Source organism: Lathyrus oleraceus, chromosome 1 (assembly GCF_024323335.1).
Source record: "Lathyrus oleraceus cultivar Zhongwan6 chromosome 1, CAAS_Psat_ZW6_1.0, whole genome shotgun sequence".
Classification (NCBI taxonomy): Eukaryota; Viridiplantae; Streptophyta; class Magnoliopsida; order Fabales; family Fabaceae; genus Lathyrus; species Lathyrus oleraceus.
In genome coordinates, this window is record NC_066579.1 from 42694324 (window position 1) to 42838502 (window position 144179).

Below are 144179 nucleotides of genomic sequence, written 5' to 3' on the forward strand. Positions count from 1 at the left end.
GTTTAGGGATTCTAACAGAAAGATCTGTAATGGTTGGATGAGGATTTGTACCATAGAGAGTTGGAAGAGAAGGGGGAATGACTTTGGGTGTTTCTGAATCGGATACTTCTGGTTCAGGTTCAAAATTGAACATGCCCTCAGGAATACCCTCAAACACTTGGTTACCAGAATCTCTCAAGGGAGATCTTCTGGGTGTTGTTGTATTTGGATTTTCAATTTGAGGAGCATAAACAGTTTGAGATGAAGGTGGAATTGGTGATGAAGGTAACTGTAAAGGATGTGGTTTTGGTGGTATTTGTTATTGTTGTGGTTGTAACTGAGTTTCAAAAACTGTAGAAGTTTCTATAACAAATTCTAAAATAGGTTCCAAAATAGGTGTTTCTGTGGGAGGTGGAAGTGGAATAGGTTGAGAAATTTGAATTCTTTGAGAAAGAGATGGAATTGGTTGTGAAATAGGAGGTGGTTGAGTTGGTAAAAGCCTTTCAGAATTAACAGAATCAGAAGTAAAAATTTCTCTGGCCTTAGGAAGCTTACCGGTAGTAGGAGTGTCAGAAGCTTTGGACGATTGATGGACAACCCCAGACGTGTCCTTCAAAAGTATTTCTTTGTTGCGCTCATTGAGATACATTTCATCTTCATCCAAAAAAGTAGCATCCTTCTTCTTCTTCTTTTGAGGTCTTGAAGATCCTTCTTCACGAGACTCTTTCTTCCTATTCCCATGCACATCTGGATAAGTTTCTGGTAGGTTGAATGGGTCAACCAATAGATCAATTCCATCTTAATACAACTCTCAAGGCAATACTCTAGAACTTTTAGAGGATCAATCTTGGTGGATATTGGAAAGTTGTCAACCGGAATCCTCATTTCACATATATCATCCTTTGAAGGCATGAAATATGGCCTGACTACCTTAGAGATAAGACTCATGCTCTTGAGATTCTTCCCCCATAAGATATTTCCATCATCCTTCACTAACTCTTCAATTAAACCACTGATCAGAAGGTCATCCATAAGACAATTGTCAACAAGAATATCAGAAATTAACCTTCCTTTTGGAATGAACCTTCCCTTCTTGGATGTATTTCCAGTTCTAGTTTCTCTAATAGAATCCCTGAGAAATTTGAACAGAATCGCTGGAAGTGCCAATTTGTATCCTTTTTCCAAGAAGGACAACATATACTTCTAGGTAGTGTTGATGTAATTAGAGGAGTTTGTATTGGGTCAATGATGAATACATCCCAAAATAATCTTGAACTAAACCCTCAATCTATCATATAGGTCTTTAGCACTTGGACCTTTTCCTTAATCCATCTCGGTCCCTTCCTTGAAAATGACTGATGCAACCATAACTTCTCTTCTTGCATCGTTTTTAATGTTGTAAACCCCTTTTCCACAACCGTTATGAGAAATTAGGTCAGCAATTGATTTCTCGGTGACAACAATCTTCATGTATATCACGAAAGAAGATATTGTGTCCTTTGTAGCGACAACATGTATCTAAAACTAATTCATAAGCACTGGATCAACAGAATCAGTTAACCTTTCAAAAAATCCCTTCCATCCTTGGAATTCCAAAGTTTCAGAAAAATCGAAGCCATTATCCTTCAGATTTTTTTAGTCCATGATGGTCTCACAAAGAACCATAAGCTCATCAACAGGCATGTTGAGAGTTAATTCTGGAACCCCTTCTATAAAGGGATGATTTTTGTCATCCATGGAGTGACTGGGAGATTATTATTGTTGTTGAATCTATTGTTGAGGTACCGCCATTGTTGAAGTTGAAGGAGAGGATGAATAATTGTGGAGAAGATATTTGAATGTTTGAAGGAAGAAAGTGTGGGAATATTGTGTAGGTAGTGTGAAAATGTGAGTGAAGTGGGTTTATATAGATTTTTTTTTTTGCAATTATGACAAGTTAAAAATACTCAGACATGGGGGGAAGTGTAACAGATTTTAACCTGATTCCAAGAAATGCAGAATCCAATGTGTCACGCTGTCATCACGCATGCTCAGAAAGGGGGACAACTGTCACCATTTAGAACCACATGACATCAAACGACAAGACAAACATTTAATGCAACAACTGTTCAGAATCAAGAAGATAAGTCAATAAGATTGCTTATGAGAAGAATCTTTCTAATTCATGAAACTTCCTCAGTTCAGAAAGCTCGTGTTTCAAAAATAACAAATAAATTTTTAGAAACTTATTTAGAGTTCTGAGAGCTTAGCATTCTAAAATTCAACTTTTCATTATGGACAAGAGTCAAAAAATAAGTTTTTCAGAATGAAAACAAATTTATCTTCAGCTAGGGGTTTTGTAAAGATATCAACCCATTGATGGTCCGTATCAACAAATTTTAAGTGAAAAATACCCTTCTGAACATAGTCACGTAAAAAGTGATGTTTAATTTCAATATGCTTAGCCCTAGAATGCAAGATACGATTCTTAGACAAACAAATAACAGAAGTATCATCACAAAGAATAGGAATGTTACTCTCGAATATCTGATAATCTTCCAACTAACTCTTCATCCAGAGTACCTGAGTGCTACATCTAGAAGTTGCAATATATTCAGCTTTAGCTGTTGAAAGTGCAATTGTTGATTGTCTCTTGCTGGACCATGAGATCAGATTGTCTCCCAGAAATTGACAACTTCCAGAAGTACTTTTCCTTTCTATTTTGTCTCCAGCATAGTCAGAATCACAATAACCTACTAATTTATATTCACTTGATTTTCTATAAAACAAACTAAGGTTAATAGTACCTTTCATATACCTAAAGATTCTCTTAATAGTAGTTAAATGTGTCTCCCTAGGATCTGATTGGAAGCGAGCCCATAAGCAAACACTGAATAAAATATCATGTCTAGAAGCTATTAGATAAAGGAGAGAGCCTATCATACCTCTGAATAACTTCTGATTTACCTTACTTCTTACCTCTTCTTTCTCCATAATGCACGTGGGATGCATTAAAGTCTTTGCTTGCTTGTATTTTGACAAGTTGAACTTCTTCAGAAGTTCCCTTGTATACTTGCTTTGATGAATGTATGTTCCTTCTAAACATTGATCAATATCGATTCCCAGAAAGAACTTGAGTTCTCCCATCAAACTCATTTTAATTCTTCCTGCATTGACTTAGCAAACTCCTTTCACAATGAAGCATTAGTAGAACCAAAAATAATATCATCAACATAAATTTGCACAACCGGAATATCATTCTTAAAGGTTTAAAAAAAAAATTGTGTCCACTTTCCCTCTGGTAAAATTATTTTCCAAAAGGAAGTTACTTAGTCTATCATACAAAGCTCTAGGAACTTGTTTCAGAACATATAACGACTTTTTCAGTTTAAAAACAAAATATGGATTTTGAGAAATTTCAAAACCTGGGGGTTGGTGCACATACACTTCTTCAGAAATATGTCCATTTAAGAATGCATTCTTAGCACCCATCTAATAAAGGATGATATTATGATTGACTGAACAAAATTAAAATATGAATAGACTCTAACCTGGAAAATCGAGCAAAGGTTTCTGTATAGTTTATACCTCCTTCCTGACTATAACCTTGTGCTACCAATTGAGCCTTGTTTCTAACAACATCACCCTTCTTATTGAGCTTGTTTTGGAAAACCCATCTGGTTCCAATAACATGGAAGCCCTTTGGTTTATGAACAAGATCCCAGACATCATTCCTGTTGAATTTATTCAGTTCCTCTTACATAGCCAAAATCGATTCATTATCCAAAAGAGATTCATCAATAGTTGTGGGCTCTATTAGAGAAGCCAAACCTAGAAGATTTTCTTCAGAATGTTTGAATGAAGATCGAGTTCTGACTTGAGCATCTTTATCTCCCATAATCAATTCTTCAGAATGATATGTTCTTGGTCTTCTCTTCTTCTGATGAGTTGGACAAACAACAATTTCTGGTTGAGCCTCTTTTGAGTCCTTTGCTTCATATTCTGTAGCTTTTCCTTTTGATTCTATATCCTCAGATTCTGAGAAGTTAATCTTCATATCTGCAAATTTCTTAACTAGCTTTGACTTTTCAGTGTCAAGCTTATCATTGAATCTAACATGAATTGATTCTTCAACAATTCATGTTTCAGTGGTAAAGATTCGGTAGCCTTTAGAGCGTTCAGAATATCCTAACAATAAACACTTATGTGCTTTAGAATCAAACTTGCCAAGATTCTCTTTAGTGTTCAACATAAAACATTCATAGCCAAAAGGATAAAAAATAAGAAATGATGGGCTTTCTGTTCTTCCATAATTCATAGGGAGTCTTACCCAAAATAGGTCTAATAGAAATATTGTTCTAAATATAGCAAGTTGTGTTAACTGCTTATGCCCAGAAATGCTTAGCCATGTCAGTTTCTTGGATCATGGTGCGTACCATTTCTTGCAAAGTCCTATTCTTCCTTTCTACAACCTCATTTTATTGTGGAGTTCTAGGATAGGAGAAATAATGGAAAATACCATTTGCATAAAAAAGATTTTCAAAATGTTTATTTTTGAATTTGCCACCATGATCACTTCTGACTCTGACTATTTTGCAATCCATCTCTGTTTGCACTAGTGAGCAGAAAGTAGAGAACATAAAATGTGACTCATCCTTGTGTTTAAAAAACATTACCCATGTCCAATGACTATAGTCATCAACAATGACCAATCCATGCTTCTTACCATTGATAAAGGCAGTTTTCACTGGACCAAACAAATCAATGTGTATAAGTTCTAACGGTCTAGAGGTAGAAACAACCGTTTTTTCTTTGAAAGATGTTTTAGAAAACTTGCCTTTCTGACATGCTTCACAAAGAGCATCTGAAGCGAACTTCAAGTTTGATAAGCCTCTGACTAATCCAAGCTTATTTAGTTGAGAAATTCTTCTCATGCTAACATGGCTCCTCATTAATAAACGTAAGCATTTAACATTTTGATCCTCAAGATCAGAAATTATGGTTTTATAATTATTGTTCTTTCTCTTTCTGTTAAAAAGGATTGTACCATCTTTCTGACTAAGAGTCTTATAGGACTCTTGCTTAAAAATGATGTCATAACCATTGTCACTAAGTTGACTAATAGATAATAATTATGCATCAAACCATCGACCAAAAGAACATTAGTAAAAGAAGGAAGTTTACTGTTACCAATGGTTCCAAAGCCAATGATCTTTCCTTTCTAGTTTCCTCTGAAACCAACGAAGCCTCCAGCTTTAAGTTCCAAATATTGGAATATAGACCTTCTGCCTGTCATATGTCGCTAGCATCCACTGTCTAGGTACCACGACTGGTGTTTCAACTAAGTTGCAAAGGATGTCTACAACATAAATTATTTTATCCTTAGGTACCCATTTTATGGGTCCTCTTTTGTTAGTTTTCCCAGAGTTTCTTACAACTTTGGGTCTTTGTGTAGAAGGATAATCACAAATAATTTGTGCATTATATTTAAGTTTCAGAACTGAGTTCTTACCTTTTGTAGGTTTCTTTGTCTGTGCAGAAAAATCAAGCTCAGTGCTAACAAATATGAAATGCTCATAGAGAGGTTTTGGTTTAACCTTCTGACTTTCTTCAGATTTTAAAGTTTTTGTACAACCTAAACCTTTCTTGGCATTTCTGCTAACTCCATAGATCAAAGAAGTCATTTTGCTTCTATCTATGCTTTTAGCCAGAAAGTACTGGAATGTTATGTTATATCTGATGACGCAATTAGTACCAGAAACTTCTGAGACTATTTCTTCCTCTAGTTTTGAAATTTTACTTTTCAAAGCAGAGTTATTACTTTCTAAAGAAAATACTTTTTCATTTAGGGAATAAATATCTTTCTCAAGCTCATTACGAGTTTCAGAAGCAATTACTTGGACCTGTTTAAGGTCCTTGTACCTACTTTGAAGACTCTGGTACTTTTCCAGTATTTTAAAGAGACATAATTCTAAAACATAATAAGATAGGTTATAAAATACCTCTTCAGAATTGGAGTTTGATTCTGATTCTAACAACACCTTGTCTTTTGGTTCTTCAGAACCTTCTAGATCAGGTGTTGTTTCCATTGATGCAATGTTGGCTTATTCCTCGTCAAACTCTTCTTCTTCTAATTCTGAGTCGTCCCATGTATCCATGAACCCATTCTTGCCTTTATAAAAATTCTTCTTAGGCCTTCTGTCCTTTTTCAGCTTAGGACATTCATTCTTGTAGTGGCCTGGCTCCTTACACTCAAAGCAGATAACCTCTTTACCAGAACCATGCTTCTTCTGCCCAAACAAAGAATCAAAATAACCAACAGTCTTTCTAGCTCCTCTGAACTTTCCTAGACCCTTATGCCTATGCTTCCAGAGTCTTTTGACCCTCTTTAAAATCAGAGACAACTCATCATCATCTTTTGAGTCTTCATCATAACCTTATGATTCTTCCTCAGCTTGATAAGCTTTTGTCTTCTCAGGCTTAGACTTTAAAGCAACGAATTTACCTCGCTTATGAGGTTCATCTTCCCTGAGTTCAATCTTGCGACTTCTCAAAGAACTAACAAGTTCTTCAATACTAATACTATTAAGATCCTTTTTTAGCTTCAAAGTAGTTACCTTAGGTATCCATTTTTTAGGGAGACTTTTGATTATCTTCTTGACTTGGTCAGCTTTAGAGTATCCTTTGTCCAGAACTTTCAGTCCTGCAATAAGCATCTGAAACCTTGAGAACATAGTCTCAATTGTTTCATCATCTTCCATTCTGAATGCCTCGTACTTCTGGATTAAGTCCAAGACCTTTGTCTCCTTTACTTGAGCATTCCCCTCATGAGTCATCCTCAGAGAGTCAAAAATGGATTTGGTAAAATCTTTGTTTGTTATCTTCTCATACTCAATATAAGAGATAATATTTAGAAGTATAGTTTTGGTCTTGTGATGATTTTTGAAATTCTTCTTCTGTTGATCAATCATAACTCTTCTTTCTAGGTTATTTCCTTTAGCATTAATTGGGTGAACCTAGCCATCGACTACAAAATCCTAGAGATCAACATCATAACCAATAAAGAAACTTTTGATTCTATCTTTCCAATGATCAAATTTATCACCATCAAATATTGGTGGTTTAGCACTATAGTGATCTCTCTCATTGTTGTTAACAATGTTAACAGTGTTAGCAGCGGTCATTATTTCTCACACTTAACTAGATCGATATTGAACATGGTGAAGTGTTGATAAAACTTTTATTACAATTAGAACCAGAGCTATAATGCCAATTGAAGGTGTGAAAAACACAAGAAAGAGGGGGGGGGGTGAAATGGGTTTTAAAACAAAAATCTTTTACTCAACTCAAGAACACCACTCAAATGCTAATCAACAAAGAGATAAAAACACAAGTATCTTTATCCTGGTTCGCTTGAAACTTAAAGCTACTTCAGTCTACACGCCAAATTGATTTTACCTTATACAAAAGGACATAATGCAGTATAATAAACTGATTACAATAATCACAAAGAATACCCTTCTTTGTCTTCTCAACGATCCGATTATACCCTAGTCTCCTTAAGGAAAGATCAAACAAACAATGTGAATAAAAGTTTGTGTGTTTACAAGATGCTTCTACACAAGCAGATTTTACATAAATGAAATGCAAAACTTAAAAAAATGTGTATAAAAACTTATAACTTTTCACAAAGAAAATATACTTATCAAAAGTTGTAGTGCTTCAACAGGAATTATGTTTTCTTCAAGTCTCCAAGTCCCACTTATATAGCATAAGAAAAAGACCGTTAGAGGGAAAAATGGGGTAACCAAATAGAGCGGATGTTCACTGTTGGATGGTGAAAGGAGTGATACTACGTACTATCCTTCGCCCACAAATTCAGTGACAAATGTGATGTATAGTACTGTCCTTGCCCATGATATCACATACTATTTGATGTGTACCCATTTGATATTATCTTCAAGTTCATTGGCTTCTGATGAAAGTTGATGAAGCATGAAATGAAGAAATATAAAGCTGGATTCAGAAACTTCAGAATCTTCGGTCAAAACCTTGACAGCGTCAACAGTCTGGCTTGAGATCTTCAGTATCTTCAAAATCTTCAAAGTCTTCAGAATCTACAGTCCGAACCTTGATAACCTCAACGTCTGGCTTGAGATCTTCAGAATCTTCAGCTAAGTAACAAAACATCAGAAGCTTTCCAATCTTCTGAAGCTTGATAATCAGAGTCATATCTAGAAGCTGAAGTGGAGAGAATGTTACAGCAACAACCTAGCGTCTCTTCAAAAACTTTTCAGGAGTGAATCATCACAGAAGAAGAAAGAGAATTATAGCAATAACTTGATATCTTTCAAAACTTTTCAGAATTTTTCGAAAACCTTTTTCCACTACACACCGCCCCACCTCAAAATCCAAATGATCGTATTATGTGTATTGGGTGACTTTCAAAATCAAGTCATTTTGTTCAAATTTTCTTGAAACCAGAATGTCATATACCACTTACATCACCGGAGTGGACGACTCATTCAACAACAAAAGTCGAGACTTTGTTGGATCATTTTAGAAAGGATTTAAGGGTTCGAGAAATTGAGCAACACTGAAAGAGAATCAAATGCACAAAAGTCCAAGGGGGTACCATCAATAGATTTAGCCGACGACATATGTTTCGATTCATTTCAGTTTCTTGTTTTACCAGACCAATAAGTGTATGTTGTGTCTAAACATAAATGAAGTGTTATATATTCATCCTTTGTTCATATTTTATCTTAATGCATTTTTTATCTTCCCCAATAACAACATTTATGTTTTTTGTAAATGAAAAACAGGCTCTGTTATAGGTCCTGTCTTGAAAATGGTTCAGGAGATGTTCCGGAGATGTATCTCCAGAACAAGATAATAAGGTGCGATTCTAGACATATATCTCCGGAATAAACATGTCAGTCATTGAGTGGTCCATATTGATCTGTGGCTTCTATAAATTAAGGTGCTCTTATGTTATATTTCACACAAACTGAAAATGTCTCAAATGTCGCTGAAATTCTGGTATCAGATATGAGATGTCGAAGGTAATGTCACGACACTAATATCTAAACAACAGATGAAATATAAACAGAATAAAAAGCATTAAACAATTGAAAAATGACACAGGCAATTGTTAACCCAGTTCGGTGCAAACACACCTACGTCTGGGGGCTACCAAGCCAGGAAGGAAATCCACTAAACAAAATTAGTTCAAAGACTCTCAGTAAAAAACTTCAAGTTACAGTCTTTCACCTAATCTCTACCCGTGTGACTTCTATCTAAGAACTCTTAGATATGAGGCCCTACAAACTCCCCCTCAATCACAACAGTGACACTAGAACAAATACGACAAAGAAAGAAGACACACTTCAACGACACACACTTGATATTGCTTAAAAGCTTCAATCAAGTAAGCAAATACACTCGTACTTCAAAGCTTAGAGTGGACAAATTACAACTCAAAACTCAGTCCAATTCACAAATCAACAAGATGAATGAATGGCTCACAATTCACAAACGTACATTAGGCTAACAACCCTAATACTAACTCACTTCAACGTTCGTATTTTCTGTACAATCACACAGGGTTCACATGGTCTTTAAATAGAAGCTTTCTGAATGGGCCTGGGCAACATGAAACCCTAATTCTTTTTAACGCGTATTCCTTAGGAATTAGTAACAAATCATTCCTCTTTGGGAAACATAATATTTTGGTTTTAAATAAAATTACTCCTTGAATAATGCATGCAATCTCCACATAGGCACTCAAAGATTTGCATGAAAAGCATAATAACAACATACATAACATTCAGACTGAATGTTCTGTATGCACATGTTGTAACATCGGGTCTGACATCTTGAACAATTCTTACACAACCATAACAAACAACCTGCAGAAATCTAATGTCACATGTCAAGACAACAAGCGTGACTTCTTGTGATAACACTTAAGTTTTACCAAAATTGATGCCAATACATAGAACCAACAAACTCCCCCTTTGGAAAATTTTGGCTAAAACAAACAACATATCACACATTCACAAGAACTCAATCAAAGTATCAAATAGCAGCAGAAGTAAACATACACACATTACTAGCAAAAATAACAACTAGTAAACACACAAGCGCTTGTACTCTCCCTCAAGTCCATGCAACATTCTAGAACACAACAACTCCGTCAACAACCACACTACTTCACACAAACAGACCACAAAGAATTCTCCCCCTGTGCCAAACAAACAAACACCATAATTCTCCCCCTGTAACAGACAAATAGAGCACCAACAATAGCTAAGCAAAGATACTCAGCTACATCTACAACTACTTCTCCCTCTTTTTAGCCAAAAGAGACCAAAGAGACAAAATAAATGTCCATCTAGTCATAAACCGAAATACCAGAAGTTAAAAAGTTACAACACCAAGTTCATACACAGCTGAAAGAATGCTGAGAAACAAACCACAAAAAACAAACAAATCCACTAAAACAACAACAAACAGCCAAGAAAATCATCAAAACACGAGGGACCAAAGCCAACAGAGCTACTTAGTAGAGCTTGAGTTTGCAGCTTCTTCATCAGCACCAGAACCAGAATTGCCACTGGCATCATCATTATTTGCAGACCTCTCACTAGAGGTGTGGGCTTCAGCTTCTTCTTCATGGTTGACATTAGCATGATCAATATTTTCACCCTTAGCCTGCTCCAAGCTTACAATCAAGGCTTCCAACGATTTTCTTCTAGCTGTGGCTATCCTTATCCCTTCACCTAGCTCTTTGCATGTCTCCTTAAGCTCTGCAATAGCTCCAACTTTTGAGGCTGGCCTCTTCATGGCAGATGTCAGGACAATATCCTCGACATGACTTCCTTCAAACAGTTTGTAGTGTACAGACAGAGCAGGTTTTCTTCTACTAGGTAAGTCATTAGAGCACAGAATACCAGGATGTTGATTCAAGATAATTCCACAGATCATAGAGGGAAAAGCAATTGGCAGCTTAACAACATTAGTAGTTGCATGCTTGATGATTTGTTCAAACATAAATATACCATAGTCAAAATTCACTTTTGTTCCAACAACAAAAATAAACCTCCCAAGAGTATTAGCAATGTTGGAGATATGGTTGGTAGGGACCCAGTTGGCAGCTCCTATTTTATGCAGGATAACATACTTGACAGTTAACTTCCCAGCAGGAAGATGCTTTTTAACAGGCCAAACTTTCACCTGCCTAGCTGCAATCTCCCTACAGACTTGATTATCGGTAACTTCTAATTCTCCTACACCCTCAATTTTTCTACCTAGAAAATTATTAATAACATTAGGAGAGAATGTTATACACTTACCCCTCACATACACCTTACAGAACTCCTTGTTGTTCTTATCAGCAATATCCTCAGGAATGTTAACAATAAATTCCTTAACTAAACCTTCATAGCATGGAGAGAACCCAGCAACAATTTTCAACAGCCCAACAACTTTTATCAGGTCCATGACCTCCTTGACATCAACAACATCTTTTCCCAACTCCCTTTCCACAGCTACCCCTCTCTGAATCACAAATTTCCACTTAGCAGCTCCATCCTCAAGATGGAAGGAGATGTTATCCAAACGAACAGCAGTGACTTTAACAGGAGACTTCCTAACAGTAGTTTTCTTTGCAGGCGAGATGTCAGGGACATCTTCCTCAACATTCTCTTCAGGCTCAGAATCATCTCTGACCTTCCTCTTCTTTACTTCAACCTTGCTCCATGGTTTGGAGGAACCAATACCAACAGTCTTCTTGGATTTTCTAGCTAACATAAGTTCAGCCATAAATTTTCCTTTGCGAGTCTTCATGCGTTTAGCCACACTTGTCTTCATGTGATGAATCAAGATTCCCTCTTGATCATCAGAGCTACCATCCTCTAGATCAATCACAACATTTACATCATCATGCTTCTCATAGTGGGAAGCACTAGCAATGTGAGAAGCCACAAATTTCCCTTTTTCAGACATGGTCTATCCTAGAGAGCGCAACCCTTCAGCGGCCAAGTCCTTGTCAGAACTGGAAGAATCATCATCCTTACCATTATGTTGTTCAACCTCAAGAGAGGGGTACATTTGAGAAAGGGGAGTAGAAACTCCTTTCACAGGATGGCCTTCATTGAGAATCCTAGTGACTAGGTCTCTTATAACACGATCAGTATAGTGTGTTCCTTCCTTAGAGTTAGTGGCAGGAGTTGAACCAGAATGAATACTATAGGGATTACCTTGATTAGAACATGTAGAAGCGGAGGCATCAATGGAGATGGGTTGGTTTAAATCAATGTGTGCGTCAGGAATAACAGAGAGAGGAGCAATATCCAGAATCTCATCATCAGGGATGCCCATGGGAGGAGCCCTAACGTTTGGAGTAGACCTAGTAATTTTTGAAGCAAAGGTATCTTGATGTTGTGACATTTTGGAGTTTTTTTGGAAAAAATAATGTTGCCCTAGCATAGGTTTGTGGAGAAGGAAAAAGAAGATGGAAGAGCTGGAGTAGTTAATGATGTTATGGGGGTAGCGTGTGAAGATGGAATAGATAGTATTTCCAAAACAAAGTGAAGATTTCCCATAATAAGGACACTTTATTTTAAGACAATAGGTAGTAATTTGATTACTTTTTCCACTCCAGATTAATTGCTACAAGTTTTCATAAATGCAAATCCCTAATTTCCCTCTCAGGAGTTCAAATTGATTGGTATCCAAGGCCTTTGTAAAAATATCAGCTAACTACATCTCAATAGCAACATGCTCTAAGACAACAGTCTTATCCTCCACAAGTTCTCTAATAAAATGGTGACGAATATCAATATGTTTGGTCCTGTTGTGCTGAATAGGGTTCTTTGAGATGTTTATAGCACTCAGGTTATCACGGTACAATGTCATGACATCTTGTGTGACATTATATTGAGTAAACATTTGTTTCATCCACACCAGTTGAGAACAACTACTTCCACCTGCTATGTATTCAGCTTCAGCAGTAGATAGCGAAACATAATTTTGTTTCTTACTAAACCACGATATTAAGTTGTTTCCCAAGAAGAAACATCTTCCTGATGTGCTTTTCCTATCATCAGCACTTCCAGCCCAATCAGTATCACAATATCCAGACAACACGGATTCAGATCCATGAGTGTATAGCATCCCATAGTTACAAGTGCCATTGACATATTTCGGGATCCTTTTCACTTGGTTGATATGGCTCACCTTTGGTTCAGCTTGATATCTAGCACATACACCTACAGCAAAAGCAATGTCAGGTTTGCTTGCTGTAAGATATAGTAGACTCCCTATCATGCTTCTGTAGAGACTTTGATCCACACTGACACCATTTTCATCTTTAGACACCTTCAAATGAGTAGGAGCAGGTGTCCTCTTGTGGCTTGCATTCTCCATGTCAAACTTCTTTAAAATATTCTTGGCATATTTACTTTGAGATAGAAAGATAGAATCTTCCATATGCTTGACTTGCAGGCCAAGAAAATAGGTCAGTTCTCCAACAAGGCTCATTTCAAATTCAGACTGCATTTGCTCAACAAAATGTTGAACCATCTTACTTGAAATCCCACCAAACACAATATCATCCACGTAGATCTGAGTAACCATGAGATTTCCTCCTTCATCTTTGACAAATAAAGTCTTATCAATGCCTCCCTTTTTGTATCCATTATCAATGAGAAATACTGTGAGTCTCTCATACCAAGCTCTAGGAGCTTATTTTAACCCATAAAGAGCTTTCCTCAACTTATACACATGCTTTGGAAGATTTGGGTCTGTGAATCCCTTTGGTTGTTCAACATATACTTCCTCATTCAAGTAGCCATTTAAGAAGGCACTTTTCACATCCATTTGGAACAGTTTAAACTTCAGAATACATGCCACTCCTAGCAATAATCTAATGGACTCCAGGCGAGCTACAAGAGAAAATGTTTCATAAAAGTCATCTCCTTCAACTTGAGTGTATCCTTGTTCTACCAATCTTGCTTTATTTTTAGTAACCACACCTTTTTCATCATATTTATTCTTGTAAACCCACTTTGTTCCAATAACATTTATTCCTTCAGGTCTCTTAACCAATTCCAATACTTCATTTCTCTTGAATTGGTCTAACTCTTCCTGCATGGCATTGATCCAGAATTCATCAGTTAAGGCTTCTTTAACATTCTTAGGCTTAATCTTTGACACAAAACAGGCATGTGAGATCACTTCTCTTGATCTAGTGGTGACCCCTTTATTTGGATCTCCTATAATGAGATCTTTAGGATGATCCTTCTGAATTCTGATAGAGGGTCCCTTATTTACTTGATCAGCTTCAGGTTCAGCTTGAGTGGACTCACTCTCACTACTTTTATCAGGGAGTTCAATTGGGGCATCATTCAGAAATATTTCAACATCGTCAGTGACATCAGTATCTTGATCATCAACAACAATATTGATAGATTCCATCATAACTTTAGTTCTGGAATTAAAAACTCTAAAGGCTCTGCTGTTTATTGAGTAGCCCAGAAATATTCCTTCATCACTCTTGGGGTCCATTTTCCTTCTTTGTTCACGATCAGCCAGGATATAGCATTTACTACCAAACACACGGAAGTATTTGACAGTAGGTCTTCTTCCCTTCCAGACTTCATATAAAGTGGTTGAGGTCCCTTGTCTTGTCGCGGGGTTTTCGTTACCTTTAGGTTTATTGACTAAACCAAAAGTGAACATACAATTCGAGTCGCCACCACACTTTTATTTGTCCAAAGAAAATGCTAAAAAGCGAACAAAAGCCAAGGTAAGAAGTTTTATCAAATCAAAAACTAATAAAAATGTCAGAGATCTAGGTAAGGGGGTTGGTTATGAAATGGGAAGGTTTTACGCACCCAAAACATCCTTAGTACTCTAAGGAAACCCTTTTTGCAAATATGTGTTGTAGGTTGGTATTTGTGAAAAGATGTGCAAAAGATTAGAGGGATGAGAAGAGAATAGATTATACTTACAAGTTTGTTGTTTGAATGGATGAACGCATTGCCTACGTACCATCACAAAGGAGGATCAAAACCTCGTAGTTCGGGGTAACAATCACAAAGATTGGTGAATTGATTTTTTGCTCAAAAGCCTTAAGGTCTTTTGTTATCAAAGGGAGAAAACTCAACCTAAACCAACAATCCACCATGTGAGGAGAGCTTCAACATACTAGTGAGGGGTTAACCCTATAATAAGTATGGAAGACTTATAATCCAATCACTAAGGATGAGGTGAGATTTACATCAACCACTATGATAACTCAAACCTATGACTAATGTTTATGAAATGGTTTTAACAAAGGTGGCCATTGGAACCACAAAAACAACTTGAAATGAGTTATATTTACAAGTTAAGTTATTTACAAAATGAAGTCAAAGTTGGATTAAGATTTATTCACAATGAGTATTTATGAAAAGAGTTTGAAAAGTCAAAGGCATAAGGCCTAGGATTCTAGTTTTAAACAAAGTCAAAGTTTGCAAGAAAATATTTTTCGCTTGGGTTAGAGTGGGGAGAAGAAGAGAAGGGCTAGTCCTAAAGCATACAAAGATAAGAGGGGGAAAGATAAACCCTTGGAGTTCCTTTTCTTGAAATCATAGAGATGATTCAAGATGCTCCTTTCCTTTGGACTTCGCAAACAATCAAGCAATCACACAATTTGGATTCAAGCTCCTAGGATCTCCATTTAGCTTGTCCCTCTTAACTTGGCCACTCATGACAATGGTCCTCTTTACTATCTCAAGATAGAATCCCTATCACACAAGAGCAAACATCAAAAATTTCACAACATAATAAGAGGAATGAACAAAGAATAAGTTTAGATGAGAAGTCCTTTAAAGTCAACTTTGAAATTTAGCATTCTAAAGGCATGAGGCCTAGTTGCTCTTCAACAAATTTAGCATTCTAAAGGCATGAGGCCTAGTTACTCTTGAACTCCTTTAAGCATAGGTAAGTCCTAATTCTAAGTCCTTTCTCCTTTTTGCATTAGGTTCACACAAAACAAAGACAAAGCAATCACAAGACAACAATAGATTTATATACAATAATGAGCTCAAATGAGCAAAAGAAAAATGACATAAACATAAAATATGTACTCAAGTGAGCAAAATGAAAAGCAATATGAATAAATGAACAAGAAATAAATTGCACTAAAGTAAATTGCAAGAAATTAAATGCTCAAATTAAAGTTAGTAATCAGTATGGTTAGGTTAGTTTGTCATAAGACAATGTAGCGCTATGTTAAGCAATCGTAAGTGGACTAATGTAGTAGTCACACCTATCTGAGGCCGGTCAATAAAACTATAGGCAAATAAACACAAGTTAGAGATCATGACTAGTAAGCCAAGCTCCATAAACTTGCCATGCCAAAACAAAAGGCGAAGGGCCTTGTATGGACTTTAGGTTTTTTGCTTGACCAAGAAGCAACCTATCTTGGACACAAAACAAGTCACTTGATCTTGGATCAAGATGAGTTTGGTTTGGGTCAAAGAAGGTTAAACCTCTCATTTGTCAAGACCAACCATAAGACATTAACTCATTGGCCAAAAGATGAAAAGAATGGGATGAAGATGAAATGGAGGGAAAGAGAAATCAAATATCAAACTAAATTGATCAAATGTGAATCAAGTCATCATCAATCAATGCCAAACAGAAAAGAAATGAAGATTACAAGTCAACAAGTCAACCATGATTTTTTGGTATTTTTTGAATTAAAAATAAATGCCAAATAAAATAAACAAAATATGGTCAAACCTCAAATTTAATTCAAATCAACTTCAACAAGTCCAATTAAATTCACATAGGTCTAACATGGTCAAATAAACTTTGACTAATTTTCTCAACAATTTTTTAAATCAGAAACTATTTAAAAACAATTATGTTGCGGGGTATTCGTTACCATTAGAGATATTGACTAAATCCAAGGTAAATCATACAAAGTCGAGTCGCCACCACACTTATATTTATCCAAAGGAATGGTTAGAAAGCGAACAAAAACCTAAAAGTCTTATCGAATCAAAAACTAGTAAAAATATCAGAGATCTGGGTAAGGGGGTTGGTTATGCAATGGGAAGGTATTAGGCACCCAAAGCATCCTAGGTACTCCTAGGGAGCCCTTTTCACATTTGTTGCAAAGGTTGTTGTTTTTTTTTTTGAAAATTTATTTGTGCAAACATGATTGAAGGGATGAGAAAAGCGTGTATGTTTATCTAATGTACTACTTACTAAAAGAAGGGTCAAAAGAAAAAGACTCGCACAGACGTCGCATCCACTGCATACATATCTCATCTGAATCTGAGAGTTAGAGTCTTCGTAGCTCGGCTACCTATGGGTTAAAGAGGAGTGTGCTCGCTAAGACATCGCGTCTGATGCCTACGTATCTCATCTGGGATGAAAATCAGAGCAAAACGTAGTTCGACCACCTATGGGGTAAGGGTTGTGTTTTGGGGTGAACGACGTTACTACGCAATCTACCGGATGCTCGACCTTTGGAGACTTACTCGCCTGTAGTAGAAGGAGATAATGTGTTCTTAGGAGAAGAAAAATCAATGAGTTTGGGGTGTTTAGGGATGCTCATGCAAAAAGGCAGTCCTAGATGAAGGAACCGCGCTACCTTAAATGACATGCCACGAGAGGCTATCAAACCATACAAAACAAACATGCATAAAGTAAACACGCCAGCAGGGGCTCAAACATACAGGGGTAGGGATTTAGTCAAGAGGGGTCATATCAACCTCGACAAACAAGCCATGGAAGGGTAATCAAACGGGCTCTTAACCACTGACATTGACCGTCAGGGTGAGCAGATCAAAAAAGGGTAATGAGGATAAGACCTCATAGCTCTTAACCCTGGACAGGGTGAGCTCATGACAAAAAGTGGGGATTCAGAAAGGTGGAACCCTCTCCACTGACCGACTGGACAAAAGATCTTGGGTTTTTGTTCTGAAGCATCGACACGTAGTGTGAGCATAAAGAACGACACACTGAATAACGGGGGATTGATTACTAATCCCTTTTATCCGTCAATTGCCTCTTCGAGGAGGTCTTTAGTACAAAAGTAACACACAAAACATTGCCTCATATCGAGGTCTTCCAGCTAGGAAAGCGGTAAAATGCGGGAAAGATGTAAAAGTACCCCGCGGATAAAGATCCGAAGCAACAATAATTAACGAAACAAGAAACCCAGAGATCCTTCCAAGCTAACACCATCAAAGAAAGTGAGTCAGTACAGGCAAGCTATCCCTGCAAGAGTATATGATCCCTCACAAAAACTCAACGAACGGGTTAGAGTAACAGGATGGAATCGGGAGAAAACAATGCCATAACAAACACAAAACAGGTTAGAGCAAACAGAAAAAAAATCAAATGTTGTCGTGATCGCCGCTGCATCGCCAAGCGAAAGCTTAGCGAAGCTTTGCTACAGGCTCGCCTAGCGAAGGCCTGCGGGTTTTGGGTTTTTCATTGATAACAGTCCGATCTCGGCAACCCAAACCCTATGGTATCCATCTCAGAAAACGAAACGATTAAACATTCAAGGTATTGTTTACATCATTCATGCATATCTAAACCCGTGGGCAAAAACTGAACGATACCTCACACATTCAGAGTATTCAAATTAAAAGCATAGAGTAATGGGGATAAGGGCAAACCTGATTGGAGAGACTGATAAAACTCGAAAGGCACGGCTGGGTTTGCGGGAGATGGAGGTGAAGTGTGTGAGACAGAGTGAACCTTTCAGAGTTGCCTGGAGGTTGCTGCAGATTAGTTCATAGGTTTCCCTTCTCTTTTTTCCAAGGTTTGTAATAGTCTCCAGCCTTGGTCTCTCTAATAATCTCCTCCCTTTTTCTCAAATGAAGCTCTGGTATTTATAACCTAATATTGGTGACTTGGTGGGCTTAGAGTCAAGCCCAAAATTTTCTATTATTTTCCAAAATGCGCACGCTTCGCCTAGCGAAGGATCTGCTCGCTTAGCGAGCATGACAGTTCAGTTCGCTTAGCGAACCCTGCTGCTCGCCTAGCGAGCATGACAACTCAGAGGCAGATTTTTGCTCCTTCAAGGTTAGCATTCTGAATGATGAATAGGCCCCATTTAAACCTGTTGGATGATACTCAAGCTCCAAACAAAAGATGTTAGTGACACATTTTTGTGCTTTTGGTTAGTAAACAAAAGTAAGAGAAACAATGATGTATAATTCAAGCATGCTTGGTATTCTCAAACCAATCACAAGGAGTCCCGCCCAAAGGCAAAGGGAACCAAGATGCTAAAGATCCTTGAGGCAATGCAAATGCAATATTATGATCCCATGAGGGATCTTAGGGTCAAAATTGGGGTCTTACAGATGCCCCTATTTAAGGTCATTCTAGCCGGAGAAGTGAAGGTTAAAATCTTCGTCTCGACGGGGTAGAATGGGCTTAAATAATAACAAAGATACGAATTTTGGTCCCTAAGAGACCTCATGATGCAAATGTAGGTATGAAAAATGGTAGCACTCTGTGGAGATATGTGTTCACAAAAGCAAAGAAATCAGAAGCCACTGATAATCCATATGAGCAATTCACTCCATGGGACCAAGAACCTGGGGACTCTCCTGGGGATAGAAAAGGGATAAAAATGCGCGAGCAGGTCACGACTCAAAGCGTGGGGAACAGAATTCCAAAGGGAAAAGATCCAATGGAAAGACTCAAGCTGACTCGAAGATGCATGTATTGGGGAATATGCCAATACAGCAAAAAACTATCCACAGCGGATACTTCGGATAAAATCCGGATGAAAATAATCCACTAAGGGACTTCGCTGGGGATGTCCACAAGGACACTCCTGGGGAAGCAGCGAGACGAGGTATTACCGGTTACTGGGTAATAAGCTCAAGGAGACATGTGATCTGAACGCCAGGTATGAGGGTGAGAGATACAACATGCTCAGGAAGAGATGAATATCCAAGACCGGTATAAGGGTGAGAGATATCAAAACTTCAAAACGTCTGAGGAAAACCTAAAAGGTATACCTCAACTCAGGGATTCTGACTCCACAGGGGACAAAAAGTCATAATAGGGAGCAGAGAGGAAGGAACACCAGGTATACCGGTTACTGGGCATATAATAGGTGACCAACCAAGGCGTGAATTGGGGAATATTCCCAAAACACTCATCATCCAAAAGAGGGCTAAGAGCAAACTCGATTACAGGATGGAGATTCGACTCCGTAAAGGGGATATGAATCTTACTCAACTGGGGAAGAACAAAAGGCTTCAGACCCGAGAGTGCATGAGATATACTATCTATTACCGTCAGAATGTAGATAATATACTCGCATGGACGATTATCCACAACCGGTTACTGGGTTAATAAAGGATAAATCGATCGAAAAGAAAAGGCATCGGGATACCGAAACTAGGTATATAATGATGACCAATTCAGGGGAGAAACAATCTTACCAACAACAACAAGGTAGGCGAGAGATGACCCGCTGGGGATAAATTGCATAATCAGGGCAATTATCCAAGCAGATGAGGGGATATCATCACCGAATATTGGATGAAGATAACTGTCACCAATTAAAGATGAGCAAAAATAGTTACTCTACAAAAAGGGAAGAAATAGGGTTTACAACTACCGGTATGAGGGTAGAGAAACATAGACTCCGCCGGGGATAATAATTACTAATTATTGAGAAATTATTCATTTACCACGGGGAAACAGGAAAAGAGTCTCAAGAGACCGATCTAGGATCAAACTAGATAGGCACACCAAATCAAGACTTGTCCCGGTGAGGATATAACTCAATGGGGAAAACCATCCCAATATATGTGTTGGGAAGGAACAAAAACAATCAACATCCACGAGGATATAACCCGGTGGGGAATATGGAAGAAAGGATAGACGCTTTCTGCTTATGGAGCTGACTCTATATGGAGAGATCAGACACACACATCTGCTCGGGGAAGTATATCACCAAATAGCAGGAGACAACAAACAACGATATATGGCAAAGAATGCAACATGAATATCTGAATGTTATAATTATGCGTGGTTTATGTATGATGTATGTTGACAAACAGATATATTTAACACAACCAGGTCCAGGAATCAACCACCCGGTACTACATCTCAAGAGAGAAAGCCAAGTTCACCGGAGAGTATCCAATCTGCTGGGGATCAGAGATACCAGGAAGCAAAGAACTCTGCAGGGGATGAATCATCCATCATTCCTGCTGGGGATGAGAGTTATCACAGACAAGGTCCATGATCAGTCACCATTTATGCTAGACATTCCACTATTTAACCGTAAATAAATCAGGTAAACTGTGTAAACTGAAGCATTTTTCGTTAGAAATAAGCTCAATTCCATGATATTAAGTGTGTTGTTACTGATGAGTTTCTTGAGGATATTTTACACTTTTTGGTATGTCAGCAGGTAAAAAGCTAGTTTGGAAGCTCAGGGGATCAAACGTCAGATGAGAAATCGAGCCCGAGCAAGAAAACGGAAGAAAAAGTCATTTTTTGGAGAACCTGCTGTCCATACGCGTATGACCTTACATGATACGCGTATGGACCTTCCCAGTACGCGTACCATACGTGAATGACCAGAGGGAAGGAAAATTCAGCCAAAATACAAGCTTCTGGTGATACGCGTACCAGCCTGGGCAATACGCGTAACAACTTGGGCAATACGCGTAACAGGCTGGGCAATACGCGTACCAGATGCTGTGTTACGTCCAATACGCGTTTCCTACTAGGCAGTACGCGTATGGGACAGCGCAGTACGCGTATGGAGCACAAATTCAGGGAAAATCCAACTGAATAGCTATTAAGAAGCCAGACCACGATTTTCCGGGGGTTGGACATTTTGGAGAGAAAAATATACGCGTTTTGAGAGCTGGAGACTCAAAGAAGATCAAGGGATTCATATGTTCAAGAGTTTTCCGACTATTGAAGATTGATTCCTCACGAAATTCTGTAATGACAACAATATTAATCTTTGTTTTTACTTTTATTATGAGTAGCTAAACCCCCCATTGCTAGGGGGTGACCCTGATTCTGAATGTGACAGTATTGATGTTTATGAAAGTATTGCTTAATTCTTCTTTTCCATTAATTTGTTCTTATCGCCGTTCTTGATGCGTTATTCGTCGGACCAACGAATTATGATTATTATGAATAGTGTAAGTTGGACAGCAATTATTCATTGACCTGGATAAGAACTTTGGATAGTAAAAATAACCTAGGACTAGGGATTTTCTATCTGACCGGTAATTCTTGATACGTGAATGCTTGAGTATGAACCTAATTGTTTATGGACATAGTAATTAGGTTACATAATCAAAGGTCTATTACTAAGGACTTAGGAATAGATACCCTTGAGGACCGGAATTAATTTGACAGGAATAGTTCTACGCCTTCATAAATTATATCTGTTACAAGAAGTTTCATTCACCGAACCCTAGCAATCTTCTCTCATTTGTATCTCGTTCAACCTTTTTACTTGTTTTATTTATTTGCAATTGGTAGTATAATTACACCACAACACAAAAACCAAAGACTTTTGTCTAATTGAAACAATCTATAAACTTTGTATCGTCAAGCAGTCCTTGAGATCGACAAACGGGGAATTTCCCTTTTATTACTACAGTGAGAAAAATAGTACACTTGCTATTTTCACATCAAGTTTTTGGCGCCGTTGCCGGGGACTGCCAAAGATAGTAGAGTTTATTAATTTATTTTCAATTAGAATTTTGTTGCTCTGCATCCAAAATTTTATTTAGTGTTAATTTTTAGTTTTATTATTATAATAACTAACTTCTTCTAATCTGTGTATGCGAGGTAAGGCCTCAGCTCATTTTCATTTTGACGCAGAACCAGAGAGAACACTGCGCAAAAAGCTCAGAGAAGCAAGAAGAAAGAAACTGACCAATTCTGACACCGAAGAACCGGCCATACCTGTCACTCCAGTTTCTGTTCACTCCGAAAAATCTGAATCAGACACAGCTTCACATCCAGACACCGAAAACATGGCTGCAGACCCACCTCCAGCAGAGAGACTTTTAGGTGATTATGGCAGACAGAATAACCCAGCAGTGCGGTTGACCATTGTTAACCAACCTGTTAATGTTGCTCACTTCCAGTTACATCCCTCAACCATCCGCCAGTTAGAAAGTAAACCTTTTGCAGGAAAAATCAATGAGGATGCAAACAAGCATCTGCAGAGGTTTCTGACTATGACCACATCATTAAAAATTGATGGGCATTCTGAAGAGGCAAAGAGATTGGTCATGTTCCCATTCACCTTATCTGAGGACGCTGAGGAATGGTTCTATTCCCTACCCGCAGGAAGCATTACTACTTGGCAACAAATGGAAACAACATTCTTGAACGAGTATTTTCCTGCTTCTGTGTATATCCGTAAGAGGTATGACATTGTGAATTTTAAACAGAAAGACGAAGAGACCCTTGGAGATGCATACAAAAGATTCAAGAGATGTTTAGTTGCATGTCCTACACATAATTTGGATGAAACTGAACAAATGCAGAATTTTGTAAACGGGCTGAAAATGAAAACTAAGCAACTCATTGATACAGCTGCTGGTGGCTCATCTAATTTTTCAACAGCAACCGGTATCAAAAAGATCATCGAAGCTATTGCAGCAAATGAGCATTTGGAATTATATGACCGCACTGTGAATCAGCCAGAGGGAAAAATTGACTTGAAATTAGCAAATCAGGTAGTGAAAATGGAAGACCAAATTGCAGCTGAGGTTGAAAGAAGATTGAAAGCTATGAATATAGGTACCCAGACTGTTGCTCAAGTGCAACCGGTTCCGACCATGATTTGTGATATTTGTAGTGGACCACACTTTACCATGCATTGTGTTGCAACCGCAGAACAAGTGCAAGCTATAAATTACCTGAGGCAGAATAATCCCTACTCAAATACTTATAATCCGGGGTGGAAAAATCATCCTAATTTCTCTTGGAAAGATCAGCAGGGTAATATTCCAGGACCTCCACAACAACAACCACCGTACCAACAGCAACCTTATCAGCAACAGGTACCGAAGAAAGCGGATTGGGAGATTGCTATAGAGAAAATGGCAACTCATAATATGCAATTTCAGGAGGAAACCAGGAATAATCAGAAAAGCACCAATGCATCAATTAAAAATCTGGAGATTCAATTGGGTCAGATAGCACAACAGATAACAAATTCCCAAATACCAGGCGCATTACCTAGTGCAACAGTGACAAATCCAAGGGAGCACAATAATGTGAGTGCGGTAACAACAAGAAGCGGAAAATCTGTTGAAGATCTTAAGAAGAAGGATGAGGAAGAAGATACATTGTGTGAAGTGGACCTGGAAATCTTAGAGAATAAGACACCACCTGAGGAAGAAAGTGTGAAAATGCCGGTGGTACAAGAAAAGCTACCTGAACCAAAACCCATCATTAAGCTTCCTTTCCCACAAAGAAACAATAAGAAGAAGCAAGATGAGAAAAATTTTCAGAAATTCATGGAATTGTTCAAGAAATTAGAAATCAATATTCCATTCTCTGAGGCACTCGAGCAGATGCCTATCTATGCGAAGTTCATGAAAGACATCATCTCCAAGAAGCGCACCACTGACACTGACCCTGTTATATTAACTGAAACTTGTAGTGCTATTTTGCAGGGTATGAAGATTCCAGTAAAGAAGCCAGATAGAGGGTCTGTGACCATCCCGTGTACCATTGGAGATAGGTCTTTTAAAAGGGCGCTGATTGATTTGGGGGCTAGTGTTAGCCTTATGCCTTTGTCTATTTACAGGAAGCTGGGAATTGGCAATGTTCAGGATACCAGAATGACACTTCAATTTGCTGACCACTCAGTGAAGAGACCTTTTGGGGTGGTTGAGGATGTTCTGGTCAAAGTTGATAAATTTGTTTTTCCTGTTGATTTTGTAATTTTGGAAATGCCAGAAGATGAAGAGATACCTCTGATTCTGGGAAGACCGTTCTTAGAAACAGGTAGATGCATGATAGACATTGAGGGAGGTACCTTGACCCTAAAGGTATATGATGAAGAGCTCAGAATTGATGTCCGGGATACTATGAAACATAAAGAGGAAATGTGTACAAACCACTCTGTTGAAGTAATTGATCAAATAGTGACTAGCACAATGCAAAGAAAGTTTCCTGAATTACCATTGGAAAGAGTTCTGAGTATGTCAGTCAGAGAGATTGAAGAGAATGATGATGAAAAAGAAAAAGAAGTGCTTGCCATGCTGGATACACAACCTCTTTGGATGAAATCCAAACCACGTCGGTGGGAGGATCTGAGATCTTCACCAGAATTAGAAAATGAAAAGGTAAGTAAACCAGGTATAAATTTTGAATTAAAACAATTGCCTGTAAATCTTAAATATGTCTTTCTAGGATCTGGGACAAATCATCCTGCTATTATCAGTTCTGAGCTAAATGCCATAGATGAGGAAAAGTTAATACAGGTACTAAAGAAGCATAAGAGTGCTATTGGGTGGACTATTGAGGATTTAAAAGGTATTAGCCCCACAGTATGCATGCATAAGATACTGATGGAGGATAATCAGAAACCGGTAGTGCAACCACAGAGGAGGTTAAACCCAGCAATGAAAGAAGTGGTAAGGAAAGAGGTTGTAAAGTTGTTAGATTCGGGAATGATTTACCCCATTTCTGATAGCTCGTGGGTGAGTCCAGTGCATGTGGTACCTAAGAAAGGAGGAAGCACAGTAATTCTAAATGAAAAGAATGAATTGATCCCAACTCGCACAGTGACAGGGTGGCGAGTATGCATCGATTACAGAAGACTGAACACTGCAACAAGAAAGGACCATTTTCCTCTCCCGTTTATTGATCAAATGTTAGAAAGACTTGCAGGTCATGAGTATTATTGCTTTCTGGATGGATATTCGGGATACAACCAAATTGCTGTAGCCCCGGAAGATCAGGAAAAAACTGCATTTACATGTCCTTATGGTATTTTCGCTTACAGACGGATGCCATTTGGGCTGTGCAATGCCCCAGCTACTTTTCAGAGATGTATGACATCTATATTCTCCGACATGCTTGAGAAGTATATGGAGGTGTTTATGGATGATTTCTCTGTGTTTGGTTCTTCTTTTGATAATTGTTTAGCTAACTTGTCTCTTGTTTTGCAAAGATGTCAGGAAACTAACCTTATTCTCAATTGGGAGAAATGTCATTTCATGGTGCAGGAAGGAATTGTGCTAGGACACAAAATTTCCCACAAAGGAATTGAAGTGGATAAAGCCAAGGTGGAGGTGATAGCTAACCTCCCACCTCCTGTGAATGAAAAAGGGATAAGGAGTTTCTTGGGTCATGCAGGTTTTTATCGCAGGTTTATCAGAGACTTCTCAAAAGTCGCAAAACCGTTGACTGATTTGCTAGTCAAAGACAAGCAATTTAATTTTGATAAAAACTGCATGGTAGCTTTCGAAACTTTAAAGAGTAAGTTGATCAGTGCACCTGTTGTAATCGCCCCCGATTGGTCCTTGCCTTTCGAAATAATGTGTGATGCAAGTGACCTTGCTGTGGGGGCTGTCCTAGGACAGAGAAAGGACAAATTATTGCATGTGATTTATTATGCTAGTCATGTCCTTAACCCGGCCCAAATGAATTATGCAACTACCGAAAAGGAGTTGTTGGCCGTGGTTTACGCTTTTGACAAATTTAGATCATATTTGCTTGGTTCAAAAGTCATTGTGTATACTGACCATGCTGCTTTAAAGTATTTGTTTGCTAAGCAGGAATCAAAGCCGAGACTTTTGAGATGGATCCTCCTCCTTCAGGAGTTTGATTTGGAAATCAAAGACAAAAAGGGGTGCGAGAACACGGTCGCGGATCACTTATCTCGCATGTCCCCAATCAAAGAAACTGAGGAGGAACATCCTATTCAGGACACATTCGTTGATGAGAAAATACTTGCTGTTCAAGAGATACCATGGTTTGCTGATTATGCAAATTATGTGGTAGGTGGGGTTATACCTGATGACTTTAATTCTCACCAAAAGAAAAAGTTTCTTTATGATTGCAGGTTATACTTATGGGATGATCCATTTCTTTACAAAAAGGGAGTGGATGGTTTGATCAGAAGATGTGTTCCAGAAAGAGAGCAAGCCGACATTCTGAAAGCTTGTCATAATTCTGAGTATGGTGGACATTTTAGTGGAGATAGAACTGCAGCAAAAGTTCTCCAATCAGGTTTGTATTGGCCGTCACTATTCAAGGATGCAAATTCTATAGTCTGAGAATGTGACAGGTGCCAACGAATGGGTAACATTACAAAACGGAATCAGATGCCGCAAAACTCCATGCTAGAAGTGGAGCTGTTTGATGTTTGGGGAATTGATTTTATGGGACCCTTTCCGCCATCATCTGGTAAGAATTACATATTGGTTGCGGTCGATTATGTGTCAAAGTGGGTAGAAGCTGTGGCATTACCAACAAATGATGCTAAAGTGGTGGTGAAGTTCTTGAGGCATAACATATTCTCTAGGTTTGGGGTACCACGGGCTTTAATTAGTGACCAAGGTACGCATTTTATAAATAAACTCTTGGAGAATCTGTTGAAGAAGTATAATGTCAAACATAAGATAGCCACACCATATCACCCCCAGACGAGTGGGCAAGTGGAAGTATCCAACCGTCAAATAAAGCAAATCTTAGAAAAGACGGTAAGTGCTTCTCGGAAAGATTGGTCAGTAAAGCTGGATGATGCATTGTGGGCATACAGGACTGCATTTAAAACACCAATAGGTATGTCCCCCTATCAATTAGTTTACGGTAAGGCTTGTCATTTACCACTCGAACTCGAGCACAGAGCTTTCTGGGCCTCCAAATTCCTAAACTGTGATCTTTTTAAAGCTGGTGAATCCCGAATTCTTCAACTTCATGAGTTGGAAGAATTCAGGAATCAAGCTTATGAAAATGCCAAAATTTACAAAGAACAAACAAAAAAATGGCATGATCAAAAGATACAGAAGAGGGAATTTCGGGAGGGACAACTTGTACTGCTATTTAATTCCAGGTTGAAGCTGTTCCAAGGAAAATTGAGGTCAAGATGGTCAGGACCATTCGTCATTAACAAAGTACTTCCTTATGGAGCAATAGAACTTAAAAATGAGAAGAATGGCGACACTTTCAAAGTTAATGGTCAGAGGTTAAAGCCATACAATCCCGGCGAAGGGGGGACAATTGAATCTGTTAAACTCCTCTGAGTATGAGGTGTCCCGTCGAGCCATGCGACGTTAAACGAAGCGCTGCTTGGGAGGCAACCCAAGGGAGGTTTGATTCTTTCTTTCGTTTTATTTTTGCCGAGTCAGTTAGTATGTAGAAAAGAAAAAAAAATTTAATAGAAAACAAAAAGAAAAAAAATTTTGAAAATGAACCTGCCAATACGCGTATGGGTTTATGATACGCGTATTGGTCATCAAAAGTGCATGCCTCTGGTGAAACGCGTATGATACGCGTATAGACGAAGCATACGCGTATGATACGCGTAAGGGACCAGGCCATACGCGTATCACCTTATGATACGTGATCTGTTACGCAGATCACTTTTTACACGTGTTTTTGCAGCGTATGATACGCGTATGCCAAAGTGATACGCGTACGGTACGCGTAAGGCAGTCTGATACGCGTATCTGCAGCGTATCTTACGCGTATCTGTTTTATGGGGCTGTATATATATTTTTTGTCCGTACGGACTTCATTTTCTCACTTTTTCATTACGTATTTTCTGCGTATTACTGTGAATTTTCTCTGTTTTCTTCTTTTTCATTCAGTCCACAGAGCAACATCATGTCTCAATCACCGTCCGAGATCAACAACTTCCGTACCACCCACCATGCAGAGCGTTATGAACAAATAAAGGGACGAAACATGGTTGAAGAAAAACATTGGATGTATCAGAATGATACGTATCCAGAGGTCACGAATATCCTAAAGAAGCAGAAGTTGATCTATTTTAATGACAAAATCCAATCTGTTTCACTGGATTTGATCTGGGAGTTTTACGCGAATGCGTTAAGGGTAACATCTGACGAAGACGATCCCACAGGTAATGCAGCATTCGTATCATGGGTCAGGGGCACAGCGATCAAATTTGATGGCAGAACGATCAATAGTGTGCTGAAATGCAAGTTTTATGATTCCGTTTGTCCGTTTAATGAGATGAAACGGTCGGACAAAAACCATTGGCCTTACGCTGACATGAAGAATTCACTGATTAGGCCAGGCCACGATTGGGCACCCACGTCCAAAATCTCTCCTGCAAAGGTTATGGTGGTTGATCTAGCACCGATTCCGAAGGCTTTGGCCTATTTCATTCATCACAATCTGAGTACTAATCGAAGCGGGTCAGAATTAATAGCCGAACGTGCCTTACTGCTCCATCAGATCCTGCGTCAGAAACAAGTGAACATTGGACAAATCATAGCTGCTGATATGGATGACATAGCTCAGTCGCCTAAGAAATCCTTAGGCCATGCGACTGTGATTTACCTGCTGTGCAAAAAAGCGGGTGTCCCAGACTTCTCTGATTCGCTGATGTTGCGACCAGCTGCACCGCTGAACGCCCACTGGATGAAAGAGAGGACGGTCACAGATGATCAGCCCCGACCTCTGAGGCAACCACGAGACAGGGAGGGAAGCACCAGTGCTCCGCAGCAGGAGGCTCAGCCAACTGCAGCAGATACACAGCCACCTCAGCCTCCTCCGATTGATGAGAACTCCAGAGAGTATCGGATGCAGATGTCCCAGTTTTGTTTGATGCAGGACTTCTGTTTTCAGTATGGGCTGTCAGGGAGAGTTCTGACTCATCAGACGGATCTGTGGGGGGAGGCACAGCGCTTCAGAGATAGATTCTCGGGACCGCCTCCAGCCCCTCATTTTGGCCAGTTCACCTATCCTTGGTGGAACCAGCCAGTGCAGATAGGGGGAGAGATTCCGCAGCAGCCACCGCAGCAACAACCGCATCAGACACCACCTCAGCAGCAGCAGTCTCCGTCGGGCCACACAGAGACATTGACGCCTATCTCGGCATTCGCACGAGGGCAGACTATTTTGGACCCGACAGATATGATTAATTTTGATACACACATGCAAGACGGTGGACAGAGTGATTGACTTTGATTGTTGTTTCTGTACTTTTGGTTTTATTTGTGTAATTTTTGTTTTTTTTAGTTATGCAGTTTAATTTCTGTTGCTTTGATGTAACCACCTATTATGGGTTGGCGAATTCTAATGAATGTGATTTGGTTTATCTCAATTTTCCTGTTTATTTCCTTAGATACGTGACTATGTCTGGCTATTGGTTTCGCGATCACTTACACCAACTACTTGGGCATCCTCCCTTTCAGTCCCCTGACGGTAGATACTGTTGTTTATGATTGGACGCACTGGTTAAGATTAACATCAGAACCACGAGCATGAGCTTTGAATTCAGAGGTATGATAGAACAAGTCAGCTTAACCCGTCCTGGTGAGTTCATAAAAAGCCAAACACTTATTATCATATGAGCGATATCAGGTATGTCTTTATCAATCTTGGTTTGCGTACATTCTTTTGTTATTATTAGCTGTACGAATACACACACTGAGGCATGTTTTTTGTTATCACCTAGAGCCTTTCTAGCCATCCCATTATTATCATTATTATCCATTGTTTTACCCCGTTGAGCCTTTAATCATTTATTGTTGATATACCCGTTTTTTTTTCTAAACCCATGACCCTGGACCTATCTTACCCTGTTCAGAGTATGTGAGAAGTGATTTCATATCTACGTTTCTATCTAAGTTTGGGGTTGTTGTTGGTATAGCAACCTTTAAGTTTGGGGTAGCTTTGCAGTCAATGAATAATAAGTGAATGTCGTAAAAAAAAAAAAAAAAAAAAAAAAAAAAAAAAAAAAAAAAAAAAAAAAAGAAAGAAAGAGAAAAGCGAAGAACAGCTTTTGAAAGATGCTACATTCACTAGAAATAAAAGGAAAAGAGGATTGCATAACCCTACAGGAATAATAACAAAGAAACGTAGTAAGAGAATGATTTCATGTACTCTGAACCAAAAAAAAAAAAAAAAAAAAAAAAAAGAAAAAAAATATAATAAACATAAACCTTAGGTTCCACCTTCATAGCCTACCTAAACCCAAGCCCCGTTACAACCCTAAAAGACCTCAAAAAGTGTGTGTGATTGTACATGTTGATAGGATGAGAGAATTTATTCAAACTGTTGATTTGATATTGCATATTGTGATTTGAGAGTGATAAAACTTTAACCCAGAGAGACTTGGTGAGAGTGTGATATAAGCTGACAGGTGAAGTCATATCTCTGAGGGAAAGAGTTTCTAGCTCGTTGGCTATGTGGAAGAATCAGAAAACCTGAAAAACATCAAGAGGTCCAGTGCGAAAGATTTCAGCAGTATTGTGGTAAGAACTGTTTTACAGTAAGTTTGGGGTGACATGATTTTTGAAGCTAATAAGACGTTACTTGAGGACAAGCAACAAGCTAAGTTTGGGGTTGTGATCAGTCACCATTTATGCTAGACATTCCACTATTTAACCGTAAATAAATCAGGTAAACTGTGTAAACTGAAGCATTTTTCGTTAGAAATAAGCTCAATTCCATGATATTAAGTGTGTTGTTACTGATGAGTTTCTTGAGGATATTTTACACTTTTTGGTATGTCAGCAGGTAAAAAGCTAGTTTGGAAGCTCAGGGGATCAAACGTCAGATGAGAAATCGAGCCCGAGCAAGAAAACGGAAGAAAAAGTCATTTTTTGGAGAACCTGCTGTCCATACGCGTATGACCTTACATGATACGCGTATGGACCTTCCCAGTACGCGTACCATACGTGAATGACCAGAGGGAAGGAAAATTCAGCCAAAATACAAGCTTCTGGTGATACGCGTACCAGCCTGGGCAATACGCGTAACAACTTGGGCAATACGCGTAACAGGCTGGGCAATACGCGTACCAGATGCTGTGTTACGTCCAATACGCGTTTCCTACTAGGCAGTACGCGTATGGGACAGCGCAGTACGCGTATGGAGCACAAATTCAGGGAAAATCCAACTGAATAGCTATTAAGAAGCCAGACCACGATTTTCCGGGGGTTGGACATTTTGGAGAGAAAAATATACGCGTTTTGAGAGCTGGAGACTCAAAGAAGATCAAGGGATTCATATGTTCAAGAGTTTTCCGACTATTGAAGATTGATTCCTCACGAAATTCTGTAATGACAACAATATTAATCTTTGTTTTTACTTTTATTATGAGTAGCTAAACCCCCCATTGCTAGGGGGGTGACCCTGATTCTGAATGTGACAGTATTGATGTTTATGAAAGTATTGCTTAATTCTTCTTTTCCATTAATTTGTTCTTATCGCCGTTCTTGATGCGTTATTCGTCGGACCAACGAATTATGATTATTATGAATAGTGTAAGTTGGACAACAATTATTCATTGACCTGGATAAGAACTTTGGATAGTAAAAATAACCTAGGACTAGGGATTTTCTATCTGACCGGTAATTCTTGATACGTGAATGCTTGAGTATGAACCTAATTGTTTATGGACATAGTAATTAGGTTACATAATCAAAGGTCTATTACTAAGGACTTAGGAATAGATACCCTTGAGGACCGGAATTAATTTGACAGGAATAGTTCTACGCCTTCATAAATTATATCTGTTACAAGAAGTTTCATTCACCGAACCCTAGCAATCTTCTCTCATTTGTATCTCGTTCAACCTTTTTACTTGTTTTATTTATTTGCAATTGGTAGTATAATTACACCACAACACAAAAACCAAAGACTTTTGTCTAATTGAAACAATCTATAAACTTTGTATCGTCAAGCAGTCCTTGAGATCGACAAACGGGGAATTTCCCTTTTATTACTACAGTGAGAAAAATAGTACACTTGCTATTTTCACATCAGTCCACCACACCAACAACTCTACTAGGGAATCTATCCGAGGAGATAAAGGATTTATCGGGATCAACCACCAAATACCGCTCTTGCCCAAAGAGATCCAAGTTGCTGAGGAAGAAAGATTTCTACTCTGTTGAAGGGAAGAGAGGTGACTCTCAACAAGCAATCCATTTGGTAGGATAAACCACAAGGGGTTCCGGAGGGAGGAGATACAGTCATGCCAGGAATATGGACAAAAATCTTACCCTGTTGGGGATCGTACCACCCTTGGGAGAGCACTGAGGATCTCCTAAGTATCCTTTCGTCATTGTGAATGTTCACTTTGTTTAAAAACAAATTACAAAAAATTGGATCGTTTAAAACAATGATATTTTCTTAATCAAAACATGCAAAACATTTGTTGAATAGAAACAGATAAGAGTGCCAATAATTGGATAAAAGGCTCAAATTTATTTGATAGAATGGTAGTCTGTGAATGGCAAGACTCCATAGATCTTTACAAATTTGAAATTGGTGATATATATTGGAAAAGGGCTACATTGAACATAATGACCATTTCTCCACCAATTCTGAATCCGATGTATTTGAAGCTTTGGCTGATAATGAGCAAGGATTTCTGACGGACGACAGTTGTAGAACAAAGTTTTGTCAGGATGCAGTTACTTGCCAAATCCCTAATTTTTGCCTAGATTGCCCCAGGATGAGGTACTCAATCTAGCGGGATACATATATCATTATTATATATTTTTTGTGTCTCTAACTTTTGCCTGGACCGCCCATTCGGGTTTTCAATCCACCGAGACGCTCATTTTTGCCTAAGCCGCCCTTTCGAGTTTTCAACTTAGCGAGCTATTTAGTTTTTATTTATATATATATATATATATATATATATATATATATATATATATATATATATATATATATATATATATATATATATATATATATATATATATATATATATATATATATATATATATATATATATATATATATATATATATATATATATATATATATATATATATTAGGCGAAGTATTTCTTGACTGCATCTGAATTCACAGGACGAGTGAAATCCTCCCCATCCATAGTTGTAAGTATCAAAGTACCGCCTGAAAAGGCTCTCTTAACAACATACCGACCCTCATAGTTCGGAGTCCACTTGCCCCTGGAATCGGGCGCGAAAGACAAAACTTTCTTGAGCACAAGGTCACCTTCTCGGAACACACGAGGCTTGACCTTCTTATCAAAAGCTTTCTTCATCCTCTGCTGATATAACTGACTGTGGCACATGGCAGTCAATCTCTTTTCTTCTATCAAGTTCAGCTGGTCATAACGACTCTGAACCCATTCAGCATCAGTCAACTTGGCCTCCATCAAGACTCTCATTGATGGGATCTCCACCTCTACTGGGAGTACAGCCTCCGATCTTGATTTAGCGATCATATCGTCAACGTATACCTCAATCTCCTTGTGCATCATGTCATGGAACAAGGTAGTCATAGCTCGTTGATACGTGGCTCTGGCGTTCTTCAAACCGAAGGGCATCACTCGATAACAGAATGTTCCCCAAGGTGTGATGAATGTTGTCTTCTCTTCGGGTGCCATCTTAATCTGATTATATCCGGAAAATCCGTCCATAAACGAGAAGACCTTGAATTTAGCCGTATTGTCTACCAACATATCAATACGTGGTAGAGGGAAATCATCTTTCGGACTAGCTTTATTCAAGTCTCTATAGTCCACACACATCCGGACTTTTCCATCTTTCTTAGGCACGGGCACAATATTGTCCACCCATTGAGGATATATAGAAGTCACCAGAAACCCTGCATTGATTTGCTTCTGAACTTCCTCTTTGATCTTCACTGCCATATCAGGATGAGTTCTTCTGAGTTTCTGCTTCACAGGCACGCACTCAGGCTTTAAAGGTAGGAAATGTTGCACAATATCAGTATCTAGACCAGGCATGTCTTCATATGACCAGGCAAAGACGTCAACATATTCTCGTAGCAACTTAATCAACCCCTTCTTAACAGATTCTTCCAGAAGTGCCCCAATCTTTACCTCTCGCACACAATCTTCAGACCCCAAGTTGACTGTTTCCAGATTCTCAACATGCGGCTGAATGATCTTCTCTTCATGCTCAAGTAGGCGGGTAATCTCGTCAGGAATCTCTTCAACATCATCTTCCTCTGCCTCAAATACAGGGAATTCAAAATTGGGAGATGGTGTTGGGTCATTATGTTCAATGGGTTTAGAAATCAACCTGCATAATGATTTTTGGATATGAAAAGCTTTAGAATTCAAACAAGGCAAATCATTATGCATATGAAAAGATCAATTTTATTCTATTTTTAGGGTTTTATGTGATCACCAATTTCATGCAAAAGCAAAAAGGGAAAATAATTGGAAAAACAAACATTTAACATGAATTTATTGAATGAAAATATCATTGTATTTATGCGCCAACAATGTCATCACTCCTCCTTTTGGCATGGGAGAAGGGTTTTCAAACAAAGTGCTTATTACGTTGACTTATGGACAACTGTTGGAATATCCACAGCGACCCAATTGTTGCAGACCCCTCCAGGGATGATGAAATTACCAGAATCCTCTGCATCTTCTTCTAAAACGGCAGCAGCCTCCTCATCTAGACCATTGTGGATGAAACCTCCACTCTTGAATAACCCTTGCTTGTTGAAAGTACCAGAAGAAAAACCTATGCCAGCCCGGGACTCGTTGTCTTCTAACTCAATCATTTTTCCTAAACCAGTGGTTGCACCACGCTCAATGGCCAGCTTTGCATCTTTGTAGGAAGCAAATGAAGGAGTTCTCTTCTCAATAGGCTCAGCGATAGATAAAGCTTGGAAAGGAGTTCCAACTTCAACCTCAGCATCTATATAAGATAAGGAAGACAAATGGCTAACCAGGAGATCCCTTTCTCCCCCTACCACCGCCAGCTTCTTGTTTTTCACGAATTTCAATTTCTGGTGTAGGGTGGACGTCACGGCGCCTGCCTCGTGAATCCATGGTCTGCCTAAGAGACAACTATACGATGGGTGAATGTCCATAACCTGGAAGGTAATTTTGAAATCACTTGGTCCGATCTTGACTGGGAGATCAACTTCCCCAATCACAGTTTTGCGAGACCCATCGAAAGCCTTCACAACTACTCCACTCTGCCTCATGGGAGGCCCTTGATATGATAGCTTTGAGAGAGTGGACTTTGGCAATACGTTCAATGATGACCCAGTGTCCACCAGCACATTGGACATGGCGTCATCTTTGCAATTCATAGATATATGTAAAGCCAAGTTGTGGTCTCTTCCCTCCTCAGGGAGATCAGAGTCACAAAAGATCAGGTTATTGCAAGCAGTAATGTTTGCAACAATGCTATCGAATTGCTCCAAAGTGACATCGTGATCTACATATGCCACATCCAACACCTTCTGCAGAGCCTCTCGGTGTGGTTCTGAATTTAAGAGTAAGGATAACACAGATATTTTGGATGGCGTTTGTAGAAGTTGGTCTACAACATTGTACTCGCTCCTTTTGATGAGTCTCAGCATCTCATCACAGTCTTCTTTCACATTGCCACTCAGGCCAACAGAAGTAGGAGTTTTCAGTACGGAGGAGGGCTTAACAGCAAGTGCCGGATTCGGAGAATTCACAACGTTCCCGATCGGGCGTTCAACAAAATCAGCATTAATTTGAGGCTTCGGCGGTGCTGAAAATACACGGCCACTACGGGTCAAACCGCTAACATCGGCAATATTCACAACAGAAGAAGAGGGCAAGGACACCTCTTTCCCATTCTCTACTTCTACGGCGTTGTAGCGATAGGGAACTGCCTTTTTAGAAGAGTAAGGCACAGGACCAGCAGGCTTAATGATCAGAGCGGGAGAAGCCTTCTGCTTGCTACCATTGTACTTGATGATAACAGGCTCGGGTATCCGGAACACTGGGGAAATCACGTTGACCTCAGGCTCATTTTCATCAACATTCCTATTTTGAAGGATCTCAATGACTCCTTCGTCCAGCATTTCCTGAACATCCTTGCGCACCTGGCAACAACCCAATCGGTTAACAGAGCAGACTCGACATCTATCATGATCATGCTCATAATGACTGTAGTCACACAACAAACGATGCATCTGGACCAAAGACTGTTGAATATGACTGACATATTTGACCTTGTATTTTCCAGGGCAACCCTGGACCATGTTGACAGATTTCCCATGTTCGGGCAATGGGTTCTTCTTCACATTAGGGGCTACGCCCTCAAAACATAGAATACCACACCTCAGAAGGTCTTGAACCTTGGTCTTCAAAGGGTAACAATTCTCCACGTCGTGGCCGGGAGCACCAGAATGGTAAACACAATGTAACTCAGGCTTATACCACCACTGAGGGTTAGCAGGTATAGCCGGTGGGTCTCTCTGAGTAATCAGCTTCCTTTCTATCAAATAGGGATATAACTCTGCGTACGTCATAGGAATAGGATCGAAGGTGACCCTTTTCCTCTCGTAACTCGTGCTGGTTTGATTACTGCTTCGAGGCTGGTAGGCCTGCTGCTGCGGTCGGTGTTGTTGTTGCTGATATTGCGGATGTGGTTGCTAATTGTTACTATGTTGCTGATACTGTTGACTGTCTCTGAAAACAGGTGCTATATGAGCCACCCGATGCTGGTTACTGGCGGGACGCACAGTCTTCCTCCTCACAGAGGGTCTTCTTGGTTTCTCATGGGAGATCACAACATGTGCCTCTCCATCTTTCTTCTTTGCAAACGCCCCATAACGTTTGGAAGAAGAGCCTTCTTCTCTGGTTAACCGTCCTTCACGGACCCCTTCTTCTAGACGCATCCCCATATTCACCATCTCGGTGAAGTCAGAAGGAGCGCTAGCAATCATCCGCTCATAATAAAAAGAACTAAAAGTCTTCAAAAAGATCTTAGTCATCTCTTTCTCTTCTAGCGGAGGCACGATCTGTGTTGCCAACTCTCGCCACCTCTGGGCGTATTCTTTAAATGTTTTTTATCCTTCTGGGACATGGCTCTCAATTGATCTCTATCGGGAGCCATATCGACGTTGTACTTGTACTGCTTGACGAAGGCTTCGCCGAGATCATTGAAGGATCGGATGTTCGCGTTGTCTAAACCCATGTACCAACGCAAAGCGGCACCGGACAGACTGTCCTGAAAGTAGTGGATGAGTAGTTGGTCATTATCAGTTTGAGTCGACATCTTCCTGGCATACATGACCAGGTGGCTGAGAGGACAAGTATTTCCTTTGTACTTTTCAAAATCAGGGACCTTGAATTTCACAGGGATCTTCACATTTGGAACAAAGCAGAGTTCGACAGCAGACTTGCCGAAAAGATCCTTCCCTCTGAGAGTTTTCAATTCCTTGCGAAGCTCAAGAAATTGATCGTTCATAGCATCCATCTTCTCATAAACATCTGGACCCTCAGACGGCTCAGGATGATAGATGGTGTCATCTACCCTGGGCAAAGTATGCACGATAGGAGGAAGAACGGCAAGGACCGGGCTAGATGCCGGTAGAGAAGCAAAGGTAGGAACAGGACCCTCAGGCATGAAATTGGGAGGCATCCCCCACGGGAACCCGGTTGGCATGGCTGTTGGAACAAAGTGTGCACTAGCAGCGGGAACAGTAGAGGAGACAATCTCGGAGATAACTGTCCTCTGGGGAGGAGTTGAAGGTGTCGGAGAGGACTGGCTCTGGGCAGCCATGAATGAATCCATTAGGGCAGTCAATCTGGCCACTTCCTCTTTCAGCTCGCGGTTCTCTTGCTCTAAGTGATCCATCAGTCTTGAAATGTTGGCTCTAGTGTAGTACCGGTGAGTCAGCTTGTCTTCAAAATAAATGAAGGACACAGAGTTAGACCACAGGGCAAGGGACCGGAAACAAAACCTGCTTATGCATATGATGCATGCAATGTTTGTGCATATGATTTGTTTTTTATTTCAAAGGAACTTTAGAGTTTTATTTGCAAATTCTGGAAATATTAAGCATTTTATCACATATGGAAATATCTCATCAAATAATATCAGGGAAAAGAAGTACATCATCGTCAATCTTATACAAGAGAAAAGGAAAATAATCATCCTATGGATCCCTAGAAACAATCATCTAAAGCTCGGGACACAGGGAGATAAGATGCACGAAGCCTCTTCACCTCCCTCTCGTAGGCTGCCTCCATATCGGCCTTCTCTTTGGCGAGTCGATCATACCTCCTCTTCCAGAACTTAGAAGACTGAGGAAGTAGAGAAGTCCATACATCATCAGGGTCATCAATAACCTGATGCTCAAGAAACTCAATCAACGCATCCTTCTCCTTAATCTGCTGAAGCAACTCTTCACGTTCACGGATCCAGGCACGTGAACGGTCTTCGTCTCTCAACTCCTCTACTCCTTGATTAGGGAGGGTTGAAGGCCCAGCCATAATCATAGGTGTAGGTCTCGGATACTCGTAAGGCATGAGATACTCAGACGCCCTCTTCCTAACCCAAACAGTGTAAGGCTCCAAAGCGATGCAATTCTTAGGACCTAGCTCCCTTCTTCCTTTCTTATGAATCTTACGCCAAGCGCGGACCATTCTAGCTTTCAATCCTTGGGGATCTTTACCCTCCTGAAAGAACACGCCCTCTAACAGAATGTTATTGGGTTTATCCTTTAGGGGGAACCCAAGCTGCCAACGTGCCAAAAGAGGATTGTAGTTAATCCCACCACATGTACCAAGAAGAGGTATATTGGAGAATTCGCCACAAGAGTCAATAATCCGCACACCATCATACACATGGTTATACCAAGAGATATCATCATTATTGAGAGGCATAAGTCTCGTGGACCACCGGAGACATTCCTTGTTCTCCTTGAAAGCGACCGTCTGAGGTAAGTGAGAAATAAACCACTTATACAACAGAGGCAAACAAAACACAATGGTGCCACCACCCTTTGCATTCCTCATATGCAAAGAGAAGTAGGTATCGCCCAACAGAGTCGGAACGGGATTAAGAGTAGAGAAGATCCTAATAGCGTTCACATCCACAAACTTGTCGATGTTGGAGAATAATACTAGCCCATAGATGAGAAGTACAAATATGGCCTCAAAGGCGTCCTCACTCATGGCCTTCCCATACATAGTAGCTTGAGCAATGAGGAACTCAGAAGGGAGACCTTGAATTCCTCCTTTGGTAGTCATATGAGCATCAACCAGAGATTCATCTATGTGTAACATGTCAGCTATCTCTTGACAAGTAGGAATACTCTCCAAGCCACTGAACGGCAACTGGTCTAGAATAGGTATACCCACAAGGTAAGCATACTCCTCAAGGGTAGGAAAAAGCTGGAAATCCGGAAACGTGAAGCAACAGTACAAGGGATCATAAAACTGCACCAATACACTCACCAATCCACCTGAGTAGTCAGAAGAGGAAGAAGCTTCCCAAAACGAGCCTTGAAACCCAAAGGATCTAATACATAGGATGTCAGATTCCTTAGCTCTTTCAAATCTGGTTTCCTGAAGCTGTACTTCTTTGTATTCCTTCTTTGTCTTTCCAAGTCTTAAAATTTTGCAAATAAACCCCTTAAGTTCCTTGAAAAATTTCTTATTTATTGATGATATGGATGCAAATGGGTGCATGAATACATGAATGCAACAATCACACTCAAGGATCAAGCAAAGCACACCAAACAAAGGTCATGGGATGAATCATGTTATCCTTAATATCAATCATCCATTTTGGTGGATTATGGTTTACACTTTATCAATACCCAAGTTCCATTGATATTAAGGATTCATGAACGGATCAACCATGAATCAAGGGTTTGTTGTAAGTCACGAGCATGGAGTTAGGTTAAGAACCACCCAAAAGGGAGTGTACTAGGGTTTAAACCTGCCAAACATGTTCTACAAGAGGTTCCCATAGTCATCATCCCATCTTTCGGATATTATTGGAGAAACGACTACTCGTATTCCGAAAATATTCTCAAGAGAGACTCTTATGAGTGTAGTATCGCGTAACAATCATATCAAATCTTACACTTGAACGACTTTCGCACTACATCCTAAGAATAGGCCAAGATGGGCTTGGTAAACTAAGGTCCTTGGCTTCTAAGGTCTATATTGGAAAGAGTAATGTCTAACCACAACTTACTTGTGTGACATTATTGATCCCAACATAACCTCCACCAAGTGAATGGACTTGCAAGTCAACTTGCTAAGGAATAACTCCACACAAGTCGACAAGACCATGCCATTCTCCTATCCTAAGTGCACTCGAGTCCGGGTATAGAACTCATCTCACAAAGATCACCAAGCATACAAGGAATTAATATTCAAACAATTCAATCATTACATACAATACAGTAATCCCAAATTGCACAAAAATATGTCACAAAAAAAATATACAATACAATACAACAAATATGAAAAGTAGGCAAAACCCACTAGGATGTTTCGGTCCCCAGCAGAGTCGCCATTTTTCTGTAGCAGGGTATTCGTTACCATTAGAGATATTGACTAAATCCAAGGTAAATCATACAAAGTCGAGTCGCCACCGCACTTCTATTTATCCAAAGGAATGGTTAGAAAGCGAACAAAAACCTAAAAGTTTTATCGAATCAAAAACTAGTAAAAATGTCAGAGATCTGGGTAAGGGGGTTGGTTATGCAATGGGAAGGTATTAGGCACCCAAAGCATCCTAGGTACTCCTAGGGAGCCCTTTTCACATTTGTTGCAAAGGTTGTTGTTTTTTTTTTGAAAATTTATTTGTGCAAACATGATTGAAGGGATGAGAAAAGCGTGTATGTTTATCTAATGTACTACTTACTAAAAGAAGGGTCAAAAGAAAATGACTCGCACGAACGTCGCATCCACTGCATACGTATCTCATCTGAATCTGAGAATTAGAGTCTTCGTAGCTCGGCTACCTATGGGTTAAAGAGGAGTGTGCTCGCTAAGACATCGCGTCTTATGCCTACGTATCTCATCTGGGATGAAAATCAGAGCAAAACGTAGTTCGACCACCTATGGGGTAAGGGTTGTGTTTTGGGGTGAACGACGTTACTACGCAATCTACCGGATGCTCGACCTTTGGAGACTTACTCGCCTGTAGTAGAAGGAGATAACATGTTCTTAGGAGAAAAAAAATCAATGAGTTTGGGGTGTTTAGGGATGCTCATGCAAAAAGGCAGTCCTAGATGAAGGAACCACGCTACCTTAAATGACATGCCACGAGAGGCTATCAAACCATACAAAACAAACATGCATAAAGTAAACACGCCAGCAGGGGCTCAAACATACAGGGGAAGGGCTTTAGTCAAGAGGGGTCATATCAACCTCGACAAACAAGCCATGGAAGGGTAATCAAACGGGCTCTTAACCACTGACATTGACCGTCAGGGTGAGCAGATCAAAAGGGTAATGAGGATAAGACCTCATAGCTCTTAACCTTGGACAGGGTGAGCTCATGACAAAAAGTGGGGATTCATAAAGGTGGAACCCTCTCCACTGACCGACCGTACAAAAGATCTTGGGTTTTTGTTCTGAAGCATCGACACGTAGTGTGAGCATAAAGAACGACACACTGAATAACGGGGGATTGATTACTAATCCCTTTTATCCGTCAATTGCCTCTTCGAGGAGGTCTTTAGTACAAAAGTAACACACAAAACATTGCCTCCTATCGAGGTCTTCCAGCTAGGAAAGCGGTAAAATGCGGGAAAGATGTAAAAGTACCCCGCGGATAAAGATCCGAAGCAACAATAATTAACGAAACAAGAAACCCAGAGATCCTTCCAAGCTAACACCATCAAAGAAAGTGAGTCAGTACAGGCAATCGGAATAAACCTCCTGGTGGTATCCCACAAATAAAGTGGAATACCACGCAAGCTATCCCTGCAAGAGTATGTGAGCCCTCACAAAAACTCAACGAACGGGTTAGAGTAATAGGATGGAATCGGGAGAAAACAATGCCACAACAAACACAAAACAGGTTAGAGCAAATAGAAAAAAATCAAATGTTGTCGCGATCGCCGCTGCATCGCCTAGCGAAAGCTTAGCGAAGCTTCGCTACAGGCTCTCCTAGCGAAGGTGCTAGCGAAGGCCTGCGGGTTTTGGGTTTTTCATTGATAACAGTCCGATCTCGGCAACCCAACCTCTATGGTATCCATCTCAGAAAACGAAACGATTAAACATTCAAGGTATTGTTTACAACATTCATGCATATCTAAACCAGTGGGCAAAAACTGAACGATACCTCACACATTCAGAGTATTCAAATTAAAAGCATAGAGTAATGGGGATAAGGGCAAACCTGAATGGAGAGACCGATAAAACTCGAAAGGCACGACTGGGTTTGCGGGAGATGGAGGTGAAATGTGTGAGTCAGAGTGAACCTTTCAGAGTTGCTTGGAGGTTTCTGCAGATTAGTTCATAGGTTTCCCTTCTCCTTTTCTCCAGGGTTTGTAATAGTCTCCAGCCTTGGTCTCTCTAATAATCTCCTCCCTTTTTCTCAAATGAAGCTCTGGTATTTATAACCTAATATTGGTGACTTGGTGGGCTTAGAGTCAAGCCCAAATTTTTTTGTTATTTTCAAAATGCGCATGCTTTGCCTAGCGAAGGATCTGCTCGCTTAGCGAGCATGACAGTTCAGTTCGCTTAGCGAACCCTGCTGCTCGCCTAGCGAGCATGACAGCTCAGAGGCAGATTTTTGCTCCTTCAAGGTTAGCGTTCTGAATGATGAATAGGCCCCATTTAAACCTGTTGGATGATACTCAAACTCCAAACAAAAGATGTTAGTGACACATTTTTGTGCTTTTGGTTAGTAAACAAAAGTAAGAGAAACAATGATGTATAATTCAAGCATGCTTGGTGATCTCAAACCAATCACAAGGAGTCCCACCCAAAGGCAAAGGGAACCAAGATGTTAAAGATCCTTGAGGCAATGCAAATGCAATGTTATGATGCCATGAGGGATCTTAGGGTCAAAATTGGGGTCTTACAAATTAAAAACAATGAAAAATAACACAATATGAATTAAAATCTCAAATAAATCTCAAATCCAATAATAAATTAATGAGACTATTTTTCATTGACTTATCATGATCCATAGGTGTTAGGAAAATATTTTTTTATTTTTAAAATATCAAAAAGTATTTTAAAATGAATTAAAACTATTAAAAAACAAATAATTCACAAAAAATATTAAATGAACTCACAAAAATAATTAAAAATCAAAATATAGAACTAGATTTTTCAAGAAAAAATTTGGAATTGGTCTCATATTTTTGTGACTTCAAATAAATTTTCTATGAATTTTTGAAAATAAATGGAATTAACTGAAATTAAAAGAAAATAGGAATAATAGAAAAATCTAGCGCCACAGGATCAATTCATTAATTGACGTGGCATGGATCAAATGGCTCAGAGGCGCGGATGCAAGGTAGACCTAAGTCAAGCGCGCAACACAGTGCATTAAAATAAGAAAACACAATGGACGCTCATGATTATAACGTTGAGGCACGATCCAAAGGCTGGGAAGCATACACGTGGGGATGGTGGTGGAAACCACCATTTTCTCCGGTGATCCAACAATTTCCGGCCACCACGCGCAGGAAAATAAATTGTAATGAAAATAAAAAATAAGGACATCAAAATGAAGCCCAGGTGATGTACATCACCACTGTATCCATGGATCATCCTCACTCTTTCTATTTAGAGAGAAATGTGAGATGGAAGATCATGGTATGTCAACTGGAATGGCACGATTTGAACAATTAAGACCACCACTGGCCTTACTCGAGTGAGAGGACTTCAGAAAACCACACAAACCAAAGAAATTCACATTGAATTGCAAGATCTAGATCCAAAATGTTTGAGGTTCTACCTCTGAAATGGAGCTTCTAAGGCCACGAATTCTTCAAGATCTTGATCTGCTTTTGCTCTGGAAGTGTGATGGAGATGATAGGCTAAGGAATTGAGCTTTGAAAATCAACTAATGATGTTGAATTTCAAGCTTGAAAAAGAAAGAGAAATTTGAAAATTCCTTTGGTGAGGGTTGGGATTTCAATTCTGCAGCACTTCATGTCTCCACTTGGTTGTGAAATGAATGAGACTGAGCTCCTATTTATAGCTGAAGAAGGTTGGAAAGCATGGTTCCCTCGTGTGCATGGGATTTAAATCTTCCTTGTATGGGCCTGTACAGGCGCACGTAAGGCCCAATGATAGGTGATAAACCATGTTGAGATCAACTGGAATTGAATTAGACGTGCACCAAGGATTGCACAAGCTTGCACATCAAATTATAACATGAAATGCCAAAATGGACATAAAGAATGAACTCTTCGAAACTCTCACATGGAAAGTCCAAAAAAGTAATGTGAGTAATGGTTGGAAAGCCCTTGAAATAAGGAACAAAAGTCATGTTGGGCAAAAATTCATTTGGAAATTGGAAATTAATGAAAACTGGCTGTGAAAGTTTGGGCACAAAACATGTCTAAGTCACCCTTTGAAAATTTTCACCAAAATCAAGCCTCTTCAAGCCCCTTTGTTTGCATGATGCAAGCTTCAAATGGAAAAACCTCAAAAATAAAAGTTGTAGATATTTTCAATATTATCAATTTAGACTCAAATTTTGCATCATTTGGATTTTTCATGAAAACGTTATGGGCATTTGAAGTTGGGTACTTTTTCAAATTCAATGATTTAGGTCCAAGGTGACCTATAATGTTTTGTATTATCACATGTATTTCTTTTAGGATTATGAAATTTTGTCCAACATAACATTTTAAGTCGACATCTTAATATTTCCAATGAATTTGGTCTCACCTCAAAATCATAAAATTTAAGGAAGTTATGTCCTTGGGAAGTTGACCCAAAATTAGGGTTTCAGTCAAAATGACCTATAATGTTTTGAAATGAATGATGAACTTCCAAGTTTCAAATGTAATTTTGATGAACATGAAAGTTGTTCATATGGTTCTTAAGAACAGGTTTTCTCTTTGGGTTATCTTCATTTGACAAACACATCACAAGTTGTGTCTCAGTGATCCTCAATTTAGTCAAATGACTTGACTGGTCAACTTTTCAAGGCCAAACTTCCAATTTTGATGAATAAATGAATGAGGAGTCTCAAATAGGCTCATATATACATAAAATAATTAATGAAAGAACTTCCCTTGATTAAATTTTATCATAGGTTGAGGTTGCTTCATGAGCAAGGCACATTTGAATTGGGGTTTCCTTGGGAAACAATCCTCAAGCCCTTTGGGTTATCTTGATCAAATTGGAAAATTAAGATACTTGGGAGAAATATATGATGATTAGGAACTTGGTGGACCATTGTCATACTTTTTCTCATCTTCCTCTAACCATTTCACTGAGCTTAGGAGCCTCCTAGGAGCATGGGAGCACTTGATCACTTGAGCTTCAAAACAAAAAGAGTTAGTGACATATTTTTGCGATTTTGGTTAGTAAACAGGTAAGAAAAGAAATTATATACAATACAAGCATGCTTGGTGTTCTCAAACCACTCACACAAGTCCCACCCCTATGGTTAAGGAGCCAAACATACTATGATCCTTGAGGCAATGTACTGAACAAATGATATGATGCCATGAGGGATCTTAGAGTCAAAATTAGGGTCTTACATGTCTCAAGGTTACTCTATTGTGAACATAACAAGCAGTGTTCATAGCTTCATCCCAAAAGTGGTAAGGCAACTTCTTAGCATGAATCATAGCTCTAGCAGATTCCTGGAGAGTTCTATTTTTCCTGTCCACCACACCATTTTGCTGAGGGGTAATGGGAGAAGAGAACTCATTTCCAATCCCTTCAGATGAACAGAATTCAACAAATTTATGTTCTCAAATTCTTTCCCATGATCACTTCTGATTCTGATAACATGACTCTCTCTTTCTCTTTGAAGTCTTTTGCAAAGGTCTTTGAACACGTCAAACACATCAGATTTTTCCCTTATAAAATTCACCCAGGTATATTTGGAGAAGTTGTCCACCACAACATAAGCATACCTTTTTCCACCAAGACTTTCCACCTGCATAGGCCCCATCAAGTCCATGTGGAGAAGTTCCAACACTTTAGATGTAATGTCATGTTTGATCTTCTGATGTGACATCTTTGTCTGCTTTCCAATCTGACATTCACCACATACTCTTCCTTCTTCAATCTTTAATTTTGGGATTCCTATGACAGCTTCAACAGATATGATCTTCTTCATTCCTTTAAGATGCAGATGACCCAATTTTTAATGCCATAGTTTCACTTCTTCTTCTTTATCTAGAGCATATATTGATGAATAGATAGTTTCTTGAGGAATCCACATGTAGCAGTTGTCCTTAGATCTGACTCCTCTCATGATCACCTCATTTTTTGCATTAGTAATCAAGCATTCAGTTTTTGTGAAGTTCACATTGAGACCTTGATCGCATAGTTGACTGATGTTGATCAGGTTTGCAGTCAATCCTTTAACAAGCAATACATTATCAAGGTTAGGAAGTCCAGAGCAGTTCAGCTTTCCAATCCCCTTGATTTCACCCTTTGATCCATCACCAAAAGTTACATAGTTGGTGACATGAGATTGAAGGTCAACCAACATATTTTTGCTTCCAGTCATGTGTCTAGAGCATCCACTGTCAAAGTACCAATCTTCTTTGGCAGAGACTCTGAAGGAAGTGCGAGCTATCAAGTTAGTAGCACCAAACCTAGGAACCCATTATTTTCTGTTATAAGAGATGTGTTGTTTGGGTCTAGGTTGATGAGTAGGACTAGGATAACCATACAGCCTGAAGCATAATGGTTTTATGTGACCAAATTTCCCACAGTAATGACATCTCCTTCTTTGGTGTTTTCCTTTATGTTGTCTTCCCTTGTGATGTTGAGACACCTGATGTGACATCTTTGGTTTGCTATTAGAGGGATTACAATCAGGAGAAGATTCATTGAACCCAAGGCCAGTCATGTCTCCTGTCATCTTTCCATCCTGGAGGATTTTGTCTAAGGTGTCAGATCCATTGTTTAGAATTCTGACATACTTTGTCATCTCATCCAGTTTGGAATTCAGGAACAAGGCTTCGATCTTCAACTTAGAATGGTTTCTAAGTGTTCTGTCTTCTCAGCCGCTAGGTGGGTTATCAGTTTCTTCTGATTCTCCACTTGTTGACACACTTCTTCACTTCTGAAACACAACTTCCTATAAGAATTGGCTAATTCATCAAAGGTTAATTCATCATCGCTAGAGTCTTCATCAGGATCCCATCTCCTAGTCAAGGCAATCACAAGATTGGCAGATTCTCCTTCTGTTTCACTTTCAGAATCATCATCAGACCAAGTAGCAACAAGACTCTTCTTCTGTTTCTTGAGACAGGTCCCACATTCAGCTCTAATGTGACCATACCCTTCACACTCATGGCACTGAATTCCTTTGCCCTGTTTGGATTTTTCTTCAGTTTTTGTTCTTTTTCCAGTATCATTGGGCCTACTGATGTCAAATGAGTTGTTCTTGACATTAGACTTTGACCTCACATCCATCCTCTTCAGGATTTTGTTGAATTGTCTTCCAAGTAACGCTAAGTCATTTGACATACCTTCATCAGTATCCTGACTACTTTCTTCCTTTTTATCTTCAGTGTTTGACACAAAGCCTATGCTTTTGACTTTCTTTTCAGATCCATTACTCATTCCTAACTCGAATGTTTGGAGGGATCCAATTAGCTCATCCACTCTCATCTTGCAGATGTCTTGAGATTCTTCTATGGCTTTCACCTTCATGGCAAATCTTTTAGGAAGTGATCTGAGAATTTTCCTCACAAGTTTTTCATCTGACATCTTCTTACCCAGGGCTCCTGAGGAATTAGCAATCTCCAGAAGATTCATATGGAAATCATGAATACTTTCATCTTCTTTCATCCTCAAATTTTCAAACTTAGTAGTAAGCAGCTGCAATCTAGACATCTTCACTCTCGAGGTACCTTCATGAGTGGTTTTGAGAATATTCCAAGGATCTTTAGCCACCTCACAATTGTTCACCAGTCTAAAGATGTTCTTATCAACCCCATTGAATATAGCATTCAATGCTTTAGAGTTTCCAAGAGCTAGTTCATCCTCTTCCTTAGTCCATTCTTCCTCAGGCTTCTTATTAGTTGTGGCTTCTCCATCCTTAGTAATGAATGGATGTTCCCAGCCTGTTAGAACAGCTTTTCAGGCCTTATTGTCCAAAGATTTCAAGAAGGCTACCATCTGAGGTTTCCAGTAGTCATAGTTAGATCCATCCAGAATTGGTGGTCTATTTATAGATCCTCTGTCTTTGTCCACAATACCAGAAAGTAATGTCCCAAGATCTCACCCAGAACTAGAGCGGGATGCCTGCTCTGATACCAATTGAAATTCTGGTATCAGATATGAGATGTCGAAGGTAATGTCACGATACTAATATCTGAACAACAGATGAAATATAAACAGAATAAAAAGCATTAAACAATTGAAAACCGACACAAGCAATTGTTAACCCAATTCGGTACAAACACACCTACGTCTGGGGGCTACCAAGCCAAGAAGGAAATCCATTAAACAAAATTAGTTCAAAGACTCTCAGTAAACAACTTCAAGTTACATTCTTTTCACCTAATCTCTACCCGTGTGACTTCTATCTAAGAACTCTTAGATATGAGACCCTACTCATCATTAAACATATGAAAAACGACACAGGCAATTGTTAACCCAGTTCGGTGCAAACACACCTACGTCTGGGGGCTACCAAGCTAGGAATGAAATCCACTAAATAGAATTAGTTCAAAGACTCTCAGTAAACAACTTCAAGTTACAGTCTTTTCACCTAATCTCTACCCGTGTGACTTCTATCTAAGAACTCTTAGATATGAGACCCTACTCACTCCCCCTCAATCACAGCAGTGATACTAGAACAAATACCACAAAGAAAGAAGACACACTTCAAGGACACACACTTGATCTTTCTTAAAAGCTTCAATCAAGTAAACAAATACACTTGTACTTCAAAGCTTAGAGTGGACAAATTACAACTCAAAACACAGTCCAATTCACACATAAACAAGATGAATGAATGACTCACAATTCACAAACGTACATTAGGCTAACAACCCTAATACTCACTCACTTCAACATTCGTATTTTCTGTACAATCACACAGGGTTCACAAGGTCTTTAAATAGAAGCTTTCTGAATGGGCTTGGGCAACATGAATCCCTAATTCTTTTTAACGCGTATTCCCTAGGAATTAGTAACAAATCGTTCCTTTTTGGGAAACATAATATTTTGGTTTTAAATATAATTACTCCTTGAATAATGCATGCAATCTCCACATAGGCACTCAAAGATTTGCATGAAAAGCGCAACAACAACATACATAACATTCAGACTGAATGTTCTGTATGCACATGTCGTAACATCGGGTCTGACATCTTGAACAATTCCTGCACAACCATAACAAACAACCTGCAGAAATCTGATGTCACATGTCAAGACAACAAGCGTGACTTCTTGTGATATCACTTAAGTTTTACCAAAATTGATGCCAATACATAGAACCAACAGTCGCCATTAAACATTGACTGGTATGTCCCAAATGTCTCATTCTCCAACGGAGTTCCCGAGCGCACGTTCAAGCTCAACGACTCCACCTCCCTCGAAGATATCAAAGACAAAATCCATTATCTCCTACCTTACGGAGACAATCGAAAGATTGTGAAGATTGAGTATCGTTCACCGTCGATTGACAATGGAGGGAAGATCGAGTTCAACAAATTTGAGCTCAATACGCAAGCGGATGTAAGGGCTATGTGGAATACATTTTCCGTTTCGAAACAAAAATTTCGCTCGAGTTGAAAGTGACGATTTCAAGATCGGTCGAAGATATTATGAAGATGTTAAAGCGTTCACTTGGATATTGAAGTGTAATGTTGCATTTTATGTTGAACTCATCTATGTAATTCAAATTTTATTTTATGAATCTTAATTTCAATTTGGAAAAATCTTTTGTTTTTTGGATCTGATACTGATGTGTCTGACTTACGGAAATGTAACTACGAGAAATTTTTAAAGATGCATCTCTGAAAAAAAAATCAAATAATAGGGTGTCATTCTAAATAGTCTTAATTGAATGTGTGTTGAAATATTTCCGAAAATGCATATTCGAAAATAAAGAATATTTATTAAAATTCTCTGTAAAAATATATAAAATACATTAAAAAATTCTCAGCCTAAAAATAACTTACGGTTTAAATTGTGAATTTTGTTTATAGGAATTCTAAATAAATAAAAAACATCACCTAGAATTAGCTTAGGTGGCCAGCTTAAGTGGTCCACATTTTAGGGACCATTCCAGAAACCAAAATGCTGTACTCAAAAGTTTGAAAATGAAAAGTATAATTCATCTGACAGTATAAGAAATTTAAAATCTTTATCAATGTTGTGATGAGCATAGGTTATATAAATAAAGTAAACTAGCTAGCTGAAAGTGGTTCATTTTTCATTATCAGAGTTGTTGTCTAGCCTCGTTGGGGACTTAAAACTAATAGGAGGTCCTCAAATAGAGAGTGTTAATGAGCTGTAAAATTGTGGTCCAGGGATGTTAATTAAACATGGAATTTGGGACCATTTTCGAAGCTCAAAGTGCACGGACTCATAAGAAGTGAAAGAATTGAGAATGAGGACCCCGGCCTTGCTGTAAATCTAGGCAAATAGAATTATGCCACATACAGTTTTTTTTCTTTGAAGGAATCAAATCACATTGTGAATTTAATAATATATTGTATGTTTCCTTTAAAGTAAGTGATGTCTTGAATGTTTTTTTAAATAAGATTATTTGATAATTAGAAAAGAACATCAAACGAGAGCGTCTTCGATTCGAATGCATGATGAAAATGTGTTCGGATCTATAATATCTCACATATTTATCTTTAAAATAGTGAAATTCTAATAAAAAATAAGAGTAAATTAATTAAATTCTCTCATATATATTCTACTAATAATTTATAAAAAAGATTTTAATAAAAATAAAACATTTGATATATATTTTATCTTATTTATATTTTAACATGATGACATTTAATGTTATTTTATTTATCTAAGAGTTAGAATATTGTTCTCTTCTTTTATTTGTAATTTTTTTATAATATAATTAATTATATATTTTTTAATTTTTCTTTTCTTTTTTTATTAAAAAGTATATACTTTACTCACTAAAATATAGAATTTAGTGGACTTAAAATGATGGTTTGACAATAATATTATTATATATTATTGATGATAAATAATATTTAAATCGTTTAGAATGTAAATATTATAAAATATAAATAATAGGTGAAAGAGATGAATTGTTGCAAATTAACTGTCACACTATTAGATTTTAAATAATATTGTGTTTTAGATGGACGAACAAAAACACAATAATATTAAAAATCTTACAAGTCATTCATTCATATCTTAAACAAGCCATTCATATCCTAAACAAGCCATTCATGCTCAAATAAAAATGTCACAATACAAAATAAACTCAATGAAAGTTACAAAGTTTTACATTAACCTTGAAGCTTCATGCTTTTGCTTTGGAATATGAGATACAAGGATGTCACAAATGGTCTAAGCCTAACCAAAAGAAAGAAATCCAATGGTCAGCCCTAAAGCCTAATGTTTGCTCTCCTTACACAGCCGCTTCACATTCCATATGATGTTCTTCATGACTAAATTTCTTTCACGACAAATCATGAACACATCACACTTACACTCCAATCCATAATACAACATAACTCCTGCAAACAATAAGCATTAAATATATCACAAGCATTGCAGGAAAGAGTAGCAAGCTAATGCAGAGTTTTAATGAATACAAGCAAGAGAAAAAAAAAACGAAGTCAAAGTCAACTTCCTGTTTTGACTGATTTTAATTGAAGAAAAAGTTATTTTATTTTACAGCAGTAAATATTTTTATCATGAGGGACCACAAGACCTTCTAGAAGTCTAGTACAAAATATTTATTTCATTATTGACAAGTTTTAAATCTTTCACAATCCCATAGCCACCCCAAATGGTCTCCATAAATCTTTCGAAAATTCTTTCTAAACGGATTACAAGAAATTCACAGCTCATACACAAACAAACTCTCACATGTGTAAAGTGTTAGAACAAGATTTTGTTCTGCATCTGGCCTTTAGTTTTGTTGATAATAATGCATTATTTTTTAGAGAACAATTTTGTATACTAATGGTTTTTATCTAGTGTATAGATTTTGCTAACAGGTTCTGACTCTGAAGCAATGATGTGTGATGTCATCAGATTCTGGAATCAACACACTCTGACTCTGAGGAGATTCAAATGCTTTACAAGATTCTGTCAAGTTGTAGAAAGCTCTTAAACAAAGGTTTTGAGGAATATTCGTGTTATAGCTTCTGATTGTGACTCTGATTGAAGATCATCTAAAAGTTTGTCTGCCTTCAAGATTATGCGCTTATGTTATGAAGATTCTGAATAACAATATTTAAAAACTCTTAAGACCAAGTTCTGAGGAACTGTGTCAAGACTCTGAAGACCAAGGTTTTGAAGATTCTGATAAATTGTCCCTTGATCCTTCTAAGCATGCTTCAACATCATTTCATTAGAAGCCTCTGAAGATTAGAAGATAAGATCAAAAGGTTTTGCATTAAGAAAATAGTGCACATTACAACATCATCCTTTCCTCGACTACCCTAATTTTATGGACTAAGGACAATACTATTGTACCATTTTTTCTCCCATATGCAAACCGTTATGAAAGAGACAACTGCAATTTAGTATTCCAATTCTACCCTCCAACGACTCTTTTATATGCCTATATAAAGGAGACTTGAAGATTGGAAGAAGTTGTTAATGATAAATCACTGCGCTCATAACAACGTTACTACATATGCTCTTGCTGAAATCATATTATTTATGTATATAGTTTTTGTAAACACATAAGAGTTTTTGCTCATTACTGTGTGAGAAATATTCATTATATTAACTTATGTTAATATGCTTTTTAGAAGCATTCTTCGTAAACAAAACTTGTAAATCTCAAATCTGTTTGAGTGGTTTTCTTGAGTGACTGGGTTTTAGTCAGATAGACTCAAGAAGACAATGACGGTTTGTCTTTGTAGTGTCTATAATAAAGTTTTGATTATAGTGGATTAAATCCTTCTTGAGAAGGCAAAATCATCTTGGTAGGGTGGACTGGAGGTAGCTTCGTTAACAGCGAACCAATATAAAATTAACTTTGTCATTTTTCTTATTCGTATTGCTGCTTTGTTGAGTTGGTTTTGAAAAATATTTTTTTCTTAGAAATCCAATTCACCCCCCCCCCCCCCCCCCCCCCTTCTTGTGATTCTTTCCACCTTTACTTAACATCAGAGCTCTAGTTTTGGTCTTGATAAGATATCAAACACTCAACAGTGTCAGATAAAGATCCATCGTCAAATACAATGGTTGCCATTCTACCACCAGTTGCTCAAATAAATGATAGAGATCATTACAATGCTAAATCTCTATTTTTTGATGGAGATAGATTTGACTATTGGAAGGATAGAATAAATAGCTTATTTCTAGGTCACGATGTTGATCTATGGGATATGACAATTCATGGCTACATACACCTAATAGTACAAGTGGAAATAAAATGGAAAGAAGAGTGATGATTGATAAACAAAAGAAAGACTATAAGAATAATCACAAAGCAAATGCTATTTCATACACTGAGTATAACAAAATCACCAACGGAGATAATGCTAAATTTATATTTGATTCTCTGAGGATGACGCATGAAAGGAATGTTCAAGTAAAAAAAAACAAGGCTCTTACCTTTATTCAAAAACATGAAGCATTCAAGATGGAGGATGAAGAAACTATTGAGAACATGTTCTCAAGATTTCAGACTCTTGTTGTAATACTTAAGGTCCTGTACAAAGGGTATTCTACTGTTGATCATGTTAAAAAATTCATTATAAGTCTACCTAAGCATTAGAGACCTATGGTAACAAATATGAAGTTATCAAAGGATCTTAATAACACTTATCTTGAAGAACTGATTAGTTCTTTAAGTAGTCATAAGATTGGGCTCGAGGAAGATGAACCCAAGAGAAAGTGAAAGCATGTTGCTCTGAAGTCTCAGGAAGATCTGGGAAGACTAAATCTCTTCAAGTAGAAACCGGTGAAGAGTTTGAAGATGAATCAGAAGAAGAAAATGAATTGTCTCTTCTATCCAGATGCGTTAATCAACTCTGGGAGAAAAGGGAAGGAAAATTCAGGGGACAAAGAAGGACAATTGGTCGTTCTGAGTCCACTTCTGGATCCAAGAAGGTTGGATCCGGAAAAGAACTCATGTGCTTTGAGTGCAAGGAGCCTGGCCACTTCAAGAATGAATGTCCCAAGTTAAAGAAAGAATGACCCAGAAAGAACTTCAGAGGAAAGAAGAAGGGTCTAATGGCTACATGAGATGATTCAGAGTCTTCATAAGAAGATTCTAAAGAAGAGAAGGCTAACATGGAGTTGATGGCTTACACATAAGTTCATGCAGGAAGGATTCAATCAGAATCAGAATCTGAGTCAAATTCTGAAGAGGTATTTTCTGAACTATATCGTTTTGAGCTTGAATCTAGTTTATCAGAAGTTCTGGAAAAGTATTAGAAACTTCTAGACAAATACAAGAATCTAAAGAAGATTCATGTATCTGAATCAGAAGCTTATTATAAGCTTTAGAACCTTTCCAAAAAATTCTTTCTAGAAGCCTGATGGCTTCCATGATTTATGGCGTTAGCAGAAACGAGACAAGGGGTATTAGCTATGATTCTGATGACGAATTTGATTCTGAAAAATATGATAAGACAAATACTCTTAAGTCACATTTTGTTCCTTCTGGGAAACAAAATGATGTTAGGACGAAAGGTAGAACCATTTCTAAACCTAAGGCTAAAACAAAACATCATTCCCATTCTAATCATGCATTCCAAGTTTGTTAAGAACTCTGGGAAGACTAACTCAAAACGACCAAGAAAGACATGGGTACCTAAGGATAAAATAGTATATGTTGTAGATATCCTTAGCAGTGGAGTTAAGACATCAGTTATGGTACCTGGACTCTGGATGCTCGTGGAACATGAAGGGAAGAAGGCATATGTTCCAAAGCCTGGAACTTAATCCCGAAGGCATTGTCGGTTTTAGAGGTGATTAGAAAGGGAAGATCATTGGCTCTGGAACGGTAGGTGTAGCGGTGTATTCGTCGCTATATGATCTATCGATTAAACCATAAGCAAGAGATACAATGAAATTTCGAGTCGCCACCGCACTTTTATTTATCCAAAGGACTGGCTAAAAAGCGAACAAAAGCCTAAGAAGTTTTACACGTAGAAAACTAATAAAAAAGATCAGAGATTCTGGGTAAGGGGTAAATTACGCAATGGGAAGGTGTTAGGCACCCACTACGTCCTAGGTACTCCTAGGGAGCCCTTTTCACACTTGTTGTAAAAGATGATTATTTGTTATGACATAAAGATTGTGCAAACATGATTGGGATGATGAGAAAAGAATATACAAGCTTTATTATTGGGTTATTGGGTTTGAACGGATGAACCCGCTGCCTACGTACCTTCCATCAAAGGTAAGGATCAAAACGCCGTAGTTCGGCTAAAAGATTTCCAAAAGTTGGTGGATTCTGTAACACCCTTCTAAATACCCCAAATTATTATAATTAAAATAACAATATATATTCATCAGAGTAATTATGCCCCGAAGGGTGTCACACAATCATTTCACAACAATTATCAAAATATCCTGTCATGCTCATTTCTTTAATCAAAATAAGATTCTTTGCATAAATCGCAGCGGAATCGATTCAACATCAATGTAAAACACGTACACAATACATGTCAATCATTCAACAACAGAAATCGAATTAATTAAAACATCCCCTCCCGATGTTACATCTATCAGAGCATGACCTATAAGGAACTACTCTAGACTCCAAGCATTAGCTTCTACTCAACTCATTTCTCGTTACCTGAAAAATAGGCGTAAGGGTGAGTTCCTCAATCAATATAATAAGCATTATAGAACAATATGTAATGCCAAGTAATTAACACATTAATTCACCCAAATCAGACTACGCATTCAGTAACAGCAATATTCGTTCAAATATCATACTCAACAGTAGATTCTCAACCATATTCAACATCAATAACACAACACACAATACACATATAATACTGGAATACATCCATTCATATTATATGCCATACATTCATTATGCAATGAGACTCTATGCATGCGGTACCGACTAATTGTGAACATATAGTTCAACCTCACCGTCCAAATCCAGGCACGGCTACCAAGCTCACTAGTCCCACTCAATTGAGACATAGTGACTCACTCACTAATTCCTCACCATGGGAATTAGCTACCACCCCAAATGGGCCATGAAATGCACGCTACTCACCTAGCATGCAAACAATCAACAACAGTCCAAAAATGACTAAACTCACTAATTCCTCACCATGGGAATTAGCTACCACCCGAAGGCCACAATATGCATGCTAATCACCTAGCAATGCAACATCAACAATAATCAAGAATAGACACATGCTCACACTCTAAGCCATAATACAGTCTATTCACAAACGTATATATTCACATCATCAAGTATACCATCACACATTATCAACATAATTAATCACAAAAGCACATCATATCATGCCACAAAAGCAAACACAGTATTAGCACACTCTACTAATACCTATGCCACTCAAAACAACGGGAAATGATCCCTACAACATCATATCTCAGCTAAGTACATCACTCAGCCTAAACAACCAAGAACTGCACAACAACAGTTCAGGAAAATCCCAACTCTGCCCATACGCGTACTGTCCACGCCATACGCGTATTGCCCAAACCTGGCCAACTCCATACGCGTAATGCCTACTCTCTTACGCGTATTGCGCATTTCCTCGCCCAACTCATACGCGTATCACCTGTCTCATACGCGTATGCTACGCGTAACAATATCCCATTACGCGTACCACCAGAGACCAATTCACGTTCAAAATGCCATCTTTTCCACCCATACGCGTAAGGCTTCCCCCCATACGCGTACCAACATCTCATACGCGTATTGCCTAGTGCCATACGCGTATGACCAGAAACCAGAACTCACAGATCTGCAATGGCTTTCTCTGCTACGAGATCTACCCAATTCAACCTTCTACAGTCCAATTTTCACACAAAATGCCTTCCTATTGTCTGACTCAAAACAGATCCTATTCGATTCAACAAGGTCTAACATTTCCACCCTAAATCCCTACGAATTCTTCAATTATATTCCAATTTTCGTTCCTCTCAACAGTTCACAAATTCAACATATATTATCCAATCATAGGTAAAACAATGGTCTATCACTACCCAGTACATATCATCCCATAATACCCGTTAATTGATGATAAACCCCCCTTACCTGAGTTAATCCGGCAGCTTCCGAGCTCCAAGCTTCTCCTCTTCTCTCGCTCTGCCTTTTGCCCTTTTCCTCTTTCAGCAGCTTCTCTGAGTTTCCTTTTTCACGTGAAAACCCTTTTTACCAAAAATGGGACTTTTTATTATTCCAACTTATTTTATTCCAATAAATAATAACCCAATAATTATTATTTCAAAATAATAATAATAATCCAAACTCCCAATTATTCGATTAAATTAATAAATAAAATATTAATTTAAATTAAATAATTATCTTATTTTAATTGGGGTGTTACAACTCTCCCCCACTAAAAGAGTTTTCGTCCTCGAAAACATACCTCAATCGAACAACTCCGGATAAGACTCCTTCATCTGGCTCTCAAGTTCCCAAGTCACATTGCCACCTGCTGGTCCTCCCCAAGCTACCTTCACTAAGGCAATCTCTTTACCCCGCAACTGCTTCAACTCTCGATCCTCGATCCTCATAGGTGATGTTTCAACAGTCAGGTTATCTCTCACCTGTACATCATCTACTTGGACTACATGCGACGGATCATGAATGTACCTCCTCAACTGAGACACATGGAAAACATCATGCAAATTCGCAAGCGACGGCGGTAAAGCGATACGATAGGCTACCTCTCCTATCCTCTCCAAAATCTGATAAGGACCAATAAATCGAGGTGTCAACTTCTTCGACTTCAAAGCTCGACCAACACCAGTTATCGGAGTAACACGAAGAAACACATGATCTCCCTCTTGGAACTCAAGTGACTTCCTCCTCTTATCATGATAACTTTTCTGGCGGCTCTAAGCAATTCTCATCTTATCCTGAATCATCTTAATCTTTTCTGTAGTTTGTTGAACAATCTCCGGTCCAACCACAGCACTCTCACCGGACTCATACCAACATAAAGGTGTCCGACATCTCCTACCATACAAAGCTTCAAACGGTGCCATACCAATGCTCGAATGGAAACTATTGTTGTAGGTAAACTCAATCAAAGGCAAATAACAATCCCAAGCACCTCCTTTTTCCAAAACACAAGCTCTCAAAAGATCCTCTAATGACTGAATCGTCCTCTCAGTCTGACCATCAGTCTGCGGATGATATGCAGAACTCAATCTCAGCTTAGTTCCCAAAGCCCTCTGCAAACCTTCCCAAAACTTCGATGTAAATCTAGGATCTCTGTCCGAAACAATACTAGACGGAATACCATGCAAACTCACAATCTTCTCAATGTACAACTCAGCTAATCTCTCTAACGGATAATCCATTCTGATCGGAATGAAATGAGCCGACTTCGTCAATCTATCAACAATTACCCATATAGCCTCAAAATTCTTACTTGTCTTCGGCAAACCAGAAACAAAATCCATACTGATACTATCCCACTTCCACTCTGGAATAGCCAACGGTTGCATTAGTCCAGACGGCTTCTGATGCTCAATCTTTGACTTCTGACAAGTCAAACAGGAATAAACAAAACTCGCAATTTCTCTCTTCATTCCCGGCCACCAAAATAATCTTTTCAAATCATGATACATCTTCGTAGCTCCAGGATGAATACTCAAGCCACTACGATGTCCTTCCTCAAGAATACTCTTCTTAAGTTTGGTAACATCCGGAATACACACCCGATTACCAAATTTCAAAACACCATTCTCATCAACTCTGAATTCACCACCTTGACCTTGATTCACTAAAGTCAACTTATCAACCAACAGCATATCGGATTTCTGACCCTCTCTAATCTCATCCAGAATACCACTTGTTAACTTCAACATTCCCAATTTAACACTATTGTGAGTACTCTCACACACCAAACTCAAGTCTCTAAACTGCTCAATTAAATCCAACTCTTTAACCATTAACATAGACATATGTAAGGATTTCCGACTCAACGCATCAGCCACTACATTTGCTTTACCCGGATGATAATTCAAACCAAAATCATAATCCTTCAGAAATTCTAACCATCTCCTCTGTCTCATATTCAGCTCTTTCTGATCAAACAAATACTTCAAACTTTTATGGTCACTGAAAACTTCAAATCTTGATCCATACAAATAATGCCTCCACAACTTCAGAACAAATACCACAGCTGCCAACTCTAAATCATGTGTCGGATAGTTCCTTTCATGAATCCTCAGTTGTCTCGAAGCATAAGCTATAACCTGCTTATTCTGCATCAACACACCACCTAAACCCAACAATGAAGCATCACAGTAAACCTCAAATAATTCCGACGAACTCGGTAATATCAGAACAGGAGCAGTAGTTAACCTTCTCTTTAACTCTTGGAAACCTTCTTCACATTTTGAGTCCCAAACAAACACTTGCCCCTTTCTGGTCAACATTGTCAACGGTAACGCCAACTTGGAAAATCCCTCAATGAATTTTCTATAATAACCTGCAAGTCCAAGAAAACTCCTTATCTCAGAAACTGACTTCGGAGCTTCCCACTTAGACACCGCTTCTATCTTAGAAGGATCAACAGCAACACCACCTCTTGAAATCACATGCCCAAGAAAACTAACTTCTTCTAACCAAAATTCACACTTAGACAGTTTAGCAAATAGCTTCTTTTCTCGTAGAACTCCCAAAACCACTCTCAAATGCTCAACATGCTCTTCTTCAGACTTCGAATACACCAAAATGTCATCGATAAACACCACAACAAACTTGTCTAGGTACGGATGGAAAATCCTATTCATATACTCCATGAATACTCCAGGCGCATTAGTCACACCAAAAGGCATTACAGAATACTCATAATGTCCATACCTTGTTCTGAAAGCAGTCTTCTGAATATCTTCAGTTTTCACACGTATCTGATGATACCCAGATCTCAAATCTATTTTGCTGAACACACTAGCACCAACCAATTGATCCATCAAATCATCGATCCTCGGCAAAGGATACCGATTCTTGATCGTCACTTTATTCAGTTGCCTGTAGTCCACACACAACCTCATAGTACCTTCTTTCTTCTTAACCAACAACACTGGTGCACCCCACGGTGACACACTCGGACGAATAAATTTCTTATCCAACAAATCTTCCAACTGACTCTTCAATTCAGCTAGCTCAACAGCAGACATACGATACGGAGCCATCGATATCGGTCTAGTACCAGGTACCAAATCAATCGAGAACTCAACTTCACGTTCTGGTGGCAATTCATTCACCTCTTCCGGAAACACATCAGGAAAATCACACACCACGGCTAGATCGCCAATCACCAGTTTATCTTTAGCCTCCGAAGTTGCTAACAGCATAAACAACTCTGCCCCGTCTGCCACTTCCTCATCCACCTGCCTCGCCGATAGAAACAAACTCTTTTCTTCCTCAATCGCAGGAAAGATCACAGTCTTATCAAAACAGTTGATGGAAACTCGGTTAAACACCAACCAGTTCATACCCAGAATAACATCAATCTGCACTAATGGAAGACACACAAGGTCTATCCCAAAATCCCTACCAAAAATACTCAAAGGGCAACTTAGACAAACAGAAGTAGTAGTCACTGAACCCTTCGCAGGAGTATCAATCACCATACTACCAAGCATCTCAGATATCTCTAACTTAAGTTTCACAGCACAATCCAAAGATATAAAAGAATGAGTAGCACCTGTGTCAATAATAGCTATAAGAGGAAAGCCATTAATATAACACGTACCTCGGATCAAACGATCATCTGCAGAAGTCTCAGAACCTGATAAAGCAAAAACCTTGCCTCCTGACTGATTCTCTTTCTTCGGCTTAGGACACTGTGGACTGATATGACCCAACTCTCCACAGTTGAAACAAGTCACAGTCTTCAACCGGCAATCTGCAGCCAAATGACCACCTTTTCCACATTTGAAACACTTCTTCTCATTACTGGTACACTCATGGATACGATGTCCAGCCTGACCACATCTGTAACACTTAACAGGAGCACTAGAATCTCCCCCACTAGGCCTCTTCATCCCACTCTGTCTCTGGAAACCCTTGCCAGCTGCATACGGTTTCCCACGGTCAATCTGATTCTTACCTTTCCTATCAACCCTTTGCTGATAGCTCTCTGCTCTGGCCTTGGAATCCTGCTCAAAAATCCTGCAACAGTCAACCAAATCAGAAAACACTCTAATCCTTTGATATCCAATAGCCTGCTTGATATCGGGACGCAACCCGTTCTCAAACTTCACATACTTTGAAAATTCCCCAGCAGCCTCAGCATAGGGAGTATAATACTTCGACAGCTCTGTGAACTTCGCAGCATACTCAGTAACAGACCGGTTACCCTGCTTCAATTCCAGGAATTCTATTTCTTTCTTTCCTCTGACATCCTCTGGAAAGTACTTCCGCAGAAATCTCTCTCTGAACACAGCCCAAGAAATCTCAGCATCTCCAGCAGCTTCCAACTCAGTGCGGGTAGCAACCCACCAATCATCAGCTTCTTCTGATAGCATATGAGTACCGAACCTGACCTTCTGGTTATCAGCACACTCAGTTACTCTGAAGATCCTCTCTATCTCCTTCAACCACTTCTGAGCACCATCTGGATCGTATGCTCCCTTGAACATTGGAGGATTGTTCTTCTGGAACTCACTCAACTGACGAGCAGCTCCCATTCCCATAACATTCGGATTCCCTCCAAGTACTCCAGCTAGCATACCCAGAGCCTCAGCAATTGCAGCATCATCCCTACCTCTTCCAGCCATCTCTATTCTGAAAACCCAACAACTAAAACAAATAAGTACTGATAGAGTTACACAACACCTATCCCGTACAGGGGAACAGAATAACTACGACTCAACACGACCGACTATGCTCTGATACCACTAATGTAACACCCTTCTAAATACCCCAAATTATTATAATTAAAATAACAATATATATCATCAGAGTAATTATGCCCCGAAGGGTGTCACACAATCATTTCACAACAATTATCAAAATATCCTGTCATGCTCATTTCTTTAATCAAAATAAGATTCTTTGCATAAATCGCAGCGGAATCGATTCAACATCAATGTAAAACACGTACACAATACATGTCAATCATTCAACAACAGAAATCGAATTAATTAAAACATCCCCTCCCGATGTTACATCTATCAGAGCATGACCTATAAGGAACTACTCTAGACTCCAAGCATTAGCTTCTACTCAACTCATTTCTCGTTACCTGAAAAATAGGCGTAAGGGTGAGTTCCTCAATCAATATAATAAGCATTATAGAACAATATGTAATGCCAAGTAATTAACACATTAATTCACCCAAATCAGACTACGCATTCAGTAACAGCAATATTCGTTCAAATATCATACTCAACAGTAGATTCTCAACCATATTCAACATCAATAACACAACACACAATACACATATAATACTGGAATACATCCATTCATATTATATGCCATACATTCATTATGCAATGAGACTCTATGCATGCGGTACCGACTAATTGTGAACATATAGTTCAACCTCACCGTCCAAATCCAGGCACGGCTACCAAGCTCACTAGTCCCACTCAATTGAGACATAGTGACTCACTCACTAATTCCTCACCATGGGAATTAGCTACCACCCCAAATGGGCCATGAAATGCACGCTACTCACCTAGCATGCAAACAATCAACAACAGTCCAAAAATGACTAAACTCACTAATTCCTCACCATGGGAATTAGCTACCACCCGAAGGCCACAATATGCATGCTAATCACCTAGCAATGCAACATCAACAATAATCAAGAATAGACACATGCTCACACTCTAAGCCATAATACAGTCTATTCACAAACGTATATATTCACATCATCAAGTATACCATCACACATTATCAACATAATTAATCACAAAAGCACATCATATCATGCCACAAAAGCAAACACAGTATTAGCACACTCTACTAATACCTATGCCACTCAAAACAACGGGAAATGATCCCTACAACATCATATCTCAGCTAAGTACATCACTCAGCCTAAACAACCAAGAACTGCACAACAACAGTTCAGGAAAATCCCAACTCTGCCCATACGCGTACTGTCCACGCCATACGCGTATTGCCCAAACCTGGCCAACTCCATACGCGTAATGCCTACTCTCTTACGCGTATTGCGCATTTCCTCGCCCAACTCATACGCGTATCACCTGTCTCATACGCGTATGCTACGCGTAACAATATCCCATTACGCGTACCACCAGAGACCAATTCACGTTCAAAATGCCATCTTTTCCACCCATACGCGTAAGGCTTCCCCCCATACGCGTACCAACATCTCATACGCGTATTGCCTAGTGCCATACGCGTATGACCAGAAACCAGAGCTCACAGATCTGCAATGGCTTTCTCTGCTACGAGATCTACCCAATTCAACCTTCTACAGTCCAATTTTCACACAAAATGCCTTCCTATTGTCTGACTCAAAACAGATCCTATTCGATTCAACAAGGTCTAACATTTCCACCCTAAATCCCTACGAATTCTTCAATTATATTCCAATTTTCGTTCCTCTCAACAGTTCACAAATTCAACATATATTATCCAATCATAGGTAAAACAATGGTCTATCACTACCCAGTACATATCATCCCATAATACCCGTTAATTGATGATAAACCCCCCTTACCTGAGTTAATCCGGCAGCTTCCGAGCTCCAAGCTTCTCCTCTTCTCTCGCTCTGCCTTTTGCCCTTTTCCTCTTTCAGCAGCTTCTCTGAGTTTCCTTTTTCACGTGAAAACCCTTTTTACCAAAAATGGGACTTTTTATTATTCCAACTTATTTTATTCCAATAAATAATAACCCAATAATTATTATTTCAAAATAATAATAATAATCCAAACTCCCAATTATTCGATTAAATTAATAAATAAAATATTAATTTAAATTAAATAATTATCTTATTTTAATTGGGGTGTTACAACTCTCCCCCACTAAAAGAGTTTTCGTCCTCGAAAACATACCTCAATCGAACAACTCCGGATAAGACTCCTTCATCTGGCTCTCAAGTTCCCAAGTCACATTGCCACCTGCTGGTCCTCCCCAAGCTACCTTCACTAAGGCAATCTCTTTACCCCGCAACTGCTTCAACTCTCGATCCTCGATCCTCATAGGTGATGTTTCAACAGTCAGGTTATCTCTCACCTGTACATCATCTACTTGGACTACATGCGACGGATCATGAATGTACCTCCTCAACTGAGACACATGGAAAACATCATGCAAATTCGCAAGCGACGGCGGTAAAGCGATACGATAGGCTACCTCTCCTATCCTCTCCAAAATCTGATAAGGACCAATAAATCGAGGTGTCAACTTCTTCGACTTCAAAGCTCGACCAACACCAGTTATCGGAGTAACACGAAGAAACACATGATCTCCCTCTTGGAACTCAAGTGACTTCCTCCTCTTATCATGATAACTTTTCTGGCGGCTCTGAGCAATTCTCATCTTATCCTGAATCATCTTAATCTTTTCTGTAGTTTGTTGAACAATCTCCGGTCCAACCACAGCACTCTCACCGGACTCATACCAACATAAAGGTGTCCGACATCTCCTACCATACAAAGCTTCAAACGGTGCCATACCAATGCTCGAATGGAAACTATTGTTGTAGGTAAACTCAATCAAAGGCAAATAACAATCCCAAGCACCTCCTTTTTCCAAAACACAAGCTCTCAAAAGATCCTCTAATGACTGAATCGTCCTCTCAGTCTGACCATCAGTCTGCGGATGATATGCAGAACTCAATCTCAGCTTAGTTCCCAAAGCCCTCTGCAAACCTTCCCAAAACTTCGATGTAAATCTAGGATCTCTGTCCGAAACAATACTAGACGGAATACCATGCAAACTCACAATCTTCTCAATGTACAACTCAGCTAATCTCTCTAACGGATAATCCATTCTGATCGGAATGAAATGAGCCGACTTCGTCAATCTATCAACAATTACCCATATAGCCTCAAAATTCTTACTTGTCTTCGGCAAACCAGAAACAAAATCCATACTGATACTATCCCACTTCCACTCTGGAATAGCCAACGGTTGCATTAGTCCAGACGGCTTCTGATGCTCAATCTTTGACTTCTGACAAGTCAAACAGGAATAAACAAAACTCGCAATTTCTCTCTTCATTCCCGGCCACCAAAATAATCTTTTCAAATCATGATACATCTTCGTAGCTCCAGGATGAATACTCAAGCCACTACGATGTCCTTCCTCAAGAATACTCTTCTTAAGTTTGGTAACATCCGGAATACACACCCGATTACCAAATTTCAAAACACCATTCTCATCAACTCTGAATTCACCACCTTGACCTTGATTCACTAAAGTCAACTTATCAACCAACAGCATATCGGATTTCTGACCCTCTCTAATCTCATCCAGAATACCACTTGTTAACTTCAACATTCCCAATTTAACACTATTGTGAGTACTCTCACACACCAAACTCAAGTCTCTAAACTGCTCAATTAAATCCAACTCTTTAACCATTAACATAGACATATGTAAGGATTTCCGACTCAACGCATCAGCCACTACATTTGCTTTACCCGGATGATAATTCAAACCAAAATCATAATCCTTCAGAAATTCTAACCATCTCCTCTGTCTCATATTCAGCTCTTTCTGATCAAACAAATACTTCAAACTTTTATGGTCACTGAAAACTTCAAATCTTGATCCATACAAATAATGCCTCCACAACTTCAGAACAAATACCACAGCTGCCAACTCTAAATCATGTGTCGGATAGTTCCTTTCATGAATCCTCAGTTGTCTCGAAGCATAAGCTATAACCTGCTTATTCTGCATCAACACACCACCTAAACCCAACAATGAAGCATCACAGTAAACCTCAAATAATTCCGACGAACTCGGTAATATCAGAACAGGAGCAGTAGTTAACCTTCTCTTTAACTCTTGGAAACCTTCTTCACATTTTGAGTCCCAAACAAACGCTTGCCCCTTTCTGGTCAACATTGTCAACGGTAACGCCAACTTGGAAAATCCCTCAATGAATTTTCTATAATAACCTGCAAGTCCAAGAAAACTCCTTATCTCAGAAACTGACTTCGGAGCTTCCCACTTAGACACCGCTTCTATCTTAGAAGGATCAACAGCAACACCACCTCTTGAAATCACATGCCCAAGAAAACTAACTTCTTCTAACCAAAATTCACACTTAGACAGTTTAGCAAATAGCTTCTTTTCTCGTAGAACTCCCAAAACCACTCTCAAATGCTCAACATGCTCTTCTTCAGACTTCGAATACACCAAAATGTCATCGATAAACACCACAACAAACTTGTCTAGGTACGGATGGAAAATCCTATTCATATACTCCATGAATACTCCAGGCGCATTAGTCACACCAAAAGGCATTACAGAATACTCATAATGTCCATACCTTGTTCTGAAAGCAGTCTTCTGAATATCTTCAGTTTTCACACGTATCTGATGATACCCAGATCTCAAATCTATTTTGCTGAACACACTAGCACCAACCAATTGATCCATCAAATCATCGATCCTCGGCAAAGGATACCGATTCTTGATCGTCACTTTATTCAGTTGCCTGTAGTCCACACACAACCTCATAGTACCTTCTTTCTTCTTAACCAACAACACTGGTGCACCCCACGGTGACACACTCGGACGAATAAATTTCTTATCCAACAAATCTTCCAACTGACTCTTCAATTCAGCTAGCTCAACAGCAGACATACGATACGGAGCCATCGATATCGGTCTAGTACCAGGTACCAAATCAATCGAGAACTCAACTTCACGTTCTGGTGGCAATTCATTCACCTCTTCCGGAAACACATCAGGAAAATCACACACCACGGCTAGATCGCCAATCACCAGTTTATCTTTAGCCTCCGAAGTTGCTAACAGCATAAACAACTCTGCCCCGTCTGCCACTTCCTCATCCACCTGCCTCGCCGATAGAAACAAACTCTTTTCTTCCTCAATCGCAGGAAAGATCACAGTCTTATCAAAACAGTTGATGGAAACTCGGTTAAACACCAACCAGTTCATACCCAGAATAACATCAATCTGCACTAATGGAAGACACACAAGGTCTATCCCAAAATCCCTACCAAAAATACTCAAAGGGCAACTCAGACAAACAGAAGTAGTAGTCACTGAACCCTTCGCAGGAGTATCAATCACCATACTACCAAGCATCTCAGATATCTCTAACTTAAGTTTCACAGCACAATCCAAAGATATAAAAGAATGAGTAGCACCTGTGTCAATAATAGCTATAAGAGGAAAGCCATTAATATAACACGTACCTCGGATCAAACGATCATCTGCAGAAGTCTCAGAACCTGATAAAGCAAAAACCTTGCCTCCTGACTGATTCTCTTTCTTCGGCTTAGGACACTGTGGACTGATATGACCCAACTCTCCACAGTTGAAACAAGTCACAGTCTTCAACCGGCAATCTGCAGCCAAATGACCACCTTTTCCACATTTGAAACACTTCTTCTCATTACTGGTACACTCATGGATACGATGTCCAGCCTGACCACATCTGTAACACTTAACAGGAGCACTAGAATCTCCCCCACTAGGCCTCTTCATCCCACTCTGTCTCTGGAAACCCTTGCCAGCTGCATACGGTTTCCCACGGTCAATCTGATTCTTACCTTTCCTATCAACCCTTTGCTGATAGCTCTCTGCTCTGGCCTTGGAATCCTGCTCAAAAATCCTGCAACAGTCAACCAAATCAGAAAACACTCTAATCCTTTGATATCCAATAGCCTGCTTGATATCGGGACGCAACCCGTTCTCAAACTTCACACACTTTGAAAATTCCCCAGCAGCCTCAGCATAGGGAGTATAATACTTCGACAGCTCTGTGAACTTCGCAGCATACTCAGTAACAGACCGGTTACCCTGCTTCAATTCCAGGAATTCTATTTCTTTCTTTCCTCTGACATCCTCTGGAAAGTACTTCCGCAGAAATCTCTCTCTGAACACAGCCCAAGAAATCTCAGCATCTCCAGCAGCTTCCAACTCAGTGCGGGTAGCAACCCACCAATCATCAGCTTCTTCTGATAGCATATGAGTACCGAACCTGACCTTCTGGTTATCAGCACACTCAGTTACTCTGAAGATCCTCTCTATCTCCTTCAACCACTTCTGAGCACCATCTGGATCGTATGCTCCCTTGAACATTGGAGGATTGTTCTTCTGGAACTCACTCAACTGACGAGCAGCTCCCATTCCCATAACATTCGGATTCCCTCCAAGTACTCCAGCTAGCATACCCAGAGCCTCAGCAATTGCAGCATCATCCCTACCTCTTCCAGCCATCTCTATTCTGAAAACCCAACAACTAAAACAAATAAGTACTGATAGGGTTACACAACACCTATCCCGTACAGGGGAACAGAATAACTACGACTCAACACGACCGACTATGCTCTGATACCACTAATGTAACACCCTTCTAAATACCCCAAATTATTATAATTAAAATAACAATATATATTCATCAGAGTAATTATGCCCCGAAGGGTGTCACACAATCATTTCACAACAATTATCAAAATATCCTGTCATGCTCATTTCTTTAATCAAAATAAGATTCTTTGCATAAATCGCAGCGGAATCGATTCAACATCAATGTAAAACACGTACACAATACATGTCAATCATTCAACAACAGAAATCGAATTAATTAAAACATCCCCTCCCGATGTTACATCTATCAGAGCATGACCTATAAGGAACTACTCTAGACTCCAAGCATTAGCTTCTACTCAACTCATTTCTCGTTACCTGAAAAATAGGCGTAAGGGTGAGTTCCTCAATCAATATAATAAGCATTATAGAACAATATGTAATGCCAAGTAATTAACACATTAATTCACCCAAATCAGACTACGCATTCAGTAACAGCAATATTCGTTCAAATATCATACTCAACAGTAGATTCTCAACCATATTCAACATCAATAACACAACACACAATACACATATAATACTGGAATACATCCATTCATATTATATGCCATACATTCATTATGCAATGAGACTCTATGCATGCGGTACCGACTAATTGTGAACATATAGTTCAACCTCACCGTCCAAATCCAGGCACGGCTACCAAGCTCACTAGTCCCACTCAATTGAGACATAGTGACTCACTCACTAATTCCTCACCATGGGAATTAGCTACCACCCCAAATGGGCCATGAAATGCACGCTACTCACCTAGCATGCAAACAATCAACAACAGTCCAAAAATGACTAAACTCACTAATTCCTCACCATGGGAATTAGCTACCACCCGAAGGCCACAATATGCATGCTAATCACCTAGCAATGCAACATCAACAATAATCAAGAATAGACACATGCTCACACTCTAAGCCATAATACAGTCTATTCACAAACGTATATATTCACATCATCAAGTATACCATCACACATTATCAACATAATTAATCACAAAAGCACATCATATCATGCCACAAAAGCAAACACAGTATTAGCACACTCTACTAATACCTATGCCACTCAAAACAACGGGAAATGATCCCTACAACATCATATCTCAGCTAAGTACATCACTCAGCCTAAACAACCAAGAACTGCACAACAACAGTTCAGGAAAATCCCAACTCTGCCCATACGCGTACTGTCCACGCCATACGCGTATTGCCCAAACCTGGCCAACTCCATACGCGTAATGCCTACTCTCTTACGCGTATTGCGCATTTCCTCGCCCAACTCATACGCGTATCACCTGTCTCATACGCGTATGCTACGCGTAACAATATCCCATTACGCGTACCACCAGAGACCAATTCACGTTCAAAATGCCATCTTTTCCACCCATACGCGTAAGGCTTCCCCCCATACGCGTACCAACATCTCATACGCGTATTGCCTAGTGCCATACGCGTATGACCAGAAACCAGAGCTCACAGATCTGCAATGGCTTTCTCTGCTACGAGATCTACCCAATTCAACCTTCTACAGTCCAATTTTCACACAAAATGCCTTCCTATTGTCTGACTCAAAACAGATCCTATTCGATTCAACAAGGTCTAACATTTCCACCCTAAATCCCTACGAATTCTTCAATTATATTCCAATTTTCGTTCTTCTCAACAGTTCACAAATTCAACATATATTATCCAATCATAGGTAAAACAATGGTCTATCACTACCCAGTACATATCATCCCATAATACCCGTTAATTGATGATAAACCCCCCTTACCTGAGTTAATCCGGCAGCTTCCGAGCTCCAAGCTTCTCCTCTTCTCTCGCTCTGCCTTTTGCCCTTTTCCTCTTTCAGCAGCTTCTCTGAGTTTCCTTTTTCACGTGAAAACCCTTTTTACCAAAAATGGGACTTTTTATTATTCCAACTTATTTTATTCCAATAAATAATAACCCAATAATTATTATTTCAAAATAATAATAATAATCCAAACTCCCAATTATTCGATTAAATTAATAAATAAAATATTAATTTAAATTAAATAATTATCTTATTTTAATTGGGGTGTTACAGATTCAGTTTTAAACACAAGCACTGAGGCTTTTCATTATCAATGGGAGAACACTCGACCAAAAACAACATCCACCATGCGAGGATAGCTTCGACGTACTAGAGGGGTTAGCCCTGTTTTCAGTACGGAAGTCTTACTGTCGACTCACTAAGGATAGGCAAGTTTTACATCAACCACAATGATAATTGAAGCCTATGGCTAATGCATGAAAAGATTAATGGACAAAGCCAAAACAAGTGAATGAGTGGAGTTAATTGATTGTGATTGTGAAAATGAAGTCAGAGTATGATTAAGATTGATTTGAAAGAAGTATTATGAAATGGAGTTTGAAAAAAGTCAAGGACTTGGGGTCCAGGTTTTTGATTTGAAAACATGAAAATGTTTGCACAACACTTATGTCAAATTTGAAAGATAAAGTGTGAAAAGGTTTAGGACATAATGAATGATGAATGGATGAATGGATAGTAAAACTTCTTAGAAGAGTTCACTTCTTGAAATCATATAGAAGATGATTCAAGTGTGTCCTTTGGAATGGCCATGAATAATAATAAACAAAGAAAGCAAAGAAAGGCGGATACTGGATGCCAATCAATGGTCTTATACCAATCTCCTAAAACAAAACGGGATATCAGAGGCCACTCTATGGACTTACACTAATCTCCACAGGCAAAGAAATAAAAAGCGGATACCGGATACCAATAGATGGATTTACACCAGTCTCCTAAAACAGAAATGGATATCAGATGCCACTCAATGGACTTACACTAATCTCCACAGAAGAAAACAAGAATGAAACATGGAAGTCAACTGCCAATCTATCTGGACTTAGGTTAACTCCACAGTATGGTCCTAGGAAATCCAATGCCACATTACAGGGACTTACAATGGATCCTCACATACAAGAACAAAAGCAACAATATGATCACAGGAATGCAAATGCCAACTTACAGGGACTTATAATTGCAACCTCTCATACAAACAGATAAAACAAACTATGATCACAGGAAAGCAGATGCCAACTTACAGGGACTTATAACTGCAACCTCACATACAAATCAAACAGATCAAATTATGATCACAGGATAACAGATGCCAGCTTACAGGGACTTATAACTGTATCCTCCCATACAAACAGATAAAACAGAAGATATGAGTGACCAATGAGGTCTTACACTCTATCCTTCCATATCACAGGAGCAAATGCCAAAGCAATGGACTTACAATTGACCTCAATGGGCAAACAACAATGATAGCATCACAAAAAGCAAATGAGATGATCATGCATTAATGGCAATTGATGATGATGATAGATGCATAACATACAGGCAAGCAAGTGCATATGAAGCAATCAAACAATCAATGAATATCAAACAGCACACTCTATAGCCAAACAATGGGGGCTCACACAAGAGGGTTTGACTTTGAAAGTCCACTGTAATAGGTGAAGGTCGCTCTTAACCTGGCCATTGAGGGGCTCAGGTGAAGCAGATGAAAAGGAGATGAGGGGTGTGCCTCATTGCTTCTATCTCAGATCAGAGAGAGCATCAAAGAAAGTCTGGGAGTTCAGAAAGTAGGAACTCTCTCCACATTATTGACTCGATTAGATCTTGGGTATTTATCTCATTGCTTCAACCATGTAATGGGAGCAAAGAGAGGACACACTGAATAGTGGGGGATAGATTGCTTATCCCTACCTTCCACCAATTGCCTCAAATGAGGACTTTTCCTGCTTAGGACAAATTTAAATACACACAGGCATTGCCTCTTAAGGAGGACTTCAGACAGTTTGCCCGGTCAAATAACAGACCGGGTCTCCAGACTACATGAAGAAGAAAGGTTTATACCTCAAAGCAAATGCTAAATAGCAAAGCAAGCAAGTTCAAAGAACTTAGGCAACTAAAGTACCTGAAAAAGTCAAACTTATTAGCAAACAGTTCAACAGTCAAAATCAAAGGCAAATGGATAAACAAAAGCCAACCACAGAGGGATCAATTGTGCAAGGCACAAAGACTCAAGCATATGAGTCACCTACAAAACAAAAGTTAGCACATTAAACAATCAAACTCAAGCGCATTAGAATGATCCTCAAGGCATTGGTGCTTAACCTGAAACAGATGAACTCAACATAAGCTCAGAAGACCACTAGGACTAGCCTAGGGTCGAAGATGAAAGAAAAAGTCAAGGCAGCAAGGAAAAGTCAACCCAAATCAAGTTTAAACATTCAGGAAGCATTCTCAATTGGATTCATAATTATATCATGCATCAATGTCATTTCATATGCAAAAGGATGCAAAGCATGGCAAGAAGGAGCACAAATAGGTCAACAGCAAGACCTCTTTCAAAAGTCAACTCAAACAATCTCAAAAATCATGAAATAAATCACACTCAATCCTAACATCTAGCATGGCAAGCATGTCAAATTTCATTGCATTTGGATGAGAGGAAGGCAGTCAAGTAAAATCATGAAGTCAAACCAAATTCAAGTAAGCATGATGAAAGTCAACAAGCATGGGTCAACTTCAAAAAATCATATCAATTTGAAAACAGAAGAGAAATGAGTGAAATTAACACCAATGCAAAGCTTGAGATGTCTAGTTATCACATATGAAATTTCATGGTCATACAATAAGATTTGAGAATTTCACAAAGGATTTGGCAATGTGTATCACAAAAAGTCAACAAAAGACTAAGCATGGAAGAAAATTCACAATCAAATTGGAAACAGCATGATTAATTCCAAGAAAATTCATATACAAACTAGACATATGAGGGATCATTCATGCAAAATTGGGGAGCATTTGGATGTAAGGAAGCATGTGAACAAAAAATGGGAAGATGCATATCATTCATGTAGTACCAAATGTAACACATAACTTCAGAAAATCATAACTCTCAATCCACACATGATAAATGCACAAACTCTATATGGAAACAAAGGTCAAGGAGTCTAGTTTCATCACAAAAAATTTCAGGCTCAAAGGATATGACATGAGTATTTCACAAAGAGAATGGCACAAGGTATCATTTTGGCATACATGTTGGAAAATCAATTATCATTAAAAAATCCAGCCAATGGAAAATTAATTAAAAATCATGATAAAATAGAGGACACATTCATGAACATGAGGAAAAAATTTCATAATTTTTGGATGAAATGTGAAAGAGAAATTAATTATGGAAGTTGGATGAAATTTGGATGCAACATGAACAAAATGCATGGTCAAACAAGGTCAACAATGGCAGTTTGGTAATATCCGCAGTCACTTATTGAAGTGCTGCGTTTTGGCCTTGCGAAATGAAATGTTCCTATTGGCTCTCAGCCAATGGAACAGTGTATTGGCCAAAGGAGCTTCATATTTTCTGTTTTAGAAACCCTAGGGTTTACATACAGCAGGGCAAGCTCATTGTATTGTTACCAACATTTAAACAAACTTTAAACACCAACAGACATACAGCAACCAACATATATGAGCTAGTTTTCTGGAAAAATAACAGGGTTTATCATGGCAGGGTTTAGCAGCAAGGCATCGTGTTATCATGTTCAAAAATCATCAAACTAAAATCAAACCAAGCAAAAAAACACAACAGCATGGCATTATTAACATCAAGCAACAACAACCAATCGACCAAGCAAACAATTAATCGTGGAAATTCTGGACAGGGTAGGTTGCAAACAGCAGCATGGTTTATGCAGCAACAATCAGTATGTATCATGCATCTTCATGCTTTCATCATAAACAACAGCAGGGCATTCATATTCAGTTTCATGGTTCATCACCAACACGCGAAATCCAAACAGCATGGTAAATAGCAATTGCAGTGGAAATGGTTCAGGTGATCACAAACAACAACAACAGCCAACACTTATGCGTACATGAAACCATATTTCTGGGAAGGTACAAATGTTTTAACACAACAGCATGCTTCATGTTCATCAACCAAGTTCATCATCAAAACAGAATTCGAATTGCATCAATCACAGAGCAGGGCAATTGAGAATGTTCTTCATGCAAAACACATCATAAAACAACAAACCAAACAATCATGAGAAATTCCTGGTGCATAGCTCTAGGGTTTAAACACAACAGCATACATTCATCACCATCATGAGTTCGAAAATTTCATGTGCCCAGAAATTAAAATTAACCATGCTAAAAGCATCATCAAACATCCATCAACACAAATCCATCAATGGTTTTCAGTATAACACACTATAGAGTGAGATTCGAGCAAAAAACATTTGTGCACAAAACTTCAGGTCAGCATATCTTCAAAAATACACAGCCATTTTTACAAACTCATAGCTCAAAATGATCAGCACAAGAAGACCTACATGATACATGGCATGGTTTAGACAAATAAGAAAGTCGAAAATCTTACTTGATTCGAAGAACTCGATGCTGCAGTGTTGTTTTGGTTGATTCGAGTGCAAACAGGTGCCCACAATGTTATGGAATGATGGAATCTTAAAGGAAACGAGCTCAGCAAGGCTTTGAAGCTTCCACAACTCAAACTGCCATTGGAGATGCTTGGAGAAAACAGGGTCTGAAGATGAAGTTCCAGCCAATATTTTATACTTGGAACCAACTCATAGTGATGATGGATGATGAAAGATGCAAGGACTGCTTGAGTTTTCGAATGGTTTGTGCAGAAATCCTGCTTTGGCTAAAATGCAAGATGAGAGTGAGAGTGTTTTTGTGATGGTAGGCTGCAAAAACTAGGGTTGCAATCAGCAGAGGATTGACTTTATGTAGTCTGTTTAAGCTCCACTAATGAAATGCTAAACCAATTATGTCTTAATGAAGCATTTTGCATTTTTGCTAAACTTGTACAAATGAAGTGGAGGTGTGAAATCTGCTCGAGTGGGCCTACAAACATGCTGCACAGACCACATTCTAATTGCTGTTTTCTGTCTGTACTTGAATTGCTAATCATGCCTTGCTTATGTGAAGCCTTTTGCACAAATTGCCAATTTTGAATTTTTGTCCAAAATGGTAGTGTAGTGGTGGAATGGGCATGAATTTGGAATTGGAGCAAGTTTCAAATAACATGTAAAGTGAATCCCAATTGGCAAAATGTGCAAAAAGTGTTTAAATCAAAAAGTCAAACATTGGTCAAACTTTGATTTTAAATGAAAAAGGTCCAAAAATGCCATTTTGATTGGTAAGGTTTTGATGAGTGAAATTTATATTTTTGGAAAGAGGATGAAAAATGTGGTTTGTAGGAAAAAACCCCACCAAATTTGGCCTTATGGTTTGAGAGATATGGCTCTTTGAAGTTCACAAATTTCTGAAAATGAATTGATCATATCTTGACAACCATACATGGGATTTGAGAGTTCTTGGACTTTTTGAAAATGGGAGAACAAGATCTTCAACTTTCATGTTGGGCAAAAATTCATTTGAAGCTTGTATCATGATGTAAGTTAAGATCAAGAAGTTTCCACTTTTGGCAGTTGAAATTACAGGTCCACTTTCTATTTCTGGAAATTTTCTGATTGACTTGATTTTCTTCCATGATGAGGTTTGACATGATATATGAGGCTTATATAAGCATGAATGAGCTCCTTCAAATCAATTCTATCCATCAAATCCTGATTAAATCCTCAGTTGACCAAGTTTGACTTTTCTAGGGTTTTGGATGACTGAAGCACTCCTGATGAATTCCAAACCCTAATTCCTTGAGAACTTGACTTCAAATGATGTCTCAAGATATATGAACTCTTGATTATTGATCATGGTGCCCAAATTCTGCAAGAATGGCCACCATCCATTGCTTTGACTGATCAATGACTGACTTTGACCTAATTGCTGATGATGGCTTCAACTGCAAGCAAAAAGGTTAGACTGACAATATTTTTGTACTTTTTGAATGATAAACATATGAAAGCAAAGATATACAAATGCAAAGTATGCTTGGTGATCAAGAAACAAACCAAGGCAACCTACCCACTAGGAGGGGACAAAGGCATGCAATGATCCTTGAGGTTATGATATGATATGATATGGGCCATGAGGGATCTTAGGGCCCAAAATTGGGGTCTTACAGATGCCCCTATTTAAGGTCATTCTAGCCGGAGAAGTGAAGTTTAGAAATCTTCATCTCGACGCGGTAGAATGGACTTAAATAACAGTAATGAGACAAATTTTGGTCCCTAAGAGACCTCATGATGCAAATGTATGCATGCAAAAGACACAAACTCTGTGGGGAATATGATTCACACAGAAGAAAAGACGATCCATCGGAGTAGTACACTCACCAGGAACAGAGACTCTAACCAGACTCTATGGGGATAAACAAAAGAAAAGGAAATGTGTGAACAAGACACGACTCCAAACTGGGGAAGATAAAACTGACATAACGTGGACAAGACACGACTCTGATTAGGAAATAACAGAAAACAGACAGGAGAACTCACTGGGGAGTGAAGGACTCACACTGGGAAAAGGATTCCAAATGGAAAATAAATCCATTGGAGAGACACAAGCTGACTCCTGGGGAGAAGCAACAAAAAGTTCCACTGAGGGAAGCAACAAAGAAATGAGATGTTACCGGGCATACGGGTAACAAACTCAGGAAAATCTGACTCCACAGGGGGACCGAGGTCATAATAGGGAGCAGAAAGGAGGGAACACCAAGGATACCGGTTACTGGGTATATAATAGGTGACCGACCAAAGCGTGAATTGGATTTCACTTCCAAAACACTCATCATCCTGAAGAGAGCTAGAAAAGCAAACTTGTTTATAGGATGGACATTCAATTCTACAAAGAATACGAATCTTACTCTGAGGGGAAAACAATCAAAAGATTGACTCAAGAGCGCACGAGATATAATATCCATTACCGTCAGAACGTGGATAGAATACTCAGATGAGACATATTATTCATTACCGGCAGACCGTGAATAATATACTCGAAAGGAAAATTATCCTGAACCGGTTACTGGGTTGTTTATAGGATAAAATCCGAAGACGTGAATTGGTTTTCACTTCCAAAACACTCATCATCCGAAAGGAGGGCTTGAAAAAGCAAATCGACTTACAGGATGGACATTCGAATCCACAACGGGAAAACGAATCTTACTCAACTGGGGACACAAACCCAAAGAGTGCATGAGATATAATATCCATTACCGGCAGACCGTGGATAAGAATACTCGCATGAGATATATCATCTATTACCGTCAGAACGTAGATAATAAACTCGCATGGTAAGAAACACCAGAGATACCGGTTACTGGGTATATAATAGGTGATCTACCGAAACGTGAATTGGATTTCACTTCCAAAACACTCATCATCCAAAACACAAACTGGTTAAAGGATGGATATTCGATTCTACAAAGAATACGAATCTTGCTCAGTTGGGGAAAATCAACAAAAGATTCCAACTAAAGAGCGCATGAGAAATATTATTCATTACCGGCAGACCGTGAATAATACACTCGAAAGGAAAAGACACCAGAGATACCGGTTATTGGGTATATAATAGGTGACTATCCAAAAAGAGAGACAATCGATACCAAGCATACGGGTAAACGAAAGACAACTCAAAGGATAAATTGCAAGCATCCGGCAATTATCCAACAACAAGAACATTCGACTCCGCAAAGGGAAATAACGAATCTTACTCGACTGGGGAAACACAAAAGGCTTCGACTGAAGAGTGCATGAGATATATTATTCATTACCGGCAGACCGTGAATAATATACTCGCATGGAAGATTATCCACAACCGGTTACTGGGTTAATAAAGGATAAATCAACCGAACAGAAAGGCATCGGGATACCAAATTAGGTATAAAATGATAACCAATCAAAAGGAACAACAGACATTACCAACAAAAGGGTAAATGAAAGGCGAACTGCTGAGGATAAATTGCAAGCATCCGGCAATTATCCACAAGGACTAGCTGGGGATGCATTGGTAAACAACCAATGATCCGGGGAACAAATCACTAGCATACGGTGAAAAGACCCGCTGGGGATAAAATTGCTAGCATACGGCAATTATCCACAAAAGACTTGCTGGGGGTATAAGTGCTGATCTGAGCAACTTATACAAGCAAAGGAAAATCATCATCAAAGACTAGATGAAGATAACCACAAAATTAGGGTTTACATCTACCGAATACGGGGTAGAAGACCAAGAACTCCGCGTGGGGATAGAACAAATCACAAATCCGCACGGGAAACCAAAATAGGGTTTATAACAAACCACAAACTGCTGGAGAGCAGGAAAATAGGATTTTACAACTACCAGTATACGGGTAGAAAACCAAAACTCTGGCTGGAGAATAAAAGGTGTATAACCACAAATTCTGTCAAGAAAGCCAGGAAAAGATAGGACTTATAACTACCGGTTATGAGGGTAGAGGCCCAAAAAACATTCCGCTGGGGAACAACCCACTGGGAAGCACAAGATATCTGACAAATAGCCAATTCGGGAATAATCCGAAAAGACAGACTGAATAAAGACACGTCCTAATGAGGATATAACTCAAATAGGAAAATCCATCCCAATATATGTGTTGGGAAGAAACGGAAGAAACCGTCATCCACGAGGATATATCTCAGTGGGGAACTGCAGAAGGAAAGACAACATTTTCTGCTTATGGGCTGACTCTATATGGAGAGATTTTATAACACCCGACATCTGCTTGGGGAGATCTGTAAAGAGATCTATATCACCATAGCAGGAGACACGACAAACAAGAGATATATGGCAAGAAATGCAACATGAATATCTGAATGTTTATGAATATGCATGAATATGCGTGATTTATGTTTGATGAATGCTGACAAAACAGACAATTCTAACACAAACAGGTACAGGAACCAAACGTCCGGTATTATACTTCCAGGGGAAAAACCAGCTGGAGAGTCAATCTGCGGAGATCTACGTGCTGTAAAGCAAAGATTTGCAGGTACTGCTGAAGAAGCAGAGAATCAGAAATATCAGGAAACAACCCAATCCAGGGTACAGAAAGTCACAACGGGCGAGACAGCCACCAAGACAGATCTATAGGGGAACAAGAGAAATCCCAAAGATATCTGCAGGGGATCCCAGTGTTAACTGAGAAACAAAAAGTGCGTAAGCACGAACTGCTGTAGAAGCAAAAATCCACATAACTCCGCTGGGGAACAACCCACTGAGAGAGAAATGATATCATCCAAGTAGAATATAAATGCGTAAGCAACTCTACTGGGGAAAACTGTAGGACTGTCGGATACTCTCTTGGGGAACAAGCCACTGAGGGAGGACAGATCAAACGAGTAGATCCTGCAACGAACCACTCCACTTGGGGAGAATATACATAGCAAACTGATCACAACAAGTAGATTCTGCAATACAAGCCACTCTACTGGGGATCACAAACAGTCAGGAAATCGAATCCGTTCACTGGAGGCTAGAGCCATCATCCGACCATACTGGGGATTGAAGAGTATTCAACAGGCGAAAACTGCCACAACAAACACTCTGCAGACTATGCTGACGAAAGGATGGTTGAAATACTGGGATACCAACCCAATTAACCACGGAGTAGGTAAATAAATCCTGCTCTGCTGGAGAGAATAACTCTGACGGAGAGATAGCAACAATTCCGCAGACGACTTCGCCGGGGAAGAGGTAAAGTACCGGGTATCAAACCGCTGACTTACCGAGTCTTCAAAAAGAAAGAGATCATGCTGAGGAAACAGACAGTTCCGCTGGCAACACTGCATGGGGAAAAGAGGTAACAAATCCACTTGCAACTCTGGTGGGGATATTAATAACAGCTCTACTCGCGACTCCGAGGGGAATATCAATCAATCAGTTATACTCATGACTGCGCTGAGGAGACAAATAAAGTCTGGGGATACGACCCACTGGAGAAAGTGATGGGGCACCAGGATGACAAACCATCGACCGCCGAAACTTCTATAAGGAAACACCCATGCTGGGAAAACTGCTGCTGGAGAAAATGAAGTCCTCAACAACACTCTGCTTGCGACTGTACTGGGGAACAACCCCAACAACAACTTTGTCTGAGGAACAACCTCAACAAAGATCTGGAGAAAGAAGATACAACCAAACCAGGAGTATGAACAAATGTCTTACCTGTTGGGAATCATGCCACCCTCGGGAGAGCACTGAGATATTCTTGAGTATCCTTTCAATCTTGTGAATGTTCACTTTGTTTAAAACAAAAAATTTTGAAAAATTTGATTTGTTTAAAACAATGACATTTTATCAATTTAAAACATGCAAAACATTTGTTGAATTGAAACAAATAAGAGTGCAAATAAATTGGATAAAAAAGCTCAAATTGATTTGATAGAATGGTAGTCTGCAAATGGCAAGACTCCATAGATCTGTACAAATTTGAAATCAGTGATATATATTGGAAGAGGGCTACATTGAACATAATGATCCTTTCTCTACCAATTTGAATCTCGATGTATCCGAAGCTTCAGTTGACGACGAATCGAGAATCTTCTGACGAAATGACGACTGATGAACCAGAAAGTCTTGTCAGGATGCAGTTACTTGCCAAATCCCTTATTTTTGCCTAGATTGCCCCAGGGTGAGGTACTCAATCTAGCGGGATGCAAATATTTTCCTTTTTTTCAAGTCTCTAATTTTTGCCTGGATTACCCTTGCGGGTTCTCCACCGAGACGCTCATTTTTGCCTAAGCCGCCCTTTCGGGTTTTCAACTTAGCGAGCTATTCTGTTTTTTCATTCTCTTTCTTCATTTGCATATACCTTTTTTTTTCTAGGCAAAGTATCTCTTGACTGCATCTGAATTCACAGGACGAGTGAAATCCTCCCCATCCATTGTTGTAAGCATCAAAGCTCCGCCTGAAAAGGCTCTCTTAACAACATATGGACCCTCGTAGTTTGGAGTCCACTTGCCCCTGGAATCGGGCGCGAAAGACAAAACTTTCTTGAGCACAAGGTCACCTTCTCGGAACACACGAGGCTTGACCTTCTTGTCGAATGCTTTCTTCATTCTTTGCTGATACAACTGACCATGGCACATGGCAGTTAATCGTTTCTCTTCGATCAAATTCAGTTGGTCATAACGACTCTGAATCCATTCAGCATCAGTCAACTTGGCTTCCATCAAGACTCGCATTGATGGGATCTCCACCTCTACTGGGAGAACGGCTTCCATGCCATAAACAAGAGAGAAAGGGGTTGCCCCTGTTGAAGTGCGTACAGACGTACGATATCCATGCAAAGCAAATGGCAGCATCTCATGCCAATCTTTGTACGTGACAGTCATCTTCTGGATAATCCTCTTGATATTCTTGTTAGCAGCTTCAACAGCCCCATTCATCTTAGGTCTGTAAGGAGAGGAATTATGGTGTGCAATCTTGAATTCAGCGCACAACTCATCCATCATCTTGTTATTCAGATTGGATCCATTATCAGTAATGATCCTCTCTGGCACACCATAACGGCAAATCAACTGGTTCTTGATAAACTTCACAACCACCTGCCTGGTTACATTCGCGTACGACGCGGCTTCAACCCATTTGGTGAAGTAATCAATTGCTACGAGAATAAACCGATGTCCATTGGACGCTTTCGGCTCAATCATGCCGATCATGTCGATTCCCCACATAGAGAAAGGCCATGGTGATGAAATCACATTCAGGAGTGTCGGAGGAATATGAATCTTATCCGCATAAATTTGACACTTGTGACATTTCTTCACATACTTGCAACAGTCAGACTCCATTGTCAGCCAATAGTAGCCTGCTCTCAACATCTTCTTAGCCATGGCATGTCCATTGGAATGAGTACCAAATGAACCCTCATGGACCTCAGTCATCAACAGGTTTGCTTCGTGTCTATCCACGCATCTGAGCAAAACCATATCAAAATTTCTCTTGTACAGCACTTCACCACTGAGGTAGAAACTGCCTGACAACCTTCTCAAAGTTTTCCTATCTTTCACAGATGCCCCAGGCGGGTAGACCTGGTTCTGGAGGAAATTCTTGATATCAAAATACCAAGGCTTGTCATCTTTCACGTCTTCGATTGCAAATATGTGAGCGGGTCTGTCCAAGCGCATCACAGTAATGTTGGGAACATCATTCCACCATCTGACAACAATCATGGAAGCAAGCGTTGCAAGGGCATCTGCCATCCGATTATCCTCTCGAGGAATATGATAAAATTCAACTTCTGTGAAGAAAGTTGAAATTCTCCTTGCATAATCTCTGTATGGGATGAGACTTGGTTGATTCGTCTCCCATTCACCCTTGATCTGATTGACAACCAAAGCTGAATCACCATAGACATCAAGATACTTGATTCTCAAATCAATGCATTCTTCAAGTCCCATAATACAGGCTTCATACTCCGCCATATTATTCGTGCATTTGAAAGTTAGCCTTGCTGTAAACGGAATGTGCGATCCCTGGGGATTAACAATTACTGCCCCAATTCCATTTCCATATTGATTAACAGCGCCATCAAACACCATCGTCCATCTGGAACCAGGTTCTGGACCTTCATCAAGTGTAGGCTCATCGCAATCTTTCATCTTCAAATACAGAATTTCCTCGTCAGGGAAGTCATACTGAACAGACTGATGATCTTCAATCGGCTGGTGCGCTAGATGGTCAGCCAAGATACTACCTTTGATAGCTTTCTGAGCTCGATACTCAATATCATACTCAGACAACAACATCTGCCAACGGGCAATCCTCCCAGTTAAAGCAGGCTTCTCGAAGATATACTTAATTGGATCCATTCTGGATATCAACCAAGTTGTATGATTTATCATGTACTGGCGCAAACGCTTAGCTGCCCAAGCTAAAGCACAGCACGTCTTCTCAAGCATAGAGTACCGAGACTCACAATCAGTAAACTTCTTACTGAGGTAGTATATAGCAAACTCCTTCTTCCCTGATTCATCTTGTTGACCGAGTACACAACCCATCGAGTCTTCAAGAACTGTTAAGTACATAATCAGAGGTCTTCCTTCTACTGGCGGAGACAAAATCGGAGGTTCGGACAGATAATCTTTGATACTGTCGAAAGCTTTCTGGCAATCCTCGGTCCAATCATGAGACTGATCTTTCCGGAGGAGCTTGAATATCGGCGCACATGTGGCAGTCATGTGGGATATAAATCTGGAAATGTAGTTCAAGCGGCCAAGAAAACCTCGGACTTGCTTCTCAGTTTTGGGTGCGGGCATCTCTTGTATTGCTTTGACCTTGGCAGGATCAACCTCAATACCTCTTTCACTTACCACAAAACCCAACAACTTGCCGGAACGGACTCCAAAAGTACATTTGTTCGGATTCAGACGAAGCTGGAATTTCCTCAAACGCTGAAAAAGCTTCAACAAATGCTCAATATGCTCAACTTCCGTTCGGGACTTAGCAATCATATCATCAACATAGACTTCTATCTCCTTGTGCATCATATCATGAAACAAGGTAGTCATAGCTCGTTGATACGTGGCTCCGGCGTTCTTCAAACCGAAGGGCATCACTCGATAACAGAATGTTCCCCAAGGTGTGATGAATGTTGTCTTCTCCATATCCTCTGGTGCCATCTTGATTTGATTATATCCGGAAAATCCGTCCATAAAGGAAAAGACTTTGAATTTAGCTGTATTGTCTACCAACATGTCAATGTGTGGTAGAGGAAAATCATCTTTTGGACTAGCTTTATTCAAATCTCTGTAATCAACGCACATACGGACTTTTCCGTCCTTCTTAGGAACAGGCACAATATTGGCCACCCATTGAGGATATGTCGAAGTCACCAGAAACCCCGCATCAATTTGCTTCTGAACTTCCTCTTTGATCTTCACTGCCATATCTGGATGAGTTCTTCTGAGCTTCTGCTTCACAGGCACGCACTCAGGCTTCAAAGGCAGGAAATGTTGCACAATATCTGTATCTAAACCCGGCATGTCTTCATAGGACCAAGCAAAGATATCTGAATATTCTCGTAGCAAGCTGATCAAATCTTCCTTAACAGACCCTTCAAGAAGTGCCCCAATCTTCACCAGGCGCTCACAATCTTCAGACCCCAAGTTGACTGTTTCCAAGTCTTCGAGATGCGGCTGAATGATCTTCTCTTCGTGCTCAAGGAGACGGGTGATCTCATCAGGAATCTCTTCAACGTCATCTTCTTCTGCCTCAAATACAGGGAATTCAAAATTGGGAGATGGCGTTGGATCATTATGTTCAATGGGTTTTAGGATCAACCTGCATAATGATTTTGGTTAAGAAAAATTCAGCATTTAAACAAGCAAATCATTATGCAGATGAAAAATGTTGCTTTTACAGCTTTTATTTTTGTTTTTATGGTTTTTTGTGATCACTGATTTCATAAAGAAAAGCAAAAAGTGAAAACAAAGGAAAAACAAATGTTTTGACAATGCAAAAATTGAATGAAAATATCATTGTATATATGCTTTGCCAACAATGTCATCACTTCTCCTTTTGGCATGGGAGAAGGGTTTTAAACAAAATGAACAATTACTCTGATCTATGGATAACTGTAGGAACATCCACAGCGACCCAATTGTGGCAGACACCACCAGGAATAACAAAATTGTTCAGGTCTTCTGCATCTTCTTCTTCAATGATAGCAGCAGCTTCCTCTTCTGCAGGTTGATCAGCATGGATGAATCCTCCACTGGTGAACAGACCTTGCTCATTGCATGCCCCAGAACCATAGCCAATGCCAGCCCGGGATCGGTTATCTTCAAGTTCAAGCACTTTCCCTAATCCAGCGACTGCACCACATTCAATGGCCAGCTTTGCATCTCGGTAGGAAGTGAATGAAGGAGACTTCTTCTCGATTGGTTTATCAATAGATAAAGCTTGGAACTGAGTCCCAACTTCATCCTCTGCATCAATGTACGAGAAAGAAGATAAATTACTGACCAGGAGAGCCTTTTCTCCCCCTACTACGACCAGTTTCTTATTTTTGACAAACTTCAGCTTTTGGTGTAGGGTGGATGTCACGGCGCCAGCCTCGTGAATCCATGGTCTGCCTAAGAGACAGCTGTATGATGGGTGAATATCCATTACTTGAAAAGTGATCTGGAAATCACTTGGTCCAATTTTGATTGGGAGATCGACTTCCCCAATCACGGTCTTACGCGACCCATCAAAAGCTTTAACAACAACCCCACTCTGCCTCATAGGAGGACCTTGATATGACAATCTGGAGAGTGTGGATTTTGGCAATACATTAAGAGAAGATCCAGTGTCCACCAACACATTGGACATTGCATCAGATTTGCAATTCATGGATATGTGTAAAGCCATGTTGTGGTCTCTTCCCTCCTCAGGGAGATCAGCGTCACAAAAGCTCAGAGTGTTGCAAGCGGTAATGTTTGCAACAATGCTATCAAATTGTTCAAGGGTGACGTCATGATCAACGTACGCCAGGTCCAAGACTTTCTGAAGAGATTCCCGATGGGGTTCTGAATTCAGCAACAAAGAAAGAATGGAAATCTTGGAGGGCGTGTGTAGAAGCTGGTCTACAATATTATACTCGCTCTTTCTGATGAGCCTCAGCATCTCATCAGATTCTTCTTCAACAATGCCACTCGGGCCAACAACTGAAGAAATGGGAGTCTTTGGTACGGAGGAGGGAGGCGGGGCAACAGCAGGTGCCGGATTCTGAACATTCACAGCATTCCCTACGGGGCGCTCAACAGATTCAGAAGAAACAGCAGGAGCTTTGGCAGGTGCGGAAAAGACGCGACCACTGCGGGTCAACCCACTAACATCAGCGATAGTGGTTACGGAAGTAGACGGCAGAGGTACTTCAACCCCATCCTGGACAGCAACAGGACTGTACCGGAAAGGTACGGCTCGATCAGATGAATACGGCACAGGGCCGGCTGGTTTGATAATCAAAGCAGGGGAAACCTTAGACTTGTTGCTATTGTAACGAATAACAACGGGCTCTGGCAACTTGAACACTGGTGATATGACATTCACTTCAGGCTCAACTTCATCAACATTGCGATTCTGGAGAATCTCAATGGTACCTTCATTCAACATCATTTGCAATTCCTTGCGAACCTGGTCACAACCCAAGCGATTGACCGAACAGACGCGGCACTTATCGTGGTTATGCTCCAAATAGCTGTACCGACACAGCATCTTATGTAAATCAACCAACGATTGCCGGATATGACTGACATACTTCACCTTGTACTTCCCAAGGTCTTCCTGAATCATATTCACAGATTTCCCATGCGAAGGCAACGGATTCCTGGTGACATTCGGATTGGAGTCTTCGAAACTCAGAATTCCGCTTCTCATAAGATCTTGAACCTTATTCTTCAGCGGGAAACAGTTCTCAACGTTGTGGCCCGGAGCACCGGAATGGTAGACACAATGCTGGTCTGGTTTGTACCACCATTGCGGGTTGGCAAGAATAGCAGGAGGATCCCTGGGAGAAACCAACTTCCTCTCCAACAAGGAGGGATAAAGCTCTGCATATGACATCGGAATTGGGTCGAAGCTGACCTTCTTCCTATCATAATTCATATTTGCTTGATTGGTTGTACTTCCACGAGGCTGGTAAGCCTGTTGCTGTGGACGCTGCTGTTGCTGGTATTGCGGTTGTGGATATTGCTGCTGATGCTGATACTGCTGAGCATTGTCCTTGAATACAGGCGCCACATGAGCCACCTGGTGCTGATGTCCGGCACGATGTGCAGGCTTCCTCTGAACAGAGGGTCTTCGATGCTTTGGCTGAGACTGCACAGCATGCGCTTCACCTTCTTTCCTCTTAAACGCCCCATATCGCTTAGAGGAAGAACCATCATCTTTAGCCAACCGTCCTTCACGGACACCTTCTTCGAGACGCATCCCCATGTTCACCATCTCGGTGAAATCAGAGGGAGCACTGGCCACCATTCTCTCATAATAAAATGACCCAAGAGTCTTCAGAAAGATCTTGGTCATCTCCTTCTCTTCTAATGGTGGAGTGATTTGAGCTGCCAGCTCACGCCATCTCTGGGCGTACTCCTTGAACGTCTCTTTGTCCTTTTGTGACATAGACCTGAGTTGATCTCTGTCAGGCGCCATGTCAACATTGTATTTATATTGCTTGACGAAAGCTTCGCCAAGATCATTGAAAGATCGGATGTTGATACTGTCCAAGCTCATGTACCAACGGAGAGCAGCACCAGACAAACTGTCTTGGAAGTAGTGGATCAAGAGTTGATCGTTGTCGGTCTGCGTGGACATCTTTCTGGCATACATGACCAAATGTGCCAAAGGACAAGTGTTCCCCTTATATTTCTCAAAGTCTGGGACCTTGAACTTAACTGGTATTTTAACACCGGGAACTAGACAAAGTTCGGCTGCTGACTTGCCGAAGAGATCTTTGCCTCTGAGAGTTCTTAATTCCTTTCTCAACTCGAGGAATTGATCGTTCATAGCATCCATTTTCTCGTGAACATCTGAGCCTTCAGACGCTTCCGAGTGATAAATGGTGTCGTCTACCCTAGGCATGGTATGCACGACAGGAGGAACGGGAATAGGGACCGGGCTAGATGCCGGCATTTGAGCAAAGGTAGGAGCTGGCAGATCAGGCATGAAGCCAGGAGGCATCCCCCAAGGAAAACCGGGAGGCATGGCGTTTGGCTGATGGGCACTGACAGGCACCGATGAAGTAGCTATTTCAGAGATAACCGTCCGCTGAACCGGAGTTGCTGGTTGAGGAGCAGGCTGATTCTGGGCAGCAAGAAGTTGCTCCATCAGAGCGCCAAGTCTGGCGACTTCATCTCTCAAGCTCTGGTTCTCTTGTTCCAATTGCTCCATGATTCTGGCGGAGTTGACTCGCGTATAATACCGGTGAGTCAGCTTGTCTTCAAAATAAATGAAGAGCAGATGTTAGAACCGGAAGACCAGAAAAATGGGTACCTGTTTATGCAGGAATGATGCATGAAATGCTTGTGCAAATGCTTTGATTTTCAAGGAACCCTCAGGGTATTCATTTGCAATATTTCGAATATTTAAACATTTTGATTGCTCATGGAAAATATTTCATTCAAAATATTAAGACAAAGAAGTACAGCATTCCTTTAAATATTACAAAGAGAAAAGGTAAATGACATCCTATGGATCCCTATTAGCTCGGGATGCTGGAAGACGAGAAGTGCACAACTTCTTGATCTCTCTCTCATAGGCAGCCTCCATATCAGCTTTCTCCTTAGCAAGTTGATCATACTTCCTTTTCCAGAATTTGGAGGACTGAGGAAGCAGAGAAGTCCAAGCGTCGTTCGGATCGTCGATCACTCGGTGCTCGAGAAATTCAATCATAGCATCTTTCTCCTTGAGCTGCTGCAGCAATTCCTCTCTCTCGCGGATCCAGGCACGCGAAAGGTCTTCTTCTCTCAACTCCTCTACACGTTGGGTAGGGAGGGTTGAAGGCCCAGCCACATCCAACAATGTAGGTCTTGGATGATCATATGGCATCAGGTAGGTAGCAGCCCTCTGTCTGACCCAAGAGGTATAGGGCTCCAAAGCAATGCAGTTCTTTGGACCCAATTCATTCCTACTCTTTATGCGAATATTGCGCCAAGCGCGGACAAATCTGGCTTTCAGGCCTTGGGGATCTTTACCCTCCTGAAAGAATACACCTTCTAACAGAATGTTATGGGGTTTATCTTTTAGGGGGAACCCAAGCTGACGACGTGCAAGCGTAGGGTTGTAGCTGATCCCACCACATGTACCAAGAAGAGGCACATTGGGGAATTCACCACAAGAATCGATGATCTGAACGGTATCATACACGCGATCATACCAGGTGATATCATCATTGGTGAGAGACATGAGTCTCTGAGACCACCGTAGACATCCCTTGTTCTCCTTGAAAGCAACTGTCTGCGGCAAGTGCGAAATAAACCACTTGTACAGCAGGGGTAAACAGCAGACGATGACTCCTCCATTCTTCATATTCCTCAGATGCATGGAGACATATGCATCACCCAACAAGGTCGGAACTGGATTAAGAACTGAAAAGATCCTAATGGCGTTCCTGTCGACGAACTTGTCAAAGTTGGGAAACAGCACCAATCCATAGATAAGCAATACGAATAGAGCCTCAAAGGCATCCTCACTCATGGCCTTCCCATAAAAGGTAGCTTGGGCAATGAGGAACTCGGAAGGAAAACCCTGAATTCCGCCTTTGGTAGTCAGATTAGCTCTAATCAGATCTTCATCTATGTGCAACAGACTGGAAATCTCTCGAGCAGATGGAATACTCTCTAGGCCACTGAACGGCACTTGATCCAGAATCGGAATCCCAATGAGGTGAGAGTATTCTTCCAAAGTTGGCAACAACTGGAAGTCCGGAAATAAGAAGCAATGATGCAACGGATCATAGAACTGAGCCAGAGTACTCATCAATCCTTCATCAACCTGAGTGGTGAGCAGAGGTAGAAGCTTCCCATAGCGAGCTTTGAAACCCAAGGGATCTAATACATATGATGTCAGATTCCTTAACTCTTTGACATCAGGCTGTCTGAAGCTGTACTTCTTTGTATACCTCTTTGGTCTTTCCATGTCTGAAAATTTTGCAAATAACCCTTTAAGTTCCTTGAAAATTTTCTCTCTTGATGACATGAATGCGGATGAATGCGTGAATGCATGAATGCAACAAACACACTCAAGGATCAAACAAAGCACACCAAACAAAGGTCGTGGGAAAGCCCTATGTATCCCTAACATCAATCATCCATTTTGGTGGATTTAGGTTTTCACCTTATCGACACCCAAGTTCCATTGATATTAACGGTACATGAACCAGTTCAGACATTCTTAATATCAACCAGCCGCTTTGATGGATTTTAGGTTTTACACCTGATCCGGGATCCATTGATATTAACAATGTTTGAACGACTCAACCACGAATCACGGGTTTGTTGAGAGTCACGAGCATGGAGTCTCGGTTAAGAACCACCCAAAGGGAGTGTACTAGGGTTTAAACCTGCCAGACATGTTCTATCAGAGGTTCCCATAATCATCGTTCCATCTTTCGAATATTTTCGGAGGAACGAATACTCGTATTCCAAGAATATTCTCAAGAGAAACTCTTATGAGTGTAGTATCGCGTAACAATCGTATCAGAACTGACATCTGAACGACCTCCGCACTACGGTCCTAAAAATAGGCCAAGATGGGTTTGGTAAACTACGGTCCTTGGCTTCTGCGGCACATGATTGAAAGAATAATGCCTAACCACAAATAACTTGTGTGACATTATTAGTTCAACATGACCTCCACCAAGTGAATGGACTCGCAAGTCAACTGGCTAAGGACTACTCCACACCAGTCGACAAGACTATGCCATTCTCCTATCCTAGAGTGCACTCGAGTTCGGGTATAGAACTCATCTCACAGATCACCAAAGCAAACAGCAATGTATATCAAGCAATTCACACATTACAATCAATACAGTGATCCCAAATTGTACAAAAATATGTCAGATAAATAACAATATAGCACAACAAGGGTGAAAAGTAGGCAATACCACCAAGGATCGATTTTATCCCCAGCAGAGTCGCCACTTTTCCTGTAGCGGTGTATTCGTCGCTATATGATCTATCGATTAAACCATAAGCAAGAGATACAATGAAATTTCGAGTCGCCACCGCACTTTTATTTATCCAAAGGACTGGCTAAAAAGCGAACAAAAGCCTAAGAAGTTTTACACGTAGAAAACTAATAAAAAAGATCAGAGATTCTGGGTAAGGGGTAAATTACGCAATGGGAAGGTGTTAGGCACCCACTACGTCCTAGGTACTCCTAGGGAGCCCTTTTCACACTTGTTGTAAAAGATGATGATTTGTTATGACATAAAGATTGTGCAAACATGATTGGGATGATGAGAAAAGAATATACAAGCTTTATTATTGGGTTATTGGGTTTGAACGGATGAACCCGCTGCCTACGTACCTTCCATCAAAGGTAAGGATCAAAACGCCGTAGTTCGGCTAAAAGATTTCCAAAAGTTGGTGGATTCAGTTTTAAACACAAGCACTGAGGCTTTTCATTATCAATGGGAGAACACTCGACCAAAAACAACATCCACCATGCGAGGATAGCTTCGACGTACTAGAGGGGTTAGCCCTGTTTTCAGTACGGAAGTCTTACTGTCGACTCACTAAGGATAGGCAAGTTTTACATCAACCACAATGATAATTGAAGCCTATGGCTAATGCATGAAAAGATTAATGGACAAAGCCAAAACAAGTGAATGAGTGGAGTTAATTGATTGTGATTGTGAAAATGAAGTCAGAGTATGATTAAGATTGATTTGAAAGAAGTATTATGAAATGGAGTTTGAAAAAAGTCAAGGACTTGGGGTCCAGGTTTTTGATTTGAAAACATGAAAATGTTTGCACAACACTTATGTCAAATTTGAAAGATAAAGTGTGAAAAGGTTTAGGACATAATGAATGATGAATGGATGAATGGATAGTAAAACTTCTTAGAAGAGTTCACTTCTTGAAATCATATAGAAGATGATTCAAGTGTGTCCTTTGGAATGGCCATGAATAATAATAAACAAAGAAAGCAAAGAAAGGCGGATACTGGATGCCAATCAATGGTCTTATACCAATCTCCTAAAACAAAACGGGATATCAGAGGCCACTCTATGGACTTACACTAATCTCCACAGGCAAAGAAATAAAAAGCGGATACCGGATACCAATAGATGGATTTACACCAGTCTCCTAAAACAGAAATGGATATCAGATGCCACTCAATGGACTTACACTAATCTCCACAGAAGAAAACAAGAATGAAACATGGAAGTCAACTGCCAATCTATCTGGACTTAGGTTAACTCCACAGTATGGTCCTAGGAAATCCAATGCCACATTACAGGGACTTACAATGGATCCTCACATACAAGAACAAAAGCAACAATATGATCACAGGAATGCAAATGCCAACTTACAGGGACTTATAATTGCAACCTCTCATACAAACAGATAAAACAAACTATGATCACAGGAAAGCAGATGCCAACTTACAGGGACTTATAACTGCAACCTCACATACAAATCAAACAGATCAAATTATGATCACAGGATAACAGATGCCAGCTTACAGGGACTTATAACTGTATCCTCCCATACAAACAGATAAAACAGAAGATATGAGTGACCAATGAGGTCTTACACTCTATCCTTCCATATCACAGGAGCAAATGCCAAAGCAATGGACTTACAATTGACCTCAATGGGCAAACAACAATGATAGCATCACAAAAAGCAAATGAGATGATCATGCATTAATGGCAATTGATGATGATGATAGATGCATAACATACAGGCAAGCAAGTGCATATGAAGCAATCAAACAATCAATGAATATCAAACAGCACACTCTATAGCCAAACAATGGGGGCTCACACAAGAGGGTTTGACTTTGAAAGTCCACTGTAATAGGTGAAGGTCGCTCTTAACCTGGCCATTGAGGGGCTCAGGTGAAGCAGATGAAAAGGAGATGAGGGGTGTGCCTCATTGCTTCTATCTCAGATCAGAGAGAGCATCAAAGAAAGTCTGGGAGTTCAGAAAGTAGGAACTCTCTCCACATTATTGACTCGATTAGATCTTGGGTATTTATCTCATTGCTTCAACCATGTAATGGGAGCAAAGAGAGGACACACTGAATAATGGGGGATAGATTGCTTATCCCTACCTTCCACCAATTGCCTCAAATGAGGACTTTTCCTGCTTAGGACAAATTTAAACACACACAGGCATTGCCTCTTAAGGAGGACTTCAGACAGTTTGCCCGGTCAAATAACAGACCGGGTCTCCAGACTACATGAAGAAGAAAGGTTTATACCTCAAAGCAAATGCTAAATAGCAAAGCAAGCAAGTTCAAAGAACTTAGGCAACTAAAGTACCTGAAAAAGTCAAACTTATTAGCAAACAGTTCAACAGTCAAAATCAAAGGCAAATGGATAAACAAAAGCCAACCACAGAGGGATCAATTGTGCAAGGCACAAAGACTCAAGCATATGAGTCACCTACAAAACAAAAGTTAGCACATTAAACAATCAAACTCAAGCGCATTAGAATGATCCTCAAGGCATTGGTGCTTAACCTGAAACAGATGAACTCAACATAAGCTCAGAAGACCACTAGGACTAGCCTAGGGTCGAAGATGAAAGAAAAAGTCAAGGCAGCAAGGAAAAGTCAACCCAAATCAAGTTTAAACATTCAGGAAGCATTCTCAATTGGATTCATAATTATATCATGCATCAATGTCATTTCATATGCAAAAGGATGCAAAGCATGGCAAGAAGGAGCACAAATAGGTCAACAGCAAGACCTCTTTCAAAAGTCAACTCAAACAATCTCAAAAATCATGAAATAAATCACACTCAATCCTAACATCTAGCATGGCAAGCATGTCAAATTTCATTGCATTTGGATGAGAGGAAGGCAGTCAAGTAAAATCATGAAGTCAAACCAAATTCAAGTAAGCATGATGAAAGTCAACAAGCATGGGTCAACTTCAAAAAATCATATCAATTTGAAAACAGAAGAGAAATGAGTGAAATTAACACCAATGCAAAGCTTGAGATGTCTAGTTATCACATATGAAATTTCATGGTCATACAATAAGATTTGAGAATTTCACAAAGGATTTGGCAATGTGTATCACAAAAAGTCAACAAAAGACTAAGCATGGAAGAAAATTCACAATCAAATTGGAAACAGCATGATTAATTCCAAGAAAATTCATATACAAACTAGACATATGAGGGATCATTCATGCAAAATTGGGGAGCATTTGGATGTAAGGAAGCATGTGAACAAAAAATGGGAAGATGCATATCATTCATGTAGTACCAAATGTAACACATAACTTCAGAAAATCATAACTCTCAATCCACACATGATAAATGCACAAACTCTATATGGAAACAAAGGTCAAGGAGTCTAGTTTCATCACAAAAAATTTCAGGCTCAAAGGATATGACATGAGTATTTCACAAAGAGAATGGCACAAGGTATCATTTTGGCATACATGTTGGAAAATCAATTATCATTAAAAAATCCAGCCAATGGAAAATTAATTAAAAATCATGATAAAATAGAGGACACATTCATGAACATGAGGAAAAAATTTCATAATTTTTGGATGAAATGTGAAAGAGAAATTAATTATGGAAGTTGGATGAAATTTGGATGCAACATGAACAAAATGCATGGTCAAACAAGGTCAACAATGGCAGTTTGGTAATATCCGCAGTCACTTATTGAAGTGCTGCGTTTTGGCCTTGCGAAATGAAATGTTCCTATTGGCTCTCAGCCAATGGAACAGTGTATTGGCCAAAGGAGCTTCATATTTTCTGTTTTAGAAACCCTAGGGTTTACATACAGCAGGGCAAGCTCATTGTATTGTTACCAACATTTAAACAAACTTTAAACACCAACAGACATACAGCAACCAACATATATGAGCTAGTTTTCTGGAAAAATAACAGGGTTTATCATGGCAGGGTTTAGCAGCAAGGCATCGTGTTATCATGTTCAAAAATCATCAAACTAAAATCAAACCAAGCAAAAAAACACAACAGCATGGCATTATTAACATCAAGCAACAGCAACCAATCGACCAAGCAAACAATTAATCGTGGAAATTCTGGACAGGGTAGGTTGCAAACAGCAGCATGGTTTATGTAGCAACAATCAGTATGTATCATGCATCTTCATGCTTTCATCATAAACAACAGCAGGGCATTCATATTCAGTTTCATGGTTCATCACCAACACGCGAAATCCAAACAGCATGGTAAATAGCAATTGCAGTGGAAATGGTTCAGGTGATCACAAACAACAACAACAGCCAACACTTATGCGTACATGAAACCATATTTCTGGGAAGGTACAAATGTTTTAACACAACAGCATGCTTCATGTTCATCAACCAAGTTCATCATCAAAACAGAATTCGAATTGCATCAATCACAGAGCAGGGCAATTGAGAATGTTCTTCATGCAAAACACATCATAAAACAACAAACCAAACAATCATGAGAAATTCCTGGTGCATAGCTCTAGGGTTTAAACACAACAGCATACATTCATCACCATCATGAGTTCGAAAATTTCATGTGCCCAGAAATTAAAATTAACCATGCTAAAAGCATCATCAAACATCCATCAACACAAATCCATCAATGGTTTTCAGTATAACACACTATAGAGTGAGATTCGAGCAAAAAACATTTGTGCACAAAACTTCAGGTCAGCATATCTTCAAAAATACACAGCCATTTTTACAAACTCATAGCTCAAAATGATCAGCACAAGAAGACCTACATGATACATGGCATGGTTTAGACAAATAAGAAAGTCGAAAATCTTACTTGATTCGAAGAACTCGATGCTGCAGTGTTGTTTTGGTTGATTCGAGTGCAAACAGGTGCCCACAATGTTATGGAATGATGGAATCTTAAAGGAAACGAGCTCAGCAAGGCTTTGAAGCTTCCACAACTCAAACTTCCATTGGAGATGCTTGGAGAAAACAGGGTCTGAAGATGAAGTTCCAGCCAATATTTTATACTTGGAACCAACTCATAGTGATGATGGATGATGAAAGATGCAAGGACTGCTTGAGTTTTCGAATGGTTTGTGCAGAAATCCTGCTTTGGCTAAAATGCAAGATGAGAGTGAGAGTGTTTTTGTGATGGTAGGCTGCAAAAACTAGGGTTGCAATCAGCAGAGGATTGACTTTATGTAGTCTGTTTAAGCTCCACTAATGAAATGCTAAACCAATTATGTCTTAATGAAGCATTTTGCATTTTTGCTAAACTTGTACAAATGAAGTGGAGGTGTGAAATCTGCTCGAGTGGGCCTACAAACATGCTGCACAGACCACATTCTAATTGCTGTTTTCTGTCTGTACTTGAATTGCTAATCATGCCTTGCTTATGTGAAGCCTTTTGCACAAATTGCCAATTTTGAATTTTTGTCCAAAATGGTAGTGTAGTGGTGGAATGGGCATGAATTTGGAATTGGAGCAAGTTTCAAATAACATGTAAAGTGAATCCCAATTGGCAAAATGTGCAAAAAGTGTTTAAATCAAAAAGTCAAACATTGGTCAAACTTTGATTTTAAATGAAAAAGGTCCAAAAATGCCATTTTGATTGGTAAGGTTTTGATGAGTGAAATTTATATTTTTGGAAAGAGGATGAAAAATGTGGTTTGTAGGAAAAAACCCCACCAAATTTGGCCTTATGGTTTGAGAGATATGGCTCTTTGAAGTTCACAAATTTCTGAAAATGAATTGATCATATCTTGACAACCATACATGGGATTTGAGAGTTCTTGGACTTTTTGAAAATGGGAGAACAAGATCTTCAACTTTCATGTTGGGCAAAAATTCATTTGAAGCTTGTATCATGATGTAAGTTAAGATCAAGAAGTTTCCACTTTTGGCAGTTGAAATTACAGGTCCACTTTCTATTTCTGGAAATTTTCTGATTGACTTGATTTTCTTCCATGATGAGGTTTGACATGATATATGAGGCTTATATAAGCATGAATGAGCTCCTTCAAATCAATTCTATCCATCAAATCCTGATTAAATCCTCAGTTGACCAAGTTTGACTTTTCTAGGGTTTTGGATGACTGAAGCACTCCTGATGAATTCCAAACCCTAATTCCTTGAGAACTTGACTTCAAATGATGTCTCAAGATATATGAACTCTTGATTATTGATCATGGTGCCCAAATTCTGCAAGAATGGCCACCATCCATTGCTTTGACTGATCAATGACTGACTTTGACCTAATTGCTGATGATGGCTTCAACTGCAAGCAAAAAGGTTAGACTGACAATATTTTTGTACTTTTTGAATGATAAACATATGAAAGCAAAGATATACAAATGCAAAGTATGCTTGGTGATCAAGAAACAAACCAAGGCAACCTACCCACTAGGAGGGGACAAAGGCATGCAATGATCCTTGAGGTTATGATATGATATGATATGGGCCATGAGGGATCTTAGGGCCCAAAATTGGGGTCTTACAGTAGGTAACAATACACTTCCTTCCATAACTAATGTTCTTTTAGTTGAAGGATTAATGCATAATCAAATTTCCATAAGTCAATTAAGTGACAATGGTTATGACATTATTTTCAGTCAAAAGTCCTGTAAAACTATCAGTCAAAAGGATGGCTTAACTCTTTTCAATGGAAAGAGGAAGAACCAATTTGATCCACTGTCGCACATGGGTAAAAAGCGAGTAATTAAGAACAATAGTCTAGGGAAGCGAAACTCTAGTATCGTATCACAAGGACTCTTGTATGAATCTTTAACCAATTGAAACAATTAGGGGGAAGGGGGTTGGTTTCGACTAAGAGGACAATAAAAAATAATTGACTAAGATAAAAGCATAATTTATAAATAAGTTGATCTACTGATTCGGGTTCTGACTTATCATAGATTATTATAGCTTAAATTCCTTAAACGGATTCTCAATCCCATTCAATTACACTAACAATCAATGCGACACTAATGATACTGTATGAATTATGTTCCGGTTTTCTGAATTAAGCATTCGGTTAGAGATAATGCAGATTAACAAATAAGCTGGAATACCTGACATCTACTGGGGACTAACCCAAGTGAATTCAGTAATGATTCTTAGCAACGACTAGAATACCTGACCCAGAGAGGAATAAAAAATTAGGTTCGGCGACGATTCCTAGCAACAACTGGAATACCTGACTTAGCTGGATATAAACAGGTACGGTGACACTTCTTAGCGATAGCTAGAATACCCGACTATGTGGGGAAAGAAGTCGTTCAATGATGATTCCTAGCGACGGATGGAATGCCTGACTTGACTAGGGGTAAATTTATCAAAAAGGTACAACGACGATTCTTAGCGACGACTAGAATATTTGACTATGGTGAGGAAATTTTAGAAACTCAATGATGATTTCTAGCAATGGATGGAATACCTGACATATGTTGGGGAGAAGGAGCATGTCAGTGAAGATTCCTCATGAAGATCGAAATACCTGACTCATGCTGGGGAAGGAATTTCAAAGATGATTTATAGCCATGGTTATAAACAATTTGACTAGGTTTGGGGGAAGAGCCCAAAATACCCCATGTTTAATAAAAAATGGAGAGTTTAATGAAGAATCTTAACAACTGTTAAGAAAATATGACTATAGGAGAATGATAATGTTGTGATGACTCTCTAGGGATAGAAGGAGTACAATGACGATTCTTTAGCAACGGCTAAGAATACCTGACTCTTATGGGGAACCCAATTGAGAGAAGATGGCAGTTCAGTGACGATCCCTAGGAACGACTAGAAATACCTGATTCTGTTTAGGGAGACATTGAAAATTGACTCTACTGGAGAAAATTCCTAACAACGGTTGGGAAACTCTAAATTTTGGTGAACCTATTATAAGTTTTTTTAGAAGATACTTATGATGCGATGTTATGTCTGCAAAATGTTAATGTATGTTCAGATTGTTGTAGGGGAATTATGCAGATGCTAGGTCTGCAAATTATGCCAAGTATGATTGAACTTTGTGAGGAATATATCTAAGGGGTTCCAATGGATATTGGGCTTAAAAGGGTGATTGGGGAAAGTGTACCGACTTTCGGGTACTTGAGAAATTGGAATTTGATGTCCAAGCAAGCACTGCGTGTAAAGGTTGAGGATTCCTGCTGGGAAAAATGATTGGCCAAGTCCACAAGACTGCATGGCGCTTTTAGGTTGGGGATACCAAATGAGTTTTTGGTTACCTTTAGAAATTTTTGAAAGAAATATAATTTGGTGTTGTTTCCCTTAAAAAATTTATTTGAAAAAGGGTGTTTTCAGCCAAAATTTTCCAATGTAATATCATTTTGAGAAAAAAATCGTATTTCGCGGACAAAGCAGGAAAAGTAAAAATATTGAGCACGTATGATGGAACTGATTTTATTGATAAATGGTCCTAAAATGGGTGAATTTATACAAAAGAAGCAATTCCTAAAAGAGGTGATTATGAAAGGAAATTGAAAAAATATAATGGCAATGAAACATCTTGGGTTTCCACCAAATTCCAACTCTGCTATAGTCTATATGCCTTTAGTCGTCCTTTGATCTTCCTTTCAGAAGGAGAGTGATGGGACTTGTTTGTTGGGGAAGCCACTGGATTGACTTGGTGAGGATTAAAGAAAGATTCTTGGCGGGTTGCATCCTCTCGCTTTTATTAAATCCCTAATTTTTGCCTAGACCGCCCTTTCGGGTTTTCAGTCTACTAGGATACCCATTTTTGTATAAGTCACCTTTTCTGGTTTTCAACTTATCGGGCTCTCTCTTCTTTTTCATTTCTCTTTTTTTAAGCATGGTATTTTTTTAGTGTATCCGCATTCACATGGGTTAGAAGATCTTCACCGTCCATAGTTGCAAGGATTAAGGCTCCTCTAGAGAAGACCTTTCTCACAACATATGGGCCTTCATAATTTGGACTCCATTTCCCCTTGGGTCGATGTGTGTGGGCAGAATCTTCTTCAATACAAGGTTTCCAACCTCGAGGCTACGGGGGAAGACCTTCTTGTTGTGTGCCCTCTTGATGCGCTTTTGATAAAGCTGGTCGTGTCAGATGGCTGCCAACATTTCTCGTCAATGAGGTTCAGCTGGTCAAATCGGGCTTGAACCCATTCGGCTTTGTCGAGCTTAACGTTGGTCAAAATCCTCAAGGAAGGAATGTCTACTTCAAATGGCAAGACCGCATCTATGCAATATAAGAGAGATGTTGCAATCCCAATGCCATTGTCGTGAGCTTTAGAAGCTCCATCAAAAACCAAAGTCCAACGGGACCTAGGATCGGGTTCTCCCTCAGGGTCGGGGATGTTGCAATCCCTAATAAATATGATATATTCATCAGGAAATTCAAAATGCATAGACTGGTAGTCTTCCAAGGCTGATGCGTGAGATAGTCGTAAAGTACACTTCCTTTGATGGGATTTTAAGTGACATGTTGGATGTCATACTCAGTTCATTCTATTTGCCATTGGGCTACTCTCCTGGTCAGAGCAGGCTTCTCAAATATGTACTTGATGGGGTCCATCTTAGAGATCAACAATGTTGTATGAGTGAGCATGTACTGTGTAAGACCCCAATTTTGACCCTAAGATCCCCCATGCAATTCCATCATAAGCATTAGCATTGGGATCATACCTTGGCATCCTCCTTACCCCTCTTTCATTGGGTTTGTTTTGGGAGAGATCACCAAGCACTTTGTGATTATATCATACTTGTATTTTATCATTTCACTAAACAAAAAACCAAAAATATGTCTTTGCATTTGTCTAACTCTTTTGTAGGAAGGGCATGATTCCATTGATTCATCAAGTTCACATCTAGGGTTTGAGACCCTCATGAACAAAGAGCACAACAAAGAATTGATTCAAGAATGGTTATGAACATCATATATGAGTCCCAATATTCTCTACATGTTATATTGATTCAGTTTTCTTCAAGAGTTTGAGGGTGATTTGCCTTGGAAACCCTAGTTTGACTGGGTATCTTGAGTAACTTCTCCAACAAGCTATCTCACCAATTGATCAAATTTATCAAGGGACACTTACAAATTCATCATCTTATGCATATATGATCTACCATGAGCCAAGAAAGTCAATAGGATTGGAAGTTAGCAAGTTGGTTGATGGTGGTTGGCCAGATGAATTCATCTGATCAAAACTGGGTCTCCCTAGACCCTATCTCCTACAATTTTCACCATATGAAAATGATTCCAAGAGACAACTTACTCTAAATGACATTCCAAACAACTTTCATGTTGATACCTAGAGCTAGTTTTGCTTGGAAAATCATTTTCTATGTTGAAACATTATTGGTCATTTTGTCTAAACCCTAATTTGAAAGTCAACTTCCCAAGGCCATAACTTGCTCAATTTTTATGAGATGACAGATTTACAAGTTGAAAAATCAAATTAAATGTGTCTACTTCAAATTTTATGTTTGGAGTGGGATCTAATTCAACTTTTTTGAGCATGTGATATGAGGTTACATTATAGGTCACTTTTGACATATACCATTGACCAAGTGATTTTTCCAAACTTAAAAAATGCATAACTCTATCATTTCAAATCCAAATGACATGAAATTGGTGACCATTTTTAAGTTCTTTGAAAGAGCTACGACTTTGATAAAGACACGTTTCTCATTTAAAGCTCATATAAAAAGTTAAGCAAGGTGGAATATTGAGACATATGGCTTGACACCTAGAAAAATTTTGATATGTCAAAAATTTCCAAACTTCCACCTCAAATTTCTCTAAGTTCTAAGGTCCAAATGAAAAAGTGTTGTACCTGAAAGTTGTTCCTCTTGATCTCACCTTTCCAAAGGGCTCAAATTTATTCATTTTGGACAAGGAATGCATAGGCTGCGCATGGCATGAACATGGTGACATCACTTAGCAAGGATCAAACTTCAAATCCAAATGCACACTTGCCTTGCAGTCCAAGCTGAATTCAGACTACCTAACATTTATTTGTGGACTTATGGCAATGATTTTATGGGCCTATGCCGACCCATGCACCCATGCATCACGAATGAACAAATTTGGAAAGTGATTTCAAGTGTGCAAATATCAATGGTTTCAGCTATAAATAGAGCCTCATATGCTCAGCAATGAACATAGATTCGCGCCAACTTTGATCCCCCATCTCTAATCCTCACTTTGCAAAGGATAAACCTGAGAAATTCATTTGAATTTGAGGTTGAATTTTCACTATTTTGAAATTTAAATCTCCAGGAATCCGCAGCCTTTTAAGCATACAATCCTTCTTCTGCAAGCAAGTGGAGTGAGATCAAGCACAAGCAAGATCAAGATAAGTTGAATCCAGACCTCCATTGAAGGTATTTCCCAGAAATTTTGATCTCTTCGATTCCCTCAAATTCTTTCTCAATTTTATTGATTCTTTGGTTGTCAGAAGTCCTACCAATGTAGGCAAGAAGATTGAGTTGCTTTGAGGCCAAATCGAAGCAACTCAGTTCATGTACCTCAAATTTCAACTCCATGTATCTCTCAATATACTAGGAGTTAGAGTGAATTGAGGCCAGATTCGAACTCAGTGCCGTTTTTACTTTAAAATCATGTCTTTGTTTTTAATTTTGGTGATGGTTGATGGTGGACCAGTCCGATGAGGTCCACCAGAGAAGAAGACCGGAGCTATAGCTCCGGCGATGTGTTGGCATCTCTCACAGCCATAGGATTCATCTCATTTGTTTTAATCTGGGTCATTCCTTTTGAATACCATGCCTATTACGTGCTGACTCATGTGCATGGTGGAACGCGTGTTTCTGGCCACTTGATCTGCCACCTCAATTAATGAGGGAGATCAAGTGGTCCACGTTATTTCTGATATTTTAATTGCATTATTTTCAATAATTCATATTAAATTCAATATTGATCCAAAAAATATGGGACTTTCACCAAAAAATTTCAAATATTTTTCTCTTTCATATTCTGAATTAAAATTATTTTTTGGATCATTATTAATATTTTTCATGAATTAATTGATTTTGCATTTGTTTTTAATTGTTTAAAAGTATTTTTAAATGTCGAAAAATTATGAATTTTTTTCTCCAAGGTCATTTGACCTATGATAAATCTCATGGCCATTTCTTTGGTGTTTTGATGAGATTTTAGAAATTGGACAAACCATATTTAATTTAAATGCACTATTTTAGTATTTTAATTTGAATAAATGCCAAATAAATTTGTTTAGCAATTGTGATGACTTGTTTACGTTTAACTCTTGTTGTTGGGCCTTGGTCAAGGTTGATTTGACTTTGTCAAATTAATATCATTGGATTTAGGGGATTGATGGAATGTACATTCCATCTCCCAAAATGAATGGATGATATTAATTTGGTAAAAGTCCCCCTTTGACCAATTTGTGTTTTGATCCATTTCCCATCCACTTCATCTTATTCTCTTTCTTCATTCATTCATTCCATTTGGCCTATGATATCTCAAAATCCTAAGGCTAGTTGATTGAAAAATTGACATGAGTATGGATGAGATTAGGCCACCCCTTTTGCATATTCTTTTTGTGTGTGGTATGTTTCATGAGCATAGTTCATAATACTATGTCTCTAACATGCATTAACACCAAAATTTTATTGTCTGGCCTCAAATAGTTGTGACTTCTACATAAGTCCAATTACGATTGCTTAACATAGTGCTAAATTTGTGACATAAAAGGCATAAGCATTCTAATTAGTGAGATTGTAAGTCTCCCCTCTTTCATGGTATTGTGTGGAAACTTGGCCTTTTTTCCTTCCTTTGGAAGATGTCTTGGTTCAAGGATTCATGCTTGTGATAAGTGGGTTGAGTGTTCTCCAAAGAATGACTTCAAATAAAAAGCAAAAGTAAAACAATACTAACTTGTAACCTATTAACTACTAACTTTTAATTTCAAGCCTTTACTTTAATGCAATTTACTTTTAGCACTTTATTTCATTTGCCATTGTTCATATCATTCTAATTGTTTATGTTAATGCAATTTTCACTTTGTCCACTTGGACCATATTGTGTGATATATTTTGTTTGTATACTTTGTTTGCTTGTGTGGCCTTTGACCATTAATGTACATAATAACAACAATAAACCCTAAAACACTTTTGAGTGGACTGTTGGTTTGAACTTGGACAAATGAACTTAGAATCTAGGCAACCTTCCTATGCTAAAGGACTTGGCCAATGCCAACTTATTAAGAAACTAAGTGCTTGCAATTTGAAACTTCATCTGATACATTTTTGAAGACATCTCTAAGTTCATCTGCAACATAATCATTGTGAAGCTGTTATTTTGAACCCGTGACTTATGGAATTCATATGTTACATGGGCTATTTTGAAGAAGATCATGGAATGGATAAGCTTGGATGTGGCTATCTTTATTTGATGCCCTTCTCTTCAAGACAATATAATTGTACATTTGTGTGTTGCTTGATTCTAAAAGTCCAAGGGAATTCTGGGTTTCTATTGACACTCTTGTCTATTGGATTGCTACCCATTTGGTCAGATCTTTTCAACTCTAAACTTTTAAATTTTGTACATAGGGTAGTCTCTTCATCTTCTCCCCATTTCTTTAATTTCAAAATCTCTCCCTTCATTTTTCAAAATCTTCTTTGTGTGAACTACTTTTGTTCTAAACTTCGATCACTTTTACAAAAAGATAGAAACTTTGGCCTTATGCCATTGCATTTTCAAACTTCTTTTCTTAAATCAAACTTGTAAATAAAATTAACTATACTTGACCTAAAATTTCAAAAAGCCAAAAAGAACTAACTCATTCAAACCATTTTAGGCCTTTGTGCCTTTCAAAATTAATTTTGTTAAAAACAATGCATCCACTTTGAAATTTGTATCACGAACTACGAGGTTTTGATCCCTCATTTTTATGTTGGTACGTAGGCACAAGACCGAAGGTCTTGTCAAACACAAAAATATAATTAATGAATTATTTTCTCATCCCCCCATTCTATTTATTTGTAAACATCACTTTATACCAAGTACATATGCACACAAAAAGGGCTCCCTAGGAGTACCTAAGACACTTTGGGTGCTAACACCTTCCCTCTGTGTAACCAACCCCCTTACCTGTGATCTCTGACTTTTTATTAGTTTTGATTTGAAAACTTCATACTTTTGGGTTTTGTTCGTACTTTTTCCCTTTTCCCTTGGAAACAATAAAAGTGTGGTGGCGACTCTTGTTATTTGATCTCTAGCTTGTCAATAGCTTGATGATCATGAATTTCCCGCTACATACTGCCTTAAGTGTTTGCCAGCCCAAGCTAATGCGCAACAGGTCTTTTCAAGCATCGAATACCTACTTTCGTAATCGGTGGACTTCTTTCTTAAATAGTATACTGCGTGTTCTTTTCTACCAATTTCGTCATGTTGACCAAGGATGCATCCCATGGATCCCTCTAGGACGGTGAGGTACATGATCAATGGTTTGCCGGGTACAGGAGGCACTAAAATGGGAGGTTCTTGCAAGTACTCCTTGATCTTCTCAAAAGCTCTTTGGCAATCATCATTCCAAATGATGACTTGATCCTTTCGAATAGGTTTGAAAATCGGCTCACAAGTGGTCGTTAGGTGAGATATGAACCTAGAAATGTAGTTTAATTTTCCTAGGAATCCTCAAACTTCCTTTTCAGTTTTGGGTGGAGGCATATCTTGTATGGCCTTCACTTTCTCAAGATCTACCTCAATGTCATGTTGGCTGACAATAAAATCTAGCAATTTGCTGGATCTTACCCCGAACGTGCATTTAGTGGGATTAAGCCTTAATTTGGACTTCCTTGGCCTCTCAAATAGATTTTCCATATTGACAAGGTGTTCCTCCTCGATTGTCAATGTAGACTTCGACCTCTCTATGAATCACGTCGTGATAGAGAGTGACAATGGCTCGTTGGTATGTAGCACTAGCGTTCTTTAATCCAAAAGGCATGACCTTTTAGGAGAAAGTTCCCCATGGGGTTATGAAAGTGGTTTTCTCCATGTCTTCTTGAGCCATTCAGATCTGGTTGTAACCGGAGAAACCATCCATAAAAGAGAAAATAGAGAACTGAGTAGTGTTGTCCACTAACACGTCAACGTGGGGTGGTGGAAAGTCATCTTCGGGACTTGCTCTATTCAGGTCTCTATAATTTACGCACATTCTTACTTTTCCGTCCTTCTTAGGCATGGGCACAATGTTAGCAATCCATTGGGGATAATAAGAGACTGCTAAGAAATCGGCGTTGAGCTATTTTTCTACCTTCTCCTTGATTTTCTTAGCCATATCATGACGAGTCCTTCGTATATTTTTCTTCAATGGGGGGCATTCTTCCTTAAGAAGAAGATGGTGGACCACGATGTCAATATCGAGGCCGTGTATGTCTTGGTATGACCATGCAAACACATTTATGTACTCCTTCAAAAGCTTGATTTGTTTTGTCTTCACCTCGTCTTACAGAGCAGAGCGACTCTGACTTCTTTTTCTTCCTTGTTTGTTCCAAGGTTAACCACTTCCACTGATTCTTTGTGCGACTGGATGAACTTTTCCTCTTGCTTGATTAGTCTTGCTAATTCCTCTGGAAGCTCGGCATCTTTCTCACAATCTTCATCAGCTTGATTAATCGGGTTATCAAAGTCGTATGAGACTATAACATAATTGTCATTAGTGGTTGTCGAGGGTGATCTACACGATTTAGGGTTCATGCTTTTATTGATATGAAAGAAAAAATTATTCGAAAAGAATATTTAAAACAAAAAGAAAATTGCCATTTTGAAAAGGTGAAATAATAAATGAAAGACAAGGATCACAAAATTGACTACGAAACATGGATCTTTTCATTAATGATTAAAGAGGAAATTCAATGGGCCCCTACAAATGGTTCCCACATGCCTTGGCCTTGACATGTATTATTTTTTATTTTGATAAAAAAGGAAAAACATGGGAAATTACATTTTAATCAAAATTACTTCCGGTATCTCAATTTCGGCCCACTTGGTGGCACCCCTTCCATCAGTCTTCGTGAAGACCAGTCCTACATCTTCAACGTCTTCTTCCATGGAACAAATATGGTCATCATCAAGGTAGCCATCACTTTAGAAGTATTCAGATAGCGGAAGCACTGATCCCTTTGTACCTATCGGCGCAGGCTTCTTCAAATTCTGGGAATTGTATCCTAAATATATTGTCCTTGTTGGCAGGCAGCTCAAGCATCCTTACCCAACCCAAAGGGTGTCCATTTTGTATGATAGTTTGAGCATCCCAAAGAGAGGCGATTGGAAATTCGACTTTCTTGGGATTCATCCCTTATCAGGAAAATCATTTCAACATTGATTACCTCGAACGATTGAAATGTGATTTCCTTTATCTCCCTTTCTCCTTCAATATAGCAGAACGACTCCAGATGACTTACCATAAAATCTTATTCACCTTCCACCACTACCAGCTTATTGTTCACTACAAAGTTTAGCCTCTGGTGGAGCATTGAAGCAACGACTCTAGCTAAATGAATCCACGGTCTTCTGAGCAAGCAACTGTATGCTGGATGGATATCCATTACAAATAATATGATGAAGAAGGTATATGGACCAATCTTTATGGGTAGGTCTATCTCACCGATCACGGTCTTCCTCGACCCGTCAAACGCACTCACCACCACTTCGCTTGGTTTCATGACAAGTCCTTCAATAGTCAGCTTAGCCAAAGAGCCCTTAGGCATCACATTAAGGGAGGATCCAGTGTCCATTAAATCTCTGGAGATAACCGCGTTGACGCACTCAATGGAGATGTGGAAGGAATTTGTTATGGTTTCTTCCCTCAGTGGGGAGCTTTGTGTCATTTATATCCCAAACTCAAGCTGGTGGTTATATTGTGGACTACGCCTTCAAACTGACAGACCGAGATTTCTTGGGGTACATGGGCAACCTTTAAAAACTTTACCAGAGCATCTTTGTGGGCCTATAAGCACATCAGTATAGATAACATTAAAATTTTGGAGGTGTTTGGTTGTGTTTCTAAACCCCTCGGTAGCCACTCCTTTTGATGATACGTAGAAACTCATCTACTTCATTGGTTACTGGAGGGCCTTGCCTTGGTTGGGCATTACCAACTTCCTTGCCCCCTATCATGGGTTGATGGATCATCATTCTTGGTCGGAGGTGGTGTTGGTGTAAAGATTTTTCCGCTTCTGGTTACACCGTCGGTTCTAACAATGCTTATCAACAGGTCATCAGACTTGATTAGTTCTGCTTGTACTTTCTGGCCATAGATGTAGTCTGGTGTGTCATATATCCAAGGGACTGCTCTGGTGTCGTTGTACGGGAATGGTGTCGGAAATTTTATGATTATTGGAGTAACAGGGTTTGCTGAAAGAGTCAATTGAGAAAGATTATATGGGATTTGCAGGGGAACTTCGTCCTACGGAATCTCAAGGGTTGAGACATCCTTGATAGTGGAGGGTCGATCAATTATCAATATTCCCTGGTTCATTATAGCTTGAATAGAAACCTTCAAAACTTCACATTGTTGTGGGTCTTTTAAAAAGTATTCACAAGTCTGAGCACAAACGGAGAACACGTCACTTATCAATAGGACATTCTTGATTTCTACAAGTGGGGTCTTCAAATCATTGACATAGGTTATCACCTTCATTCCATTGTCCAATTCCACCATGTTTACATTTGACTTATCATGAGGAGGAATATTATTGTTGTTTACATTCGGGCCGTTTGGCGTAAACGTGATTGCCTTGTAGTCGATCAGGTCTTGGACTTTATATTTCAACGCTTTACAATTTTCAAAAGAGTGCCTAGGAGCCCCAAAATGGAACATAAAACAGGCATTAGCGTCGTATTCGGGAGGAAGGACCGTTGGTGGGGGTCCTAACTCTCTCAATTGTACAAGCGATCCCCTTAGAAGGTAAGGAAAAATATGACTATATGACATTGGTATTGGGTTAAAGCTCCTCTCAGGGCTCCTTAATCTTTGTTGTTGCGGTTGGTATTGTTGTGGTTAACATTGCCGTTGCGGCTGATAATATTGTTGATTTTGTCGTGGTTATTGATGTGGTTGATATGTTGTTGGTGTTGTGGTTGTTTAATGGGAATAGCAAGAGTTTGTTGTTGTTATTGAACGGGAGCCACAATGGCTACTTGTTGATATGTTGGGTTTCTGGTTCTGATGGTGGCTGCGACACTGGTCTTACATTCTCTCTTTTTGTCTTAAGGAACAAAGGGCTTCTTTGCTGCACCAGATGCACTTGCACAATTTTGGATCTTACCCATATTAATCATATTTTCAATCCTTTCTCCGATTAAGACTAGTTCAGAAAACCCCGAAGAAGTGCTCCCTACCATTCTGTCAAGGTATGGGCCTTGTAGGTTACCCATAAACATGTCTATTAGCTCCCTTTCCAGTAATACGGGTTGTACCCTGGCATCTAATTCCCTCCATCTTTGGACATACTCCTTAAAAGTTTCCTCAGACCTTTGCATCAGATTTTGCAACTGTGTACGGTTAGGTGCCATATCGGTATTGTACTGATATTGCTTGAGGAATGCCTTAGATATCTCCCTTCAAGTGCGAATATGAGTGCCCTCAAGCTGCATATACCAATCCAAGGATTCCCCACTAAGGGAATCTTGAAAAAAATTCATTAAGATCCGGTCATCACCAGAATAAACAACCATCTTTCGAAAGTATGCCCTAATGTGAGTCCTAGGGTCGTTGTTTCCCTTATACTTTTCAAAGTCCGGGACTTTGAACATGGCTAGAATAACAACATCAGACACTAGGCACATTTCTACTGCATCAAGACCCAACGTGTATGTACTCTCCATTGCTTTGAGCTTCTCCTCAATAGCCTTTACCTTCTTCTCCACCTCATTGGTTGCCGGACTGAAAGCGTCATATTGAGAGGCAGCCCTCGGGCTGAAGAAAGCATCGTATTGATCGTCTATTTCCATGAATAGGAGGATGAAGGTTGACATGTGGTACACTGTCGGGTGAGCCTATGTGGACTGGAGGGTCAACTTGAGGAGGAAGAGGAATCAGAGTCTCAACCACCAGAGGAATAGAAGGATTCACAGTATTAGCCCGCTGGTTCATTTTTTCCTGCATCTTCGCCATACCTCCTGGCCCCTTGCGACCGCCTGTATAGTCTCCATTAGTTGCCCCACATGGGACCGTACCTGGGATACCTCTTCCTGAAGTGCAACTTGGTTCTGTTGAAGTTGTTCCATGATTTCTTGCTAGTGTCTTCGTGTATTGTACCAAAAAGTCAGCTTTGGAGTAGGGTTTTGATCAGATAAATGGTAGATGGATGAGTTTTAATGTTTTAATGTTTTGAAAAATGCAAATGATGCATGATTTTTTTTTATGTTAATGCAAAGCTCTTTTTAATTAATCGTGTTTATTCATTACAAGAATTAATTAACGATTTATGTTCACAATCAAAGATAAAGGAAACACAATAGAGAGAATCATAAAGCCTTTATTCATCCTTTGAAGGGAAAAAAAGTTACAATACATGGAAGTTCAAAAACACAAGTAGTGGAAATAAATAAACTAACTAGATGTCAACCCAGAAAGTGACCCCTTGAGACTTGCGGAGAGCCTCAATGTCAGTAATGAGTTCGGCCATCGTCTTCTTGCAGAATTTGACGAAGTGATAGGCCTCCTCAGGGGTATTATCTAGGCACATGGACAGGTCGGCCTCCTTCAACTTGTCCCTCCACTCATCGTAAAGGGTTTGGAGATTCTGGATGATTCCATCCCTTTGATAAATGGCAACTTCGACTCCACGACAACACTCATCCCAATGTCTAGAATCGTTTTGCAACTCTACATAGGCATGGTCATAGATCCCCCTCTTGAGGTTCTTGATTTGTTCGCAAGCTCGTCCGAGATTGAACTGCTCGCACAAGAAGCTTCAGTGAATCTTTTCTCTCTCTCTAACTGTTCCTTAGTTATGAGGTCCTTACACTCCTTGAGAGTGGTCCTTAGATAGATAAGTTGGACTTCATAGTCTTCCCTTGCTTCTTTCTTCATAGAACTTAACCTCTCGATAGTTTTCTCAAGGTCCTTGATGACTCGGTACGCTTGATCCAACTTTTTGTTGCGGAAGTCTAGCTCAGAATTAGCTCCTTGTAGAGCTCCACCGACCCAAACTCTCTATCCTTCAGCTATTTGGAGCCTCTTCTTTCTATCCTCGGATTTGTCACAAACTTGCTTACACTTATCCTCCAAGACGTGGTTACGTTCCTTAGCACAGTTGAGTTGGACTCGTAATTGAGCGTTCTCCAACTCAAGCTCTACCATTTGGTTGGTAAGCTTATCCATGTCCTCTTGTAGGATATGCTTGGGCTTGGGCATCAACAAGAATGAAGAAGGATCAAACATAAATGGCATCTTAACAACCCTAGCCCTCTCTTTTACCCACACAAAGTAAGTTTCCTTGGCTAGGATGTTTTTCTTACCCCATTCTTGGTCAATACGAACTATGTTCGTCCAAGCTTTTCGTACTCTCTTCACATTTGAATCGAGTGGGTCCACAGTATTGACGATGAAGGGAATGAAGTCTCTTTCCTATGGAAGACTTAACATGGCGTACCCTAGTTGTCTTTTTAGTATATTAGGGTTGTAGTAGATGCAACCTTGCGTTCCTATTAAGGGTACGTTTGGGAACCCTCCACTTCTTGCAATGACGTCTTTCGTATCCCATTCTCTCTTGTACCATAAAATTGAGCTGGTGGAAAGAGATGCGAACTTCTGAGGCCATGTCAGATTGCTTTGAGTTAAAGTCCCATGTTGAGGCATACGGTCCCTCATCCATAGATGCAATAGAGGAGCACAACAAAGGAAAATACCTCCCTTCTTCTCATGCCTTGTATGAAATGTATGATAGAAGTCAACAAGTAGCAAAGACACTGGGTTCTTTGTTAGAAAAACTTCAACTTCTATGTGATCTACAAACTTGTCCAGATTTGGGAAGAGAATAATTCTATGAATCAGGAGTGCCAATGTTACACTGCAGAATTCAGGTCTTTCTTCCTTTAACATTTCCCAGGCATGGGCTTCGAGGAATTTTTGGGTTAATCCCTTGACTTATCCCTTAATACCCTAGTTGGCCACTAACTTGTTGGCATTGATACCCAAGGCGAGTGAGATCTCAGTCAAATAGAAACCTTCTTCCAGCTTAGGAAAGGGGTTATATTATTTGATTGATTGGTTTAGGATTCTCTCGAGGTCTTCCAAGGTTTGAGAGATTTGGAAGTCGGGGAAAGTGAAGCATCTTAAGGGGACGTCATAGTATTTGGAGCATTGTAGTGATAACACCATAATCAACCTTCTCAGTCAGAAGATCTACGATGTTCCCGAAATTGGCTATAAACTTGTTATCCTTAAGGGTTGTCACCTTTGAGCTGAGAACCTTCAATGAGTTGATGTCATGACTCTTGAATCGGAAGGTAGAGGTGTTTTTCCTCGTTGAAGCATCCATGATTGTGTCGGAAAGACGTCTTGTAATTTTGCGTTTGAACAAACAAAAATCTTTAAGAGCTTTGCTTATTATTTTGATGATGAATATATGTATGAGTGAATGATTGATGTAGCATGGAGTTTAATAATGACTGATGTAGCGGTAAATTCATGACCATTGAGCTATGGATAATCTCGACGTCAATAAAACCAGAGTCGGCACCATGCTTTTATTGTTTCTAAAGGAAAAGGGAAAAGTACGAACAAAACCGAAAGATAAGAAGTTTTCAAATCAAAACTAATAAAATGTCAGAGATTACAGGTAAGGGGGTTGGTTACACAGAGGGAAGGTTTAACATCCAAAGTGTCTTAAGTACTCCTAGGGAGCCCTTATTTGTGTACAAGTGTTTTTTTGGTTGAATAGATGGGATGAGAAAAGATTTCATTAATTATATTTTTGTGTTTGACAAGACCTTCGGTCTTATGCCTACGTACCAACATAAAAATGAGGGATAAAAACCCCGTAGTTCGTGGTAAAAATTTCAAAGATGTTGGTGAATTGGTTTTTAAAAAAAGTTTAAGAGAAAGGGCACAAAAATGCCAAAGACTTTAAATGAGGTTGTTATTTCTTTTTATCTCTTGAAATTAAAGTCAATATGGTTAAGTTTATTTACAAGTTTGATTTAAGAAAAAGTTTGAAAATTCAATGGCATAAGGCCAAAGTTTCTACTCATTAAAATAAGTCTAAGTTGAAAACACAAACAAATAAGGTTTTGAAATGAGGGAGAGATTTTGAAATTAAATAAGTGGGAGGTGATGAAGGGACTACCCTAGACAAAAATTTAAAGGTTAAGAGTTGAAAAGATATGACCAATGGGAAGCAATCCACAAGACAAGAATGTCATGTAGAAACCCATTTCCTTTGGACTTTTGAGCAAGCAACAAGCATAATCAACCTCTAAGAAATTAATATGAAGACCAGGGCATCATATAAAGATAGCCATAACATCCAAACAAGCATTCAAAAAGCAAGTAGTCTTCAGTGTCTTCAAATGTCTCAGATGAAAATATTCCTTGTGGCAAACTCATAGAAACAATCATCAGACAACAACAATAATAACAATATAACAATTTAAGCACAGAGACAAAGTAACATATGAACCATGGGAACTCAAGGTTTGCATCAGATAAAAATCACACTCAAAGATAGCTCACTCTCAAATAGTGGCATTGACCAAGTCCTTCGAAGCATAGGATTGTTGCCTACTTCTAAGTCCAAGAGTTCAGATCAAATCCAACAGTCCAACAAGATCTTTTTTAAGGTTTTTGTTGTTATTAAGTATTTTAAGGTCCTAAGACCACAAACAAAACAAAATTACAAGCACACAATATATACAATCACAAGATATGGCTCAACTGAGCAAAATGAAATGGACTGAAACATAAACAAATTGAATGAAATGTAAATGGCAATGAATGATAAAGGTACTAAAATTTAAATTGCATTAAGTAAATGACATAAAAGTAAAGCAAATAATAAAGGAAGTTAGTCAAATGTTAGTGAAGAATTCAATTTGTTTAAGTCATTCTTTGGAGAATGTAATACCCCAATTTTGACCCTAAGACCCCTCATGCATTTCATCATGAGCATTGGCCTTGGGATCATATCTTGGCATTCTCCTTACCCCTTTTGCATTGGGTTTGTTTTGCGAGAGATCACCAAGAACTTTGTGATTATATCATACTTGTATTTTTATCATTTCACTAACCAAAATACCAAAAATATGTCTTTGTATCCATCTAACTCTTTTTGTAGGAAGAGACATGATTTCCTTGATTCATTGATCACATTTAGGGTTTGAGACCCTCGTGAACAAAGAACACAATCAAGAGTTGATTCATGAATGCTTATAAGCATCATGTATGAATCTCAATTGTTTCTACATGTTATATTGATCAAGTTTGCTTCAAGAGTTTGAGGGTGGTTTGCCTTGGAAACCCTAGTTTGATTGGGTATCTTGAGTAACTTCTCCAACAAGCTATCTCACCAATTGATCAAATTTCCCAAGGGACATGTCAAAATTCATCATATTATGTGTATATGATCTACCATGAGCCAATAAAGTCAAGAGAATTGGAAGTTAGCAAGTTGGTTGATGGTGGTTGGCCAGATGGATTCATATGATCAAAACTGGGTCTCCCTAGACCCTATCTCCTACAATTTTCACCATATGAAAATGATTATAAGAGAAAACTTAATCTAAATGACATTATAAAAAACTTTCATGTTGAGACCTAGAGCTATTTTTTCTTGGAAAATCATTTTCTATGTTGAAACATTATAGGTCATTTTGTCTAAACCCTAATTTGAAAGTCAACATCCCAAGGCCATAACATGCTCAATTTTTGTGAGATGAAATATTTCCAAGTTTCACAATCAAATTAAATGTGTCTAATTCAACTTTTATGTATGGAGTGAGATCTAATTCAACTTCTTTGCACATGTGATATGAGGCTACATTATAGGTCACTTTTGACCTATACCATTGATCAAGTGATTTTGCCAAACTTCAAAAATGCATAACTCTATAATTTCAAATCCAAATGACATTAAATTGGTGACCATTTTGAAGGTCTTTGAGATAGCTACAACTTTTATGAAGACACGTTTCGCATTTGAAGCTCCCATAAAAAGTTAAGCAAGGTGGAATATTAAGACATAAGGCTTGACACTTAGAAAATTTTCAATGTGTCAAATTTTTCCAAACTTCCACCTCAAATATCTCCAAGTTACAAGCTCCAAGTTAAAAAGTGTTCAACATCAAACTTGTTCCTCTTGATCTCAGCTTTCCAAAGAGCTAAAATTCATGCATTTTGGATGAGAAATGCATAGGCTGCACATGGCTTAAACAGGTTGGTATCATGTGTCATGGATCAAGATTCAAATTCAAATTCTCAATTGCCTTGCATTCCAAGCTTGCTTCAACATATATGAACTTCAAATATGGACTGTTAGCAATCATTTGATGGGCCTAGGCGCGCCCATACAACTGCTTACCTCATTTTGCCAATTTTAGAAACTCGAATGGAGTGTGCAATTAACACTTGAATCCTCTATAAATTGAAGCTCATTTTCTCACAATCAAGACACACACTGCGCAAGCTTTGATTCCCCATAGAAAACCCTTCACATTGAGAGGATAAACCTGAGAAATTCTTTTGAATTTGAGCTTGAATCTCCACTGTTTTGGAATTCAATTCTCTAGGAAGTTCAAAGCAATTGGAGAGAAGCAAAGCACAATTTAGCAAAGAATGTCTTGAATGAAAAAGCAAAGCAAAACTAACTATTAACTTACTAACCATTAACCTTTACTTTCAAGCTTTTATTTTTAATGCAATTTATTTTTATTATCATTTGTCATTGTACATATCATTGTAATTGTTTATGTTTATTCAATTTTCACTTTGTCCACTTGGACCATTTTGTGTGATATACTTTGTTGCCTTGTTTGTTTGTTTGGTCTTTGACCACTAATGCACATAATAATAACAAGAACCCTAAAAGACAATTTGAGTGGACTGTTGTTTTGATCTCCCCAATTGGACTTAGAATTTAGGCAACATTCCTTTGCTAATGGAATTGGCCAATGCCAATTTATTGAAGAACCAAGAACTTACAAGTTTGGATTCATCTGATACATCATTCTAGATCTCTCCAGATTCATCTACAACATTGATCCTTGTAAAGTTGTTATGTTGAACTTATGACTTGTGGATTTCATCTGCTACATGGACTATATTTGAAGGAGATCATTGAGGTGGATAAGCTTGGATGAGGGCATCTTTATTTGATGCCTTTTCTCTTCAAGACTGATATAATTGTGCATTTGTGTGTTGCTTGATTCTAAAAAGTCCAAGGGAATTCTGGGTTTCTGTTGAGATACTTGTCTATTGGATTGCTCCCGTTTTGGTCAGATCTTTTTAACTTTAAACTTTTAAATTTCTTGTATTTAGGGTAGTCTCTTCATCTTCTCCCCATTTCTTTAATTTCAAATCTCTCCCTCCATTTTCAAAAATCTTCTTTGTGTGAACTACTCTTTTGTTATAAACTTTGACCACTTTCAAAAAAGGTAGAAACTTTGGCCTTATGCCATTGCATTTTCAAACTTACTTTCTTAAATCAAAATTGTAAATGAACTTAACTATACTTGACTTAAACTTTCAAAAAGCCAAAAAAGAACTAACTCATTCAAACCATTTTAGGCCTTTGTGCCTCTCAAGCTTAAATTTTGTTAAAACCAACATACTCACTTTGAAATTTTTAGCACGAACTACAAGGTTTTGATCCATCATTTTTATGTTTGTACGTAGGCATGAGATCGAAGGTCTTGTCAAACACAAAAATATAATTAACCAATTCTTTTCTCATCCCCTCATTCTATTTGCTTGTAAACACCGCTTTGTAAGAAATACACATGCACACAAAAAGGGCTCCCTAGGAGTACCTAGGACACTTTGAGTGCTAACACCTTCCCTCTATGTAACCAACCCCTTTACCTGTGATCTCTGACTTTTATTAGTTTTTATTTTAATACTTCTTACTATTTGGGTTTTGTTCGCATTTTTTCGCTTTTCCCTTGGAAACAATAAAATCACGGTGGCGACTCTTGTTAATTGATCTTTAGCTTGTCAATAGCTTAATTATCATGAATTTCCCGCTAAAGAAATTAAGTGGCGACTCTGCTAGGGAGTAGTCTCCAGTGGGTTTAGCCTACTTTTTGTGTGAATTTATTTGTATATATGTGATGTTTGTATATATGTATGTGTGATATAATCTTCTTGTTGTGCTTGGTGATCTCTGAGTGGTGAGATAAGTTCTAACCCGAACTTGAGTGCAATTAAGATAGGAGGATGGTATAGTCATGTTCGGCTTGTGTGGAGTAGTCCTTAACAAGTTGGCTTGAGATCCATCTGCTCAGTGGAGACTCCTTTGGATTTGGAAATGTCACACAAGTATTTATGGTTAGGCATGACTATTTCTAATTGAGTCTGAGAAGCTGAGGACCTTAGAACACCTAACCCATCTTGGCCTATTTAGGACGTAGTGCGGAAATTGTTCAGGTGTAGACTTGATAACAGTTGTTACGCGATACTACACTCAAACGAGTTTCTCTTGAGAATATTATGGGTCGATGAGTCAGTCATCTTAACCTGCAATATCCGATAGATGGAATTAAGACTCTGGGAACTTTTTAGAACATGATCTATAGGTTTTATCCTTAGTTCACTCCTTTAGGATGGTTCTTACCCAGACTCCATGCTCGTGACTTATAACAAACCCTTGATTCTTGGTTGATTCAATCAAGTCTTGTCAATATCAATGGAACTTGGGTGTTGATAAGTGTAAAGTTATGATCAAAACCGTGCACGAAGGCATTACTAAAAGTTGTTGTTTATTAAATTTTCCAACATAAGTTTCATCTTCTTCAACCCCCAGAACGTCCATGAAATAATCTCCAAAATTATTTTATTCTTGAAACAAAGTTATAGCCCTCTGTTTCAGATATCCAACGCTTCGAATGACACTCGATTTGGACTTACGGATCAAACGTTATGACCAAAACGATTTCGACAATAAAACATAAAAATAGGCCGCGAGTGTGACGGACAGCATGCAGAATTTTCCGCGGTTTTCATCGTTGGAGGACTTCCGGACCTCCGATTTCAATTCCGTAGAAAGCCAAACGTTCAGAAAATTATAACTCACACAATACTCCAAATATATAATGTTAATTTGCAGTTTTAACACAATCAATCACCACAATCAAGCATAATCATCAAAACCTAACAATCCTAAAATCATGCAAACTAGGGATTTTAACCTAAACATACATCTACCCATTGACCCAATCATACAAACCCATAATAATAAGGATTCCCCCCTTACCTCTTCAATTTGATGGAAACCCTAGCTTCTCTTTACTCTTCACTTGAAGACGTCTGAGATAGAGGCTCATTGGGTGAAGAAAGGAGGGTTATTTGGGTTACCATCTATTTTCCTCATCAAGGAAGCTACCACTTTTGCTCAAGCTGGTAGTGTGGATGCGTTTGAAGTTATCTTTGTGTTTCTTATCTATGGATTAGCTTTGTTCCCTAACATTAACGGTTTTGTTGATGTTAACGCCATTAGACTTTTCTTGATTGGGAATCATGTGCCTACTTTGTTGGGTGATACATATTTATCTTTGCATCTAAGGTATTCTAAGGGTGGTGGAACCATTGTCTGTTGCATTCATCTTCTGTACAAGTGGTTTATTTCGCACTTGTCTCAGACGCCTTCTTTTATGGAGAACAAACAATGTCTAAGGTGGTCTCAGAGACTTATGTCTCTCACTAATGATGATATAGTTTGGTATGATCCATCCTTAAGCAGTTTGGAGATTATTGATAAGTGTGGTGAATTCTCTAACGTGCCTCTCATTGGTACACAAGGAGGAATTAACTACAACCCTGCTTTGGCTCGGTGTTAGCTTGGGTTCCCCTTGAGAGACAAACCTAATAACACTTTGTTAGAAGGTCTTTTCTATCAAGAGGGTAAAGATCCCCAACATTTGAAGCAGAAGATTGTGCGCCCTTGGCATAATGTGCATAGGAAAGGAAGATCTGAGCTTGGTCCGTGCAATTGTGTAGCTTTGGAAGCTTACACTCTTTGGGTGAAGAAGAGAGCTTTGGAATTGAAGATGCCTTATCATTGTGAAAGACCTATGTCTATGGTTGTGGCTGAGCCATTAACTCTCCCCAACCAAGATGTAGAAGAGTTTGAAGACGCGTTCACTAAAATGAAGCAAGAGAAGGATATGTAGGAAGACCGTTTCCATGCTTTGAGCAAGAAGCATGAAGAGTTGCAGTTGGACTCTAAGGACAAAGATGCGCTGATTGAGCTACTTGAAGACCGAGTGACGAAGAGACAGAGAGAGCCAGAGGTTTCATCTTCTATCATGCCTCAACCTTCCATTCCTTGGAAGAAGGTTGTTGACCAGCTTGTCCTCGAGAAGACTCAGATGAAGGCTTCTTTTGAGACCGAGATCCGTCGCATTCGAAGGAAGTACGCGCCTTCAGCCAGATCTTCTGACACTGTTGTTAGGGATCCTTAGGATGTCTAGTCTCCTTTTCTCTTGTATCTTTTATTTTGGTTTTTGAAATTATACTCAGTGTAATCCTTCCAATTTATATAAATGAAAAGAGATTTTTTGGTCATATCAAAATTATTGCAATTGCAATTTCAATTTTTGGATATATTTGCAAATGATATAGTAAGTTCCTTGGAAATAAAAATAATCAAGCATTGCATTTCATGCATCATTTGCATAAGCAGGTTTTTGCAAGGTTTCTGATCAGTGTTCTTCTGTGCTTTAGCCAAGCTGACTCACCGGTACAACACTCGAGCCAACCATTCAAAGATCATGGAACACCTTGAGCAAGAGAACCGAGACTTGAAGGACGAAATCGCCCGACTGACTGCCATGATGGAGTCAGTTCTTGCTGCTCAGAGCCAAGCTTCTCCGACTCCTTCAACTCCTCCCGCAAGGACAATCATCTCTGAAGTAGTCACCTCTACAGTGCCCGCTGCCACCGCTCACTTCGCTCCGAATTTGCCTGCTGGGTTCCCTTGGGGAATGGCTCCGAATTTTGTGCCAGAGGGTTTCGCTCCCACTTTTGCTTCCATGCCAGTATCTAGCCCGGTCATGTCTGTGCCACCTCCCGTTGTGCACACTTTGCCGCGAGTAGAAGACACCATTTATCATTCCGAGCCATCTGAGGGCCCGGACGTTTATGAGAAGATGGATGAGATGAAGGATCAATTCCTTGAGTTGTGCAAGGAACTGAAAATGCTGAGAGGCAAAGATCTGTTTGGGAAGAGTGCTGCAGAACTGTGCTTAGTACCCAACGTGAAAATCCCAGTCAAATTCAAAGTGCCTGACTTTGAGAAGTATAAGGGAAACTCGTGTTCGCTCAGTCATCTTGTGATACATGCCCGTAAGATATCAACCCAGACAGAATATGATCAACTACTGATTCACTATTTCCAGGATAGCCTGACAGGTGTTGCGCTCCGTTGGTATATGGGGTTAGGTAGTGCAAGCATCCGCACTTTCAACGATCTAGGAGAGGCTTTCGTGAAACAATATAAGTACAACGTGGATATGGTGCCAGATAGGGACCAACTGAGGTCCATGTCTCAGAAAGACAAGGAGACGTTCAAAGAGTACGCCCATCGTTGGAGGGAGTTGGCTGCCCATATTACTCCTCCTTCAGAGGAGAAGGAGATGACGAAGATCTTTCTCAAAACCCTGAGTTCATTTTACTATGAACGTATGATTGCCAGTGCCCCCAGTGACTTTACCGAGATGGTAAACACGGGGATGAGACATGAAGAAGGGGTCCGTGAAGGACAATTGTCGAAGGAAGAGGCATTAACTAACAAGAAGTATGGAAGCAATTTTAACAAGAGGAAGGAAAATGAAACAAATGCAGTAAGTGTAACACCCCTTTTTCTACCCCAAAATACTTAACATATAATCAGAGTAAATAAGTACGCATACAAGCAAAAGGGCGTCACATCGACGTTTTCAAAACTAAAAGCTTTCAAAAACCAACAACACAGCTGGTCATTCAAAATAACACATTTCACTTATCATGAATATTCAAGCAATATGCGTTCATAGCGGAAAATATGAATATCCATGCATATTATAAAATGATTCATGTCCCATACCATGATCATCTCTCAACGATCATCTCAAGATAGAATAAAGTAAGTAATAACGTAATGCATATCCAAATACGATATGAGTTCAATACTACCAATCTACCCAGTGTTACATGACCAGAGCATTGACTCATTACCTAATCTCAAACTAAAATACGGGAACTCTCCATCTAATCTTGAGCGAGCTACCGTCCACTTACTCCAGCAATACTACTCTGTAGTATCTGCACGATACCCATGTAAAGGTAACATTCAAACATAAAGGCTGAGAATTCAAATCATTATGAAATATCACAATAAGGCACAATGATTAAATCAACAATTAAAAGAATTCATCACACTTTGTATAATCATGTCAATAATATTAACCAACATTTATTTCGCATATGTCAAACATACCTCAATACTCAAGGAGTTAATATTAAAATTCAATACAATATTCGCAAATATACACATAACCACAATTATCGCATAATCATATATTTCACCAAGTTAGGTATCCAAACATCACCAAATTCAACTACTATAACTCGTACACACATCACAATCACAACAATACAACATTCAACTGTGACTCATTGCGAGACATGTGACTCTATGCATGCGGTACCTCAATGTGAACCCAAAGTTTCACTGTTTTCCGATTCAATATCTAGAATCCAAGCCACACTCCGATCCAGAAAAGATCAAAGCCACTACGCCTATTTCCAATTAAGGATCGACGTCTATATGGACCCAACGTTCCACCGCTTTCCGATTCAATATCTAGAATCCAAGCCACACTCCAATCCGAACAAGATCAAAGCCACTACGCCTATTTCTAATTAAGGATCAACGTCTATATGGACCCAACGTTCCACACTTCCACAATGAAGTCGACCATGCTATGAATGAATGCACACATACCAACACATATGCAACTAAGATCATCTCTACCATCTTAACACTCCACACATCACCATAACTCAACTCTATGAATTATCCACCAATGGTACATATACACATTCATAACAACATATCATCCACAATTACATATACACATTCATAACAATATATCGTTCCTAATTATGCATCACACCATTCATCATGCAATAACCAATTCATGTTACCACATGAATAATATCAACAAATAACAACAACTCATCAACATCTTAACATCATCGACATAACAACATAATTATCACGCAATCATATTACAACAATGCAACGATTCATCAACCAAACGTATAACCCAATATATTTATCAATACAGTAGGCATGTGAATATTATTAAAACATATTAACAATCAATACCATGTTTTAGGTATGAGCATTATCTTTGTAACGCTTCAAACGCCACCAAAATCGGACTTACGAGTTAAAAGTTATGATCAAAATCGTGCACGAAGGCATTACTAAAAGTTGTTGTTTATTAAATTTTCCAACATAATTTTCATCTTCTTCAACCCCCAGAACGTCCATGAAATAATCTCCAAAATTATTTTATTCTTGAAACAAAGTTATAGCCCTCTGTTTCAGATATCCAACGCTTCGAATGACACTCGATTTGGACTTACGGATCAAACGTTATGACCAAAACGATTTCGACAATAAAACATAAAAATAGGCCGCGAGTGTGACGGACAGCATGCAGAATTTTCCGCGGTTTTCATCGTTGGAGGACTTCCGGACCTCCGATTTCAATTCCGTAGAAAGCCAAACGTTCAGAAAATTATAACTCACACAATACTCCAAATATATAATGTTAATTTGCAGTTTTAACACAATCAATCACCACAATCAAGCATAATCATCAAAACCTAACAATCCTAAAATCATGCAAACTAGGGATTTTAACCTAAACATACATCTACCCATTGACCCAATCATACAAACCCATAATAATAAGGATTCCCCCCTTACCTCTTCAATTTGATGGAAACCCTAGCTTCTCTTTACTCTTCACTTGAAGACGTCTGAGATAGAGGCTCATTGGGTGAAGAAAGGAGGGTTATTTGGGTTACCATCTATTTTCCTCATCAAGGAAGCTACCACTTTTGCTCAAGCTGGTAGTGTGGATGCGTTTGAAGTTATCTTTGTGTTTCTTATCTATGGATTAGCTTTGTTCCCTAACATTAACGGTTTTGTTGATGTTAACGCCATTAGACTTTTCTTGATTGGGAATCATGTGCCTACTTTGTTGGGTGATACATATTTATCTTTGCATCTAAGGTATTCTAAGGGTGGTGGAACCATTGTCTGTTGCATTCATCTTCTGTACAAGTGGTTTATTTCGCACTTGTCTCAGACGCCTTCTTTTATGGAGAACAAACAATGTCTAAGGTGGTCTCAGAGACTTATGTCTCTCACTAATGATGATATAGTTTGGTATGATCCATCCTTAAGCAGTTTGGAGATTATTGATAAGTGTGGTGAATTCTCTAACGTGCCTCTCATTGGTACACAAGGAGGAATTAACTACAACCCTGCTTTGGCTCGGTGTTAGCTTGGGTTCCCCTTGAGAGACAAACCTAATAACACTTTGTTAGAAGGTCTTTTCTATCAAGAGGGTAAAGATCCCCAACATTTGAAGCAGAAGATTGTGCGCCCTTGGCATAATGTGCATAGGAAAGGAAGATCTGAGCTTGGTCCGTGCAATTGTGTAGCTTTGGAAGCTTACACTCTTTGGGTGAAGAAGAGAGCTTTGGAATTGAAGATGCCTTATCATTGTGAAAGACCTATGTCTATGGTTGTGGCTGAGCCATTAACTCTCCCCAACCAAGATGTAGAAGAGTTTGAAGACGCGTTCACTAAAATGAAGCAAGAGAAGGATATGTAGGAAGACCGTTTCCATGCTTTGAGCAAGAAGCATGAAGAGTTGCAGTTGGACTCTAAGGACAAAGATGCGCTGATTGAGCTACTTGAAGACCGAGTGACGAAGAGACAGAGAGAGCCAGAGGTTTCATCTTCTATCATGCCTCAACCTTCCATTCCTTGGAAGAAGGTTGTTGACCAGCTTGTCCTCGAGAAGACTCAGATGAAGGCTTCTTTTGAGACCGAGATCCGTCGCATTCGAAGGAAGTACGCGCCTTCAGCCAGATCTTCTGACACTGTTGTTAGGGATCCTTAGGATGTCTAGTCTCCTTTTCTCTTGTATCTTTTATTTTGGTTTTTGAAATTATACTCAGTGTAATCCTTCCAATTTATATAAATGAAAAGAGATTTTTTGGTCATATCAAAATTATTGCAATTGCAATTTCAATTTTTGGATATATTTGCAAATGATATAGTAAGTTCCTTGGAAATAAAAATAATCAAGCATTGCATTTCATGCATCATTTGCATAAGCAGGTTTTTGCAAGGTTTCTGATCAGTGTTCTTCTGTGCTTTAGCCAAGCTGACTCACCGGTACAACACTCGAGCCAACCATTCAAAGATCATGGAACACCTTGAGCAAGAGAACCGAGACTTGAAGGACGAAATCGCCCGACTGACTGCCATGATGGAGTCAGTTCTTGCTGCTCAGAGCCAAGCTTCTCCGACTCCTTCAACTCCTCCCGCAAGGACAATCATCTCTGAAGTAGTCACCTCTACAGTGCCCGCTGCCACCGCTCACTTCGCTCCGAATTTGCCTGCTGGGTTCCCTTGGGGAATGGCTCCGAATTTTGTGCCAGAGGGTTTCGCTCCCACTTTTGCTTCCATGCCAGTATCTAGCCCGGTCATGTCTGTGCCACCTCCCGTTGTGCACACTTTGCCGCGAGTAGAAGACACCATTTATCATTCCGAGCCATCTGAGGGCCCGGACGTTTATGAGAAGATGGATGAGATGAAGGATCAATTCCTTGAGTTGTGCAAGGAACTGAAAATGCTGAGAGGCAAAGATCTGTTTGGGAAGAGTGCTGCAGAACTGTGCTTAGTACCCAACGTGAAAATCCCAGTCAAATTCAAAGTGCCTGACTTTGAGAAGTATAAGGGAAACTCGTGTTCGCTCAGTCATCTTGTGATACATGCCCGTAAGATATCAACCCAGACAGAATATGATCAACTACTGATTCACTATTTCCAGGATAGCCTGACAGGTGTTGCGCTCCGTTGGTATATGGGGTTAGGTAGTGCAAGCATCCGCACTTTCAACGATCTAGGAGAGGCTTTCGTGAAACAATATAAGTACAACGTGGATATGGTGCCAGATAGGGACCAACTGAGGTCCATGTCTCAGAAAGACAAGGAGACGTTCAAAGAGTACGCCCATCGTTGGAGGGAGTTGGCTGCCCATATTACTCCTCCTTCAGAGGAGAAGGAGATGACGAAGATCTTTCTCAAAACCCTGAGTTCATTTTACTATGAACGTATGATTGCCAGTGCCCCCAGTGATTTTACCGAGATGGTAAACACGGGGATGAGACATGAAGAAGGGGTCCGTGAAGGACAATTGTCGAAGGAAGAGGCATTAACTAACAAGAAGTATGGAAGCAATTTTAACAAGAGGAAGGAAAATGAAACAAATGCAGTAAGTGTAACACCCCTTTTTCTACCCCAAAATACTTAACATATAATCAGAGTAAATAAGTACGCATACAAGCAAAAGGGCGTCACATCGACGTTTTCAAAACTAAAAGCTTTCAAAAACCAACAACACAGCTGGTCATTCAAAATAACACATTTCACTTATCATGAATATTCAAGCAATATGCGTTCATAGCGGAAAATATGAATATCCATGCATATTATAAAATGATTCATGTCCCATACCATGATCATCTCTCAACGATCATCTCAAGATAGAATAAAGTAAGTAATAACGTAATGCATATCCAAATACGATATGAGTTCAATACTACCAATCTACCCAGTGTTACATGACCAGAGCATTGACTCATTACCTAATCTCAAACTAAAATACGGGAACTCTCCATCTAATCTTGAGCGAGCTACCGTCCACTTACTCCAGCAATACTACTCTGTAGTATCTGCACGATACCCATGTAAAGGTAACATTCAAACATAAAGGCTGAGAATTCAAATCATTATGAAATATCACAATAAGGCACAATGATTAAATCAACAATTAAAAGAATTCATCACACTTTGTATAATCATGTCAATAATATTAACCAACATTTATTTCGCATATGTCAAACATACCTCAATACTCAAGGAGTTAATATTAAAATTCAATACAATATTCGCAAATATACACATAACCACAATTATCGCATAATCATATATTTCACCAAGTTAGGTATCCAAACATCACCAAATTCAACTACTATAACTCGTACACACATCACAATCACAACAATACAACATTCAACTGTGACTCATTGCGAGACATGTGACTCTATGCATGCGGTACCTCAATGTGAACCCAAAGTTTCACTGTTTTCCGATTCAATATCTAGAATCCAAGCCACACTCCGATCCAGAAAAGATCAAAGCCACTACGCCTATTTCCAATTAAGGATCGACGTCTATATGGACCCAACGTTCCACCGCTTTCCGATTCAATATCTAGAATCCAAGCCACACTCCAATCCGAACAAGATCAAAGCCACTACGCCTATTTCTAATTAAGGATCAACGTCTATATGGACCCAACGTTCCACACTTCCACAATGAAGTCGACCATGCTATGAATGAATGCACACATACCAACACATATGCAACTAAGATCATCTCTACCATCTTAACACTCCACACATCACCATAACTCAACTCTATGAATTATCCACCAATGGTACATATACACATTCATAACAACATATCATCCACAATTACATATACACATTCATAACAATATATCGTTCCTAATTATGCATCACACCATTCATCATGCAATAACCAATTCATGTTACCACATGAATAATATCAACAAATAACAACAACTCATCAACATCTTAACATCATCGACATAACAACATAATTATCACGCAATCATATTACAACAATGCAACGATTCATCAACCAAACGTATAACCCAATATATTTATCAATACAGTAGGCATGTGAATATTATTAAAACATATTAACAATCAATACCATGTTTTAGGTATGAGCATTATCTTTGTAACGCTTCAAACGCCACCAAAATCGGACTTACGAGTTAAAAGTTATGATCAAAACCGTGCACGAAGGCATTACTAAAAGTTGTTGTTTATTAAATTTTCCAACATAATTTTCATCTTCTTCAACCCCCAGAACGTCCATGAAATAATCTCCAAAATTATTTTATTCTTGAAACAAAGTTATAGCCCTCTGTTTCAGATATCCAACGCTTCGAATGACACTCGATTTGGACTTACGGATCAAAAGTTATGATTAAAACGATTTCGACAATAAAACATAAAAATAGGCCGCGAGTGTGATGGACAACATGCAGAATTTTCCGCGGTTTTCATCGTTGGAAGACTTCCGGACCTCCGATTTCAATTCCGTAGAAAGCCAAACCTTCAGAAAATTATAACTCACACAATACTCCAAATATATAATGTTAATTTGCAGTTTTAACACAATCAATCACCACAATCAAGCATAATCATCAAAACCTAACAATCCTAAAATCATGCAAACTAGGGATTTTAACGTAAACATACATCTACCCGTTGACCCAATCATACTAACCCATAATAATAAGGATTCCCCCCTTACCTCTTCAATTTGATGGAAACCCTAGCTTCTCTTTACTCTTCACTTAAAGAAGTCTGAGATAGAGGCTCATTGGGTGAAGAAAGGAGGGTTATTTGGGTTACCATCTATTTTCCTCATCACGGAAGCTACCACTTTTGCTCAAGCTGGTAGTGTGGATGCGTTTGAAGTTATCTTTGTGTTTCTTATCTATGGATTAGCTTTGTTCCCTAACATTAACGGTTTTGTTGATGTTAACGCCATTAGACTTTTCTTGATTAGGAATCATGTGCCAACTTTGTTGGGTGATACATATTTATCTTTGCATCTAAGGAATTCTAAGGGTGGTGGAACCATTGTCTGTTGCATTCATCTTCTGTACAAGTGGTTTATTTTGCACTTGCCTCAGACGCTTGCTTTTATGGAGAACAAACAATGTCTAAGGTGGTCTCAGAGACTTATGTCTCTCACTAATGATGATATAGTTTGGTATGATCCATCCTTAAGCAGTTTGGAGATTATTGATAAGTGTGGTGAATTCTCTAACGTGCCTCTCATTGGTACACAAGGAGGAATTAACTACAACCCTGCTTTGGATCGGTGTTAGCTTGGGTTCCCCTTGAGAGACAAACCTAATAACACTTTGTTAGAAGGTCTTTTCTATCAAGAGGGTAAAGATCCCCAACATTTGAAGTAGAAGATTGTGCGTCCTTGGCATAATGTGCATAGGAAAGGAAGATCTGAGCTTGGTCCGTGCAATTGTGTAGCTTTGAAAGCTTACACTCTTTGGGTGAAGAAGAGAGCTTTGGAATTGAAGATGCCTTATCATTGTGAAAGACCTATGTCTATGGTTGTGGCTGAGCCATTAACTCTCCCCAACCAAGATGTAGAAGAGTTTGAAGACGCGCTCACCAAAATGAAGCAAGAGAAGGATATGTAGGAAGACCGTTTCGATGCTTTGAGCAAGAAGAATGAAGAGTTGCAGTTGGACTCTAAGGACAAAGATGCGCTGATTGAGCTACTTGAAGACCGAGTGACGAAGAGACAGAGAGAGCCAGAGGTTTCATCTTCTAGCATGCCTCAACCTTCCGTTGCTTGGAAGAAGGTTGTTGACCAGCTTGTCCTCGAGAAGACTCAGATGAAGGCTTCTTTTGAGACCGAGATCCGTCGCATTCGAAGGAAGTACGCGTCTTCAGCCAGATCTTCTGACACTGTTGTTAGGGATCCTTAGGATGTCTAGTCTCCTTTTCTCTTGTATCTTTTATTTTGGTTTTTGAAATTATACTCAGTGTAATCCTTCCAATTTATATAAATGAAAAGAGATTTTTTGGTCATATCAAAATTATTGCAATTGCCATTTCAATTTTTGTATATATTTGCAAATGATATAGTAAGTTCCTTGGAAATAAAAATAATCAAGCATTGCATTTCATGCATCATTTGCATAAGCAGGTTTTTGCAAGGTTTCTGATCAGTGTTCTTCTGTGCTTTAGCCAAGCTGACTCACCGGTACAACACTCCAGCCAACCATTCAAAGATCATGGAACACCTTGAGCAAGAGAACCGAGACTTGAAGGACGAAATCGCCCGACTGACTGCCATGATGGAGTCAGTTCTTGCTGCTCAGAGCCAAGCTTCTCCGACTCCTTCAACTCCTCCCGCAAGGACAATCATCTTTGAAGTAGTCACCTCTACAGTGCCCGCTGCCACCGCTCACTTCGCTCCGAATTTGCCTACTGGGTTCCCTTGGGGAATGGCTCCGAATTTTGTGCCAGAGGGTTTCGCTCCCACTTTTGCTTCCATGCCGGCATCTAGCCCGGTCATGTCTGTGCCACCTCCCGTTGTGCACACTTTGCCGCGAGTAGAAGACACCATTTATCATTCCGAGCCATCTGAGGGCCCGGACGTTTATGAGAAGATGGATGAGATGAAGGATCAATTCCTTGAGCTGTGCAAGGAACTGAAAATGCTGAGAGGCAAAGATCTGTTTGGGAAGAGTGCTGCAGAACTGTGCTTAGTACCCAACGTGAAAATCCCAGTCAAATTCAAAGTGCCTAACTTTGAGAAGTATAAGGGAAACTCGTGTTCGCTCAGTCATCTTGTGATGTATGCCCGTAAGATATCAACCCAGACAGATAATGATCAACTACTTATTCATTATTTCCAGGATAGCCTGACAGGTGCTGCGCTCCGTTGGTATATGGGGTTAGATAGTGCAAGCATCCGCACTTTCAACGATCTAGGAGAGGCTTTCGTGAAACAATATAAGTACAACGTGGATATGGTGCCAGATAGGGACCAACTGAGGTCCATGTCTCAGAAAGACAAGGAGACGTTCAAAGAGTACGCCCATCGTTGGAGGGAGTTGGCTGCCCATATTACTCCTCCTTCAGAGGAGAAGGAGATGACGAAGATCTTTCTCAAAACCCTGAGTTCATTTTACTATGAACGTATGATTGCCAGTGCCCCCAGTGACTTTACCGAGATGGTAAACATGGGGATGAGACTTGAAGAAGGGGTCCGTGAAGGACAATTGTCGAAGGAAGAGGCATTAACTAACAAGAAGTATGGAAGCAATTTTAACAAGAGGAAGGAAAATGAAACAAATGCAGTAAGTGTAACACCCCTTTTTCTACCCTAAAATACTTAACATATAATCAGAGTAAATAAGCACGCATACAAACAAAAGGGCGTCACATCGACGTTTTCAAAACTAAAAGCTTTCAAAAACCAACAACACAGCTGGTCATTCAAAATAACACATTTCACTTATCATGAATATTCAAGCAATATACGTTCACAACGGAAAATATGAATATCCATGCATATTATAAAATGATTCATGTCCCATACCATGATCATCTCTCAACGATCATCTCAAGATAGAATAAAGTAAGTAATAACGTAATGCTTATCCAAATACGATATGAGTTCAATACTACCAATCTACCCAGTGTTACATGACCAGAGCATTGACTCATTACCTAATCTCAAACTAAAATACGGGAACTCTCCATCTAATCTTGAGCGAGCTACCGTTCACTTACTCCAGCAATACTACTCTATAGTATCTGCACGATATCCATGTAAAGGTAACATTCAAACAGAAAGGGTGAGAATTCAAATCATTATGAAATATCACAATAAGGCACAATGATTAAATCAACAATTAAAAGAATTCATCACACTTTGTATAATCATGTCAATAATATTAACCAACATTTATTTTGCATATTTCAAACATACCTCAATACTCAAGGAGTTAATATTAAAATTCAATACAATATTCGCAAATATACACATAACCACAATTATCACATAATCACATATTTCACCAAGTTAGGTATCCAAACATCACCAAATTCAACTACTATAACTCGTACACACATCACAATCACAACAATACAACATTCAACTGTGACTCAATGCGAGACATGTGACTCTATGCATGCGGTACCTCAATGTGAACCCAAAGTTTCACCGCTTTCCGATTCAATATCTAGAATCCAAGCCACACTCCGATCCGGAAAAGATCAAAGCCACTACGCCTATTTCCAATTAAGGATCGACGTCTATACGGACCCAACGTTCCACCGCTTTCCGATTCAATATCTAGAATCCAAGCCACACTCCGATCCAGAAAAGATCAAAGCCACTACGCCTATTTCCAATTAAGGATCAACGTCTATATGGACCCAACGTTCCACCACTTCCACAATGAAGTCGACCATGCTATGAATGAATGCACACATACCAACACATATGCAACTAAGATCATCTCTACCATCTTAACACTCCACATATCACCATAACTCAACTCTATGAATTATCCACCAATGGTACATATACAGATTCATAACAACATATCATCCACAATTACATATACACATTCATAACAATATATCGTTCCTAATTATGCATCACACCATTCATCATGCAATAACCAATTCATGTTACCATATGAATAATATCAACAAATAACAACAACTCATCAACATCTTAACATCATCGACATAACAACGTAATTATCACACAATCATATTACAACAATGCAACGATTCATCAACCAAACGTATAACCCAATATATTTATCAATATAGTAGGCATGTGAATATTATTAAAACATATTAACAATCAATACCATGTTTTAGGTATGAGCATTATCTTTGTAACGCTTCAAACGCCACCAAAATCGGACTTACGAGTTAAACGTTATGATCAAAACCGTGCACGAAGGCATTACTAAAAGTTGTGTTAATTAAATTTTCCAACATAATCTTCATCTTCTTCAACCCCCAGAACGTCCATGAAATAATCTCCAAAATTATTTTATTCTTGAAACAAAGTTATAGCCCTCTGTTTCAGATATCCAACGCTTCGAATGACACTCGATTTGGACTTACGGATCAAAAGTTATGACCAAAACGATTTCGACAATAAAACATAAAAACAAGCCGCGAGTGTGACGGACAGCATGCAGAATTTTCCGCAGTTTTCATCGTTGGAGGACTTCCGGACCTCCGATTTTAATTCCGTAGAAAGCCAAACGTTCAGAAAATTATAACTCACACGATACTCCAAATATATAATGTTAATTTGCAGTTTTAACACAATCAATCACCACAATCAAGCATAATCATCAAAACCTAACAATCCTAAAATCATGCAAACTAGGGATTTTAACCTAAACATACATCTACCCATTGACCCAATCATACTAACCCATAATAATAAGGATTCCCCCCTTACCTCTTCAATTTGATGGAAACCCTAGCTTCTCTTTACTTTTCCTCTCCTCTTTCTCTATCGCCTTCAATGATCAACTGAATTCTAACTCTCACTCTCCTCACCTCTTACTATTTATATTAGTATTCTCTTTGGGCTTAAATCATGATATCCATCTAATTTAATCACTAGGCCCAATAATACCTAATACTTAAATATCTCTATTTAAATTCAAATAAATTAACCAACTCAACATACACACTAAGTTAATTAATATAATTATTTAATTATATCTCATATCAACTAAATAATTAATTAATACACCAATTCAATTAGTATAGTGAATTATTATACTACCTAACAACCTATTAATTAATTACCACTCCACATAATTAAAATACAATATAATAATAATAGTATAATAAATAAATACTAAAATTGGGTTGTTACAACTCTCCCCCACTTAAAAGATTTTCGTCCTCGAAAATTTACCTCAAACGAAAAACTCCGGATACGATTCCTTCATCTTATCCTCGAGTTCCTATGTAATATTGCCATTGGCGACTCTGCCCCATATCACTTTCACCAAAGCAATCTCCTTACCACGAAGCTTCTTCACTTCTCGATCTTCAATTCGCATAGGTGATGTATCAACCGTCAAATTATCCCTCACTTGGACATCATCTAATGGAACAACATGCGATGGATCCGCAATGTACCTCCTCAATTGAGACACATGGAACACATCTGAAGATTAGAAATTGATGGTGGTAATGCAATCCAATATGCCACTTCACATATCCTCTCGAAAATCTGATAAGGACCAATGAAACGCGGCGTCAATTTACGCGACTTCAAAGCCCTACCAACACCCGTTATTGGCGTAACTCGAAGGAACACATGCTCATCTTTCTCAAACTCAAGAGCTTTCCTCCACTTATCATGATAACTTTTTTGACGACTTTGAGAAGCCTTCATCTTCTCTTGAATCATCTTAATCTTATCCGTAGTCTCTTGAATCAACTCGTGTCCAACCATAGCACCCTCTCCTGATTCGTACCAACACAAAGGAGTTCTACACCTCCTGCCATAAAGAGCCTCAAAAGGTGTCATTCCAATGCTCGAATGGAAACTGTTATTATACGTAAACTTGATCAAAGGCAAGAAACTATCCCAATTTCCTCCTCGTTCAAAAACACAAGACCTCAAAAGATCTTCGAGTGACTGAATGGTCCTCTCCGTTTGACCATCAGTTTGCGGATGATACGCCGAACTCAAATGCAACTTCGTACCCAAAGCACTTTGCAAACCTTCCCAAAATCTCTAAGTGAACCTCGGATCTCTATCCGAAACAATGCTCGACGGAATACCATGCAAACACACAATCCTCTCGATGTATAACTTTACAAGTTTCTCCATCGAATAATCCATCCTCATCGGAATAAAATGAGCATATTTCGTCAACCTATCCACAACGACCCAAATCGCCTCACAATTACTCGATGTTCTCGGTAACCCGAAACAAAATCCATAGAGATATTATCCCACTTCCACTCGGGAATAGATAACGGTTGCATCAAACCAGACGGCTTTTGATGTTCAATCTTTGACTTTTGACAAGTCAAACATGAATACACAAATTCCGCTACATCCTTCTTCATACCTTGCCACCAAAACATCTTTCTCAAGTCTTGATACATTTTAGTAGCACCAGGGGGAATACTCAGACCATTTCTATGCCCTTCCTCAAGAATCCCCTTTCTCAAATCCGCAACATCCGGAACACAAACTCGATCACGACACCTCATGATACCATTCTCATCAATCCGAAAGTCACCACCTTTGCCTTGATTAATCAATGTCATAACATCGACTAATTTCAAATCTGACTTCTGACCTTCTCTAATCTCGTCAAGAATGCCACACGTAAGCTTCAACATACCAAGCTTAACATACGAAGACGTCGCTTCACAAACCAAACTCAAATTTCTAAATTGCTCCAACAATTCAAACTCTCGAATCATCAACATAGACATGTGCAATGACTTCCTACTCAATGCATCGGCTACAACATTCGCCTTTCCAGGATGATAATTCAAACCAAAATCACAATCTTTCAAGAATTCCAACCATCTCCTTTGCCTCATATTCAATTCTTTCTGATCGAACAAGTACTTCAAACTCTTGTGATCACTAAACACATCAAATCGCGACCCAAACAAGTAATGTCTCTAAAGCTTCAACACAAACACAACGGCGGCCAACTCTAAATCATGCGTCAGATAATTCATCTCATGAACTTTAAGTTGCCTTGAAGCATAAGCTACCACTTGCCCTTTTTGCATCAGGACACCTCCTAAACCCAACAAAGAAGCATCATAGTACACCACGAAAGTTTCTAACGGATCCGGTAAAATTAAAATAGGAGTCGTAGTCAATCTTCTCTTAAGCTCTTGAAAATTCGCTTCACACTGCGAAGTCCAAATGAAAGCTTGACCTTTCCTAGTCAACTGCATCAACGGTAACGACAACTTAGAAAACCCTTCAATGAACTTCCTATAATAACCAACCAAACCAAGGAAACTTCGAATCTCAGCAACAGACTTAGGAGCTTCCCACTGAGATACAACTTCAATCTTCGTAGGATCCACAGAAATCCCACCACTCGAAATCACATGTCCAAGAAAACTTACTTCACTCAACCAAAATTCACATTTAGAGAGTTTAGCAAACAACTTCCTCTCTTTCAACACCGATAACACAACCTTCAAATGCTCTGCATGATCTTTTTCATCCTTGGAATAAATCAATATATCATCGATGAACACAACCACAAACTTATCCAGATAATCATGAAAGATTCTATTCATATACTCCATAAATACACCAGGTGCATTAGTCACACCAAAAGGCATCACGGAGTACTCGTAGTGACCATACCTTGTCCTAAAAGAAGTCTTTTGAATATCCTCAGCCTTTACCCGAATCTGATGATATCCAGACCTCAAGTCAATCTTGCTAAACATACAAGCTCCAACCAGCTGATCCATCAGATCGTCAATCCTCAGAAGTGGATACTTGTTCTTAATCGTCACTTTATTCAGTTGTCTATAATCAACACATAATCTCATAGAACCTTCTTTCTTCTTGACCAACAGAACAGGTGCACCCCACGGCGACACACTAGGACGAATAAACTTCTTCTCAAGCAAGTCTTCAAGTTGACTCTTCAACTCTTTCAACTCAGAAGCAGACATTCGATAGGGAGCCATCGATACAGGACTAGTTCCAGGAACTAAATCAATCGAAAACTCAACCTCACGTTCCGGAGGTAAATCACTTATATCTTCCGGAAATACCTCCGCAAACTCACAAACTATTGGCAATTCTTCAATCATCCTCTTCTTACGAATATCCAAAGTTGCCAACAACATAAACAACTCGGCACCATCTTGCACCGATTCATCAACTTGCTTAGCAGACACAAACCAATCTTCCTTAGCACCAACCTCAGGAAAATAACCGTCTTCTCAAAACAGGTTAAGTAGCCAACATTGCACTCTTGCAGGCAACAACATAATGTTCAAGCTCTATACAATTGGAACATCCCAGAGAAGCAGACACTTCTCCCCCACTTATCTCATTCCCAACCTTCCAATCGAAACTAAAACTAGCATCGACAGTGTTCTCACACACATGTCGCATACTAGGGAACAAACATAATTAAACAACCTGGCCGGACGGGCCGACCTGCTCTGATACCATTAATGTAACACCCCTTTTTCTACCCCAAAATACATAACATATAATCAGAGTAAATAAGCACGCATACAAACAAAAGGGCGTCACATCGACGTTTTCAAAACTAAAAGCTTTCAAAAACCAACAACACAGCTGGTCATTCAAAATAACACATTTCACTTATTATGAATATTCAAGCAATATGCGTTCACAGCGGAAAATATGAATATCCATGCATATTATAAAATGATTCATGTCCCATACCATGATCATCTCTCAACAATCATCTCAAGATAGAATAAAGTAAGTAATAACGTAATGCATATCCAAATACGATATGAGTTCAATACTACCAATCTACCCAGTGTTACATGACCAGAGCATTGACTCATTACCTAATCTCAAACTAAAATACGAGAACTCTCTAGCTAATCTTGAGCGAGCTACTGTCCACTTACTCCAGCAATACTACTCTGTAGTATCTGCACGATACCCATGTAAAGGTAACATTCAAACAGAAATGGTGAGAATTCAAATCATTATGAAATAGCATAATAAGGCACAATGATTAAATCAACAATTAAAAGAATTCATCACACTTTATATAATCATGTCAATAATATTAACCAACATTTATTTTGCATATTTCAAACATACCTCAATACTCGAGGAGTTAATATTAAAATTCAATACAATATTCGCAAATATACACATAACCACAATTATCACATAATCACATATTTCACCAAGTTAGGTATCCAAACATCACCAAATTCAACTGCTATAACTCGTACACACATCACAATCACAACAATACAACATTTAACTATGACTCAATGCGAGACATGTGACTCTATGCATGTGGTACCTCAATGTGAACCCAAGGTTTCACCGCTTTCCGATTCAATATCTAGAATCCAAGCCACACTCCGAACTGGACAAGATCAAAGCCACTACGCCTATTTCCAATTAAGGATCAACGTCTATATGGACCCAACGTTCCATCGCTTTCCGATTCAATATCTAGAATCCAAGCCACACTCCGATCCGGACAAGATCAAAGCCACTACGCCTATTTCCAATTAAGGATCAACGTCTATATGGACCCAACGTTCCACCACTTCCACAATGAAGTCGACCATGCTATGAATGAATGCACACATACTAACACATATGCAACTAAGATCATCTCTACCATCTTAACACTCCACATATCACCATAACTCAACTCTATGAATTATCCACCAATGGTACATATACACATTCATAACAATATATTGTTCCTAATTATGCATCACACCATTCATCATGCAATAACCAATTCATGTTACCACATGAATAATATCAATAAATAACAATAACTCATCAACATCTTAACATCATCGACATAACAACATAATTATCACGCAATCATATTACAACAATGCAACGATTCATCAACCAAACGTATAACCCAATATATTTATCAATACAGTAGGCATGTGAATATTATTAAAACATATTAACAATCAATACCATGTTTTAGGTATGAGCATTATCTTTCTAACGCTTCAAACGCCACCAAAATCGGACTTACGAGTTAAAAGTTATGATCAAAACCGTGCACGAAGGCATTACTAAAAGTTGTTGTTTATTAAATTTTCCAACATAATTTTCATCTTCTTCAACCCCCAGAACGTCCATGAAATAATCTCCAAAATTATTTTATTCCTGAAACAAAGTTATAGCCCTCTGTTTCAGATATCCAACGCTTCGAATGACACTCGATTTGGACTTACGGATCAAAAGTTATGACGAAAACGATTTCGACAATAAAACATAAAAACAGGCCGCGAGTGTGACGGACAGCATGCAGAATTTTCCGCGGTTTTCATCGTTGGAGGACTTCCGGACCTCCGATTTCAATTCCGTAAAAAGCCAAACGTTTAGAAAATTATAACTCACACAATACTCCAAATATATAATGTTAATTTGCAGTTTTAACACAATCAATCACCACAATCAAGCATAATCATCAAAACCTAACAATCCTAAAATCATGCAAACTAGGGATTTTAACCTAAACATACATCTACCCATTGACCCAATCATACTAATCCATAATAATAAGGATTCCCCCCTTACCTCTTCAATTTGATGGAAACCCTAGCTTCTCTTTACTTTTCCTCTCCTCTTTCTCTATTGCCTTCAATGATCAACTGAATTCTAACTCTCACTCTCCTCACCTCTTACTATTTATATTAGTATTCTCTTTGGGCTTAAATCATGATATCCATCTAATTTAATCACTAGGCCCAATAATACCTAATATTTAAATATCTCTATTTAAATTCAAATAAATTAACCAACTCAACATACACACTAAGTTAATTAATATAATTATTTAATTATATCTCATATCAACTAAATAATTAATTAATACACCAATTCAATTAGTATAGTCAATTATTATACTATCTAACAACCAATTAATTAATTACCACTCCACATAATTAAAATACAATATAATAATAATAGTATAATAAATAAATACTAAAATTGGGTTGTTACAGTAAGCAGTGGGAGGCAGAGGAGGCCTCAAGCAAGAAAGAATTTACCACCCCGTCAACATCATCATCATCAAGTATCTTCTATTATTCCAGTGTTTTCAAATCAAAAAACAACACTAATTCAACAACAACAACATCAGTATCAAAATCAACATCAACAACAACAACCGCAACAAATAATGAACACCTACAACAACAACAATTCCAACAACAATCATCACCAGCAACAGAATTTTGTGAGGAAGAAGGTCTCTTTTGACCCGATTCCTATGTCATATGCCGAGCTGTACCTATCTTTAGTCCTCAAGAATTTGATCCAACCATGGAATCCGCCACAGATCCCAGAACCACTTCCATGGCGGTATAAACCTGAACTTCGTTGTGCTTTTCATCAGGTGGCACCTGGGCACGATATTGAGAACTGTTATCCGGTAAAATATGAGGTGCAAAAGCTTATGAAGAATGGCATGGTGTCTTTTGAAGACCGCGCACCTAATGTGAAAGCTAATCCCTTGCCCGCTCATGGGAATACCTTAATGAATATGGTGGACGACTGTCCAGGTGAATTCAAAGTTTTCGATGTCCGGTTTATCCGAAGATCTTTGGTGTAAATGCATAAAGATATCTGTTTGGTGAGTGAATGTGAACATGATCACGATGGTTGTGATATTTGTAGCGTGAACCCAAGGGGGTGTGTTATTGTGAAAAGGGACATCCAGCGTCTGATGGATGAAGGCATGATTCAGATTGTTCACTCTCGTCATATAGATGACGATGTTAATGTCATTGTTCCCGTTTTTAAGCAACCAGAGCGGTTGGTGATGCAGTATGATAGCAGCAAGAACGTCAGTAATATATCAGTTTTGCCATTGGTAATACGGTTGGCGGACCCAGTCCCGTATGTCGCATTACGCGAAAAACCGGCGGGAAAAAGAAACAACAGAGCCGCCACCGTGCGTTATTTATCCCAAAGGAGGGAAAGGAAACGCTCGAAGTAAACCTGGAAAGGAATGGTCTCGCGACCGGAGAGAGATGGGATCGGGAGTCGGTTATGCGAAGGGAAGGTATTAGCACCCCTACGCATCCGTCGTACTCGACGGGATCAACGCACAGAAGAATAGAAGAAAGGTTGCTAAAGACTGCTCAAACACTACACAAGGCTGGAAGGAAACACAGAAAGACAAAAGAAACGGACTCGGCAGGATATCGCATCATGGGCCTACGTAGTCTGTCAAGCACAGACATCAGAGTCGACGTAGTTCGGGGCAGGGGAAACGTGCTCGCTAGGATGTCGCATCCTATGCATATGTATCTTCTCTGACCGGAGAAGAATTAGATCACTCGTAGCTCGGCTAACGCACGCCAAACAAAACACAAACAGGAAACCGACTGTCAATCGTTGGACTTACGTCAGACTCCACACCAACAGGCAAACATGGAAACCGAATGCCAATCGCTGGACTTACATCAGACTCCGAACCAACAAACACACACACACAGGAAACCAACTGCCAATCGCTGGACTTATGTCAGACTCCAACAAGCAAACAAGACACAGGAAACCGACTGCCAATCGCTGGACTTACGTCAGACTCCAAACACACACAAAGGGTTGAAAAAGACAAAGGGCGCCCAGAGAGATCAGCTCATCTCCTGCCTACGTACCTCATCTGGTATGAGGATCAGGGCGACGTAGTTCCCCTAAACAGGGAAAGAACTTCTATCCTAACCAGAGACAAGGGAGATAACAGACTACTAGGGAGACTACGACTCGAGCCTAGAAGTTGTCATGCATACGATCCCTATGTTGAGGTTTCTATCTTAACTTGCACAGGAAGCAAGCTATCCTAAACAGCACATCAAGCAAAATACAAGCACAAGTAGCACACACTATATGCAATCAATTGGCTCACACAAGGCTAGGCTTTAGTCAAGGGGTCAAATCAACCTCGACAAACAAGCCAACTGGAATGGGGTGTTCTTAGCTCTTAACCCTAACATTGAGAGTTAGGGTGAAGCAGATGAAATGAGAATGAGGGTAAGACCTCATAGCTCTTATCCCTGGCCTGGGAGAGCTTCAGACAATGAAAGTGTGGGAGTTCAGAATAAAGGAACTCTTCTCCATAAATGACTGACACAACAAGATCTTGGGTTCTTATTCACAATGCATCAACACATTGTGTGAGCAAATTGAATGACACACTGAGTAGCAGGAGATGGATTACACATCTCTTTTATCTGCCAATTGCCTCTAAAGAGGTCTTTACCTGCTTGGCACAACATTAAACATTCACAAGCATTGCCTCTTAAGGAGGGCTTCAGACAGGTGCCTGCCCACATAACAGGACAGGTCTTCCAGACTACATGAAGTCAAAAGAATTATACCTCAGTGGTAAGCAAACCACAAGCTAGCAAAGCAAGTTCAAAATGAACTCAAAGCCACTTAGGTACCTGTAAAAAATCTAAACCAATAAGTTCAACTGTACAGACAAACAAACAACAGTTAATCACACAGACAGACAAAGCATCATCAGATAAGAATGAGCAAGGCACAAGGCAAGTGAATTTGTTCTCAAAGCCTACAAAACAACATAATGTTAGCCAACATCAACCAATAATCAGGCTTAAATGAATGAGTTACTCCAATCATGGCAATGTGCATCTGAACCTGAAATCACAACTCAAATGATAAGTCCAAACCACTAGGTCAAAGCCTAGGGTCAAAAAGAGGGTCAAAAAGTCAAAACAGAACTTCAAACTTGACACAAAGCAACTTCAAACACATATTGACATATCCAAAAAAGGCTCACATCAAAATCATTAACCAAATGCATTTCATGATCAAGTGAAGTCAAAGGTGATTTCAAAGCATCCAAATGGTCAACATGAATGAAAAATCTCAATCAAAACAGAAATGATTCCAAAAAATCTGGAAAATATCATGAGCAATCTAGACATCCATAACATTCATCACACAAAAAATCAGGAGCATTGGACATCATTAGGCATGGAAATCACATTGTACAAGTCAAGCAATCAAAGGTGTGACACAAATTGTCACACCAAGTTAGCACAATCATAAAACAGAATTGGTGCATGGGAAAAATATCAACCCAAAGCCAACATGTCCAGCAATGTGTCTAGAAACTAGACACAAAATTTCAGAGTCATTAGATAATTTTTGAGCATTTCATGAAGGAATAAGCAAGGCAAGGTCAAACAAGCATATGTACTCAAACACCCTAGCACAAATTAATTTTCCAGCCAAGCACAACTTGCAATTTTGAAATTCTGGTGTAGTCAGAATTCAGATGTTCTACTCCAAGTCATGACATCTGATCCAACATTGTAACTAATACAGCAAGATAGTTATTAACCACTGTACTAATATGCACACGTACACAGATGTCACGACATCTCATTCTATGTCACCCTAGAATGGATAAACACCTGATTCTGTGCATCAGGGAGAAGGACTCAACAGAGATCAATCCTGGCACTCACTTCAGTTGTTTTCTTACACTGTTATCAGCATGATGTCATACTGTTGATTTTGGACATCATCTGTTACATAGTTCCTGTGTGTTTGTCTTTTACTTGTATTTCCTGGATTAATGGTTGAACACTTTAATCTAATTTCCACTTATTAGATTGCTAACAACTAGGTTATTTGTTAGGTTTATTAATTGTAGGTTAGCAGTTGGTTTCCTGGATTTTAGCT

General features: G+C 39.2%; 1 protein-coding gene across 1 annotated transcript; it reads right to left on the reverse strand.

Moving 5' to 3' along the window:
* Positions 1–10518: 10518 nt before the first annotated feature.
* Positions 10519–11967, reverse strand: LOC127090059 (uncharacterized). The gene has a single exon (XM_051029384.1). The coding sequence runs from the start codon at positions 11965–11967 to the stop codon at positions 10519–10521; it is 1449 nt and encodes a 482-aa protein (XP_050885341.1).
* Between the last annotated feature and the right edge of the window lie 132212 nt (positions 11968–144179).

Excerpts from the sequence above, each read along its gene's own strand:
- LOC127090059 (XM_051029384.1), bottom strand. The coding sequence starts at position 11,967 with ATGTCTGAAAAAGGGAAATTTGTGGCTTCTCACATTGCTAGTGCTTCC.